The 142287-nt window shown below is 43.7% G+C and overlaps 6 protein-coding genes across 12 annotated transcripts; 1 reads left to right on the top strand and 5 right to left on the bottom strand.

The window, feature by feature from the left end:
• Positions 1-22161: 22161 nt before the first annotated feature.
• Positions 22162-50146, top strand: LOC102459928 (F-box/LRR-repeat protein 21). Of its 7 annotated transcripts, none has more exons than XM_075900433.2 (8): positions 22162-22332; positions 28273-28372; positions 29217-29294; positions 29760-29844; positions 39437-39895; positions 42948-43070; positions 45492-45663; positions 48977-50146. In XM_075900433.2, the coding sequence occupies exons 5-8, from the start codon at positions 39524-39526 to the stop codon at positions 49618-49620; spliced, it is 1311 nt and encodes a 436-aa protein (XP_075756548.1). In that variant the 5' UTR covers positions 22162-22332; positions 28273-28372; positions 29217-29294; positions 29760-29844; positions 39437-39523; the 3' UTR covers positions 49621-50146. The 7 variants fall into 7 exon arrangements, with proteins under 7 accessions (XP_075756548.1, XP_006116090.1, XP_006116093.1 ...); XM_006116028.5 differs by having other exon boundaries at positions 29155-29294; XM_006116031.5 differs by lacking the exon at positions 29760-29844 and having other exon boundaries at positions 28277-28372; positions 29155-29294.
• A 5409-nt stretch (positions 50147-55555) lies between these two features.
• LOC149523505 (leukocyte cell-derived chemotaxin-2-like) lies at positions 55556-60687 on the bottom strand. The gene is made up of 4 exons (XM_089769481.1): positions 60476-60687; positions 58235-58328; positions 56191-56342; positions 55556-55758 (listed from the first exon to the last, which is right to left on the bottom strand). Exons 1-4 carry the CDS (start codon positions 60519-60521, stop codon positions 55592-55594), a joined length of 459 nt encoding a protein of 152 aa, XP_089625607.1. The 5' UTR covers positions 60522-60687; the 3' UTR covers positions 55556-55591.
• Positions 60688-79146: 18459 nt separating this feature from the next.
• Positions 79147-86129, bottom strand: LOC102459454 (leukocyte cell-derived chemotaxin-2). The gene is made up of 4 exons (XM_075900732.2): positions 85973-86129; positions 83664-83760; positions 80155-80303; positions 79147-79590 (listed from the first exon to the last, which is right to left on the bottom strand). Exons 1-4 carry the CDS (start codon positions 86016-86018, stop codon positions 79424-79426), a joined length of 459 nt encoding a protein of 152 aa, XP_075756847.2. The 5' UTR covers positions 86019-86129; the 3' UTR covers positions 79147-79423.
• A 4344-nt stretch (positions 86130-90473) lies between these two features.
• LOC112544644 (leukocyte cell-derived chemotaxin-2-like) lies at positions 90474-96117 on the bottom strand. Its single transcript, XM_075900434.2, has 4 exons — positions 95990-96117; positions 93378-93474; positions 92101-92249; positions 90474-90874 (listed from the first exon to the last, which is right to left on the bottom strand). The coding sequence occupies exons 1-4, from the start codon at positions 96033-96035 to the stop codon at positions 90708-90710; spliced, it is 459 nt and encodes a 152-aa protein (XP_075756549.1). The 5' UTR covers positions 96036-96117; the 3' UTR covers positions 90474-90707.
• A 4518-nt stretch (positions 96118-100635) lies between these two features.
• LOC149523504 (myeloid protein 1-like) lies at positions 100636-120919 on the bottom strand. Its single transcript, XM_089769629.1, has 8 exons — positions 120874-120919; positions 118425-118524; positions 117107-117124; positions 115810-115952; positions 114832-114999; positions 103018-103114; positions 101840-101994; positions 100636-100802 (listed from the first exon to the last, which is right to left on the bottom strand). The coding sequence occupies exons 1-8, from the start codon at positions 120917-120919 to the stop codon at positions 100636-100638; spliced, it is 894 nt and encodes a 297-aa protein (XP_089625755.1).
• Positions 120920-127858: 6939 nt separating this feature from the next.
• On the bottom strand, positions 127859-134915 carry LOC102451330 (leukocyte cell-derived chemotaxin-2-like). Its single transcript, XM_025181197.3, has 4 exons — positions 134761-134915; positions 131084-131180; positions 129521-129669; positions 127859-128090 (listed from the first exon to the last, which is right to left on the bottom strand). Exons 1-4 carry the CDS (start codon positions 134804-134806, stop codon positions 127924-127926), a joined length of 459 nt encoding a protein of 152 aa, XP_025036982.3. The 5' UTR covers positions 134807-134915; the 3' UTR covers positions 127859-127923.
• Between the last annotated feature and the right edge of the window lie 7372 nt (positions 134916-142287).

The following is a 142287-nucleotide window of genomic DNA, read 5'->3' as shown; positions in this document are numbered from 1 at the left end:
AGTGTAGGCCCACTAAAGCACACTTCTTCCAGAGCTTGAAATGGAACTCAGGACTTTTTTATTTTATTTTTTATATATAAATAATCACCACACACGAGAGTGCATCTGTCTGTCTTCTGTGTGTCCATTTATTCAATAACTCTTCCTAAACAATAAGAGCTAGGGCCACCAGATTTGGTATGCAGCATCCTCTTCTCCTAACGTAAAACAATGTCAGTGGTTTGTTGTGCCAGAACAACCGGAAGTCCCAGGAAAAAGACTATTTTCCATAACATGCAGAGGGAGGGGCTGCTGTTTGAAGCTGTAGTACATTGGTTAGATGATAAAGCCACTGGAGATGTTTAGCTTACATGGTGTTAATTGGCACCAGGTAAGCATGTTTAAGCTCAGAGGTGGAAATGTGCGGACATGAAAAATGCAGCCTGCTAAGCATCGAAATGTATAAAAAAGTCAAGATGAACTTAAAATTTGTGTTACATTACACAGCATTGCTACAATAACAAGGAGTCTGCGGGCACTTAAAGACTAACAAATTTATCATGAGAAACAACTCACTTCCTCAGATGCTGAAAAGAAAAAAGGAAAATACAGAGATGGGAGTGTGACATCAGCGCTAATTAAATTAAGAGTGGATGTGGCTCATCTCCAACAGTGATGAGAAGGTGAGGGTACCTGAAAGGAAAATTATCTATTGTAATGTGAGAACCACTCCAGGTTTCTATTTAAACTTTTTTATTCAGAGTTTCAAATTTGCCCATGAATTCCAGCTCAGCAATTTCTCCTTACAGAATGGCAACTTGCAAGTCAGAAACTGTGTGTCCAGAGAGGTTAAAGTGCTCCCCAACTGGTTTTTTTGAATCCTGAGAACTGACATGTAAATTAACATCACAATTTTGTTAATTCCCTATGTCTAGTGCTGTCATGTAGTCTTTTCACATTGGAACAGTGTTTATGAAACAGCTGTTAAAGTTCATTACTAATGTATAGCAACCTGACCTAAAGGTATCTCTACGTACCCTAACACTGCAAATACAGCTGTGTTTTTTACAACTAGTTGTGACTAGAGCTAACTGAATTACTCCATTCTAAACACATTTGTTCATTTCTGTAAAATGTCATTTTTAACTACATTTTCATCAAAAAGCCCCAAACTAAAATGTTTTGGTTTTCAGGAGGTAGAAGCTTTCTCAGTTTTCAAGTTTCAGAGTATTTTTAATGAAAATCATAAAACAATGTAACACTTCCAGTAAAAATTAAAACTTGTTTTGCTTACATCAGTATCTTTCTTGGAAACAGAATTGAGTTATATGAATGTACTTTTAAAAAACAACATGATCATGTGAAACCAGTGTGTGAATCCACATCTAATAAGCTTTCTAATCATGCTTATATCAATGTATGCTGCAAAAATAAGGGCAGCTATCTCATATTCCCTCATCAGAGAGTAAAGTCCCTGGAGGACAGGCATATGGAATAACATCAACTGCTTGTGGGCCAATGTACTCTGGAGCATCACCCACAGGTACCCACCAGGCCCCTAAGGCAGGGGCTATCAGCTATACTGCAAAAATTTGGTGGACTGAACTTGTTACAGAAAGACACCACAGCCTAGCTTAGGCCACCAGCAATGGCAAAACAAGCATTAGGCATGTTGTATGAGGGGACAAACCAAGTAAATGGTTTCAAACTCAGTTGAAAGTTACAGGACAGACAGGATTTTAATCTCCAGGACTTTTCTGATTGTTCACATTTCCAGGATATTATACCAGGTTAATGGGGCCTACCTGCACACCAAGCTTGGGGACTAACTTCATTATATTTGCTATTCCTGGAAGAAGCTCAGACCTTAAGAAGTAGAGATACTAGATTTAAAATACATTGACACAAGTTTGTTTGCAGTCTTGTCACAAACTTAAACAGGGAATTAAAAAAATATTGGCATGCAGTTGTGATGCAAGAATATTCAGTAATTATATATGCAGATTATAGTTAATGATTGGCTTTGTGTAACTTTCTTCTCTTTGTGACACTCCCATAAGCCTCAGAAGACAGCGAGGGGACTCTGTTCTCTCTGCAGGGGGAAAAAAAGGAAGAAGCCAGCTAGGGCTACCTTCATTTACATCAGTTAGAAGGTTTCTTACCAGGAATCCCACCTACTGAGGGTTTTTTTTGTTGGAGGGGGTGGATTTAGATGTTTTGTATAAATAATTGTCTATTATTAATACTGTTCTAATGAAAGGGCGTAGGAATTTGTGTTCTGGAGTGAATCTGTTAATAAGACTGGATTTTGGTTTGGCAACACAAATTTCAAGATTGATACAAAAGGGAGAAGGTTCTATCCTAGAGACTGGGGGATCTGTCCCAAGGGCCAGACTCAAAGGGTTCCATTTTGCTCAGACTTCTCCAGCTTGCAATTCTGTGAATATGCAGGAGTAGACTAATAGTGGCAGCAGCCATGCAGAGATGATGGCACAGTGAAGCCTGATAGGGTTAGCAGCAATGCCTAGATGATTATGCAATGACACAACAGATTATGGCAATCCTTAAATTGACTGTGCCCCACCTTTATTCATCAGACTAGTGGAAACAGAGCTGATATCACAGAACTGGGCCAGGCAGCCTCCATGGTGTGGGACCTGGTAGAGTGTTTCTTTCTGAAATGGAGCAGTCTGGTAGAGATGAGTTACCCCTTAACTACTACTGAGTCTAACTGAACCTATGAGTGTGTTTTGCAGTGGGACTAAATTCTGAATCTCTGTAAACCAGACAATTATTATTGGGATCTGGGGTTCACCTAACTCCTGACGCCCTGATTTGATTTGTTTAGCTTTCTTAATTAAAAAGAAACAGATTTCTCATATCTTTTTATTGATTTTTTCCCCTTTTCTCTAAATAAAACTACTTGTGGTTCCATGCCTCTAGGGACTCCAAATTATCACAAGTGGGAAAGAATTATTCTTACTACACTTAAAAAGGCAGAGCCGCAGTGGTCTGGGACTCAGCATGAGGCAGGACTGCGAGTCCCAGCTCATCCTGGGTCCCAGACCTACGCCCACTGTGACTCTGAAGTTGAAATGTAGTAGGAGCTGGGCTGTCTGCATGCCTGACTCTTACTGCATAAAACTTCAGGTGTCTACACTGGCCACTTATTCTGGAAAATCAGCCGCTTTTCCGGAATAACTTGCCAGCTGTCTACACTGGCCCCTTGAATTTCCGGAAAAGCACTGATGATCTACTGTAAAATCATCAGTGCTTTTCTGGAAAAACTATGCTGCTCCCGTTCGGGCAAAAGTCCTTTTCCGGAAAACTGTTCCGGAAAAGGGCCAGTGTAGACAGCACAGATTTCTTTTCCGCAAAAAAGCCCCGATCGCGAAAATGACGATCGGGGCTTTTTTGCGGAAAAGTGCGTCTACATTGGCACGGATGCTTTTCTGGAAAAAGTGCTTTTCCGGAAAAGCATCCTGCCAATGTAGACGCGCTTTTTCCAGAAATACTTATAACGGAAAACTGTTCCGTTTTAAGCATTTCCGGAAAAGGGTGCCAGTGTAGACGTAGCCCAGAGCTGCAGCAGTGCCCCTTATTGACTAATTGTGTACTCAATGCACGATTAGTCAGTTACCCACTTTGTAACATTCTAAGAAGGGAGTTAATGTTGATTCTAGCATTTAAGTTTGTAGGTTAGAAATTGAAACATCCAGTATTGTACCCCTGAACTGACAAACTAAATTTGGTAAATGGTGTTGGGGTTTTTAATGACAGCATTAGGTATTGGCTACTGCCAGAGGCAGGATATTGAACCAATGCTCTGATCCAGTAGGCATAAGACTGGTAATTACCATTTATTTTTAGTATAAATGTGTTTGATAGAAGGCCTCATGTCTGAAAAGGAGTAAAATGTCTATTTTTCAATTAATTACATTTGTTCATGCTTGGTTTCACTGAACACATTATATATAGGACATACAAATATATATAAGCAGGGCTCGCCAAACCGCAGTGAGCCCCGCTCGCCAGCCACGCTGTCCGGCGATCTGCGCATGCGCAGATTGCCCGAACCTGGCTCTTCTGGGTTGCGATCTACTCGCCCTGGGTGAGTAGATTGCATTATTTGTCAAGCCCTGTATATAAGCATATTATGCTACATTATTGCACTCGGTGGTTCTAAACTACCTAAATCATACAGACTACAATGATGTGAGCTCCCTCTTGTGACAAAGTGGTACTATTGCAACTTTTTAAAGTAATCAAAGCCAGAAGAGTCGCAAAGAATCTTAGAATACTAAAAAGGGAAGGGACCTCAAGAGGTCATCAAGTCCATTCCCCTGCCCTCACAGCAGGACCAAGCACCATCTATCATCCCTGATCGAGGTCTACCTAACCTGCTCTTAAATATGTCCAGTGAGGGAGATTCTACAACCTCCTTAGGCAATTTATTTCAGTGTTTAAACATCCTGACAGGAAGTTTTTCTAATGTCCAACCTCCCTGCTGCAATTTAAGCCCATTGCTTCTTACCCTATCATCAGAGGTCAAGGAGAATATTTTTTCTCCCTCCTCCTTGTAACACCCTTGTAGGTACTTGAAAACTGCTTTCATGTCCCCTATCCAGCTTCTCTTTTCTATTCAAGTGGCAATAATTCATTCTTTGGAGAGCAAAGAAACCACATCCCAATTAGTAGGAAATCAGTTAGTTCTGAATTAGTTCACTAAGAACATAAGAACGGCCATACTGGGTCAGACCAAAGGTCCATCTAGCCCAGTAGCCTGTCTGCTGACAGTGGCCAGCACCAAGTGCCCCAGAGAGGGTGGACCGAAGACAATGATCAAGTGATTTGTCTCCTGCCATCTTTCTCCAGCCTCTGACAAACAGAGGCCAGGGACACCATTTCTATCCCCTGGCTAATAGCCTGTTATGGACCTAACCTCCATGAAATTATCTAGCTTCTCTTTAAACTCTGTTATAGTCCTAGCCTTCACAGCCTCCTCTAGCAAGGAGTTCCACAGGTTGACTACACACTGTGTGAAGAACTTTCTTTTATTAGTTTTAAACCTGCTACCCATTAACTTCATTTGGTGTCCTCTAGTTCTTCTATTATGGGAACTAATAAATAACTTTTCTTTATTTGCCCTCTCCACACCACTCCTGATTTTATATACCTCTATCATCTCCCCCCTCAGTCTCCTCTTTTCTAATCTGAAAAGTCCCAGTCGTTTTAACCTCTCTTCATATGGGACCCGTTCCAAACCCCTAATCATTTTAATTGCCCTTTTCTGAACCCTTTCCAAGGCCAAAATATCTTTTTTTGAAGTGAGGAGACCACATCTATACACTGTATTCAAGATGTGGGCATACCATAGTTTTATACAGGGGCAGTAAGATATTCTGTGTCTTATTTTCTATCCCTTTCTTAATAATTCCTAGCATCCTATTTGCCTTTTGGACCACCACTGCACACTGTGTGGAAGTTTTCAGGGAACTATCCACAATAACTCCAAGATCTCTTTCCTGATTTGTCGTAGCCAAATTAGCCCCCATCATACTGTACGTATAGTTGGGGTTATTTTTCCCGATGTGCATTACTTTACACTTATCCACATTTGCCATTTTGTTGCCCAGTCACTCAGTTTGGTGAGATCTTTTTGGAGTCCCTCACAGTCTGATTCTGTCTTGACTATCCTAAACAGTTTGGTATCATCCGCAAACTTTACCAGCTCACTGCTTACCCCTTTCTCCAGATCATTTATGAATAAGTTGAGCAGGATTGGTCCCAGGACTGACCCTTGGGGGACACCACTAGTTACCCCTTTCCATTCTGAAAATTTACCATTTATTCCTACCCTTTGTTTCCTGTCTTTTAACCAGTTCTCAGTTCATGAAAGGACCTTCCCTCTTACCCCATGGCAATGTAATTTACACAAGAGCCTTTGGTGAGGGACCTTTGTCAAAGGCTTTTTGAAAATCTAAATATACTATATCTACTGGATCCCCCTTGTCTGCATGTTTGTTAACCCCTTCAAAGAACTCTAACAGATTAGTAAGACATGATTTCCTTTAACAGAAAACATGTTGACTTTTGTCCAACAAATTTTACTTCTACGTGCCTCACAATTTTATTCTTTACTATTGTTTCGACTAATTTGCCCGGTACTGAAGTTAGACTTACCAGTCTGTAATTGATAGGATTGCCTCTAGAGACCTTTTTAAATATTGGTGTCACGTTAGCTACCTTCCAGTCATTAGGTACGGAAGCCGATTTAAAGGATAGGTTACAAACCACAGATAATAGTTCAGCAATTTCCCATCTGAGTTCTTTTAGAGCCTTTGGATGAATGCCATCCGGTCCCGGAGATTTGTTGACATTAAGTTTTTCTATTTGTTCCAAAACCTCCTCTAATGACACTTCAGTTCAGGACAGTTTCTCAGATTCATCACCCACAAAGGATGGTGCAGATTTGGGAATCTCCCAAACAGTCTCAGCCATTAAGACTGAAGCAAAGAAATCATTTAGTTTCTCCGCAATGGCTTTATCGTCCTTGATTTCTCCTTTTATAGCTCGATCGTCTAGGGGACCCACAGGTTTTTTAGCAGGCTTCCTGCTTCTAATGTACCTAAAAAACATTTTGCTATTTCTTTTTGAGTTTTTGGCTAGCTGTTCCTCAAAATCTTGTTTTGCTTTTCTTATTACATTTTTACACTTGATTTGACAGTGTTTATGTTTCTTTCTATTTATTGCACTAGGATTGGACTTCCACTTCTTAAAAGATGCCTTTTTGTCTCTCAGGGTATGTCTACACTGCCACCCTACTTTGAACTAGGGTGGCTAATGTAGGCAATCCAAGTTGCAAATGAAGCCCGGGATCTAAATATCCCGGGCTCCATTTGCATCTTGCTGGGTGCTGCCATTTTTAAATCCCCGTTAGTGTGGACTCCGTGCCCATGGCTAAATGCGGCACGGAGTAGGTAGTTTGAATTAGGCTTTCTAATTCGAACTACCGTTACACTTCGCTCCACCTCATTACACCTCGAGGAGTAACGGTAGTTCGAATTAGAGAGTCTAATTCGAACTACCTACTCCATGCCGCGTGTAGCCACGGGCACGGAGTCTGCACTAACAGGTATTTAAAAATGGCGGCGCCTGGCAAGATGCAAATGAAGCCTGGGATATTTAAATCCCGGGCTTCATTTGCAACTTCGATTGCCTACATTAGCCACCCTAGTTCGAAGTAGGGTGGCAGTGTAGACATACCCTCACTGCTTCTTTTACATGGTGGTTAAGCCATGGTGACTCGTTTTTAGGTCTCTTGCTATGCTTTTTAATTTAGGGTATACATTTAAGTTGGGCCTCTATTATGGTGTATTTAAAAAGTTTCCATGCAGCTTGCAGGGGTTTGGCTCTAGTCACTGTGCCTTTTAATTTCTGTTTAACTAACCTCCTCATTTTTGTATAATCCCCCTTTTTGAAATTAAATGCCAGAGTTCTGGACTGCTGAGGTGTTCTTCCCACCACAGGAATGTTAAATGTTATTATATTATGGTCACTATTCCCAAGCGGTCCTGTAATGGTTATCTCCTGGACCTGATCCTGCGCTCCACTCAGGACTAAATCAAGAATTGCCACTCCCCTTGTGGATTCCAGTACCAGCTGTTCCAAGAAGCAGTCATTTAATCCGTTGAGAAATTTTATCTCTGCTTCTCTTCCTGAGGTGACATGTATCCAGTCAATATGAGGATAATTAAAATCCCCCATTATTAAAGAGTTCTTTATTTTGGCAGCCTCTCTAATCTCCCTCAGCATTTCAATGTCAGTATCACTGTCCTGGTCAGATGGTCGATAATATATCCCTACTGCTAATTTTTTATTATTGGAGCGTGGAATTACTACCCATAGCGATTCTATTGAACATGCTGATTCATTTAATATTTGTATTTCATTTGATTCTACGTTATCTTTCACATACAGTGCCACTCCGCCACCCACACGGCCTGCTCTATCCTTCCGATATATTTTATATCTCGGTATGATTGTGTCCCATAGATTTTCTTTTGTGCCAGCCTTGGTGACTGCATTAAAACCATGTCACAAACCACATTAGGGGCCGTACCTGGCCTGACCCCTGGTTTGAGAACTGCTGGCTCAGAGTAAAGACATATGCATTCTTATGAAACAACCAAATTCTATCAAACAACACAAGGACATTGCCACATAGTATATAAAGGCATGATGCTATTTATAATGATGAAATAATTCTTTATGTTGCTAATATCGACTGATACTAGCAAATGCTACTGATACTATTCTGAATATATACAGTGCCAGAACTCATATGTACTTTAAATTGCAACAAGTACTGTACAGTACTAAACGCCTGATTGTTCTTATGGCCTTTCACTTTGTGTGCTCCTTTACACTTGTCATACAAGTGTGTACTCCAGCATACTTGCATGATATTTATATAATATACAATTTTCCATTGCTTTTTTCCTGCTGCAACACAAGGTATCCCTCATATTACACACATTCCTGCCAATGGACTTGCACAAAGAATGAAACTGACCTTCATTGTGTTTTGCTTCCCTCTCCCTCCCCATTAAGAAAATAGAAAGATGTATTATGAAAAATTCAGAGCCATTCAAAAATATTTGCATTTGATAATATCCAAAATAACTGAATGCTTTGGACCATGGATCTATTAACCTACCAGTATGTCAGGGACACAAGAAAGAACACCAGAAATTTTTGCAGGGAGGATGCATTGATATTGGATCCACCTGAGCAAATAAATTGTTCAGATCCTGAGAACAAAGAAATAAAGGGGTAGATTTAATACAAAAAAGAGAAAAATGAGAACAGGAAAGTGTAATATTACAAAAAAACAAGGCTGAAGACAGCTCAGAACACTGCAAATGTTACTCTGCAACAGGTTTAATCTACTCCTAGAAAGGTGATCCTTCCTAATGTCTGGCTCTCTTCCTGCAAGATTTAAAGAATTTATCACAACAAAAAACTAGTCTTTCCGAACTAAAGAACATCTAACCTAGTCTTGTGGAGCTTGGATTCATGGTTATAAATTGATATCGCAACATCATGGCAACTTGTCAATACATTCTAAAATCTAACAGGTTTAAGTGTTACTTCAAGTGACCAAAGATTTTGGCATCCCAATTCCTGAGATTATATGGCTTCTCAATTATGTTCATTCTATGACGTTACAAATGTGCAAAATGAAGGTATTGTGGGACAAAAGACTTTGGTCAAAGATTAATTGAAACAGTTTGAGGCAGGTTTGTAGTCTTTTCCACGTGGACTAGTTCTCTGGTCAGAATTAATGAACTGTAGCACACATTTGAGAATATGCTCCATAATCCAGTTAAAGGGAGGATGAGTCTGATAACACAGATCATAGAATCATAGGACTGGAAGGGACCTCGAGAGGTAATCGAGTCCAGCCCCCCGCCCTCAAGGCAGGACCAAGCTCTGTCTACACCATCCCTGACAGATGTCTATCTAACCTGTTCTTAAATATCTCCAGAGAGGGAGATTCCACCACCTCCCTTGGCAATTTATTCCAATATTTGACCACCCGGACAGTTAGGAATTTTTTCCTAATGTCCAATCTAAACCTCCCTTGCTGCACTTTAAGCCCATTACTCCTTGTCCTGTCCTCAGAAACCAAGAGGAACAATTTTTCTCCTTCCTCCTTGTGACACCCTTTTAGATATTTGAAAACTGCTATCATGTCCCCCTTAATCTTCTTTTTTCCAAACTAAACAAGCCCAGTTCATGAAGCCTGGCTTCATAGGTCATATTCTCTAAACCTTTAATCATTCTTGTCGCTCTTCTCTGTACCCTTTCCAATTTTTCCACATCTTTCTTGAAATGTGGCGCCCAGAACTGGACACAGTACTCCAGCTGAGGCCTAACTAGTGCAGCGTAGAGCGGCAGAATGACTTCACGAGTTTTGCTTACAACACACCTGTTGATACAACCTAGAATCATATTTGCTTTTTTTGCAACAGCATCACACTGTTGACTCATATTCAACTTGTGGTCCACTATGACCCCTAGATCCCTTTCCGCCATGCTCCTTCCTAGACAGTCGCTTCCCATCTTGTATGTATGGAACTGATTGTTCCTTCCTAAGTGGAGCACTTTGCATTTCTCTTTATTAAACTTCATCCTGTTTACCTCTGACCATTTCTCTAACTTGCTAAGGTCATTTTGAATTATGTCCCTATCCTCCAAAGAAGTTGCAACCCCACCCAGTTTGGTATCATCTGCAAACTTAATAAGCGTACTCTCTATCCCAATATCTACATCATTGATGAAGATATTGAACAGTACGGGTCCCAAAACAGACCTTTGCGGAACTCCACTTGTTATCCCTTTCCAGCAGGATTTAGCACCGTTAACAACAACTCTCTGACTACGGTTATCCAGCCAATTATGCACCCACCTTATCGTGGCCCTATCTAAGTTATATTTGCCTAGTTTATCAATAAGATAAAGATATAAGTTAAAAAGAAAACTAATGAAAACAGTCTTTTAAAGTCCTTCTTTTGAGGGTCTGATACTTGGGTCTGGCCAGTGCTTTTTTTGTGTGTTTTTTTGTGCTCTCACTCTTTTAAAAAAAAAAAAAAAGTGCTGGTACTCCAGGGCTGTGTCTACATTGGCACCCGTTTCCGGAAAAGGGATGCTAATGAGATACTTCGGAATTGCAAATTCCACGGGGGATTTAAATATCCCCCGCGGCGGCATTTGCATGAACACGGCTGCCGCTTTTTTCCGGCTCGGGGTTTTGCTGGAGAAAAGCGCCACTCTAGACGTGATCTTGCGGAAAATAAACCCTTTCAAGTAGGAATAAGAGATCTTCCGGAAAAGGGTTTATTTTCCGCAAGATCGCGTCTAGACTGGTGCTTTTCTCCGGCAAAACCCCGAGCCGGAAAAAAGCGGCAGCCATGTTCATGCAAATGCCGCGTGGGATATTTAAATCCCCCGCGGAATTTGCAATTCCGAAGTATCTCATTAGCATCCCTTTTCCGGAAAGGGGTGCAATGTAGACACAGCCCAGGGAAAAAGTTGTTGAGGGGGGTGAAAAAAAAAAAAAAAAAGCAAAGCCAGGTGGGGCCAGCATTGCCCTTTTAAGACAGGCAGACCCTTTAAGACACGTGGCCCAGCCAACTGTCAGACATTCGTGTACAAAGGTGCTGGTACGTTCCATTCTTTCCAGGTAAGCTATAACTGGAGGTGCCAGTACTAAGTACCGGGCAGTACTGTTACAAAAAAAGCACTGAGTCTGGCCAGCCTGAGGGCCATCTTTATAATGACTCACTCTGGAGCTGCTAAGTGCCAGAGTTCAATCCCCAGAATTAGAATTAGAGCAGCCTACATTATTCCAGGCTGCAGTAAATTCACAAGGAGGATTCAAGTACAATCCTCATCTGTCCAGTTAGGCCATCTTTAAATTAGATTTATGAGTATGGAATTGTGCAAAGAAGCGTTAACAGAGGCTAAGATCTGGCCTCTTGAGTGTCTTCTTTACACAGGATTAATCCTTGCAAAGGAGGATTTTGCCATGAATGCCCCCACTTTTTTGTGTTTTCTTGGCTGTGGCAGTGACATCTATTAAAGATGTTAATTGTAGTTTTAAATATATTTGACCTGACTCAGGAGCTATATATGCTCTCACTCTTTAAAGGTGTTAATTAGAATTCAAGTATGTATGAGCCATGTATGTAACTTATCACTTCTAAATAACATAATTGTTTTTAAAGGTTACAACCATATATTTAACAATATTTTCCCCCAACAGAAAACAACTTCTAACCCTGCTGGCAACTATGATATGATCATTAGAATATATTTAGTCTTACTAAAAAGTAGCCTACGCCTTGTGGATAATAAAGAGGGCAGAATAACTTGTTAAAAGTTGGTAATTAAAAATTAATGCATAGAATGATTAACCAGAATTATTAAGAAGGGTAGCTCCTACCTTCCTTTTAGAAACTAAAATACACTGTTATTAAGAGATTTAATACCTTCCATAGAGGATAACAAAGAAATTGAAAATCTAAACGGTATTCCACATCTGATTAAAGCTTGTTTCACCATGTGTACTAACATGTTAGTGTTTTGGCACTTTTATTGCTTATCATTTGTTAAGCATTGAGACTCTGAGGATGCAAAACAGAAACAAACTTTATTTCAAGAGGCTTATGTACATTAGAGTTCCCACCAGTGTTGCCACTGAAGTGATATGACTTACCAGAGGAATATTCAGTAATCTTTAGTAGAGAAGGAAACAAGGTGTTATTTCGAAAAATCAGATCTGTATGATTTTTCAGAAAACCTAAAAGCTACTAATGTTTTTTCTAGCTGGTTTTTTAACAGGGAAAGTTACAGCAAAAGTTGGTATTTCACTGAGGGTACATCTAGACTGCAAGCTTCTTTTGGAAGAAGCTTTTCCAGAAGAGATCTTCCGAAAAAACGTATTCCAAAAGACAGCATCCACACTGCCAAAGCGCATCGAAAAAGTGATCTTCTTTTTCGATAGCATCCATACTGAATGGATGCTAATCTCGCATTTAAGATGTGATTACTATGGATGGAGTAGCCACCAGGGCACCTGTGCTTTTTCCTCTTCTTCCGAAAAAACTCTCTCTTCCGCATCCACACACACCTTTTTCTGAAAGAGCTCGTTTGGGAAAGGCATTCTTCCTCATAGAATGAGGTTTACCAATGTTGGAAAAACTCCTGCGTTCTTTTGATTTTCTTTTAAAAGAACACAATAGCAGTGTGGATGTAAGTAAAGTTTTTTGGAAAAACAGTTGTTTTTTCGGAAAAACCCTGCAGTCTAGACACACCCTGAGAGACTTAGTCCTTTGTCTTTTAGTTATTGTCCAGTGAATGCTATTGACTTGTACCTATTATCAGATTTATTTGGAATGCACGTTATCAGTGTCCCACATAATAAATAAATGATTTTTAAATATACCAGCTATTAAAGAATGGTTTGTATGACTGTACAACTTATTTACATTATTTGCTTAGTAAATCATGCATACTGTTATTTATGGAGTCAGTAATTTTAGGAAATGTTGATACATTTTTACAAGCCTCACTGTAGCACTTAAAATATCTGAACATATTAAACCATCACCCTGCTCTTTCTTAGCTATTATAAAGGAAGACCTTTTAAAAATAACTGTAAATGGTCATGTTTATGTTAAAACTTTGGAAAATTAGTAAAAATATTTTTTTAAAGCAAACCTGTAAACTTACATGTTTACAAAAACAGATTTCTTCTTGTCACAGGCCCTTGAAAACAGCTGTTGCCTAGTGGAGTTGCTAGCAAGCCTCCACCAAACATTAACATGCTAACCTACTTTCAGGGTATTATTGTCATTTGCTACTTCAGTGTTTCCCAATTGGTGCTCTGCGGAACCCTGGGGTTCCGCGGAGCACAACGAGGGGTTCCGCGAGGAGCCGGTGCTCCCCCACCCCCTCTGAAAAAGAGAGAGAGAGAGCCGGTGTATAGTCAAAAAGTGAAACTTCTCAGTTTTTGTGGCTAGTTATGCTGCACCGGCCAGCAGAGGCATGGGCGGTGAGTTGTGTGCGTGTGATGGGCCGAGAGCGGCCCGCACTGAGGAGCCCGAAGGGGGACAGAGAGATGGGGGGTCCTCCGCCGCGACGCCCAGCTGGGGGGAGCCGGGGGCTCGGGAGGGGGCAGTGCCACCTCCAGGAAGCCCGGAGCCCCCGACGGGGACTCCCGGAGCCGGGAGTTCGAAGATACCTGCAGCCGCGGGCTGCCGCCAGACCCGGACCCTATGACGGAGAACGGACTCCTCCCGCGCCGAGCGGCCGAACCGGTAGGCCACGTGGACCCCACGGGGTCCGTATGGGGAAGGAAGCAGCCCGGGGCAGGGCCCTTTTGGCACCCGTGTGTGGGCGCGTTTTGGGAAGGCATCCCACGTCCACTGCACTGGGAGCAAGCGGACCCCTGTGCTTAGGGCCCCGGGCTGGGACCCGGTGGAGAGGGTGGGCCCGGGTCCCCCTCCTCCCTCCCTGCCATCGTCAGGGGTGAAAGTTGCTCCAACGCCGGCGAGGGGGAACCTCCAACGGAGACCGTGGGGAGAAGCCCCGCAGAAGGGGACAGGTGACCCCTGGGGTCGCAGCTCTCCCGGACTCGGCCAAGCGGGGTGATCACGCCCAAAGATGCCAATACCGACTAAACTCCGGGACCAACAGACCGAGGGCCGTCGACGGTGTTCGCTGAACCCCCCTCCCGCCCGGGAGGGGGTGATCGCACCCCCGAGGCGGTCACAGTGGGCTTGTGGTGCCCATGATCCCGCAATATTTGGAGCTGGAGCTGGAGCAGGTCCCGACCCCCCCGCGCGCGTCCTCCCAGCCCGTCCCCAGAGCGTCTCTCCCCCGTCCCCGGACCCATCCCTGCCGTGCGCAACCTTCCCTGAGCTCCCCCTCACTGGTGCTGCTGCCCTGCGCCGCAGGCTCAAGCCAGTGGGTGGAGAGACGCCCGGACATGACAGATCGTCACAGCCCGGGATTTTAAACTTGCTGGGCGCTGTGTTGCACCGCATGGCTGAGTTGCGGGTTCGGAGTCCGGAGACAGAGCACAGACTCCGGCCCCGCAAAGTGGAAGGCAGAAGGTATGGGAGGGGAAGGGGGAGGGGGTTGTGCAGACGGAAAGGGGAAGGGCTGGGAGAGGAAGGTGCTTGTACGGAGGCGGAGGGGAAGGCACCAAAGGGACAGGGGTGGAGGAGAGACAAATAGCAGGGGGCCAAGCGCAGACAATGAGGAAAAGGGCAGGAGGAGAGGTGTCAGTGGGAGGGGGACAGGGTGATGCTGGGAGGGGAGAGGGTAAGGGCATTGGGGGCTAGAGGGGTGAGGGGAGGTGCTGGGAGAAGGCTTGAAAGAAGGGGTGGGCATGAGGAAGGCTGGGATGGAGCAAGTCATGTGAGAGGGCACAGGGGCATGAGGGGCAGAGGGTGGTGAGGGGTGGGCATCAGGGAAAAATGGAGCAAAGGGGGCAGGGGAAGTGAGGGAAGGGGGAGGCACCAGGAGGGTGCAGGGGTAAGAGAAGGTGCAGGTGCCAGGGGATTCTGGGCAGGCACCTGCCCAGTGGAGGAACCACCATCAGAGGAGAGAAGCAGGGCAGGTGTTTGATCATGTGAGCTACCCCTCCTCATCCCCTCTTCTGAGTGGGGCTACTGGAGAAGTGGGCACAGGGAGGAGAGAAGGGCTGGTGGAGGGAGGCAGGTTGCAGGAGGGCTGAGGACAGTGAGAAGAGCAGGAATCAGGACAGCAGAGGAGGGTGAGGAGTCAGGGCAGCAGAGGGAAAAGGTAGAGGTTTAAAAATATTTATTAATAACTTGGGTGGCACATCCAAACAATCCACATGAACTCAATACTGGTGCACAACACAAAATTCATTTTGCTCATGTGAGGAAACTCTTAGGCTATGTCTACACTGGTTGTTTCTTGTGCAAGAACACATCCACTCTTCCATGTGCGAGCTGTGCTTTTGCACAAGAGCATCTATGGCAGTGTGGACACTCTCTTGCCCAAGAAAGTGCCGATGGCCATTTTAGCCATAGGGCTTTCTTGCTCAAGAAATTCATGTTGCCTGTCTACACTGGTCTCTTGCGCAAGAATAGTTGCTCAAAAGGGCTTATTCCTGAGTGGGAGCATCGTAGTTCTTGTGGAAGAAGCCCTGATTTCATACATGAGAACGTTAGTGTACTTGCGCAAGAACACACGGCCAGTGTAGACAGGCAGCAAATTTTTGCGCAAGAACACACGGCCAGTGTAGACAGGCAGCAAATTTTTGCGCAAGAGTGGCCGCTTTGGCGCAAGATTGTGCCAGTGTAGACACAGCCAAGGGGAGGGAGGAAGGCAGGGGCAGGGAATCAGCACTGGCTCAGCATGTCTACATGGTTTGGGGGAAGGTGCAGAGAAATTGAGCTCAACTGGGTTGCAGAGTGGGGAGGTCTGGGGGGCTGGGCTGTGGGGTGGGGTGTGTGTGTGTGTGTGTGGGGAGCTCAGAGCTCGGTTTGACTGCAGGCGGAGGGAGGTGCCGGGAACCGGGGCTAGACTCAAGGGGAGGGAGGGACAGGGCACTTGGCTCAGCAGTTTTGTGGGGCTTGGAGGAGGTGCAGGGAAACGGGTCTCAGCTGTGCTGTGGGGGAGGCATGCAGGGAACCAGTACAGGGCTCAGCTGGGCTGAGGTGGATGGGGGAGGGCATACAGAACAGACGGGCAGCTCAGCTGGGCTGTGAGGGGCTGCAGGGAAATGGTGCTGCACTCCCTTGGATTGTGAGGGATGGTTTTGGGGGAAGTGCAGGGAACCAGCAGGGGTGGGCAGCTTAGTTCGGTTGCAGGGGATAGAGGTGCAAAGAAGCCTAGTGGGGAAGAAGGGGGGGGACCAGGAGCCCTGAAATGACCTCCCCTGGTCCAAAAATTCCTCATCTGGGACCAGTCAGGTCTAGAGGGTGCCAGATCAGGGAGGTCCAACTCCTACCCAAGTCCCCTCCTCGCACCCTCCCTCGTAGCCAGACACCCTATATCCAGCCTGCTTCTGCACCCTTCCACCCAGCAGCACCCTCTCCCCAGCCCCAGCACACACTAGCACTCTGTCCTCTGCACACACTAGCACATTTGGGACCACATTAGTGAGGCTTGGGGGTTTTTGGAGGAGCTTTTTTTGTTTTTTTGCATCTCACTTGTGTGGCCCCAACTGATTTTTCTGTGGGTCAGTGACCTTTGACTCAAAACAGGTTCCTCACCCCTCTCATATATAAAGACAATGCTAAAACCTTTTGAGTTTGACATAATATTTTATTTAAAAATGAAGCCAGGCCAACAAGCCCCCAATTGGGACCAAACCCCCATTTCACTGCAGCATCATAACACTCCTACACCACCTGACCCCAAATCTGAGCCTATCATACACTGGAACCCCCTATCCTGAGCTTCTTACATCCCCACACTCCGGCATCCCCACATCCTCAGTCTTCTGCCACAACATTCCTCCACCATCCACACATCACAAATCTGTATCCTGAGCCCATCATACTCACAGCCTCCTTGCCCTGAGTCCCTCACATATCCAGCCCAAATTCCTGCACCCTCACATCCACAAGCCCTGGCTTGCTCAGCACCCCAAGCTTCCACTTGAACCCAACACTCCCCAGCCTAGAGCCCCCTCCCTGAGTCAACAGCCCCTTCTCCTGCATCCAAATTCCCTCCTAGAGCTTGTACTTCTCACACCTTCCCACACCAAAATCCCTCATTCCCACCCCACACCTCACTCTCACTAGGTTGAGACAGGTATAAGGGCTGGGTATAGCAAGTGATGGAGAGGAGGGGAACAGAGCGGATGAGGCCTCACAGAAGGGAGATGGGGGGGGGTCTTGGGGAAGGAATGTGAATTTCATGAATTGGTGGGTCCCTTTCTCCTCCCCCACCCTCCCCTTTTTTTTGCTCGACAAACCTAGGGGTTCCTTGAAATTTTGAAAAGCTGAAAAGTGTTCCTCAGCCAAATAAAATTGGGAAACACTGTGCTACTTCAGTCTCTCTGGTAATTCCCAGCCGTTAGAGTTGCACTGACTAATCATACAATAGTTTCACTATTTTGCTGCAAAGCAAAGGAGGACGACAGAAAATTGATCATTGCATTTACTTGTAAAATACTTCAATATATATCTTCATGAGAGGGACTTATATCTTTGGCCAGCACAACAGGGCCCTAGTTTTGACTGGAGCCTCTGGCCAACATCATCATATAAACATTTCATGATGATAACATATTGTTAAATTGACAACCTATGCACCATGAATGTTTATTGGTATTATAATTTAGCAGATTTTTAAGACTGCATGTTTAGTGTGCTTCAGATCTACATTTTTTTTATGAAAATAGCACATAGGCAGAAAGTCAAATTCACTCAGGGTCTGGATCAGCTTCTGTCAAGGCAGATGTTACTAGAGATTTTTGTGGAAGTGTGTGCACCAGGGGATAGCTTTCATGTTAATCACCCATGACTTTTCCTATAACAAGGGTCACCAAGTAGCCTGAATACATTTCTTCAGCAGTCCTTTCCTGCAGTCTCTATCAACCAGGTTCCAACTTCCTGTGGATCCCCCTCAGGAAGGACAAAGACATCTAGAGAGTTTAGTCATGCAAATCCCATTCCAATTAATGGGAACTGCACACTTAAATCCCATAGGCTACGTCTACACTGGCCCCTTTTCCGGAAGGGGCATGTTAATTTCACCTATCGTAGTAGGGAAATCCGCGGGGGATTTAAATATCCCCCGCGGCATTTAAATAAAAATGTCCGCCGCTTTTTTCCAGCTTTTAAAAAAGCCGGAAAAGAGCGTCTACACTGGCCCCGATCCTCCGGAAAAAGCGCCCTTTTTCGGAGGCTCTTATTCCTACTTTTTTAAAAAAGCCGGAAAAGAGCGTCTACACTGGCCCCGATCCTCCGGAAAAAGCGCCCTTTTCCGGAGGCTCTTATTCCTACTTCAAAGTAGGAATAAGAGCCTCCGGAAAAGGGCGCTTTTTCCGGAGGATCGGGGCCAGTGTAGACGCTCTTTTCCGGCTTTTTTAAAAGCTGGAAAAAAGCGGCGGACATTTTTATTTAAATGCCGCGGGGGATATTTAAATCCCCCGCGGATTTCCCTACTACGATAGGTGAAATTAACATGCCCCTTCCGGAAAAGGGGCCAGTGTAGACGAGCCTATCGTGACTTTGAAAATCTCAGTCTAGGCCTAAATCTCTAGCTTTTGCAGTTGTAGAAAAAAAATTCCCAATTTTACCTAAATGAAAACTAATGCATTGGTATGTGCCAAAGTGTGCAGTGCAGAAATCATGAAGCAATAGCTATGAAAGACATGAAATGTTTCCATTAATCTCTGGGGGTTACTGTGAAGCCTAATGATAATTGTGAATGTCATAATGGATCAAAGCACATAAGAGGATGATTATACTATGAACAACTAAGTGATTTATTTTGAATAACGTTTCATATTTGCATCAAGAAGTTGGTGGAACTTGACTTGTGGCTGGAGTTTGAAAAAGTCCCATCCCTCCACCCTCATGCCGGACCCCTACTATTCTTAAAATACAGCATTTTACAAAACATATTCTGATCCTGCAAACACAAATTTGTCTAAATGTAAAGACAATAAGATTTCTTTGTGTGTAAAGATAAGCACCTATGTTGTTGAAACCTCAGTAGAGGAAAAACATACTTGCTTTTCTGCAGAGGAAGCAGTAAGAAAACCCAAGACAATCTGAATATCAGTTAAGTGAAATCAAACCAGTTCTTCATAGTATTTCACTGACTAATGGCAGTTCACCAAGGACAAGCATATGACTGGTAGATTTGGATGCCTACAATTATAAATCTCCATTCAGCTGTGTTTAGAATCTGGTATTTCAATAACAGTTTATGTAAAAAGAAATTACGCATGTGTGTGATTTTTTTTTTTTTTTGGTACATCCAAGAACATACACTGAAAATATCCATGGGTTTGTTCATTCTCTGTGTGTGTGTTTGTGTTGATTATAATGCAGTCAAGAACTTTATAGGTAAGAATATATTTTGTGATTTTTCTATTATAAACTGATGTCTTATTTTTACTAGCAGAAATACCCAGCGTCACCAGGAGAAAATATAGTAAAAGGTCAGTGGGCCCAATTGGGGCCCTGGAGGAACCAATTTTGAGATCTAACAAATCCAGTTATTAAAGTTAGAAAATCAGTAGTATCCGTTCAAAATTTTGTGTCTCTAGCTCTTACCATTTCGGAGATCTTTCCCCCCTTTGAGACTTTCACTCCTGTGTAATTTGTAAATCTCAGGCTGATTAACCTTTATCTCATTTAAGATATAAAATAAATATTAGGATTCAGTCCTAATTAATTGATATTACATGTTTTCTAGTAGATAAGCATAAGGTCATTTGAATTATGATTGAAAATGTACTTTTCCACAGTATTCTCTTGATATTCTTATGCATGCAATGGTAGGTCTATTTAAAAAGATTCAAGTGTGTCTAGGCCCTAAAGAAAGGTGCCAGCTGCTATTTATGAAAATCTTTCTTCCAAAGGAAGGAGAGACAACTAGAGAAAGAAAGGAAAACGAGGCATTTATTATATATAATTAAATGGACTGCTTTGGCCACTAAAGATTGAAATACCTCTATACCTACATAGGAACTGTGACACTACCCTCTCAGCTCTTCATGGAAAAGGACGAGGAGAGAGGCCATTCATGAATTCTAAAACTAACTCTATTCCCCACAAAACAGGAAAGGGCCAGGACAACCTCCCCTCTCACTCCTTTCTGCTCCAGGTCCCACCTTTTCCACCCCTACTCCACTCCCACCCCCAAATAATACAGCCCAGGCAACTACCAGGGCAGGGATCCCGCATTTTCTCCCCAGATGCCCAGGGACTCTGGCCCTGCTAGGGTTGCCAGGTGTCCGGTTTTGAACCGGACAGTCCAGTATTTGAGAGTTCTGTCCGTAAAAAAAATTAAGAAAATACCAGACACATAAAATGTCTGGTATCTTCTAATTAGGCTAGTTTTATTATTATTAGGAGTATCAGTACGTATTTGCGTACTTGCCCCCCCCCCATATCCCCCGGCCAGCCTTGCTGCCCCTGACGCTTTCCCGCACCAGACCCTGCTTTCCACAAGCCGGTTTCCCCCATACATACACATCCTCCCAGCCAGCCCCGCCCCCCAGGTCTGAGATCAAGTGTGTCCAGTATTGTTTTTTAAGCCACCTGATAACCCTAGGACCGGCCTGCTCCTGGACAACCCTTTGTCCCCCTGTGACAGAGTGTGTGGGCTTCACTGGGCCCTGCACCCCCAACCACAGCCAGACATGACTCATCTAGAAGGAGAAAATTTGTTCCTCTTGGTTTCTGAGGACAGGACAAGGAGTAATGGGCTTAAAGTGCAGCAGGGGAGGTTTAGATTGGAAATTAGGAAAAAATTCCTAACTGTCAGGGTGGTCAAATATTGGAATAAATTGCCAAGGGAGGTGATGGAATCTCCCTCTCTGGAGATATTTAAGAACAGGTTAGATAGACATCTGTCAGGGATGGTGTAGACGGAGCTTGGTCCTGCCTTGAGGGCGGGGGGGCTGGACTCGATGACCTCTGAGGTCCCTTCCAGTCCTATTATTCTATGATCTAGTAAGCAGAACAGGTTCAGGGCTGGCCCAAGCCATTTTCCATTAAAAGTATTTGCGGAAAAGCATGCCAGTCTAGACGTAGCCCAGGGGCTCTCAAACTTGTGATACAGCGACCCCCCCTCTCCATTGCTGCAACCAGCCTCTCAGTTGTTTGCAATTTCCCTCTAAGTTGCTTGCAATCCCCGGGGGGGAGAGGGGGGGAGGTCAGGATCCACAGTGTGAGAACCGCTCACATACAGCATTAACAAAGTAAACAGCAAATGCAAAAACAGAGTGAACACTGTGCCTTCAAGAGTGAACACACCCCCCCACTACTCACACCCCCTGCCTATGGCGCCTGGGGGCATGTGCACCCCCCCCAGGTGTCACCCCTGTGTGGGATCACGGGCAGCTTGGAATAAACGTGGTCCAGCCTGGGGCTGCTCTAAGTTACCTCCGAAACCAGCCTGGTCCGAGGTGGAGGGAGCGTAGGTGCAGCCTCCCCACCTCTGCTGCATTACGGGTGAGGAAGGAGGCAATTTATTCTCCCCATTGCTTAGGTGACTATTGCAGGAGGCGTTGGGCTGGCCGTTGGGGAGAGCAGCGTCTGGGCCCCCGGCACTGGGGTAACCCCGCTACGTCCGTCCCCCTCAAGTCGTGCGTGGGGCTGCTGGGGGGGGCGAAAAGCGGGTCTCAGCTCCCTGAGCTGGGCCTGGCAAGGCAAGGCGGAGAGGGAGCCGTTTTAATCCGTTGCACTGACTAGGCACGGGCGCGTGGGGAGAAGGCGCCTCCGTCCCCTCCCCCCATTCTACGTCACTAGGCCTCACGCCGCCGTCATCCCGCCGAACACGGCGGCTCGCGTCATGCGCTCCGACAGGGAGCGGTGCCTCTACCACGGACTTTCCCGCCGCCTACAGGCGGAAGGATCTCAGCCTCGGTCGGAGGACTGCGCGCGGTCACGGTCTGCGCATGCGCCGCGCGGAACGTGCTCGGCGGGGGAGTTGGTGAAAGAGCTCCTCCCCCCCTCAGGCGCGGCAGCGAACCGTGGCTCTGCTGGCTCCCGGTTGGCCTAGATTCAGGAGCTGAGCTTTTTGGCCCAGTCAGCCGGCGGGGGCATCACGGCCGCAGCGGTGAGTGAGAGGGGACGAGACGGGGGAGCGCGCTGCTGGTCGGCGCGGCGGCCGAGGGGGATTAGCTGCTGCGCAATAGGGCCCTGCCGGGACCTGGGAGAGCGGGCCGCTGGGGGGGGCGGGGCGGCGGACGCTGTTGCCGTGTTTCGCGCTGCGTTGGGGTCAGGGGTGCCGGGGGCAGCGAACGGGGCTTGGGGCGCACTATGGAGATGGGGGCGGGGCGGCCCAAGGAGGGGCGCACTGGGCGGACGGGAGGCGGGGCCCGGGCGAAGGAGGCGGGGTCGGGCCCAAGGAGGGACGTACTGGGAAGATGGGGGCAGGGCGCGGCGCGACCCAAGCAGGAGCGAAGGGGGCGGGGCGCGGCCCAAGGAGGGGCGCACTGGGGAGAAGGGGGCGGGGCGCGGCCGAAGGAGAGGTGAAGGGGGCGGGGCGCGGCCCAAGGAGGGGCGCACTGGGGAGAGGGGGGCGGGGCGCTAGAGCCCTAACCTGTAAAGTCAGGAACTGCCGCGGTGCGGGGTAATTGGCCTTTAGCCCCTAATTCACTCTGAGCTCCAAAGCTGCTTCTGTTCCTGACGTCTGTCCGGTTCGCGTGGTGTCTGCCGGGGTTGTTTATAAACAGCGGCCCAGCTGCTGGGGTTATTCTAGTCACCTCCCCTGTGCCGGATGGGCTCTTTCAGACTGGTGTTTGGGAGCGAGAGAGATGAAAATGAAACATCCCGTGGCCTATCTTCCATCAGACATCAAGTTCAGTGTCTAATACTGGATATCTCTTCTCAAGTGAGAGACTTGGCAGGGTCAGGTATATTGTAGAAGAGAGGTAATACTGAAATACAGCTGAAAGGAGCAAATGTTTTAGTGGTACTTTGTTAGGCATGACTGAGTTGATGTCACCTTTCAGTGTGTAGATGGAGCTGAACTGGGGCAGTGTCACCAAAGACTTCTTATAATTGTTGGTCTGTACAAACTGTAACCAAAGGAGAGTGTCAAGTTAAAAGGGTAGAATGTTTTAAGTTTGATACAATATGCTACTTAATTAGGGTGAAATGCTGCAGGAAAAACTGTAGAGAGCATCTTGATTTCTGTTATTCCATAAAGAATAGGTTTATACTTTATAAGTTAAAAATATTGAAAGGGGGACTTTTTAAAAGTGTTTCATTGGAACATTGAATAATTACAGAATAAGGGGATTAAAAAGCAGCTTTAACAAAAATTAAAAGGGGACTTCTTTTCAAACAGGAGTTTAACAAGATTTCTGAGTAACAGCTATTTTAGTATTTGGAAAAACAATTCATAGTCATGGGTAAAAATACAGAACTCAATCAGTAGCTTCATTTTTTTTTTTCAATTATGTGGGCTAATGGGTGAGAACAATTTTTGGAAGTCTGGAGCCCATCTTCATATTTAAAGTAACTGTGTCATCCCTAGGGATGTAAGCAAGGAGTCCACTAACCGCTAAGCCTAGGTTAATCTAGTTGACTACTTGCATTTCCTCCTCTTCCCCCCCCCTTGCTCCATCTGTATGAGGCAGCAAGATGGGAGCAGGAGCCAGTGCTGGGGGGGAGCTGGCTTAAATGCTGCAGCAGCCTCCCCCATTCTTCTCTCTCTGTCTCTCTCTCTCTCACACACACACACACACCCCCACTCCACTCCCCAGCAGTCTTCAAGGACTGCTGCCATCCCTTTATCAGAGACAGCAGGGAGCTGGTTTTTTAATTGGCTTCCCTTGCAGACCAGCTACTGCCTGGCACCCCGCGCTGCTCGTTTTGTTAGTGAGGCAGTGGCAGGCGGTGGTGTCAGGAAACTCTCTGGGGATGGGGCTGGACTGCACTTGCTGCCAGTCCCGCTTCCCAGGGGCTATAGAATAGTTGACTAACTGCTACGAATTCAGATGGTTAGTTGACTGTTCTGTTATCCAATAGCTAACATCCCTAGTCATCACCTGTACTCTGATATCATACAGCAAAGGCAGGAGGAATGACAAACCATTTTTATGAGTTTTTTACATTTAAATACTGTCCTGAAGCAAGTGTATTCCAGTTGTCAGTAGGGATGTAAAATCCCATTTAATTAGTTAACCGGTTTAATGTTAAGTTTAAATTTTTAAATGCAGGGGGATACTTCGGCCCAGCTGGAGTGCTACTGGGACCACTGCAGAAGGGGGCTGTCCCCTGCCTGTTGCAGGCCATGTGGGGCTGAAGCAGCCTCCCATCTGTGTGGGCAGGAGGCTGCTTCAGCCCGCAGTGGTTAACCATTAACATCCTGGCCTGGATTATGTTTGTCTTAAAAAATGTCTACCTCTGTCTTTCCTTTAGAATAATAGTACAGGCAGTCCCCGGGTTACGTACAAGATAGGGACTGTAGGCTTGTTCTTAAGTTGAATCTGTATGTAAGTCGGAACTGGCGTCCAGATTCAGCCGCTGCTGAAACTGATCAGTTTCAACAGCGGCTGAATCTGGACGCCTGTTCTGACTTACATACAGATTCAACTTAAGAACCCCAGGCATCCCCAAGTCAGCTGCTGCTGAAACTGATCAGCGGCTGATTCCAGGAAGCCCGGGATAGGGGCTTCCTGTAGTCAGCCACTGGTCAGTTTCAGCAGCGGCTGACTTGGGGACGCTCCTTGGCGCTACTGGACCAACCCATCAGCTCCCAAGCTGCTCTGCCCCAGGCGTCCTGATTCAGCCGCTGCTGAAACTGACCAGCAGTGGCTGAATCAGGACGCCTGGGGCAGAGCAGCTGGGGTGCTGCCGGGTTGGTCCAGTAGCGCCCAGAGCGGCGCTACGGGACCAACTGGCAGCGCCTCAGCTGCTGTACCACAGGCGTCCGGAGCAAAGCCGCGGAGCACGGGGGCAGCGGGACAGCCCAGACGCGCCGTGGCTGTCCTGCTGCCCTCAGGCTCTGTGGCTTTGCTCTGCTTTGCTCCCTGTCCCCCTGGTCTGCAGACCAGGGGGACGGGGAGCAAAGCAGAGCAAAGCTGCGGAGCATGCGGGCAGCCCAGACGCGTCTGGGCTGTCCGCTGCCCGCGTGTTCCGCTGCTTTGCTTCCTCTCCCTGGTCTGCTGGAGACCAGGGAGAGGGAGGGCCCCGTTTGTAACTGCGGATCCGACAGAAGTCTGATCCGCGTAACTCGGGGACTGCCTGTAGTCCCATCTTAGCTGGTGATTATAATCGGTTTCCTGTTACTGCCTTGATTCTTATTTCTTTAAGCTTTGACTTTCCCTTAATTTAGGATTTAGGACCTAGTGGGGAAAAATTGCAGCTCCTGATGGAGCCGGGATGGAACCTGGAACTGCTCAGGTCAGCCACTCTCACGGCCAGGCTACTGTGAGCCGCATGTGCGCTCATGGCCCACGCCATTCCACTCACAGCGCCCAGTGCACTACGTCATATCCTGCACGTGTGGGCCAGGTTGCACACAGCGTCCCAGCCTCCACGTGCTAGCAGCTGCCTGCTGAGGGCTGGCGGTGGCTCTGGGACCTGGGCATAAAGTTAGTGGGGGAGGGGGATTGGGTTAGAGTGGGGAGGGGAGGTGCCTGGCTCTGGGGAAGGAGAGGGGAACCGGGTTGGTAGAGGGTGTGCGCACGGCTCACCGGCCACTCAGCGTGCCAGCTGCTCAGCGCATGTGCCCCAGCACCTGGAGGGAGATGCACGGCTCTCGCAGTGGTGGTGGCTCCAGCACCTGAGAATTAGGTTAGACTGGAGGGGGGATTGGTGTAGAGGGGGGCCAGTGCCTGGCTCTGTGGGGATTGGGTTAGGGGTGTGCGTCCTTGGCTCTGGGGAAAGGGACTAGGTTAGAGTGGGGGGGGGGGAGAGGAGGAGAAATGGGGAGGGGAAGAGCATTCAGTGCGCTTCCTGAGATCCGGGATCCCCAGGTACTGGCCCCAGCTATCTCTGTCCCCTCCTCCTGGCCAGACCCCCCCCACGAGCACCCTGTTCTAGCACCCTGTCCCCACCAGCACAGTTGGGTCCACATTAGTGAGGCTTGGAGGGGGTTTGGAGCAGTTATTTTTTTAAGCATCTCACTTGTATGGCCCCGACTGACTTTTCTGTGGATCAGTGACCCCTGACTCAAAACAGTTTCCCCGCCCCCTCCCCCATAAATAAAGACAATGCTGAAACATTTTGTGTTTGACATAATATTTTATTTAAAAATGAATCCTGGCCATCAAGCCCCAAATTGGGACGGAGCCCCTAACTGGCTGCAGCATCATAACACTCTTGCACCACCCTCCTCCCCCGGACCCAAACCTGAACCTATCATACACTGGAACCCCCTGTCCTGAGCCTCTCTCATCCCCAGTCTTCTGCCACAACACTCCTGTACCATCCATATAGTGCACTTAAAGGGCCAGTTTCCTTTCCCGTGTCAGAAATGTGCTGGTTTCTACAGTTTTCTGGATGCTTAAGTTCCAGATATGTACAGTAAAACCTGTGCTATCTTCTGATTTCTATTTAGAACCCCAGAATATTTCAAAGAGATCTATTATCTTTTTGTGGTGATGAGCAATGTTTTGTTATAAAGGATAGGCCACATTATTGTAACTTTTGCACCTTGAAAACTAACTAGCTTGTTAATCTTAGTTGTCTTGAAAGCATGCTAAATCAGACTTGCTGATGAAACCCAAGCATATATCATACATTTTAGCTATTTACAGCTATTTTAATTCAAATATGTACTTTCTGAGATGCATTTAGCTTAATAAGCCAGTTGAGTTGCACAAAATGCGTTCTTTTGTCTTGCTTTCAACTCTTATTCTGGTTGGATATTTCAAATCTTTCTCACTAGCCTAGGTCACTTTTTTTACTTGCCCACATCACCAAGAGGAGGAACCAGGCTACAACACATCAGAAACTGTATAAAACCAGCATTGTTTTGTTCTGCAATTCTTTCCTTCAGAATACAAACATTCTCACAACATGTATTTTGTCTGCACTTGAATTTCTCAAATGTTACCATTCAGTACCAGGGTCAAAAACTTCAAGGGGAAGTGTATGGATCTTCTGGCATAGTTATCTTATGCCAGCAAGTTTATGTAAGATGTGTAAGACTTTATCAGTTTGTGCAAAACCTATTGGGACATTGTGGATTGCAAGAGACATTTTATCAAAGCAATCATTGAACACCTGCCCCTTAGGTTTGTTCCCGTCAGCAACATACTTCTCTAGACCACTTCCCTCAGGCCTCTTTTGTGGCGTACCCCTTGGCCAACCTTGCATGGCTCTATATTCTTTCCCAATTTGTGGCTTCCGACACCACTCCAAGTTGCCTAAAGAATGTCTGTTTTGAAGAATGAGTATCTTTATGTAGTTTTCTCACAATCCTTGTTTCCTGTACTTGTTCAGTAGTTTGTGTAGCAATAGAAAGTTATTTGTGTGCTTCTAACACCAATAGGATGTTAAGCTAAACAATAAGGCAAAACAGCTATCTGTACCCCGTACAAATACTTAATTATTCCCTTCAGTTTAGTGATGAGGTTGGTAGTATCAATTTTTATGTTAAGATTTGTGTGCAGTTGTCAGTTATAGTCAGATCTTGTAGCTCTTTAGCTCTTACAACATTTGGTTGGATTTACTTTAGACTTTCACTTCACATTGACTTCTCTGCATAAGTGGTTTACTACTTCAATTCCTTATACCTTTTGTTAAAGAAATGTAACAAATATGACTAATTAAAACTAAATGACTAAAGCCCTGCATGGATACAAAATTCCTAGATCGTTTTTGCACATGCAGATATGTGGATATATCCATGAAGTTGGGCTGACAACAAAATTTGTTTTTGCTGTGCTGGGAGCTGCTATATTTCTCTGTATAAACGTCAATAGGAAAGAAAAAGGCTAATGAGGTGACTAGTTCCTTACTACCACACTCATTCTTATACAAGATGGAGACTCAGCATTAATTTTTGAACTTAAAATCTTTTTGTGGCATTTTTATCTAGACAGGAAGTGAAAGCGGACAGATGCTGGTGAATGCCCCATGGCCGCGGCTATCACAGTTCATTCACCCACTACCCACCGTAACTTGGAAGCTTTCTTTAGGTAAGAAAATTGAATGTCCTGTACAATTTACACAATTGGGCTTTTAGATCTAATTATATTGGTTCTATAGCTTTATAGTTATACAATATGCTCAGATATTTTATGTCATAGTTGCTTTGTTTTTATTTGTGTAATTACTAATTAAAGTATTTACTGTCAGAGCTTTCTTGTATACTGTAACAGCTGATACCTTTCTGCAAGAATGTTAATGCATGTGCAGAACCATCAAAAGGGTACAGTCAACTTCAAAAAATCTTCTGTTAGGAATATCATGTAATGGTAGGATGTGCACGGGTAACACAAGATTACTGTAACCGAGACATCAAAGTTAAAAAAAAAAAATTCGGAATGCTATCCACACAGATTCTGTCTTGTGTTTTGGCTTCTTAAAATCAGACAAGTACAGCTCCCCAACTCTGATATTCTTTCTTGTTCCCTGCCAATGCATGGAAGTATGTACCCCTTTAGAGAGTTGCTTGATCAAGAGGAATGTTGTATTTTTGTGGTGGTTTGATAATATGGCATTTAAAATCCTTGTAATAGTATAGCTGCTGCTAACAGGTCCCTTCTGAAAGAATAATTTGGCACCAGTTGAGAGCCATGCTCCTTGGAGTTCCCTGTTCTTTTGCAAAACTGCTGGATGAACGTGTTGAGACTAGTCTTTCAGTAGTGCTCTTGGTTTAATTAAAATACTTTAAGAATTCTTTAAGAATTCTAATAAAGTCCCTCATGGACTTCTCAGACTTTGCAGGTCAGTTTGTCTTTGGTCAATGACTTTACAGGTCAATTCATCTTCTGGGACTCCTCCCTGCCTTCTGGTTAAGGAATCCTTTCACACACACAGGATGGCTCAGCAATGGTATGGATGTTCAAATACCTGAAAGGTGCTGATGTTAGACAGGAACTTCCACATTCTTTGGAGGTATGTGTGCATGTGCACCTCTGATTGAAGGCTGCCTTGATTATATCACTTGGAAATTAGACTGTAGTTAACTTCAGTAGTAGTCACATCCTATTTTTAAATAATAGTTTACAATATAGTATCACAAATACAACTATTTTAATTAATACCAGAATAGAACAGAAGGTTCTGTGAATATTTATCTATAAAAGAAAAAAAAATTAGAGATCTATTTATCTGGAAACTGTACATGTTATATAGTCAACTTTTTTTCAGTTTGTGGTTCTGCATTTGGTATCACGTAACAGTGTGGTGCAACTTTGCAAGAGTTTTAAAATATTGCAGAAATATATCAAATGCCAAAACTATATCAGACTCAAAACAACTGATTGTTTACCCATATTTTGTTCGTTTTGCAGTCTGCATTTTATGTAGCATGTTTAAGCATTTACAAGGTACTTACTCCGTATTTTGGCCCCTCCCTAGCATTTGAGGTGTGGTCACAGTCATTGTGTTCTCATGATTCTCAGTTGCCAAGACCGTCCTTGGAGACCAATGGCAGCACCCACAGGTTAGACAAGCCTCTGTATGCTACCTCCTTATCTGTGCTGGGTACCAGATGTCCATTTCTGAGCAAATGACCCTTTATATTTAGAGAGTGCATGCACAGGTTTCATAGTTGTATCATTTAGATGATGTACAGATTTAAAATTTTAGCAGTGTTTAATAGTTGTGAAATTTTGAAGTGAATAATAAATAGCATTTATAAAGATTCACTAAAAATATTGCAAAGGGAAGCAATATTTGGAAAAGCTAGAATTAAGGTTACCAAATGTAACCTTAATTCATACACATACACACCCTGCCCTTATATGACCATTGTAATGGATATGCGCAACATTTTTTCCACGCGTTCTTATGACAGAGTATTTGAGGCTCCAGAGGGGAGTCTCTTGCACAGACTTGTTCCCATTTTCTTTCAATTATGACCTCTTTTGCCCTGTCTCTTCCCCACCCATGATTCCTAGTCCTATTTTCCTTACCTAGCAAACGCCAGTTTCCACTTCTGAGACTTCCTTTCCTAGTTTCTTTGTCTGGGCTTCCAGTATCTGTTAATCATTTACCGCCTGTGTTTCCTATCCCTGTGGTTTCTTTCCTCAGGCTCCACATCTAGTATGTCATGGCTCTTTTTCCAGGCTACTTGTCCAGCTAGTCCTAGTTTCTCCAACACTTTCTCAGATTTTGTTCTTCCTCACGTTGGTGCTCATCTAGTCATAATCTATTCCACCTAATTTTGCTGTTTTCCATCTGTATTTAAATTGAGATCTCCATCTTACCTGAGCCTAGCAATTATGTAGTTGAGATTGAGACCAACACTCAGGTCTGGTTTCCAGACTGGCATGCAGCATCTTTGTGCTACAATTTCAGGCAAAGTCCTGCTCAGCTCCTGGTTGGGGTGTGTGATCAAAATCTTTGGAAAACTTAGCTGTGAAGTGCTAATAAGTCTGAACCATATGTATACTGCAGTTTGTCAAAGGTCGAACTTGGCCTAATTTGGACAGATTTTCATAGAAATATCAAGGTGTACCTTTGACTCCCTTCCAAATGAAAATCCTTCATGTGAAGGGTTTTAGTTGCTTATCAAAGAAGATGCCAGAAGTAACATGGGAAAGCATGTACTCTATTCCTTATTGTTAGAATAGCTGAGCTATTTCGGGTGACTGCATTTTTGTTTAAAAAAAAAAAAAAATTCAGCCAGAGGAAGACATGTGGCCTGGAAAAACTCATCCCAGGAAGTTTAAAGTTTGCATAGTTACAAAGAACCAAAAACAGAGTTTTATAATGGGAAGCTATCAAATTGCAGAGCCATTTAGTAAATATTTTAACAGGTAAGTCAGACCCTTTTGTCAAAAACTGAATAATGAAGCAACACATTAAGGCTGTGTCTAGACTGGCAAGTTTTTCCACAAAAGCATCTGCTTTTGTGGAAAAACTTGCTAGCTGTCTACACAGGCCGCTTGAATATCTGCAAGAACACTGACGATCTCATGTAAGAAATCAGTGCTTCTTGCGGAAATACTATGCTGCTCCTGTTCAGGCAAAAGTCCTTTTGCGTAAAAGCTTTTGCGCAAAAGGGCCAGTGTAGACAGATCAGATTTGTTTTGTGCAAAAAAGCCCCAATTGTGAAAATGGCGATCGGGGCTTTTTTGCGGAAAAGCGCGTCTAGATTGGCACAGACGCCTTTCCGCAAAAAGTGCTTTTGCGGAAAAGCGTCTGTGTCAATCTAGATGCTCTTTTCCACAAGTGCTTTTAATGGAAAACTTTTCTGTTAAAAGCATTTGCGGAAAATCATGCCAGTCTTAGACGTAGCCTAAGGGTATATTAACATGAGCTAATATGCTGCTCTTATATTTTTTAAATTAGTAAACATCAAATTCTTGATTTAGTTTTGAAACTTGTCTGTTTGAACAGAATAATTTACCGTATATTCCGGCGTACAAGACGACTTTTTATGTTAAAAAACATCCCCCAAAAATCGGGGGTCGTCTTGTACGCGGGGTATACATCCCAGGCGCGCCTGGGATGCCCCCCCCGCCGGCTTCCCCCGAGGCTTTGCAAAGCTGCTGCGGCTTTGCTCCCGGTGCCTCTGGTCTGCTGGGGACCGTCTCCAGCAGACCAGGGACACCGGGAGCAAAGGAGGCGGAGGGGCGCTCGGGTATAAGATGAAACCCTATCTTTTAATTAAAAAATTAGGGGGTCGTCTTATACGCCCAGTCGCCCTATACGCCGGAAAATACAGTACAGTTTAATCAGTTAAAGACAAAACTTCAGTTATCTTCTAATGTATTATGGTTTAATCACCATTTCTTTTTAATGTGGTTTTCCTCTCCCTATTTCTGTGTGAAGATTACACAACAAAACTGAAGTACAGCAAAATTGACTAGATAAAGAGCAGAATATTTTTGTGTCTCAGTTACGGTAGTCTAGATAGTGAAACAATAGATTTTCATACTACTTGTTTCCTATTCTTGGACCTGATTACCTTTCAAGGTGTGTATGTGGGGAAAATACTTCTGAAATAATCATATGCAGTGTCTTAGGAGCTTCATAACCTTCTGTGAATTGACTTGTGTTCTTCGTTTTTTGTTGTTTGTAAATATGATCATACTTCACCATAGTCTTTAAAATGGATTTATTGCTGGAATAATTTCTCTGGTGAATAAAGTCATCTATCTACAAAATAGACAACAGGGATGCGGATCATAGTGAGCTAGCGTTCTAACTAGTTCTATGAATAGATGTCTTCTCCGCTGGCATTTCTCTGCATTGAACATATTTATTTCCTGTTCTTCCAAGTGATGTAAACCTACAGTCTCGTTCAATTCCTTACTAAGCCCTGCAAAATCAGGTCGCATTAGTAGTGGAAAGTGTCATCTTTCAATTTTCTCAAACTGTCATTTCATCTCAGAACATGGATTACTACAGCCAGATCTTTAGTTTCATCATTCTAGATTCCAGAAACTAATTCTGGCATTAAATGTGAAAGCTTTGCATAGCCTCTGCATTGGGGACAATACAGTTGCTATTTTTCTCAGTGGACGAGGATACCATAAAAACATCGTTTCTGTGTCATAGTCTTAAAAATGGCTTCAGACTGGCAACAGAAGCATATTGGGAGCAAACTTAATTTTCAAACATCCTCAGTGTAACAAACTGCTTATAACAACATTGACCATATGTCCATCTAAGATTCTTCTTTTATGATGAAGCTCTATCAAATCTAAAGCCTATGGGCTCACTTTGTCTCTGACATCTGCCAAAGTGACTAAAAAGGATTCTAGTTATGATAGAGGCATGTGATCTTCTAAGGTTTAGAACAAACCACTGACTCATTTACAGCCACTTTCCTCAGGGATTGGGGTACCTGGCCCTGCCCACACACCACCCCCAGAATGTCTCCTGTAGGCGTTCTGAGGGTGGGGTGGTGTTGCCCCCAGCGCCTGCCCTCAGTACTCTAGGGTGGCTCAGGCCACGCTGCTGTGTTGCTTCCCAGTGCCCATTGGGCCTGGGAATCTGGATCCATGTGGCCTCCTACCTTCCTACTGCTTTCGGGGATGGGGAGGTTTGGGTTGGCTCAGCTCGGGCTGCACAGCTGCCTCCCTTCCTTCTGCTCCTGGGGATGTGGAGACATGTGCCGGCTCAGGCCATGCAGCTGCCTCTCTTCTGACTACTCTGGGACACGGGGAGGCTGTAGCCATGTGGCAGCCTCTTACTGCTGCTACGAAGGCTTGGACGAGCTGAAGCCATGGCTGCCTCCTTTCCTGCTGATTCTGGGGTTGGGGGTGCTCAGGCTGTATGGCCTCTTCCCTCTGATGCTCTGGGGATGCTGGGGCACGTGTGTGCTCTTCCCCTCCCCGTGGTTTGGGGTGCACACTGCTCCTCCTCCCCTCCCTGTGGTAGGGGCAGTGCCTCAGTGGAGCGGGCAAGGCTGTAAGTGGGGCTGGAGGCCTGCCTACTCCAGCTGCACCGACTCCCCATGTACACAACTTTACTACCCTTTCCCCTGGTTGCCTTCATAAAGGTGCAGCTGGAAGTCTAGGCATTCAACTCCTATTGGCTTGCCTCAACTACCTTCTGTGCCTTGGACAATTTCCCTCTTGGTCTCCAACCCATAGGGATATTAGTGGGACATAAGCAGATCATATCAGGATCCTGCAAGTTCCTGAAAAATATGAAAGTACAACAATATTTCAAAAAGTAGTTGGATGTTTGAGAGAAATACTGGATTTAGTTTTGATACACCATTAATATATAGAAAGTGAAGGGTTACTGTCCATATTTTAATTGGTAAAAATTTCTTTTAAAGTTCCTGGACTAAAAAGACAAAGGGTTTGTTGGTGCCATGTTTGTTCCAGGATATTTGACAGACAAGGTGGGTTAGGTAATATCTTTTATTAGACCAGTTTATATTGTCCGGTAAAAGATTGCTTCTCTCACCAACAGAATATATTACCTCACCCACTTTGTATCTCAGAAATGGGTTTAGTTTTTTCAGAACTGACCTACAGATACACACAAAGTTAGGCTTTTCATCATTGAGATTAGTTGTCTCAAGCTTCTACAGCTGTGGTCACCAACCTGTCGATCGTGATTGACTGGTCGATCGCGAAGCGTTCGGGCAACCCTACCTCACATTTTCTCCCTACCCCCGAGAAGCCCCACTACCTACCTCTAGTTCCGGAAGTGCACGGGCTGCTCCCCTCCCACAGCTCTGTTGCATGCTGGGGGAGGAGGCATCGGCCCCGGAGGAGGAGTGCGGAGGCTTCCCTGTGCCACCAGCGCTGGAGGGGTGAGTTGAGCGCAGGGGTTTCCTTGTGCCATGGGAGTGGGGGTCAGCCCCGGGGTTTGGCTGGGCTGGGCCGTGCTGTGCTGCGGGAAGGGGGTTTGGCCCGCAGGGGTTGGCCATGCAGCAGGAAGGGGTTGGCCGCCTGCGCTGCGGGAGGGGGGTTTTGGCCCCAGGGCAGGTGCCCGCAGAGGTTGGCCGCGCTGCGGGAGGAGAGGGGATGGGCCAGGCCACGCTGTGGAAGGGGGGTTTGGCTCCAGGGCAGGCGCCCATGGGGGTTTGGCCCCGCCACGGGAGGGGGGGTTGTCCCCGGGGTAGGCACGCGAGGGGGTTTCCCTGCCCCGCGGGGGGGGAGGGAGAGGGAGTTGGGCCCGGCCCGGAGGAGGCATGTGCTGGCTTCCCTTTCGGGGGGGGGGGGGGAAATCCTCGGAGGAGGCAGATGCAGGGGACTCTCTGCTGCCACTGGCACCCTGTCCCCACTCCCCAGACCCTACTCCCCTGTGCCCAGCTACAGAACTCTGTCCCCATTCCCGTCCCCACTTCCCGAACTCTGTCCCACTGGCACCCTGTCCCCTGCTGCAGAACCCTGTCGTCTGCCCTCCCAGCACCCTGTTCCCTCTCCCCTGCTCCCAGCTGCAGAACTCTGACCCCACAAAATGCATAATTATAAATGCTTCATTTTAGATTTAAATAGCATGAATAAAAAACAGACCATTTATTTCATAACTATAAACACGTTATTTTAATTTTCTATATTGCATAATTTAAAAATAAACTGTTTATCAGAGTGTGTAAGTAAGGGCTAGGGATAGCAAGTGATGGACAGGAGGAGAATAGAGAGGGCAGGTCTTCAAGGAAGGGGCAGGGCGGTAGATCTTCGCCTGTTCTGAGATTTAAAAAGTGATCGTCTGTGTAAAAAGTTTGGAGACCACTGTTCTACAGTATTCTGTAAGTTGTGAAATATTGGGTGAGATTTGTTTAGTTTTCATGGACATTGTTTGTAGAGAAGAGTTGACATTCAGTCAGAACTCTCTTTCTGCAGCATACTGATAAACCCTCTAGAGATTGTATTCATGTCATCTTGGATTAATATACTTTGGTTTGTGTTCAGGTTTAATTTATACATTCCTGTGTGTATCTTAAATTATAATATGTACTGACATCTGGCCCATAGAGTTCAACATGTAGAGTCTTACCAAATTCATGGTCCGTTTTGCTCCATTTTGAGGTTGTAAGTTTTTAAGAATTGTAAATTTGATTTCAGTTGTTTACAATTACAACATTGTGAAATTTCAGAGTTAAAAGAGGTTTGACCCCAAAAAAGGTGTTTTGGCAGGGAGAAGTAGCAGGGTTATTTTAGGAAGGTTGCAGTACTGCTACACTTCTGTGTTGCTTCTGGCAGGGCACTGCCTTTAGAGCTGGGTGCCTGGCTAATAGTTGCTGCTCTCCAGCTGCCCAGCTCTGAAGGCAGCATGGAAGTAAAGGATGGCAATATGGTGACCTACTTAAAATACCATACAAAAGCCGTGAGGTGTCCTGTGGCACCTTATAGACTAACTGAAGTGTTGGAGCATAAGCTTTCGTCGGCAAAGACCCACTTCGTCAGATGTGTGTAGTGGAAATTTCCAGAGGCAGGTATTAATATGCAGGGCAGAATCAGGCTAGAGATGAAGAGGTGGATCCAATCAGGGAAGATGAGGCCCACTTCTAGTAGCTAGCTGATCTGGAGGTGTGACTAGCAAGAGAGGAGAAGCTGCTTTTGTAGTTAGCCAGCCATTCACAGTCTTTGTTTAATCAAAGACTAAGGCTAGCTAACTACAAAAGCAGCTTCTCCTCTCTTGGAATTCACCCCTAGTATAGGAGCCAAGTGTCAGATAAATGTCTGTAGCCTAGGTAAATGTATAAATAAAGCATTAGAGTGTTCATCTTTCATCCATTATGTTTTGTCAACTGTGTAATATGAGTTCACATTTTAAAAAAGTGAAGTATTTGAAAAGCACTGAAATTCTAGGTTTAGGATACAAAATCTATACTGCAGGTTCATCTGCTTTGCTTGATCAGTGTCTTGCATTGCTTTTATGTGCAATAATATTGTATGTATTTGTCTTGCCATAAAAAAGTATATGGATGAAAACAGATATTGAGAGCTTAATTTAATTAGTTTTACCTATACAAGTTGTTAGATGACGTGGGGGTGATCCTTCACAATGCAGTGGCACTTAATCTTATCTACACAGGAGAATTAATTCCAGTTAGCTGTTATGCTTAAAAGAAGCACATGGGATCTTTTTCAGGGCGATAAGGCAACATACCGTATTAACTGAGCATAGATAGATCAATAAATGCTTTATCATATGCATATGATACAGTACATGCATACTCCATCTTGTTACTAATAGTTGCTTCCCCTAACTGCACTAGCCAAGTGAGTTAGATGGGGAGGGAGTGGAGCCGGGCTTCTGCTGAACCAAATCGATGCTCGGATGTTGACAAGACAAAAACCCAGGGTCCCCCTGCAAGATGCCTCATATTTGTCCCTGTCATGCAGCCAGTTAGTCATCACCTACATATGCGGTGAGATATTTGTGGGACCTTTTTTAATGCTGCTTCAGAGGGTCCTTCCAAGGGCATGTACTTAATGCTCGACTCCCAAGGCCATCTATATGTCCAATTTTCTTTTCAATGAGCTCACTTCACAAGTCTTACTGTCCTTGGATCTGGCTCCCAACCCCTCTCCAGCCTTTCAACTGCTGCTAGAGGTGCTCACCTTTCACACCCTCTCCATTCACACCTCATTAATTTCAACAGGGCAATCCATGAAAAGGGAGAGATCTATTATACTCCTAGAAAAATATTTTTCTTTACCTTAACTATTCCGAAGGCCTACAACATAAAGGGTTGATACAAAGTTTCTATGGAAGAGACTGGATACAAAGTTTCTCTTAATACAAGGGATTCTATAAGAAGGCTTAACACAAAGATATATTAATAAAAGACCTATATATATATGACTTACAAAATTTCTCTTAATACAAAGTTATATGAGAGCAATATGTGGTTACATGGAAATGTTAGAGATTTATCCATATAGCCAGGGCTTGCCAATCAGCGGCAAGCCCTGCTTGCCAGCCACGTGGTTCTGCGCATGCGCAGATCACTCTGCGCCGGCTCTTCCGGGATGGAATCTGCTCGCCATGGGTGACTAGATTACATTGTTTGTCAAGCCCTGCATATAGCTAAAGTGGATTGAGTAAGACGCACATTCATTCCATATTTTGACACTGTTATGGAGTTACCTTAGCTTGGTTTAGCTTAATTCATTGAACTACAGGCAGTCCCTGACTTATGCGGATCCGACTTATGTCGGATCTGCACTTACGAACGGGGCTTTCTCGCCCCGGAGGTCGAGGTGGCGGATTGCTACCTACGAGCTCCGGGGCGAGAGAGCCCCGTTCGTAAGCTGCTCCGGTGCCCTTGGTCTGCTGGAGACCGTCTCCAGCAGACCAGGGGCACCAGGTGGGTTCCCGCGCTTCTGAGGCTTTGCCAGAGCAAAGCCTCAGAGGCGCGGCACCCCGCTGCCGCTGTGGCTCTGCTCCCCGTGTCCCTGGTCTGCTGGGGGGGGGGGGGGCGCAGCTAGTGTGCCCCCTCCCCCCCAGCAGACCAGGCTTTTGTTTTGGACCCTGGGGCAGAGCAGCTGGGGTGCTGCCGATTGGTCCTGCAGCGCCACTCTGGGCACTACTGGACCAACCTGGCAGCACCCCAGCTGCTCTGCCCCAGGTCCTGATTCAGCCGCTGCTGGTCAGTTTCAGCAGTGGCTGAATCAGGACGCCTGGGGCAGAGCAGCTGGGGTGCTGCTGGGTTGGTCCAGTAGCGCCCGAGGAGCGGTGCTACTGGAGCAACCCAGCAGCACCCCAGCTGCTCTGCCCCAGGCGTCCCCAAGTCAGCTGCTGCTGAAACTGACCAGCGCTGACTACAGGAAGCCCGAGGCAGAGTTGCTCTGCCCCAGGCTTCCTGGAATCAGCCGCTGATCAGTTTCAGCAGCAGCTGACTTGGGGACGTTTGGGGTTCTTGAGTTGAATCTGTATGTAAGTCAGAACTGGCGGTCAGTTTCAGCAGCGGCTGAATCTGGACGCCAGTTCCGACTTACATACAGATTCAACTTAAGAACAAACCTACAGTCCCTATCTTGTACGTAACCCGGGGACTGCCTGTAGTCATTTTAACACTAAACACTGTGGATACTCTTACTCAATGCAGTTTAACTAATCAACTGCACACCTTTAATTAATTTAAATTCACACCTTTAATTCATTTGGATTAATTTTTGCCATAAGTGTCCATATGTAGGTAAGCCCTATTTTGCCATTTTGGCTGCGAAAATAAGACAAGTAGCATGATATTTCACACATCCATCACTTTGGGGGAAAAATACACATGATAGTGAGTCTTAAGAGACAGAAATATACTAAGAAATTACTGATGTACTCTCTAGTTTGAGCCTACTTATTAGCAAATCTTAGTCGGTTTATTTTCAGTTGAAACTTATGCATATGGTTATCTCGCTCGGTTGGTTGGTTGTTTTGTTTTTGTTTGAAGAAGCAATTGATAGTGTACTTCCATGAAGTACTATCACATGAAACTGCCGTTGGGTAGCTCATCTGGACCTAGAAAACTTGGTTTCATTAATTGTTGTGGAGCATACCATATGTATGGAAATGACAGTACATTATATCTAGTGCAGACATTTTGTATGATAGTCAGATTTACTTAGGCTAGCGTGTTTTATCTGGTTTCCTGATCTTTTGTACTTTTTTTTTAGAGATCTACTGTACTTGAAAACGTACAGAAAGCAGTGTACCTTCATTACATCACACTGCTCTAGTACCTGAAATTGTTTGCTCTGAGAATGAAGAGAATCAGGCAGACTGTTAAAACTGAGAACCCGGTTCTCCAAACACCACAAAGGTCAAAAAAACTGAAGACTTGTTTCTATGGATCAGCATTTGACAAGTCTCACCTGCAAACATTGATGGACTGGGGAACCCTGCCCCTCCATGTAGTTTTACATATTTTTCAGTTCCTGCCTTTAGTTGATCGAGCACGGGCATCTTCTGTTTGCCGAAGATGGAATGAAGTTTTTCATATCCCTGACCTGTGGAGGAAGTTTGAATTTGAGCTTAACCAACCAGCTACTTCTTATTTAAAGTCTACTCACCCTGATCTCATTCAGCAAATTATCAAGAAACATGCTGATCATCTGCAGTATGTCAGCTTCAAGGTAAAGATAGTGGAGGCTTGTTTTGTCTTTTTACTTGACAATTGGGTTTGCATGTCTGTTAATTTTATTACATCTCTCTGTTCAAAAACTTTTTCTAAGAATAAATTGGTATGAATATTTCATTGAATGCATGGATGGTTGCTGCATCAAGCATCTTTGAATACCATATTTTTTCCCAGAAGGAAGCAGTTTCTAAAATTATGTACTTACTATACATGAATAGGATCTATGTCACGTGATTTTCATAGCCTGTTGTAGTTCATTTAGTGTTTTATTTCCAAAGAAACATTAATTTTGTACAGCACTGTTAAAATTGTGACCTTAAATAGTAGTTCAGTGGTCACCAACCAGTAGATTCTGGTCTACTGGTAGATCTTGAAGCCTCTGAGAGGTGATCCTGACTGGTTTGGCCAAGAGGCCATCAAGTGTCAGCATTTCAGCTGTCCCTCCCCCCACTGCTGCACAGCTCCTGCCCTCTGCCTTGGAGCTGTCCCCTCACGAATCTCCTGCTTGCTGGGCAGGGGAGGGAGAAGAGGGTGCCGATGTTGGAGTGCCCTCCCTTCCCCCCTCCCCTACTCTGTATCCTATCTCCACAGAGCAGAAAGGGGATATAACAGGGCTTGGGATGGAGGGAGTTTGCTGGCTGCTTTTTGGGAATGGTGCAGGGCCAGGGCAGGGGTGAGCCTGCCTTAGCCCTACTGTACCACCACCTAGGAGCCACCTGAGGTCCGTGAGGCCCAGCCGGAGTGAATGAAACCCTACCCTAGTTATGAACATCACCCCTAGGCCCTTGCCCTAGTACCCCTGTTTCCCAACACCCTCTCCGAGCCTGCTCCTAGATTCCCTCCTGCACCCCAACTGCCTGCTCCAAGGTCAACTTAGAGCCTCTCTCATACTCCAGATCCCTTAATCCAAGACCAGAGTCTGCACCCCAACCATCAGCCCCAGCCTGGTGAAAGTGAGCGGGGAGGGAGGGAGGATGGAATGAGCAAGGATGGGGCCTCGGAGAAGGAGCACAAAGATGGGGGATACGGGTATTTGGGTTTGAGGTAAATCTTCAATTGCACTTAAATTCAAAAAGTGATCTCGTGCTTAAAAAGGTTGAAGACCACTGTAGTAGTTTACCATATTGTATTGAAAAATTATAAAACCAGTATTGTCAGTGGAAGTATACTTTAAGACGGGGCTATTCAACTTTGGAAGCCCTGGCAACCACAGTGATATTCACAGGACATGCCAAGGGCTGAAACTTAAGCATGGTTGCATGAAAATATATGCAAATACACGAAACTGGCTCTCTTCACACTGACAGGCATGAATACAAAGATTAAGGCAAGATTACACAATATGCAGGCCCCATTTAAGTCAGTTCTGCTGATATTAATAAAATGCAATATATAGTGTACCAGATTTCTACCCCGATGACAGCCCAGGAATGTAACTACTAAAAACGTACATCAACAGAAGACTATTGTATTGGCTATTTTTTTTAATTGTTTTGTTTTAGCTCTCACCCGCGGGCTGCAAAGAAACGAGTTGCATGTTGAGTAGCCCTGCTGTAAGATTAGGATGAACATTGTTTACTGAGGTTTTTGTTATAGTGGCAATAAGTGCTGTCTAGATTAATCCTCAACTTTTATTTTGGTGATTTTTTTGTTTAGGTGATTGAGAAATATTAATATCTAAAACAGCACAATAATGTTTATACACATGGTAAAAGTTCATGGTCAGAATGCTGCTTTAATGTAGTCTGCCCTTGATTCGGGTGTTAGACCATTCAGATGATGATCTTAATGTAGCTTGTCTTGGACACGTACCATGAAGAGTAGAGAATTTTTTCTGTTGGAAGACTGGTTTTAATTTGGGACTACAGTGTTGTAATCTGGTCCATTTAAATGGGTGGGTTTATAGTAAAAAAAGCACTTTAGTTTATTAACAGCACACAGGGAATGACTTTAACTCTCCCTATGGTGTTCACAAACTAAGGAACTCTGAAGGCAAATAAGAAAGGAAATTAACAGCAGTTGCTAATAATGTCCTTCCTTTCTTGCCTTCAGAGTTCTTGTGATGCAGTTCTGTTAGCAGTCCACGGTTAACTTTTTAATTCGTTTAAGTACAAGTAGCTACTTCACTTAATAAAACTGATTTGCTCCTTAATATATTATCTGATTAGTGATCCAGATGACAATATGGAGGTCATATTTTATAGCTCTTGACAAAGGAAGGTATCACCCCCATTTTACAGATGTGGAAACTGAGATAAAGATGTAAAGAGGCTTGGGGAATCAGGTTCACTAGGTTGCACTGTGTACACTCTGGATCATTTTTCTGGGTAACTTCTATTTATTTATCTTGTTTTTAGACCAAAATAGACTCTAAAAGTCTGACTGTATTTTCATACTTATCAAGTAGCATCAGATATAGAATTATGGTATACTAGGGGGCTATGCTCGCCAATCCCCCTCTCCCTGGGGTAGTCAGCTCTGGCTCTCTCCCCCCTACTGCTGCTGAAGAGGTCCAGTCTGAGGCCATGCTAGCCCTGGTGCTCTCTCCCATGGAGTACTTGGAGGGGAGGGCATGCTGCTGAGGGTGGAGGTAGGCAGCGGGACACACTGACATGATGACAGTGTCCTGCAGGAAATTGTTTTTATAGTGAGAGACATTAACTTGAAATTCAATACTAGACATGTGCAAATTGGGATGTTGAAAAGAAATGCAGAGATAAGACAAATCAAAGATGAGTGGATCACCGTAAGATGTTTAGTGTTATCAGGACTATCAGAACAGGATTATCAGAACAGGATAATTACACAGTGTAATAAGTATTGTAGGCAAGTACTTTTCATGAGAGTTTACTGCCTTCAAATTATTAACCACTTACAAGTAAGTTTCACGTTCTTTTCTTTATACCAACTTTTATTTGCTAAAGTGCTATCTTCTGCTTAAAAAACTGATGCTACTCTGTTTTGGCTATTAAAATATATATTTTATCAAGGTGTTGACTTTCTAAGAAGCAATACAAAGTGTTTTTTGGGTTTTAATTTTTTTTAAGGTTGATAGCAGTACTGAGTCTGCAGAAGCTGCCTGTGATATCCTTTCTCAATTGGTGAATTGTTCTATCAAGACATTAGGTTTGATTTCAACAGCGAAACCAAGCTTTATGAATGTCTCTAAGGTAATGTCTTATGGATTCTCAAATTTTACCTTGCTAGACAGTATAACAAATCATGATGCTTAGGTGTTAAATAAGCTATGTAGATCTTGAATTTAAAAAAGTAATTTTTATAAACCCAACCCTTTAAAGTACACAAATGCACAAGAGTTCTATTTCTTGCTAAACATTTATTTTCATAATTGTATTTTAAAGAATGACATGCATTTGACATCACCCTATTCTTAGAACTTTTTGCTCATCTGAGTTTTACAGAAGTCAGTCTATTATGTGTATATCCACAACTCTGATCATGTGACAACTTGATTATGATCTCAGTTGGGAAGGTAGGCATTTGCTTATGTCTAATACATTTCAGTGAGTGCTAAGGCATAGTGCTTAATAGGGATGTGTATGTGCATCCTGGCACACAGTTAAGTGATAAGCCCAGGCTCATCACAGTGGGCACCAACCAGTCAATTGCAATCAGCCCTGACAGTCAATCTCTATGCAGTCACCAATGCTCCCCTGCAATGAGGCTCCCGTGTTGGCACTACAACCTCCCACCCCTCACAAAATTGGAGCCAGTGCTGGCTTCTTGAGTGGGAAGTCCCAAAGCTCTTGATCCAGCTTGTTAGGAAGTGTGCACTGTTCCTCCACTCCCCACAGTAGCTGGCATGATTCCTTATCCACCCTACCTTCCCCCATGCTCTGGGGAGGAGGATATAACATGATGGCAAAGGATCTGGACTTTGAGCATCTGACTTTCTTAAAGGAGCGGCACGTGCTTCTTCCATCACTGCCTGTAGATCCTGCCCCAGAGATACTCGTTCCTGGAGACCCCCAGGTACCTGCCTAGCTACTCCTGCCCCCTCTCCCCTGCCCAGGCACCCACCAGCACCCTGCTCTTGCCCCCTTCCTCCTGGCCAGACACCAACCTCCAGTTTGTTCCTGTAGCATACCTCCTACCCAGGTTCTGCACCCCCATTCCTATCCTGTACACTTAACCCCTCATTTTTGGCCCCACCCCAGAGCTAGGGGGGTCTGCAAAACCCTGGAACCCCTGAAGAGTTGATCTGGCCTGAGACCTTGAACCTAAGTCCTACCTACACTGCCCACCCCACATCAGCCTGGAGTGCCAGGGGAGTGAGGTGTCTCAGTAGGGGCTGGGTATTTGTTGCATCTCTCGTGTGGTCCCTGATTGATTTTTTTTTTCCTGTGGGTCAGTGGCCCCTGACCCAAAAAAGGTTCCCCTCTCACACAAATAAAGACAATGTTGAAACCTTCTGTGTTTGCACATATTTTATTTAAAAATGAAGCCTGGCCAGCAAGCCCCCCAGTTGAAGCCAAGCACTCATCTGGCTGCAGCATCATAACACTCCTGCACCCCAACCCTGAGCCCATCACACACTTTAACCTCCTGCCCTGTCACATCCCCAAAGTCCTGCACCTCCCACATCCCCAATCTTGTCACAACACTCCTGTACCACCCACACACTGCAAACCTGTGCCCATCATACACCCAACCCCCCTGCCCTGAGCCCTTCATACACCCTAACCCAAACTCCTGTCCCCCCACATACCTGCAGCTTGCTCAGCACTCCAACCTTCCACCTGACCCCAACACTCTCTCCAGCCTGGAGCTCCCTCCCTGAGCCAGTATCTCCTCCTCCACCCTTCTGCACTCAAATTTTACCTCTTATCCCTTCCCACACCCAAATCCCTCATTCCCACCCCAGAGCCCGCACCTTCTGTCTCAGCTCAGTGAGAGTGAGTAAGGGCTGGGGACAGCAAGTGATGGACAGGGTAGGACCCCAACGAAGGGATGGGGTAGACCTTGGCTTGCCCTGACACTTAAAACGTGATCTTGGGTGTGTAAAGGTTGGAGTTCACTGGCTCATCAGTTAATGTGCTGGGTTACACACAGCCCAGACCATCTTCTCCCTCCTCCTCTGCACACTGCTGCCTCTATAGCATGAGGGGCAGGGGGGGCCAGTATGTGCATGTAGCCTGCAAGGGCTCAGTTTCCACTCAATCAAATATTAATTCAGAGAATTTTCTGTTCTGGTCTTGCTGGAAAACAGAATATTTTTTAATTTGTTTTTTTTACTTACTGGCAATCTGTAGCTAGCTCAAGCTCTTCATCGTGTACACTTTTATCATTGAAAAGAGGGGAAATGAGGAGGAGGGCAGAAATGCTTGTGTTAACTGTGTAAGCATTAAAATAACCCCTATGTTAAGAACAAGTATTTTATTATATAATTTCAGGAATTAAATAATTTTTTTAAAATATGCTAATTTCCCTTTTCAGCACATTTAACAAACTAATGATTCTGCTACGAGACAAAAGTTCACTCAATTATGCTATGAATATAATAACATTTAATGTCCACTGAAGGATAACTTACACTCTCTTCTCTCTCCTTCCTCAATTTCTTTGAACAGGCTCATTTTGCATCAGCATTGACAGTAGTGTTTGTAAACTCCAAGTCATTATCATCCATCAGAATTGATGACACACCAGTTGATGATCCATCTTTAAAGGTTCTTGTTGCTAACAATAGTGATACTCTAAAACTATTAAAAATGAGTAGCTGTCCTCATGTGTCACCTGCTGGTGAGTAGTAAGTCTATTTAAAAAGGAGGGGGAATAGTAATGCAATAGTTACTGTTGAGGATGTATTTCTGTTAACCTGTTTTCATGTACTTTACATTTGGAATATTTTATTCTTTCACTTAAAATATTTCATGCAAATTGTCAGCTCAAAGGTGGTACTACAACCTTCCACTTGACTATTTTCAGTTGTCTAGAGGGTGGAAAAATATCATCTTAATATCAAGGATTTTTTTAGAGCAAAGTGAAAGGAAAGCATCAGACTAGTACTGATATTCCTTTCATGTGACTTAAAATTTTTCTGATTTTATTCCTGTTTTGGGGATTCTTAAAAAAGCATTAGAATGCTTTTTTTATTTCTGTAAAGATGTAAATAAAATTTTAGATTTAAAGACTCTTGTGCAAGTAGTCCAATATGAGTGCAAGTACTTAATTACATATACTGTAGTAATGTCTCTTTCTGTAGCATAAATATAACGGACAGAGCTTTGTGATGTAATTTTACTTGAAATAATGAAGTTGTTTAAAATTCATGAACTGCTCATAGCTTGCACAGTTATTTTCTAAACTTTAAATTGTTTTTAATAAGGTAAGATGAACAGAAATACATGCTGTATAGTGTTTATTTAACAGTTAAGACCCATAAAGCTGTACTTTTTCAACTCAAGTAATGTAGTACAAAAGAAACTAATACAAATGTGTTGTGGGAAATTAAATAATTTTCAATTTCCTGAATTGTGAGGTACTATTGTAAATGTTGTTATATATTTATGTCTGGTCATCACAACTTTAACAGTGATAAACTTTGTGTGTTCTGAGTCTTAAAAAATCTTAATGATTTAAAGAAGTTTGTGAAGATTTTTTTTCTACACAAATATGAAATGAGTCCAATTGTGTACTGAGGCTTTAGATGTCAGTTTAGTTGCAGTTTTCACAACTAAAATAAAGATGTATTCTTAAATTTTACTAGTTAAAGCTTCTGCAGACCAAATTTCCCTTCGGTAACAGATGCACAACTTCTCTTCAGCTCATGCCTTGTTAGTGCTAGTCTGTATTCATTGCACTCAGTGGCTTTTTACAAGTGTAACTGAATGAACAGTTGGTAAGCTGTTCTCTTGATATAACAAATAGACCAGTGTTTCTCAAAGTGGTCTCTGAGAGAGCTGCTACCAAACTGCTGCTGTTTGTTTACTTACTGGCTCCGCAGACACAGAGCCTTGCTGCTCCAATTAGTTACGGTTTGCCGTTTGCAGTCAAGAGGAGCCACGAGGCTCTGTGTCTGAGTAGCCAGTAAGTAAACCACAACAGTCCGGTATCTGCTCTCTCTGAGTGGGTCCATGGGCCACTTTGAGAAAACACTTGAAATACACTATAGTTCAGTTCACTTTCTTACAGGTGTCTGGTATCCTAGGACTAAGAGGAGTAAAAAACACTGTGTGGAATAATCAGTAAAGTAAGCAAATATGAATGCACAAAAGTAGCAGAGCCATTGAATAGGAAAATTCCATATTTAGCCAATTTTCACTTCTCTTTAATCTCTTTATATTTTATACAAACTTTTTTAAATGAGAGAGCTTTTAGGGATGCCATCAAACATGAACTATTGTAAAGTTGATAGCTTTGGACCTTTTCACAACCTACAGAAATCATAGAATCCTAGGGCTGGAAAGAGACCTCTGTAGGTCGTTGAGTCCAGCCCCCTTCCCAGAGCAGGACCAGCGCTAACTAAATCATCGCAACCAGGATTTTTGTCAAGCCGGGACTTAAAAACCTCTAGGGATAGAGATTCAACCATCTCAGGTAATACGTTCCAATGCCTCCCCATCATCTCGTGAATAGTTTTTCCTAATATCCAACCTAGACCTCCCCCACTGCAACTTGAGACCATTGCTCCTCGCTGTGCCATCCATCACTACTGAGAACAGCCTTTCTCCATCCTCTTTGGAACCTTCCTTCAGGAAGTTGAAGGCTGCTATCGGATATACCCTCTCCTTCTCTTCTGCAGACTAAGCTCAAATCCCTCAGTCTCTCCTTGTAGGTCATGTGCTCCAGCCCCCTAATCATTTTGGTTGCCCTCTGCTGGACCCCCTCTAATGCGTGCACATCCTTTCTATCGTGGGGTACCCAGAACTGGATGCATTACTCCATATGTGGCCTCCTCAATGCCGAATAAAGGGGAATAATAACTTCTCTAAATCTGCTGGAAATACTCTCTTAATGCACCCCATTATGCCATTAGCCTTCCTGGCTACAAGGGCACACTGTTGACTCATATTCAGCTTCTCATCCACTGTAATCCCCAGGTCCTTTTCTGCTGAACTGCTTCTTGGCCTGTCAGTCCCCAGCCTGTAACAATGCTTTGGATTCTTCCATCCCAAGTGCAGGACTGTGCACTTATCCTTGTTGATCCATATCAGATTTCTTTTGGTCCAATTCTCCTTTTTGTCTAAGTCACTCTGAACCCTATCCCTACCCTCCAATGGGTATCTACTTCTCCTCCTAGCTTAGTGTCATCCGCAAACTTGCTGAGGATGAAATCCCCTAGAACCGATCATTGGGGTGCTCTGTTTGAAATGGACCACCAGCCACACACAAGCTGCTGATCACTTTCCATTGAGTCTGACAATCTGGCCTGCTTTCCAGCTACCTTACAGTCCATTTATCCAATCCATACTTCCTTAACTAGCTGGCAAGAATATTGTGGGAGACAGTCTCAAAAGTATCGAGGTATATTACATCCACCGACTTCGCCATGTTCACAGAGCCTGTTACCTCCTCATAGAAGCTAATCAGGTTGGTCATGCCTGACTTGCCCTTGGTGAATCCATTTTGATTATTCCTGGTCACTTTTCCCTCTTCCAGGTGCTTCAAAATGGATTTTTTGAAGATCCCCTCTATGATTTTTCCAGGGACTGAGGTGAGGCTGACCGTTCTGTCGTTCCCTGGATTGTCCTTCTTCCCTTTTTTAAGGATGGACATACATATGCCTTTTTCCAATCAATTGGGACCTCTCCCAATCTCCGAGTTTTCAAAGATAATGGCCAAAGGCTGCAATGACATCTGCCAAGTCCTTCAGTATCCTTGGATACATGAAATCCAGACTAATAGATTTTTGTGTGTGTAGCTTTTCTAAAATCTATTAATATTACTACAACTTTTCTGGAAATATTCGATGTTCTGGATTATGGGTTTTCTTAAGAATAATACACAGCTTAGTGGCTTGAGAAACTTTTAATGAAAACACAATATATATTTGTATATTTAACTTTGTTAAAGAAATGTACATTATTTATGTATTTCAAATTTTTTGTCTTAGGAATTCTTTGTGTTGCTGATCAGTGTCATGGTCTTAGGGAACTGGCTTTGAATTATTACATACTAAGTGATGAACTGCTGCTGGCTCTTTCAAGTGAGAAACATGTGAACCTTGAACATCTTCGCATAGATGTTGTGAGTGAAAACCCTGGACAAACTGAATTTCATACTATTAAAAAGCAAAGTTGGGATGCACTTGTTAAGCACTCCCCCAAAGTCAATATTGTGATGTACTTCTTTTTATATGAAGAGGAATTTGATGCATTTTTCAGAGAAGAAACTCCTGTCACGCACCTTTACTTTGGTCGGGCAGTAAGCAAAGCCATGCTAGGTCGTATTGGAATGAACTGCCCCAGGTTGATTGAATTGGTGGTGTGCGCTAATGGTCTTCAGCCACTGGATGATGAACTCATTTGTATTGCTGAACGCTGTAAGAACCTAACAGCAATGGGCCTTGGTGAGTGTGAGGTTACCTGCAGAGGTTTTATTGAGTTTGTAAAAATGTGTGGAGGAAGGCTAACTGAGCTTTCTATTATGGAGGAAGTGCTAATTCCAGATAATGATTACAACCTGGATCAAATTCATTCAGAAGTCTCTAAACACCTTGGAAGATTGTGGTTCCCTGATATGATGCCTACATGGTAAACTGGTTAGATCAAGGTTTTTGCTTACTGTTCAAATAAGCAATTATAAAAAGTATCTCAACTACTTAAATGAACTGCATCTAGACAAAATGCTTCAGTAACAGTGCTAGAATTAAAATGGAAAATAGAATCTAGTATACTTAACAGTAGACACATTGAAAAGATGTCTGTGGGATAGAGGGCTTTTCTTTCTCCAACTAAATTAAGCCTGTTGGCTTCTGCTGAATTAAATTTGTTCCATTAAATACTTTTAGTACAAAGTTTTGCAGTTGTTCTAGACTTTCTGATGTGTTGTAAAGGAAGTCTAAAACTTGCCTGCTTGATAGGGAGTTAAATGGAACTTTTGAGTAAACTGTATTTGCAGTGTCTCTTTATCCAATTCACTAACTTTTTTTACACATAGAACAAATACTTTATATCATAGCTATTCTATTTCAGATTGCTGTTAATCTATTTTAATGTGCTTGTATGTGTTTAAATATTGCAAATTAAGGACTTATGCTGCAATAAAAAGCTTTTGATTTTAACTTGCACTCTGTACTCAATTTTCACTCTTAGTAAGTGAACGATAGTGTGTATAGTTCATTGTTTCTCTTCCTATGTACTGACTTACTTATCGGGGGGAGGGGGGAGAGGAGAAACCTTGTTAAAACTAATGTACCTAATAGTTCATGATGATTCAGTTCTTGGCCAAGCAGTGAAGCACTGTGGTAACTGTATATAGGAAATAGTAGCTCTGTCGTTTGGGAGACAGTATGCTATTGTGTTTAAGACCAGTTTCGTTGTGTTAAATGCTAAACTGCTGGGATTCTGGCCCATGCTCCCTTTATGAAGGATCTATTAAGATATGCCAGTATGGTGCTGGTTGTTTTCCTCTGACATATAGGGATTTCTCCGTGATACCAGCACAGAAATATGTAGTGGGGGGAGTATATAATTGGAATGCATCTCCTGCATCCAGTTATTTCCCCACGTGACAAAAAAAATTAAACTATCACAAGCCAAGGCCTCATTTAAGCTTTGGTAATTTGTGGGGCTGATCATTAAATAAGCAAGGATGGCCTGCCTGTGTAAGGACTGTAGGATTGAGGTGTTGCATGCCAGCTCTAAATAATACCTGTGATGAAGGCAATATTTCTTTTATTAGAAATGGGGCAAAAAGCTGTTGGTCCAAAGAAGAGTACATGTGTTTTTATTGATCAGCTTTTGTACATGTAAATTGTAGTGCACAGTGCCATCGTTTTGTGTCATTGCTTGTAGCAACAAATTGGAGATGTGTGCATTTTGTTGATCTGTGTTGGGTTTGTCACATTGAAATGAAAGCCAAGTAGAGTCACTTCCTTAGTTAATCTGACATCTCTATTGTACAATACAAAAGCTTTTCATTAGGTGTTTACTAGCTCCTCCATTCCTTTAACCAGAAGCGTGTGACTCTTCAAACCAAACATAAAATGAGAGATGATTAGATCAAACATATTGACTGTCTTTGAATTGATCAGTAGTGATTTTTTTTGCAAACTATACACGCAATTTTAGAAGAGACTGTGTAATAGCACTTGTTAGCCAAGCAAGTTCATAAGTGGTACAGTAAACTTCCAATAATCCGGCACCTTTAGGACCCAGGGGGTGCCAGATTTTCATATATGTCAAACTATCGAAGGGGGCGCTATGACGGGTCGGGGGTGAAGTGGGGGGATGCGCCCCACGGTGCTGCAGGACCAACTCGGCAGCACCCCCAGCTGCTCTGCCCCAGACTTCCCCAAGTCAGCAGCTGCTGAAACTGACCAGCAGCTGACTTCGGGAAGCTGGGGACAGAGCAGCTCCAATTGTCTGGCTGCCTGGAGCACTTCCGGGTTCCAGATGATACTGGTCCATCAAGAGTGCCGGACCATTGGATGCCGGACCACTGGAGTTTTACTGTAATTTTATCTAAATTAGTTCCAAATATTATTGATAGGGATTTTTGAAATTTGTTTCAGCTGTAAATTTTAATAAACTGACCTAAACTGCCCACTGATGTAAAAATTTCTATATTTGTTTTAATGCAAGTAGTTTAAAGGGCAACATTTTAGAATAAGTGTAAGGTAAAGGCAAACACACATAGGAGTATAAATGGAAGGGACTCTTTTTAAAAAAAAAAAAAAAAAATGAGGGAGATTAATTGTAGGAGAAGACTGTTACTTTACTAACTTTAAAGAAACTGTTAGCTGAAATGTCAACCTGAGTACAGACTTATAAACAGGTTGTAACTTTTAAGGATTTTCCTCCTCTGTTCATTGTTGTTTGGGGACTAGAAAGAACTGACTTTGTCACAGTGGGGTTTTTAGTCATGTTTTGCTTCCTCCTTCACTTCTAGTACAGCAGCTGGGTTTGCCTCAAATTGTGATACTGAAAATATTTTAAAATGGAGGTTACTCAAACTTGAACCTTTTGATATTTTATGCAGCACAGAAGCACTTATGATTGCACGAATTTTTACTGAAAAGGACTGAGTTGCTTACATATTTTTAAGTATTTTCATAACTCACCTGCTTTGGCCCCTCCTCTCCAAAAGTACCTGAAATAGCTCAAGACTTTGCTTTTCCCTAAAACTAAATATTAAACATTGTTTCAACTTTAGGCTGCTCTAAAGGGTTTGTAATTATTACTGTTTTGAATTCTGATTTCAAGGATATGTAACATGACAATGCTCACTGGCCTCAGTCTACTTGGTTAGTCACAACATTTTAAAATAAACATTAATATTAACAAAACTGATTAAGCAGTCTTTAAATTTGCTTCCCCAAAAGAGCTGTTTTATATACCTACATCTTTTTTTAAGAAGGCATTTTTATCTTTGGAATTTCCCAGCAATCCATGAAATAGTCCTGTGACTTTAAAAAAAAACAAACTCTGCCAATACTTGCTATATCCTAAAGAAACAGGCCTACTTCCTGGATATGGGAATAGTATGATGGACCGAAGTTCTATCCCTGGTGTTCTTGCTGTTACCTTAAGCTAATGACTTCCCATGGACTTCAAGAGGTATAGCTACGGGGGAGTCCTTGCTATAAGTCCAAGATACATTCCAAAAAACTTGGACTTATAGCGAAACAACTTAAAGTGGGGGATTTTTTTCCTGCAGTTGACTTCCATTTAAGCAAATTGGGGAGGAGTGTTTTGCATGACTTACAGGGTGGACTGGGAGGACTTATAACACATCAGTTCCTACAAATGTCAATGACTTTAATGTGGAATGAATGTATTCCAGGGCGACTTAGAGCAGGGACCCCCTGTAGCCAGAAAAAAGCCCATGTCAGCCACCTTGGGCTTCTGGGGCTCAGGCTACAGGACTGTTTCATGGCTGTGGAGAGTTCTAGTCTGGGTTCTGAGACCCTTCCACCTTTACAACATCCTGGGCCTGAGCCCAGAAGCCTCCACAGCAGGGAAACAGTACTATGCACCCAGGCTGGCATGGGCCACCTGGGGTTTTTTCTTTGCTGTGTAGACATACACTAGGATATTATTTCTCTATTTGTCAAATGAGCACGGCTCGACAAATAATACAATCTACTCGCCCGGGATGAGTAGATTGTAACCCAGAAGAGCCGGGTTCGGGCGATCTGTGCATGCGCAGAACAATCTGTGCATGCGCAGATCGCCGGACAGCGCGTCTGGCAAGCGGGGTTCGCCGCAGGTTCTGCGAGCCCTGCAAATGAGGATAGTGAAACTGCAAAGAAGGCACCAGTGCTTTTAGATTTGTGAATAACAGTATCAAAGGAAGTGTTAGGAGACTTCTTCTCAAATGTTAAATGAATTCTATCACTCGAATTAGAAACAAAACCAGAGGTAACACTTTTGTTTAAAAGTTCATATTGAAGTAGTTTATGCATGGAGTAAAGAGAATACTTCCTGTTTTATGTATTAGACTAAGATGAAATACAACCTTTTTGATATCAAAGTTTGTAACTGGGCAAGTGGATGTGAGTCTGATACAATGATGTCTTGGTCAAATACCTATTGGTATGCTAAACTGACGGGTGCAATATGTCTACTGTGCAGATTGTGATGCTGGTAGAGCAGGTGCCAGCTGATGCCAATGTCCCCATGTCTAAATTGAACACTGACAAATACATAGCTGGAATCAATCTGGCTTCCTGTTTGTTAGTATTGCTAACACAGGTATTTGAATTTTAAGAATGGATTTAGTGATAAGACTTTATTGAATGCATGCATATATTAATCTCAATCTTTATATTCTATATCAGTGGTCTCCAACCTTTTTATGTGTGAGACCGCTTTTTTAATTTAAGTGCAATCCAAGATCTACTTGAAACCTAAATAGCCTTGCCCTGCCTTCTTTGTGCCCCTTCTCTGAAGCCCCGCCACTGCTCACTCCATCCCCCATCCTCCCTCACTTTCACCAGACTGGGGCAGAGGGTTGGGGTGCAGGCTCTGGCCTTGGATTAAAGGATCAGGAGTGTGAGAAGGGCTCTGAGCTGAGCTTGGGGCAGATAGTTGGGAGTACAGGAGGGGGTTCATGACTGGAGTAGGTTTTTTGGGATGTGGGCTCCTGCTGGACCCTGCTTACCTCAGGTGGCTCCTGGGTAGTGGTGAAGTGGGGCTAAGGCAGGCTCTTCCCTGCCCTGGCCCTGCACCACTCCCAAAAGCAGCCTGCAAACTCCATCCCCAGTCCTGCAGTGTCCCCTCTCTGCTCTGTGGAGATAGGATACAAAGTGGGAGAGGAGGCACCTTGACATCAGCACCCCTCTTCTTCCTCTCCTGACCTGCACAGAAAGCAGGAGGCTCCCGAGGTGACAGCTCCAAGGAAGATGTGCAGCAGTGGGGGGAAGGGCAGTTGAAGTGCCAGCACTTGATAAGTCTCTTGGCCAAACCAGTTAGGATCACCTGTCACAAGCACCAAGATCTACCAGTAGATCCCAATCTACTGGTTGGTGATCACTGTCCTATATTGTAAAGTAATATGTGAGAGGTGGTATTGTGAGCTTCTTAGAGTTTATAAATCAACAAACAGGTGAGGGGCATTAGAATGGAGTACTGATATGCAGCTTTCCTGTTGGTCCTGCCCAACAGGAAAGATCCATTGGCACCAGATATTTTGGGGCATTTAAATAGGACAAATGATGTATGTACTAACCCTTCCCCATGAAGATGAGTTATGAAATGGGTTCCTTTTGTCAGAGTAGTTTTTAGCTCTGGGTACATGGAAAGAGAGGAATAAATACCCTAATGTGAAGGGTATTCCCTATGCTCGAACTTGGGGAGAGGGAAGAAGATTTTCTAGAGGCTTCTATTGCCTTTTGAAACTTAAATTGTAACTCATTTGTGAACTTATGTTTACCTGTTTTAACCTTGAAAATAATGCTCTAATTTCCTTTTCCTATCTCATAAATCTTTACTAGAGGATTGGCTATAAGCATTGTCTTTGAGATCTAAGGTCCAGTTGACCTGGGGTAAGTCACTAGTCCTTTGGAGCTAAGAATAACCTGAATATCTACATGTTTTGTTAGTCTATAAAGTGCTACCAGACCATTTGCTTTCTGCCTTTTTTCTGAATATTATTGTGATTTTTTTGCTATTAGTGACCATGTGTCACATATGTTCCCCTGTGTAGTGAGAGATTGCCATACCCAAGCAAACTGTCTGTGACTCCATGGTTAGATTATTACAATGCCTGGAGTGTTTCCACATAAGTGTTGGGTGAAATAAAGTATAGAACTCTCAACCAGTTCAGGATTTCTGCTTTTTTTTTTTTTTTTTTTTAAGTCTGCCTGAGGTTGCTACATTCCTGAGTCATTGGGATCATGTTATACATATTAGGTACACTTACACTAGTGCACACAGCAGAACACATTTTTTCCTTCCCATGGGCTATGTTTTTAGATAAGTTTCTGTGAGGAAATGTGGGGGTGGGAAAAAAACTCACTCTTGGTTGCTCAGATATTTTTATTTGGGATTTTGAACATTTCCATTTATAAGTTGCCAGTAGGATTTGAATGATCACAGTTCTGGATGTGAACATGAGATGATATACCAGGATACACTCTCTGCATTGGCAGCATTACTCCAATTTTAGATCCCTTACTGATCCAGCCTCTGCTTCTCAAAGGACTGATAAAGGCCAATTTTATGCAAGAACCTTTAGGGAAGGATAAAGGAGAGAGATTAAGGAAGAATAATAGAGATACCAACATTCTTCTATATGCAGCCAACAGCATCTGATGCCTACTCTGGCAGGTTTCAAGAAAAAGCACTAGCACTGATGCAGTCCAGAAAACAGCATAATTTGTGGAGAGTCAGGGAAAAGGAATATACTCGTGTCCTGTGGGTGGAGAAGTTGGACTGTTTTAAGAGTTAATGAGTTCTATATAGATTTGAATAGAGGAACGGATAGCTCTGTGTGAAACGTGGGCATTGGTCTATTCCATACAGTTATGCATTGATTAATTTTTAACTTTTTTGTATAGATTGTTCTTCTTCCATAGGTCTACAATTGTCTAGGAAGGTAACATTATTTAATGGCCAATATTTAAAGTTTATCGAATACTTTTATCTAAGGTAGCCTAGTTACCTGTTCTTGTTTCACGGAGTAAGATTCCATCATCAATGGCATTATTATTTCCAAAGGGTTTAATGCGTCTCACAATCAGACCACTAAAAGGAGCATACACTGTTGATCCATCCTTGCATACGACATCCACTCCTAGGTTCTTTCTGCCATTTCTGAAAATATGGACGTATGTAAGTAATGATGTTACTTATTGACCTGTTCTTCAGCCATAAAGCTTTTTACCATGTGTGACGGCACGTTGGGGGTTCCCCGTCTCCTGCACCCTGAAATGGCTCAAACAGACTGTACCAGCCAGTGGAATTGAGGGTGGTTTATTGCTCCTCCAGCACAGCGCAGCACAGATATAATCTGGTTACAGGAACTGGGCTAGGATGCCTCAGGCCCCCTTGAGATGGGGGAGACTGGGCCCCTAAACTCCAGCTCCTCTCCCTAGGCTGTCTCATCCATCCTCCCAGACAGCCACCAACCAACTAACCCACTTCCAGCCCTGCCCCCCAGCCAGGGCCGCATTCACCTTCCTTTGTTCCTCTCCATGGGGGGGTGTCTGGCCACTGGTTCCACAAGTTTGGCCTTACCTCTGCCTAGTGAGGTTTTCCCTGCTGGGTCTTGCTCCAGACAGCAGGGGTCACCACAGCCCAGCAAGTACCCCCACTACGTCACACCATGTAGATTTTTTTTTAAAGCAAAATGGATTCTTAGCTTATTTGCATTTAATATTTTTATTTCTTGAATGGAAATAGAAGTGTGAGATTTCTGTCCAGTTTTGATTTCTGGAACTCTTTAACTGCTCAGCAGAGATGGTCAAAATGGATTTTATTGCGACTTTAAAAAAAATTCAGTTAATTTTTGTGTGGGGAACTTTCCCATCTTTCTAAACAAATAACCAAACTCTCAAATTAAAATATTTTCCTTGGTTGAAAATGGGAGGAAAAATCACGTGTTAGAGATTTTTGTTTTTCTCAATGAAATTCCAGAAATATGTAAACTTTCTCTTATTAATGTTAAGGGATGGAGTAAAGACACCTTTCATAAAATATTTTTGTTTGTTTTATTCGAAAGTTGATCTCTCTGCTGTAGTACCTTGGAAATTGGAGATATTAACTGTCTGCTCACATAAGACTAAAGAGAACTCTTGAAGCAAGATATTTCACTGGTGTAAGTTCAACCAGGAACTTCATTGAAGCTATTCTGACTTAACGTTGTCTGTGCATTTCAACTAGGAGATTGAGATGACTCTGCTGGCTGGAGGTGAATTTAGACCAGGGTGGCCAACCTGTTACACACAAAAAGCCAAAATAGTGGTGGATACAGCACAAAGAGCCGAGGGGAACAGGGGGAAGGGAGTTGTTGAGCGCAAAAAAAAAAAGCCCCAAAGCCCCGGCCTCCGCATTTGGTCGGGGGGTGGGAGGGAAGCCATGGCCACTGCCCTTTCAAGAACAGAGCAGGCATTGCCCTTTTAAGGTGGCCATTTTGAAGGCAGCCGTTTTGAACTTTTCAGGGGATGCCATGACTCCGACTCTGTCTCCTTCAGAGCCGTGGGTGCAGGACCTGCAAATTTTTCTTTGAAGAGCCACATGAAGCTTGCAAGCCACAGGTTGGCCACCCCTGGTTTAGACAGTATCTTTGTTACTAACAGGTTCTTATCTGCTCCGGATCTACAGCAGCAGCCAACAGGAAAGTGAAATCAGCTGGTGGTTCCAGACCAGTTGGCAAGTGTCCTGTCTCTTACAAAAATAAACTGAAGTGGCACTGAAGTACTTTGGGACAATTGTTTGGTAGCCTCTTCAGTGAAAGCCAAGGCATGAGTGACAATTTCTACTCCCATTTTATCAGATGAGCTACTGCACATTGGAAAGATATTCACGTTATTCGTGTTGTCAGTTGTTTTCCAGTGTTCTGATGCACATTACAAGCTTAATTGCTTGATTGCTTTGAAAAGTTGGCTAAAATGACTAGAATATTTTGTTCTATATTAGCATTCTTATTATTTAAGGTACAATGAACAATTGACAAATCCAAAATCCCTGTGTCCAAATTATATTACCTTGGTGCTCCATAATATCCACAGCCATACTTATCACAGCCTCTTACGCTGTTCAGAGCGTTCCCATCGCAGATTTGTGCCCATCGTGCAGCAACTTAAGAAATGGGAAGGAAAAGTATATTTTCTATTTTTGTCCAGAACCTAATGTATGTTAAATATTTTCTGTGCAAATAATTTATTTAAAATAAGAATTTTGAATTTTAGTATCACTTTTCAATACCGACTGTCTTGCACAAAACCGTCGTTCGTTCTTTTCTTTAGCAGAAGCAGAGTGATGTATTTGTCAATAGTGGAAATAGATTGGACTTCTCTGCTCTGGCACTTTCGGGGCCTAACCGGTCCTGAATGAGGGGATTTGCTGGACATGGGGAGGCCCTCCCTTCTTATCCCAAGCTGCCCTGCTTCCCCTAGATTAGGGCTCCAGCCCAGCGCCATTACAACCAGGCTTCAGCCACAGGCCCCCTGCTGCCTGCTTAGCTGGCGCTCTCTCAGGCTACAGGTTTCTAGCTGCTGCTCACCCCACTGCTGCCAGGGCCAGCGCTCCCTGCCTGCTGCCAGGGCAGCTATTGCTGAGCTGGAGAATTGTCACACAACTATATCTATAAAGGTCAGATGCCTTCATTGAAAATGTATTGACATTAATCGAGGATGTAAGGACCTAATTTTACCTCTGAAACAGAAGAATATACAAAGGGGGTTGGGACTATAGATGTTAGCTTCATCCTGCTGCACTTTCAAAGAGTGCTTCACAAACCATATTATGGCTGTTTATGAAAACTGGAGTTGAGAGCAATGACTAGATTTTTATTAATTTCCCAATTAATATCACTGGTGGAAACAGCAAAGCAGCTACTCAAGATTGATTGCTGATGTTCTAATCAACCTGCCATCTGACTTTGCCAAGGGCTGCTCTAGACAACAGTATGATTAAAATGCAATGTAGATGCTCTTGCACTGTCTGAAGTAACACTCCCCCTGATTCTACTACAAGTAGGACCTCCCTGATCTGGCACCATCGGGACCTGATTAGTCCCAAAGGAGAGAATTTGCCAAACCAGGAGAAGTTTCCTGCCACTAGCCCCCAAACCCATTGTCTGTTTTGGGCAGGCTGCTTCAGCAGGCAGCACCCTGCCTTGCTCCTTCTCTCCCCCCCCCCCCCCCCAGTAATCTGGCTTGGCTGCTTGCCCAGCTGCTGACACTTCCCTGAGCAGCACAGGCTCAGTCTCCTGCTGCAGGGTTCTGGCCAGGACCACATGCTCCTGGTGGCTGCTGCATGGCTTTGACCCCACCCTCCAGGAAGCTGCCGGGGGTCTCCGGCTCTATGCTGCCACAGGGCTCCAACTCTAGCCTCCCCTTCCCATGGGCTGCTACAGTGCCCCGGCCTCCTGCTCTAGAGAACTGCCAGGAGACTCCAGGCCCCAGTCCTGCACTTCTGGGGATTGCCAGGAGACCTTGGCTTCGTGCTGCTGCAGAGCTTTGGCCTCAGCCTTGCACTCCTGGGGGCTGCCACAGGATTCCAGCCCCACACAGGCCCTGGTGGGGCTATGGCCTGATCCTGCGCTGCCACAGCCAGGCTGCCAACTCTGTTGCCCTGGCCTTGCCTTGCCCTCCTTCCCTTAGACTCCTGGGATTTCTGGTCTAGGAGCATCCGTGGTCCTGCCAAACCATGGATGTTGCCAGACCAAAGAGTGGTAGTTTTTGGAGGTACAGCTTGTATTGCTGTTTGTTATGGGTTCACCAGTAAGATCAACTGTAGGAATTTACAGAAAGGCCTTCTGTGGGCTAAACTAGAGAGCATGGGCCTAATTCTGATCTTTCTGGTTATAAATCAATGGCATGAAATCAGAACAGAGTCACTTCTCTAAATCTGAAGATATTTTTCTCCAACAAAGTAGCTGTTACGTTGCAAAAAAGCATTAATAATGTCAAAGCTAAGCTAATAACTTGGCTAGTTGTATATATCAGTGTTCTTAGGTCTCAAACTATTTTACAACTACCTTAGCTTTTCAATTCTTTAAACCACTTCTTGTCAAATCAGTAACGCATATCACTAAAACATTTTTCTCCAAATAGATAGACATACTATTTTTACAATAACTTGTCATAAAATAAATACTTCAGGATAGATTTTCCTACGGGAATATTTAGTTATCAGTAAATTCTGATGCATTTCAACTATATAAAGTGTCTTTTAAAATAAAAGCGTAAAAAAAGTACGACAGAGTACATTTCTTAACTTACCGTTAGAAACCAAACCAGCAAAAACAATCAGTTTGAGTGTGAGCATTTTGTACCTCTTTCATCAGAGTTCTCTATCAAATCCAGGTTAGAATGTACACGCTCTTTGCTATTTGTGTATCCTAAAAAGGCAGTTTGTCTTCCCAGCCAATCAGATTTAGTGGAGCATTGAAACAATGTAAGACCGTATTATCAGATTAGGCAATTAGGATGTTAACAGAAAATGCAACTGTTGAAAGTAAAGTGCAATAGTTACCTACTTGCTGCCCACAATCAGCCAAATGAAACAGCCTAAGAAATTGCATCGTTTTTGATGAGGGGCAGTAATTTTGCGAAGAGAGGTGGGAAAAAGAGGAGCGGAACTTAAGAAATAACTGCCTGAGCCATGAGGGTCCATGAGAAATAAAACAGATGAGCCAAGGCCAATTAATTACTTAAGATATTACATGCATATCCAGTGTCTTTATTGCTTCTATACGTGCTGTTGTCTTTGCTTGAAAATGTGTGTTCATGACAAATATTTCAAATAGGGTCACAAATAATATAGCAGGAAAAATTAATAAAGTGTGGGTTAGTATAAACTTACAGTTAAATGCCATAAAAATTTTGCCGCTTCCCTGCAATTGATAGGGAACCATACCAGTTGTAGTGGTAGCAGCTCCTCATCCCACTCAGCCAGCTGCTCCTGCTCTCTAGTGGTGTAGTGGTTTTTTTTTAATGTAAACTATGTGGAGCAGCTTGTGGTGCATACATGCTGTTATGGGGTAATTACCTTCCCCTTCATATCTCTAGCCATTGTGCATTCTGTACGGTGCAACATGTCCACATGTTACAATGAACACAAGCTTGTCACTCTTAGTGAGAAGTATCACAAGTATATCTGTGCCTGAAAAAGTGATGGATAGAAGTTGTGGACCTTCCTTGGAAAAGGCATTATTGGTCAGAATTCAGGAATGTTTGTGACTTCATACCTACTGTTTTTGGTGTTTATAGGGAACTATGTTGATAGAGATTCCTTCAGATACACTAGTGCTGCGTAAGCCTTTCATTGTGCTGCATACTTTCTCTGTTCATTTTCATGGGATTGGAGCGAGTTGTTACTTGTGTGGTAAGATGCTCAAACCGTTGTTTTTACCTCATTCTGTGGCAGCTGTAATAGTAGCCCCAAATGTGGTGGTAGCTTCTCTGATAAACTGAGATTCTTGGATTCCCTAGTGCCAAGGATGTAAGTGAAAGAGAATTAATATATCATACTTTCATACTCTGAGCTTTGTTTAATTATGAGATAAAGAAAGGTACTGCATTTATTTACAGCATTGAGTCTATTTAGCAGTCACTTGGAGACAATTTTACCTCAGCTACTAATTAATTAAGGTAAAATGTATTGTACAGAAGTTCAGTAAATTCTCCATCTGCATGAAACAAAACTGTCACACTGAATGGTCTAGCTTGACTTCATTTGGCAGTGAAATCCAAAATATTATCCACTGTGTTTCATCTGAGACCCACCCAAAGAAAAATGGGGAAGTGAGCTGGGTGCAGATCCTTACAGTATTTACATCTGGAGCTCTCACAGATTTGAGTGGGAGTTGGGTACCTAAATACATTTGAGGATTCAACCCATAGTGCAATGAAGGCAAATATAGTTGCTCAGTTTGCATACCCTTGAATATAAAGAGGCAAATGGAAGGCATGTGGATACAGGCTCTGACCTCTGAATGCTGTGTTCAGCTGCTTTACTAATTTAGGACGCTTAAACTCCTTTTTAAGTGTTTTAGGCACTTAGACTGGCAATGAGATTTTGGCTCCTATTGGAGTCTCATGAAAGTGTATAGTGTGAAAGCAGCTACTATCCTTAGTATTTACTTAGTAGGAACCAAATTGAGTGATTTGCGTAGAAGGGTATGAATCCCCTTTGTGCATAGAGCATAATGTAGTTTTTAGTTCTGTACCTGAAAAAAGTGTTGGCTAACCATAGTAGAGCAAGTAACTAGGGTTAGTGTGCAATTGTATATGATCACTAGAACAAGTCTGTGGTTTATTCTGTACATTAGGATTTACTAAAATAATAAAAATTGCAGGAAGAGATGACAAAAATAAACTAGATATGTTTAGGTACAAGTCAGGGCTTAATAAGCTTTATCTGAAAAAGCTTATCTGAAGCTTGTATAGTTTTACTGACAATTCCTTGTAGTCTCACTATAAACCAGCAGGCTGTGCTAATTGACAGATTTGGTTGCCTGTCACGGTTGGCAGTTCTATAGCCTAGATCTTCAAAGTGGCTTTCTAGTCATTACGCTGTTAACACACATGGATAAGCAGAAGCCAAGGCCCTATTCTTCTTCTGAATACTGATTTAAAATGGCTTCCTCTGAAAATTTGTTAGCCTTTTTAGATGATACTTTCAGGGACTGAACTCTGCTTGTGTAGCGTGGGGGTGGAAGATGAAATAGACGTTCCAGCACCACTCTTTCAACAGAGGACAGTTCAGCATTCTGGAAACAATTTTAAACACAGAGGAATATGGGGTACAAACAGGTGGCTTTGAGATGGCAGTGCCAAAGATTTTTAACTGTGTCCTCCGTGCTCCCATAGAGATTCAAAAGCCCCTAACCCATTTTCTGGCTTGCCTCAGCAGTTTGCTGGATACTTAGATGAAAATACAGGTTGCTTCTCAAAAACTTGAAGTTTGACACACAATATGCAAATAAAGGAGTGATGGGCAGGAAAGAGCCCTGCAAAAATATGCCATTGAACAGCAATGTTAAACACAACTGCTGGAGCTTAAGGTAGTACCTGTACCTGTTTCATGGACCATTTATTAATGCAATATATAGTACTGTTAAATTTATGCAGCTTCTAAGTCTACAAACACCATAATAAAGTGACTTAAAGTTTGTGGGGCTCCATATTTTTGTGAACTTCAACACTAAATTTACTTAGTTGTGAAAGGTGTTTCATATCCCCAGATCATTTTCCATTTGCATAGCTGAAAATTAGCCTGTATTCTTAAGTATCACCAATTACATCTGCAGTACAAATTCTTCCTGAAGTAGCAACCATGCATTTTGTTGCTTCCAGATTACACCTCAGTAGTATTTGTCCATTTTCATGGCTTTCAGTGGGCTTAAGAGTCAATGAAACTCAGCAAAATCTGTTCTATTATTAGTATAGTCTAGAATTCAATTCACTGTCGTCTAGGTGTCTGGCATTCTAGGGCTAACAGGACTAAAAAGCAGTAGGAGAAAATAATTGCTAAAATAAGCAGATAAAAACAAAAGTTGCAGAACTGTGCAAGAAGGTTCCATATTTCCTTAGCCACTTTTTAAGGTAGAAAACTGTGCTTCATATTTTGTGCTAAATTCTATAATGAAGAGATTGGTTCAACAGCATTTAAGTGTGTCTTCAAATATTAACTGTTATGTAGTTGACATCTTTGGCCCTTATTGCAGCCCCCCAGAACAACCCTTGCTAACGTTAAGCCTGTGCCTTGAAGCCCTATAGTGTAGGAATCTCCTTATTGATCTCTGAGGGTGACTAAGGAGAATTGCAGATCAGAGTTAGTTGAGAGTGGCAAATGGGTAGAGGCTCCCTACTCGAGGGAGTTCTTGGCTTGCATCTGTTACATTTGTTCATTGAATGGCTGAATGGGGCATTTTTGTTTGCATTTGGGGAAAATAAAATGCTGCAGTTCCTGTTGGAAAATGAAAACTGGAAGTGCATCAATATACTTGTTGTAATAACTGTGCCTACAAATTTACCCTACCTGGGAGCCCAGCTGTAGAAAGTGATTGTGTCATCTTATGAATTTTTTCAATTTCCTATATCAAATACTGATGGGAAAAGTTTTAAAAAGAGATTGAATTAGATCAATAGGCCTTTTGATTTATACTAACTCAAGGCCACTGCAGAGTAAATGAGAAGTGTTGGACCAGAAAATCAATGAGCCAAGTGTGTTGGAAATAAATTAAGTTTATTTAGTAGACAAATTAATGAGGGCTATTCTGTCCTCCATTCCACTTTTGAGTTCTTGAAAAGAGTATGGGGAGAGATGGTGAAAGGGATTAAAACAAACTTTCTACATCACTGCAATGCTGGCAAGCTAAAAGATGGTGGAGTAGGGGAGGAGAAACAAGTTTCACCCGTCTGACAACTGTCCCTGTTGTCTTCTAGGACCTTGGAATCCACCATGACACTGCTATGCCTTTTTTCCCCTTACTGCTGAGAAATGTCCTGGCCACACTGGCCCAAAGAGAAGGATCCAGATGACATTCCCAAATTCTCAACACCACCTGACAAGTTCTCTCTCCTTGTGTGTCATTTTTCTTTTTCGTTTTCCTGTCCTCCTCCTTTTTCCTTCTCTGTAATAGGTGTCTGGTTTAGCTGGACAAAACTAAATTTTTAACACTACTGTAAGCCTATGACTAGAAAGAGGCAACTAAATTGAATATCCTAAACAGCCTGTCTCTAGTATAAGTTCACCATGTCACGGAGTGGCCTATAAGTGTGTTGCTCTGGCAGTGAGATTGCAAGTGAGAGCTAACTCCAGAGTCAAAAGCTGCATTTTTTTGTCTTTGCTGTTCTTTTTTTTCCTCTTGTGTGCACCTTTTACACCAGTAGCAAGGAAGCTCCGGTCTATCACAACCACAGGTGAAAGTACCGTAAATTAGCATATATAACCACACTCATGTACAACCCGCAGTTTTTCCTAAATGTGTTTTTAAACAAAACAAAACAAAGTCTTAGAATAACCCACGCACGGGTATAGCCCGCGGGTTATATACGATACTTTATGGTGCCTGGTAATTGCACAGACCAGCTGCAGCCTCTGGGATGAGGAAACGGAGAGCGCAGTGCAGGTGAGTTGGCCAGCCTGCAGAAGGGGAGCCGCACTCACGCCCAGGCAAGTAAAAATACACTTGTTTACCCCACGGAAATGTATATCTCGTGATGGGGTTTCAGGGTTTGTAAAACTTTGTATAACCTGCGGGTTATATGCTCTGAAATACGGTAAGCCAGTGTGCTCCTGAGGTAAGGAGGAGCCATCCCATTGGGGTACTCGGCTGAGGGAGGTGAACTAAGCAGCAATTAGCGAGGCAAGAAAGCGGCTACCTGGGATGCATCCCTTCCCCTCTCATCGGTCCAGGATTGCATTTCCCCCCCCCCCCCCCCAAATACTCACCCTCATCCCCCTGCCTTGAGCCCCCTACACCTTCAACCCTGAATCCTGCACCCCTCACATCCTCCCATGCCTTGAGACCTTCCTCACACCCCAACCCTGATTCCTGCAGCCCCCTACCTCAAGCTGCTCCTTACACCCCCCACACTTACCCCTTGTTCTGAGCCCTTACACTCCCAAGCTCCTGGCCCCCCACATCTTCAACCCCTGTTCTGAGCTCTCCACATACCACAACTGCCTGCCCTGAGCCCCGCACACTCCACGTCACACAACAGCACCTGTAAGAAATTTATTACAAACCTCCAACCTTCCGCCCTTAAGGCACCCTCTCTGGGGCTGGTGCGATATAACAGCACCTGTATGTGTTATTCACCTCTGATCTAACCTTTTCCCTTTCTCCCCAAAAGGGCAGTTATTGCCATCTTTTAAACTACCATAAGAGGAGTGGGCAATAATTTTTAGTGGAGTAAGGGGGCACTCCAAGATTTTGGTAAGTGGTCAAGGGCAGCACTTTTTTATGGGGGCTGGGATAGAGGTTGGGTGGAGAAGGGAGCTTGGTGTAGGGGATTGGGGTTCAGGGAAGGGTGTGGGGTGGAGGGGAGTCTGGGTGAAGGGGGTTGTGACCTAGAACAGGGTCCAGGAAGGGGTATGGGTTTGGGGGAGGATTCCGACCTGGACAAGGGGTGTAGAAGGAAGTGCAGGGTCTGGAAGGGAGTTGTGACCTATGGAAGGGTGGTGCAGAGAGTTTGGGTGGTGACCTAGGGCAAGAGAGGGTGATGACCTGAGGCAGGAGTTGGGGTGTGGGAGAGGGTGGGGTGCAAGTTGCAGGCTGTGGTGGGGGGCTTATCTAAGTGGCTCCCCGCCAACAAACCCAGTGGGGTTCATAGGCAGGCTCTGCCACAAGTTTAGAAAAGTTCATGGCGAATATCCGATTTTCATTATCGCAAAACTCTTAATTGTTTATCAAAGTGGCTCAAAAATGGATTTTATTTTCCATGTAAAGCTTTCAAAATTCCAAATGTCCATGAAATGGGTTTTAATTCTTCCTCAAATATTTCTGGGATTTGTCAAAAACAAGCCCATCACATTTTGGGTTCTTGTTTGTCAGGTGAAAGCCCATTTCACTTCTATTCATTGGGTCTGTTCTGTTCCAGATCTATAGTAAAAGCCAATAGCACCAGATAAGTACATGTGGTATCAGCTGGTCATGTCAGTCCAATTTCCATAACACAAATCAATAGTAACACACAACTTCTTACGGACCCTAGTTGACAGCCTCACCGAAGAGAGCCAAAGATTAAATGGTTGTGGAGACAACTTGTATCAGCTGTGCTCATTGGAAGGCCACTGCCACCATTCTTGAGTGAATTGCTTTGCAAAGTTGTCACACTTTGCAAGCCTTAGATGCTTTAAACAATGACTTTTTATCTATAAAAACAATTTTAAGCAAAAATGAGTAAACAAAAACAATTATAAGAAAGTGTTTAAAATACACAATCTGGAAACTCCATAATAGCCACAGCCATAATTAAAGCCCCTTATTTTGTGTGTGTAGACAAAACAACAAAACTATATACCAAAAGTATAACAATGTTTCATGTTGTGCTAAAACCCCCTCTTCCACAGGAGCTGTTCTGCTTTTTTCCCCAGAAGAATGGCTCTTGCGCAAGAGGAGGTTTTTGCACAAAAAAGAGCAGTGTAGATGGCTCCTTTTAGTGCAAAAACTGGTGCTCATTAATTATGCAAATGAGGCATGGGGATATTCTGTACTTAGCCTCATTTGCATATGCTTTTCCGCAAAAAGGCTCAAAGTTGCCCTTTTAGCAACTTCGTTATGTAGACAACCTTATTCAGGAAAAAGGTGGATTCTGCAGCAGAATGATCTCTGGAGTGCCTATGTGCTACATGGAGTCAGGTTAAGTCATGACTGTATTCCAAAGCTGGACATTGTGAGAACTGGTACAGCTCAGGGCAGTAACAGTAGCCTCAGAATTTCAATTTCAGTGGGAGAGAGGTGTCTGAGGGAGAAACTGGAATGGATTCATGCTACTCTTGTCAGAGTGAGTCCAAATATTATGTTAAACTCCTGCAAAGGTTTTTTCACCATGTGTATTTTGTAGTTGATTAACCAATAAGCAAAAGCTTATCGGTTAATTCCTTTCCCTCCCCCACACCACTAAATTTTTTAGCAGGCTGGTCAGCAGCTGGGCTCAGTCCTGGCTTGTGATGAGTCTGGGACCTACCCCTGCTGCGGCTCTGCATTTAAAGTGTATTATGTGCTGGGCGGGGAGGCCTCCCCACTCAGTTCCAACTTGCACCGAGTCTAGGAGCTCAGACCCCCGTCCCCAGATAGGGGCTGCTGCCACGCTGCTCTGCTGCCTCTTTATCAGGACAGGGCGACAGGCAGCCAGTCTGAATGGGGAGCTGGTTTTTAAATGCGCTCCCCTTGTGGACCAGCTCCTGCCTGGCACCCTGCACTGCTGCCTCTATAAAGAGGCAGCAGTGTAGAGCAGCAGGGGGCTCCTTGAGAGTGAGGCCGGATGCACTGGTTGCCAGCCCCGCCCCTGAGAACTAAAGAATAGTCGACTAACCAATAAGAATTAATGAGGTTACTTGACTATTCAATTATTAGGGATGTTAAATATCAGTTATTTTGGGAGGGGGGGGGGCTATTTGTCCTGCTCTCTGAGTTTGGTGTATACATCTGCATCTAATGAAAACAAGTTTGTGGGGTTTTTAGAATTTCATAGGGCCTAGACATCAAAACATTACACAATTTGAAATATATGTTTTGTCTAGCTTGAGAGAATTTTTTAAAATCTGGAAACAATCCTTGAGTGCATTAAAAAAACGTGTATACGTCTGGTTTCTCCCAGCACCAGTTTTCACAGAGGTACCATCTGTTAGCAGCTGTGGAATATAATTAAGCAAAAGCTCTCTCTCAGTAGCAGGAGTACAGATCAGATAGCACAGCCCAGTCTCTAGTGCTTTTCCCATCCTGTTTTCCAACTTGCCCAGGGTGGATTTTAGATGAGAGGGTGGTTAGTTCAGACCAGGCATCCGCTGCTATTAACACTCCTTCAGTCTACCTGGGTTGGTGTTGCTGCAGCAACATGAGATACCTTAAGCAGAAAAAAAACTAGAGCAAACAAAACCAGAGACTGGGCCTCTCATTCCGGTTGTAATGTATGAAACCACACTTAAGTAAGGGTGGTCATAATTGGGTCATCCCTCCAAACCTTCAAAGTTAGCTACTCAAAAGGACACTTTTAAATACAGCCAGTCCCCGGGTTACGTGGATCCGACTTATGTCGGATCCCTACATACGAACGGGACTTTTCTCGCCGCGGAGGACGCGGGCGGGGGGACCGCCCAGACGCGCCGTGGTCCCGCCGCCCGCGTCCTCTGCGGCGAGAAAAGCTGCTCCGCGTCTCCCTGGTCTGCTGGAGGGCGCCCCCAGCAGAGCAGGGAGACGCGGAGCAAAGCTGCGGAGGACGCGGGCGGTGGGACCGCGGCACGTCTGGGCGGTCCCGCCGCCTGCGTCTCCCTAGTCTTCTGGGGGGGGGGGGGCGCAGCTAGTGTGCCCCCCCCCCCAGAAAACCAGGCTTTTCTCGCCACAGAGGACGCGGGCAGTCCCCCCACCCACGTCCTCCGCGGCGAGAAAAGCCACTCCGCATCTCCCTGGCCTGCTGGGGGGTGCCCCCAGCAGACCAGGGGGACGCGGGCGGCGGAACCGCCAAGACCCACTGCGGTCCCGCCGCCCGCGTCCTCCGCGGCTTTGCTCTGCGTCTCCCTGGTCTGCTGGGGGGGGGGGAGCGCAGCTAGTGCGCACACCCCCAGAAGACCAGGCTTTTCTCATCGACGCCTGGGGTAGAGCAGCTGGGGTGCTGCCGGGTTGGTCCCGCAGCTCTGAGGTGCGGCACTGCGGGGACCTACCCGGCAGCGCCCCAGCTGCTCTGTCCAGATTCAGCTGCTGTTCAAACTGATCAGCAGCTGATTCCAGGAAGTCCGGAGCAGAGCTGCTCTGCCTGGGGCTTCCTGGAATCAGCCGCTGATCAGTTTCAGCAGCGGCTGACTTGGGAACACCTGGGGTAGAGCAGCTGGGGTGCTGCCGGTTTGGTCCCCACAGCGCAGTTCGGCGCTGCAGAGACCTACCCAGCAGCGCCCCAGCTGCTCTGTCCCAGGCATCCAGATTCAGCCGTTGTTGAAACTGATCAACGGCTGATTCCAGGAAGCCCGGGGCAGAGCAGCTCTGCCTCGGGCTTCCTGTAGTCAGCCGCTGGTCAGTTTCAACAGCGGCTGAATCTGGATGCCAGTTCCAACTTACATACAAATTCAACTTAAGAACAAACCTACAGTCCCTATCTTGTACGTAACCCAGGGACTGCCTGTACAATAGCTATTGTCTTACCAAGATATGGTAAATGATACATTCCTCTGGAAACAAGTAAAGCTAGTAACTTTTGGCTATATGTACTCTAATTTTGAAACTTAAGAATAATTTAAAACCGCCTTACCTTTGCAGTTCCTTTGGGATTTCTTTAAATCAGATAGTGTGTTCTAGTAGAGTAGACATTCCAAATACTTAAAGAATCCATGTGCATATATTTTATTATTTTTTGTCAGTTAATAGCGCTTTTAAAATATTATATTTTACATTAACTCTTCATAAATATATCAGGGTGGATTTTGCTCTAAGTATATTTAGCTGATATTCAAGCTTCTGCCAAAAAAGTCTATTAAAGCCTCATAAAAATACCTGAAATAATAATTAACTCACCAATGGGAACCTACCCTAAAAAGTCAGTTTGTATGTGAATATTTTGCAACTGTTTTACCAGAATTCTCTCATAAAATCAGTGTTATAATGTTGTTTCTTTTGCTCTTCTATGTTCTAGAAAATTTTAATCTGTCTGCTCAGTCACACATGAGTAGAGCTTTGAAACTATATCGAGCAGTATTCTTAAATTGAGAAATTGGGATGTTAAGAAATATAACCGTTGCTGAGTCCAGTTGTGAAAGAAAAATGCAAAAAGTGCCTTGCAATATAAACAGACAGAAATAGAACAGGCTTAAAAATTGCACAGTTCTTGAGCAGCTGCAATTGCGACATGTGCTTGAAGCATAGGGGTCACTTATCTGTTGTTGTTTGGAGAGCAGGGCTCAAGCTATATTTCTGTTATTCCATGGCAGTGGCTTTCAGAACCCCACATTTTTTTCTTCTCTGTCACTGTTAGCTTTTCTTTTTCATTTGAATTCTTGTTACTAGGACAATCAAATAGGTTGTGAGTTTTGTAATTATGGGATGAAGAAATATATTGTTTGTTTGTAGTGTTGTCTTTGTTTTCTTTTCAGAGATTAATTGCAATTATCAGCTGTGGGAAATTTAAATATACTTGATCTGCATGAAGCACTGGCAGAATGGCAATGTAGTTACAGAGGTGCTGTGCTAGTCTGTAACTTTTAAAAAGAGTTTTCAAATGAAGTGAGTTTTGCCCACGAAAGTTCATGACCCTGTACATTTTTGTTAATCTGTAAGGTGCCACAAGACTAATTTTTGTTTTTTATGTTGTTACACAAAATGATCTAGTGCAGCTTCATTGGCAATAAAGTGCAAAATATGGTCTGGTCTGTTATCTTGGAGACCACCAAAGAGAGTGGTGTGATAGTGAAATGGTGTAATGACATTTGCTTTTCATAACAGAAATGAGTAAAACAGGAGCAGGTAAGAGGCATATATATGCACACTGTCAGGCACAGTTTTTATTAGTTATCGGGTAGTCACTCTGCAGGTATACATTAGAATATCTCAACAAAGTCTAAGCAGCCAATCTACACATGGGGAATTTTTTGAGATCCTTCTTTATGTACATTAATAATCAGTAGATTGGCAACAATTTACAGCATCTAAGCATCTGGCCAATAAAGTCCCTCTTCACTGCCATTCATAATACTTTACCTTAGCCTCTACTAGATGCAACATAACTTTCGAAGACCTACTCACCCACTTCATTGAAGACCTTTGATTTGGTTTCCTAGTAACATGCTTATACTGTTTGTGAGGTTGTTAAACAAATTACATCTGTTTGTAGACGTTTAAAATTTTTGCAGAGTGTATTGTTTAACTCCATAAGTCAAATGTATTTGGTGTGGCAGACTGATTCTGAGCACTATTTTTCCTCTGAGCTCTATTTCCTAATTTGGTTTAAAAATTAAAAAAAAAACTGATTCTGATAAAAAGGGTGAAGGCTGCTTCTTTCTTTAGGAGTTACTCACTAGGCACCTAATTATTGTTAACAATAGATTCTATAGATGGATGGAATGCACTCAAGGACAGATTACACAGTGTATATTTTTAATTCTGTAAATTAAAAGTGATCAGGTGAATTATTTAAACACAAAAAAGTTAGGGCTTAGTATTTAGCCATATGTGTGAGTGCTAGAACAAGATTTAAGGATTTTTGTTTCCTATATTAGGATTTATCAGATTGATAAAATACAGGGGAAACAACAAAGAGAGAAAAACCTAACAAAAGTAAAAACAAATGAAAGGAAAATCAACTCCAAGATAGGAAGTTATTTAACAGTAGGTTAGATACTGTCTAGACCATCCCAGATAGACATTTATTTGGTCCTGCCATGAGGGCAGGGGACTGGACTCAATGACCTCTCGAGGTCTCTTCCAGTCCTAGTATTCTATGATTTAACCTTCAAGAATTGAAGAGAGAGGACCTAGTTCTGTCCTCCCTCACACCAGGGTAACTGTGAGGGTAACTCTTAAATATCTCCAGAGATGGGGATTCCACAACCTCTCTGGGCAATTTATTCCAGTGTTTGACCACCCTGACAGTTAGGAACTTTTTCCTAATGTCCAACCTAAACTTCCCTTGCAGTTTAAGCCCATTGCTTCTTGTTCTATCTTCAGAGGCCAAGATGAACAAGTTTTCTTCCTCCTCCTTATGACACCCTTTTAGATATCTGAAAACTGCTATCATGTCCCCCCTCAATCTTCTCTTTTCTAAACTAAACAAACCTAATTCCTTCAGCCTTCCCTCATAGGTCATGTTCTCTAGACCTTTAATCATTCTCGTTGCTCTTCTCTGGACCTTCTCCAGTTTCTCCACATTTTTCTTGAAATGTGGTGCCCAAGAACTGGACACAATACTCCAATTGAGGCCTAACCAGTGCAGAGTAGAGTGGAAAGAATGACTTCTCATGTCTTGCTTACAACACACCTGTTAATACATCCCAGAATCATGTTTGCTTTCTTAGCAATAGCATCACACTGCTGACTCATATTCAACTTGTGGTCCACTATAACCTCTAGATCCCTTTCTGCCATACTCCTTCATAGACAGTCACATCCCATTCTGTATGTATGAAACTGATTGATTGTTCCTTCCTAAGTGGAGCACTTTGCATTTGTCTTTATTAAACTTCATCCTATTTACCTCAGACCATTTTTCCAATTTGTCCAGGTCATTTTGAATTATGACCCTATCCTCCAGATTAGTCGCAACCCCTCCCAGCTTGGTATCATCTGCAAACTTAATAAGCATACTTTCTATACCAATATCTAAATCATTGATGAAGATATTGAACAGAGCTGGTCCCAAAACAGACCCCTGTGGAACCCCACTTGTTATGCCTTTCCAGTACCAGGAAAAATGCTCAATGGGACTTTTTCCAGTACCATAGCAATTGCTTTACAAAGACACACAGCACATGGTAAGTTCCTCTAGATAGCTAGCAAAGTTAGTAACTTGGTTGGCTCTGGTTTCTCCCATCCCCAGTTTTCACATGTCTGTGAAGTCTGTAGTTTCAGCTTTGGTTTTCAGATCTATTTAAGAGTAATTTTAAAATGACCTTAACTTTGTAGTTCTCATGGTATTTCAATGAGTTATATGAATAATGCCAAAGAGCTAATAAACTAGATGCATATTAGTGCTTATATGCTGCCAGTTACTATTTTATTAAATTATTGTGTTATATTAACTCTTCAGGAAATGAATACATCAGGATGGATTTTGATGCAAGAATATGTAGCTGATATCGAAGCTTTTGCTAACAAGTCTGTTTGCAAAAAAAAAAAAAAAAAAAACCCACAGCCCTCAAGACTCTGTATGAAATAGTAATCTTAACTTACTAATGGAAACCAAGGAAATGAAAACAATCAACTTGACTAGGAACATGTAGCAGCTCTTTCACCAGAGTTCATGGCCCGAGTTGAAGTTACCACGTTCAGCATCTCTTGTATGTATGTGTTCCAGAGAGGGTGAGTCTGCCTGCCTAGCAAATCAGAGTTGAAAACTACGGAGAGCAATATTCCCGGGCTAGGCAACACTGATTAAGAAAATAAAAATATTTGTTGATATATCAAGTTATAAAATGTAATAATGAGCTTCTTGCCACTTAAAAACAGGTGGAACTAAAAGAACAGCCTGAAAAATTACACAGCTCTTAAGCACCTAGTATGACTTATGTCCACTCAGAGGGAAAGATACCAATAACATGTTACCTAGTAGAGCCACAAGGAGAGCAGATGAGCCACACCTCAAAATTATCCTGGGGTGTTTTATGCAGAACTAGCATGTGTTTCCTACTTTGCTGCTCCTATACTCCCTGCAGGTTGAACCGCTCTAGTCTGGCACCCTCAGGCCCTGATGGGTGCCAAACCAGAGAATTTGTCAAACCATGGGAGGTCAATATTGTCTAGCAGTATTGCCAACACTTCCACTGCTTATTGGGCTCTTAGAACACATTTTGGGGTAAATGAGAGCTAAATAACAGTGCAGAACACTGATAGCCAGGCTGTAAACAAACTTTATGGGATCATGGGAAATTTGACCACACCCATGATAAATGGACAGCCAGATAACTAAAATCAGGCCAGGCCATGGCTGTTACTGGACTAGACAGTGCTGGACTAGAGGTTCAACATGTGTTGCCTTTCCTTGATGTGTGCTCATTATAACTCTACCAGGGGATCACAGAGAATATAACAGGCAAAGTTTAAATGCTGGATGGATTAATATAAATATACACTTCAAAAGCCCCTAGGTAATCTACTGCTTTCAGAAGGAAAATGCCATTATCCCAGTCTGCCAGCTGTTCATGCTTTCCAGAAATGCACTGGCATGTAAATTATGTGGAGCTGCTGGTGGTGGCTGCATGGAACATAAGGTAATTAATTAGCTTTCTCTCTTGCCAGTGTTGTGCTTAAATTATAGGGATCCTCTTTATATAGTAGGTTGAAGCTATTTTCTGTTGTATTCTATGACATCTCTTATCAGCTAATGGTTTTCAAAAAGTAGCTGTAATTATTTTCAGTGTCTGTGGCTTTATTAACTTCTCTGAAAGCCAGTTTCTGTTTTTATTTACATTCTCATTACTAGCATGATCAAATAGATTGTTCTTGTGACCCAATGTAATTTGACTAGAGTGTAGGCTCTAGCATGGGGCTGAGGATGAGCGCTTTGGGATTTAGGAGGGGGCTTCGACTTTGCGGGGGGTCAGGGATGAGGCAGCAGGAATGACTCCCAGCCAGCAGTGCAGCGGGGTTGCTAAGGAAGGATTCCTGCCTCTCTTGGCACTGCAGACCATGCAGCCAGCAGTGTGTTCCCAGCCAATGGGAATGTGGAGCTAGTGCTCGGGGCCAGGGCAGTGCATGAAGCCCTGTGTGCTCTGCCCACCCTCACTCGACCAAGGAGCTGTTGCGACTGCTTCTGAGGCACAGTGCAGTCTGTGATATCAGGACAAGCAGGTAGCTGCCTTAGCACCCCCACTGATCATCTGGTCCCCCTGCAGCAATGAGACCCGTTGCCTGACATTCCACAGCCCAGTAGTGGGTCATGACCCATAGTTTGAAAACCTCCAGTGTAGGGTATTAAGGAAGAGATCAGCTAAGAAAAAGGAAGGAGGCAGAATGTTACTTACCAGCCCTGTGCTCTTGGAGAGCCAGGGAGTGACATTCATGGAAAACTATTCCCCCCCCTTTCCCTAGGCCTCTGCTAGAATCAGACAAAGCAAGGAAAAGGCAGGGGAAGACACACCTAAACTAATTAAGGAAACACCCCAGCCTCATCTGCATTAAAGATAGAACAGAGTTACATCTCATTAGCATACAGAATGGAGACCAGCTCTTGCAAGGCAGGAACCACAGTGAACTATGGGATACTGAAAGCCGAGAAGCACTGCCTGATGGAAAATCTCTACTCCAGATGCTAATGAACCTAGGCCTACTCTCACCCAAATTAGTCATTATCAGACCAATTCTAGTAACGATCCTATTGACATCCAAAATACTGAAACTGCTTAGTTGCATTGTGAGCTCGTTCAAGGAACATCCCCCATAACCAGGGGTGATCAGTCTCTATTGTCTCGCCTCTTTCTCTTTGAAGTATTGTCCTATTTCTATAAAAACTCCTATCTTTGCCCCAAGAAAAACTGTTCTGATACCTAGATTTAAACTGCATCAGTTCCACTGAGATTTCTCCATCTCCTGTCTGATTGTACTGGGGGCTTTGCTCTGCTTGTCTCCTGCCCTCTGGACCCCCGGCTACCATCATCATCTGGGAACCCCAATCAGTTCAAGTTCCACAGAGTGGTGAGGTCTCTCTCTCTCTCTCTCTCTCTCTCTCTCTCCCCCTCTCCCCTTCCCCCCATCCCCCCCACCAACTACCTGTCTCTAAGCCTAGCCTCCTGACTGCCCTATATAAACTGTTACATGGTTAGCTAGACCTAACATTTGTAATCAGTTGCAATTTAGATTTAATATTGTAACTGTTTTGTGTGTTCGGCTTCCTATATGTATAATTAACTTTCATTGTTAAGCTGGTTGCTTCTCTCTTTCTCTTTTGTTCACTCTTCCTTCAGGGGTGGTGTTTTGGCTTCCCCATTCACTCTGCAACAACACTTCTTGTACCCAAGCTAAAGATCCCTGTAGTGCCCAAAATCCTGTGGGGTTTGTTCATCATGTGGTTTACTAGTGAATGATTGTGGTGTGAAAGTGGGGATTAGGAGGTGCTGAACCTGGGGGCATATGAGGATGGTAGCTTAAAAGTGCAGTTTAATTCAGCCCACTGAATGCAAAGGCACATGAGGGTGCAGTGTGGCATTGCTGTTAAACCCAGCCTGCAGAGTCCAGGAACATAGGACTGGGTAATCAGCACTCATACGCTGACCCCTCATCTTAGACGTGCTCTGTTAATGGGTGTGAGTGTCTCTGTGTTGCTAAAGTGGGAAGAACCCCATCCTGAGGAACCTAGTTCCCGTAGGAGAGCTCCAGTGGGAGGGGGAATTGGCAGCAGAGAGAATTCAGCTCCATATGAGAGCACAAATAAGCAGAAGCAGCAAACTGATAGAATTGGTAACCTCCCCCCAGTCCCATAAGAGTAACCCTAATAAATGAGCACATCCCAGAGTATTGGGCAAATCTGGTAACAAATAGGACAAGGCAGAAGAGGAGAAGGGGGATGATGTGCAGAGTGATGGTAAAGTGAGAAAGTGGCGAGGAGTCCTGTGGCACCTTATAGACTAACCGAAGTGTTGGAGCATAAGCTTTCATGGGCAAAGACCCACTTCGTCAGATGCATGGTAAGGTGAGAAGACTGTGGCTATGTCTGTGCTGCAATTGGGAGGTGTAACTGTAGCATGTGTCGACAGATCTCACCGTGATCTAATTAATTTAAAAGGGAACCCAAGTATCAGTAGCAGAGACATTGCTGCAACATGTCTGGAAGCTGCTGGAGTTTTTACTCCGAGTCCTGGGCAGGTGTCTAGCCCATGCAGTTACCAGGCTAGATCAGAACTAGTCTGGGCGTGTGTCCATGTGCCGTAATCACATCTCCTGGTTGCAGTGCTTGACATACGTGGTGAGTCAGGGGTGATGGACGGGGGGTGGCTGCCGCTAACTGTCGCAAGGCAGAGAATTTACAGCAGTTTCTCCTGAAATGTCCAAAGGTCCCTGCTTTGGTTGGTCTTGGTAACTGCTGGAGTTGACGACTGACTGCTCCTTGTGGTTTTCTACCAAGGCCTCATGGTAGGAGAAGAGGAGGCATTGCTGGGCTCCTAATGTGGGGTGGGTGTGTGGGGGCGTGTGTGGTGGGGGAGGTTCTTTCCAGCACTGTTGGTTCTAGGTCCAAGGGATCCTTGGGGGGTGGGGAGATGGCTCTCACTGGACCACACTTTAATACCCCGCCCCCACAGCTGCTTTGGCTCCCATTCCTGTTTTCATTCATCCTCTTTAAAAAGTGCTTCCACAACATCATGCTGCCACGAGTGAGACTAACTCCCCTATGTTATTGGCTATGAGGATTACAGTGTGTAGTGTCCTGAAACTGCCAGCCAGAGCCTGTTGAACACAATGTTGTAGGAGGGCAAGGGATGTGGCGGATGCTCCCAAGTCTTAGAGCTATTGGGTGCTTATCTGAATGGAACTTCAGATCCCTCGTATTTTTCCCTTCTCCCCCAAGCGTCTGCTATCATTGCTAGGCATGGAGAAAAGGCTCTTCAATATGCCCATGCTTGGTTTTGTACAGTGCTTTTTGGATTTAGGAGATGTTCTTTGAAAAGAGTTTTTTTTTCCTAATGAAAAAAACCTATGAACAGCCCTTCCTCCTCGCATCCTTGCTTCTTGAAACACGGAAATCTCCAGAACCTTTTTGTTTTCTTTGTGTATAAGTTGCAAGGTGATCTGTGGCCCAAATGTAACATGTAAACTTGTCAAGTTGATTATTAATGAAAATGGGGCTAGTGAAATTTCACTGACCTGTTCGTGTGGAATTTGAAATCTGGCTAAAGCAGACGTACACCTTGAAACACAAGTTGGTGCACTTAAGGCACCATCGATGGCTCTGCTCTTCCTTTTTAAAAGCCAGCCATTGTTGGACTGCTGAATTGTGAGGTTGGACCTAGTAGAGGAAACACCTTGATAGCTGCTTGCTCCCCACTATCCACCTGTCCCTTTGTACTCGCTTCTTTGGAGGGCAAGACACCAGTCCTGTGCCAGTTCCCAACCACTGCATATTTGGTCATGGTGTTAGGCTGCTATGTGATCTACTTTCTTGTGAGACAACATTCTCAAAAGTCTGTCACTGCAACTCATCCAGTTAGGTGAAGATGCAGTAAAATGCATCCTTTTAAAGCACAGTGAGAAGTACTAGAACACACAGGAGAGAAATTCTGCCTGCCTGGTATGAAATGTAAATGATTCTACTGTCTGTGCTATAAACTTCAGTTACAACAAGATAATAGAAATAATACCTTTGTGTTCCTATGATGGATAAACTGTTCTTTAGGACTCTACCATTCTCTCTGAGTTGCCCTGCTTCTCTTATTACCTGGATTCATTCAGAAATGCAAAAAGAGAGAGCACTTTTCTTCTTTAAGAGTTCACACCAAGCATCCATGCGTGTAATGAAAAAATCCTAATTTATGTATTAGACAAAGATACAATATTAATGCAAGTATTGATATCAAAAGGTTGCAATTGGACTTGTTATTTCTGGAATACTTTATTGCTAAGCATGAGATTATAATGTCATAGACAAATAAGCACCAGCATGCAAAGCTGATATGGCTAGCTACTGGGGCTGACACACATCTTTGTTTTGCTATTTGTGTAAAATGTCTTTTTCCTTTCTCAAAGTGGATATTTTTTAAAAATCTAGCCCATTTGGAATGGAGGGCAAGAGATGTGTTTGTATCCTTATATTTGCTCAGATATTTTTGTTTGGGATTTTGTACATTTCTATTTAATGTACAGTCTTATTTTATAAATTGTGAGTGGGATTTGAGAGGTCACAGTTCTGGACGTGAACATGAGATGTTATACCACGATACACGCTTTGCATGGGCAGCATAACTCCAATTTTTTCTCCCTTGTTGATACGACCACTGTATTTCATTGGCTTGATGTAGAACATCTGGATGCAGAAAGCTTGAGGGTAGAAGAGGGTGGGGGAGAAAGAACACATCAAAGATAATCATCTCTTTCAGATCGTCTCCTAATGTCATCCTACCATTAGTGCAAACAATGCTGACCACACTAGTGCAATCCAGACATCAAGAAACTCCTTCATGAAATTGGGCTTACTTGGTCTTTTGGGGCAAGGTAGGGGGAAGAATTTTTGTATATATACCCAAACTACAGGATATTTCAAGCTCCTTCTTTTAATACTCCCTCTCCCCCCATTTTCCTCTTTGTTTTCTTCACTTTGCCTTCTCATTTCTCTTCCATTGTCTAAGTGGAAGGGAAGAGGAGTGTTTCTTTTGATGGACAACTTGGCCTGTTCTGGTTTTTTAAGAGTTAATGAATTGTAATTGGACCCCTGGCTCTTCTGAGTGAAATGTGGGTCTTGGCAATACAGTTCTGTTTTGCCTAACTTTTATTTAGGTCCGGCTTCTTCCAGAGCTCTCTGATTGGTTAAGAATGGAGGGTGAACTTATTCAATTACCAATACTTAAAGTTTATAAAAAATGTATCTCTGGTAGCTTCCGTTACCTCCTCCACGAAGTTGGAGACCATTATTAATGGCATTATTCTTTTTATAGGGGTTAACCCGTCTCTCGATTGTTCCACTGAAGGGAGCGTACACTGTTGATCCATCACTGCATATTACATCCACCCCGCGGTGCTTTCTTCCACCACTCCTGAAAACATGTAAATGTGGAAGTCATGAGACAGTGCTGATTTACATATTCATTAGCCTTACATCCCAATACTAAATATGCCATTTAGATCATTTAACGCCAGCCAGAGTGATTGCGGAATCTGGCCTGGGACTCTGGGGGCCACTAACAGACAGCCCCTGAACTCCTCCACTCCCTCCTCCCCACCCCCATCACTCCACCTCTCTTCCCCATGGCTCCGCACCCCCGAGCATGCAGCTCTGGGGATCGCTGGAGGGACCTGTGATCATTGATTGGGCCTCCCCTATTTTCCCCACAGTTGCAGGAGCACAATGGAGCGAGTGCACCCACCCAGTGTGCTCTGCTTCCCCCACGGCTCCTGCTGCAGAGAGGCACAACTGCTTCTGTGTGGCACCAGGCCCTCTCCCTTCCAGTGATCTCCAAAGCTACATGCTCAGGGATGGTGTGTCATGGGGGGAGAAGGTGGGCCAGTGAGAAGGGGTGGGGCTTTGAGGCTGGTAACAGCCCCCTACCCAGGCCCACTGGGAGTCTCGGGCCCTATAACACAATCGCTCTGGCCCATGGGTGGAAGAGTTTGAGAGATGTCATGTAAAGCAATACAGGGGCTATTGTGGTTATTGCTCATTTAGTTCAGTTTCTGATGTGTGTCTGTAATGGAGATAGCCAAGGCTGAGGTTTCCATCCAGATGTAATTTCAAATCTCTCTCAGCTCTTGGTCAGAGTTGGTGTAAAAGTTCATTTCATTTTTCAAGAACATTGTAGGGGAAAGATACAATTTTCACTTTTAAGCCTTTTAAGTTTTCTTGAAATATAATAGGGTTGCAAACTAAGGAAATAAAATAGTCCCTCTCCTCCTTCACACCACAACCACCACCACCACCTGGGAACCTGGAATGTTTTCCCTCTGGTGTAAGTAAACGAAGTTTTTCCTGATACAAAGGGGATAGGGAGAGGAGACACCAGCTGAAGGGGAGCATGTGACCCCTCCATGAGATTCCTCTCCTCCTGGGGCCCCCATGCCCTCCCCATCCCATGTTACCGCGGGGGGAGGGCTTGCGGTGGTACGACAGCCAGGGAAGCTGCTGGCTGTTCTGCTGCTTTCCCTACTCTTCCCCTGCCACCTGGGAAAGGAACAGAAGCTCTACCTGCTACTTTTCCAGGCAGCAGCATCTGCTCTCCACACAGCAGCAGCCTTGCTGGAGAACGGGCCTGGGAGTTCACTCCTTTCCCTGCTGAGTGGGGCAGTGGGGAAAGGCCCCAAATGCCATCAGCTCCTCCAGCTGCTGTACTGCTCCCAGCCTCAACTCCTATAGGGCTCTACGCAGTGAGAGGCAGCTCCGTGGAGGGGCTAGGGATGGGACGGTACCTTTCTGGTACATTGTACCAGCTAGAAATGTCTTATTGGCACAGCAAATCAGACTAGCCTACTTGCACTGCTGGTTGGAAATAAAAAATAAAGAATTTCAGAATTCGAGGTGTTTCATTATTCAAACCAAATGGGGAATTTTCTCAGGAGGATATGGGAGGAAAAAGTCTTTTCTATTAAAAATAAATACATATAATAGAATGTTTTGACCAGCTCTACTCTTAATATTTTTCACTGATTTCATGGTGCTGAAAGCTGTCACTTCACTTAGGAGGCACAAAAAACACAGACCCTCCACTGGTGAAAAGCAGCCTAGCTCCGGTGACTTCATTGTAGCTATGCTGACATGCATGGGTCGAGCATCTGACCTATGTGCTGGGAGCCATTTCAGGGTTATTCCTTAACTATTTGTCCTGCCTGTGTCTACAGCTGTGAATAGCCATAGGCTAAATCTACACTGCATGCTTATTCCAGAATAGCTTATTTTGAAATAACATGTCTACACTGCAGGGAAGCCTCAAAATTAGTCTGAGGCAGGCTTCCCTAATGTAGATGAGCTATCTCGATTTAAAACCACAAGGCTGTGTCTAGACTGGCAAGTTTTTCCGCAAAATCATCTGCTTTTGCGGAAAAACTTGCCAGCTGTCTACACTGGCTGCTTGAATTTCCGCAAAAGCACTGATGATTTCATGTAAGATTGTCAGTGCTTTTGCGGAAAAACTATGCTGCTCCCGTTCGGGCAAAAGTCTTTTTCCGAAATACTTTTGCGCCAAAGGGCCAGTGTAGACAGCAGAGATTTCTTTTCCGCAAAAAAAACCCCGATCGCGAAAATGGCAATCGGGGCTTTTTTGCGGAAAAGCGTGTCTAGATTGGCCACGGACGCTTTTCCGCAAAAAGTGATTTTGCGGAAAAGCATCCTGCCAATCTAGACGTGATTTTCCGAAAATGCTTTTAATGGAAAAACGTTTCCATTAAAAGCATTTCTGGAAAATCATGCCAGTGTAGATGTAGCCCAAGAGGCACTGGGAAGAGGAATAACTTAGAATGGTCCTGGTGACGGGATATTTCAAAATAGCAGCAGTGGAGCATCTACACACACTTTATTTCGAAATAGCTATTTTGGAACAGGCAGTATTCCTCGTTGAATGAGGTTTACAGATTTCGGAATAAGCCGTCCATTATTTCAAAATTATTTCAAAGTAATGGGATGGCCGTGTAGACGCTCACATTGTTATTTCAGAATAATGCTAGTTATCTTGAATAAGGGTGCAGTGTAGATGCACCCTCAGAGAGCTGCATGTGAAATCCTCTGGTGCTCTGAGTGCAATTCTTAGTAGGCAAATGTCCTGTCCTCATCACAAACGTTCTTAAAAGTACCGCTAAAACACTTAAGGACTCTTCTTGACAGCCTCAACAATGAGACCGAAGAACTGAATAGGTCTTGGAAACAACTCTCTCCATTCTTAGGCCAGGTCTACACTAGGGGCGAAAGTTGGCTTAATATATGCAACTCTAGGTACATGAATTGTGTAGTTGGAGTCCATGTTCTTTAGGTTGAATTTTTGTGGTGTCCCCATTGTGGGAGGTTGATGCGAGAAACTCTCCTGTAGAATTCCTTTACTCCTTGCGACCTAATGGCATACCAAAGTTGATGGGGGTGCCATCAGCAGTCTATTACTAGACCCACTAAATCAAATCCTGAGAGAGATCTCTCTATAATGTTGATCTCCCAGTAGTGGAGACAAACCCTAAAGTGTGGGATTAATACACATTGGTACAAGGGATTTTAATGTACTTTGGAAGGGTATTGTCATGGTTCTTGTTTAGCTAAATTGCTTAACAGAGGTGTAATTCTTACATTTCAGAAGCCCTCAGTGCTATAAATGTCTAAACTCAGATTTTTTTTTTGTTCTTTGTAAATATTTCATCATTGTAGCAACAACAATGAGCAAAAAACATTCTCTTCTTCATAAAATGTGGTCTCGATATACTACCTTGAAGCTCCATACACTCCCGAGCCAAAGTTGTCACGGCCCCTTACTCTGTTTCCAGAATTCCCGGCACATATCTGTCCCCATGGTCCTGCAGCGACTTGAAAAGAAATGAAATATATGAAAGTGAAGCAAAATTTCTAGTCTAAAATAGCATAGAAATGAGTTATGTAAAATATTGGCATGTAATGCATGCAGTTAATATAGGAGGAAATTCTTATAGGCTACGTCTACACTGGCCCCTTTTCCGGAAGGGGCATGTAAATTTCATGAGTCGTAGTAGGGAAATGCGCGGGGGATTTAAATATCCCCCGCGGCATTTAAATAAAAATGTCCGCCGCTTTTTTCCGGCTTTTAAAAAAGCCGGAAAAGAGCGTCTACACTGGCCCCGATCCTCCGGAAAAAGTGCCCTTTTCCGGAGGATCTTATTCCTACTTTGAATAAGATCCTCCAGAAAAGGGCACTTTTTCCGGAGGATCGGGGCCAGTGTAGACGCTCTTTTCCGGCTTTTTTAAAAGCCGGAAAAAAGCGGCGGACATTTTTATTTAAATGCCGCGGGGGATATTTAAATCCCCCGCGCATTTCCCTACTACGACTCATGAAATTTACATGCCCCTTCCGGAAAAGGGGCCAGTGTAGACGAGCCCATAATGTATCATTTTCCAATCCATGTTCCTTGGGTGCCTCCCACAAACTAACTATTCATGTTTCTTAGCTTTAACATAAGCAGAATGGTGATTCTTTCCCCCTTTTAATTAGAATACATGGTTTAGAAGACAAGATTTTTGAAATTTTTTTTAGACTTAGGAATCACTGATCCTATGAACAAGTTTATCTTACAGAACTCTAATGGAATCCTCATGCTTCGCCTAGATCACAAATTGTTTAGAGCAGGGACTTTCTCTCTCTCTCATGTTTGTACAGCCCCTGGTACAATGGGATCCCATGACTAGGCTAACTAAGTGCTACTGCAATACAAAGAGCTCAGTCATCATCATGTTCCAAAGCTGAACTTTCTGAGAACTGGTGTAGCTCTAAAAGGTAACAGCAACCTCAGAACTTCATCTTCAGTGGGAGATAAGATGACCAGGTGCTTGCTAAACTTGTAAGAGAGTCCAGATATTATGCTGAACACCAGGAAAGGTTTCCTTTTCCTGTGTATTGTTAATTTTTGGAATGGAAGGGCTACTCTACCTGTCTGAATTGAGCATATAAAAGTACATGCAGTATAAACTAAGGAGTTTTTTAGACCAGGATGGGCAATATTTTTTATGGGGAGGGGCGTTCCAAGATTTTGGTAAGTGGTCAAGGGATGCACTTTTCTATGGAGGAGGTGCAGGGTCCTGGGATGGATGTTGGGTGCAGAAGGGAGCTCAGAGTAGGGAACTGTGGGTGAAGGAAAGACTATAGGTTCTGAGAAGGAGTTTGAGTAAAGAAGGGGGTTGTGCATTGGGGTAAGGGATTGGGGTGCAGGTGAGGATTCTGACCTGGGGGGCATAGGAAGGGGTGCTGGTGAGGTGTTGTGACCTGGGGTGGGAGGGGGAGGAGGGTACAGGGGATGTGGGTGGTAACCTGGGCCAGGGAATTGGGGGCAGGTTCCAGGAGAGGATTCTGGTTGGGGTTCGGGGTCTGGGAATGAGTTGGGGTTTGGAGCGGGGCAGAGGCAGGCTCTGGTTAGGAGGTGCTTATCTAAACAGCTTTCAGGCAGGAGTCCCTGCCTGATAGCAGCCCCAGACCATTCAAAGCTGCTGGCTGTTCCATGTGAGAGGATACCAGCAAAATCTCTCCAGCTCCTATTGGCCAGTCTAAACTCTCATTCTCCTGAGTCCACTACGGGTGAGCTGCTCGGGGGGACTCAATGCTTGGAAGTCTTAAGAAGAAAAAACCTGGTGCAGACAAGGCCAGAGATTCTGAGCCAGATTCTGATTTCATTCTGGTTGTAATACTGGAAGTCACACTGTTGTAAGAGAGGACAGAATTAGGTCATGTCTCTCCAATGTAAATAACTTGGTTGTATGTCATTCTAGTTTCCAGACCTGTTAAGAATGTAAAACCACCTGAACTTTGCAATTCTTATAGCATTTCTTTAAACAGGGAGTTATCATAGTCATGCCAAAGAGTTGATAAAATAGATGCACATGCTTTTATCTATTGCCAGTTAGTAGTTCTTTATAACTGGGTCGGTCACATTAACTCTTCAGAAACTAAATGCCTCAGGTTGGATTTTGAGGCAAGAATATTTAGCTAACATTTTCCTTCTTCTAAAAAGTCTGTTAGTAAAAACAAAGTGTGAAATAGTAATCTTTACTTACCAGTGGAAACCAAGGCAACCAAAACGATCAGTCTGAGCGAGAACATGTTACCAGAATTCACACTTTATAATGGTGAAGTTATAGTGTCTCTTTGCTATTTATGTGTAAAGAAAGGCTGAGGCTGTCTGCCTAGCAAATCAGAGGTTAGAACTACGGAAGGCAGTAATCCCAAATTGAGCAACTCTGGTGTTAAGAAAAACACATGACTGTTGGTAGGTCCATTTGTGAAAAGCAAATGTAACCATCAGCCTCTTGCCACACATAAACAGTAAACAGAAAAACAGCCTGAAAAACTTCACAGTTGCGACATGTTCTCCCAGCTATATTAGAGGAGACCAAGAGCTGTACGGAAAAGGGGAGCAGGTTACAAGAATACATTACCTTAGCCCTGTGGATCCACAAGGTGATAGCAGATTATTATATTTCCCTTTCCCAATGCAGTGCTTGAAGGATTGGGATCACCAGTTTCTGGTTGTTTTGAAGAGCAAGCTCAAACTATTTCTCTATTATTCTATGTGGCAGCAATCATCTGTTAGAGATTTTTAAAAGTAGTCCCAAGCTTTTATTTCACAGCCTCTGTCAATTGGTTAGCTTCTCTGCTGAACTCAAATTCTTTGTCTTTTTCATTTACATGTTATGTGAGCAAACAAATAGGTTGATCTTGTGCTTTGTGTCATTATGGGATTAAGCAAGAAATGTGCAGTATTCATTAGTTGTTGCCTCCTTGTCATCTTTCTAGAGATCAATTGTAATTAGTAACTGAGGGGAAACTATATACCCTCGAAGCCATAAAACATTTTTAAAGTAGGAACTAATAATGACACGCAACTGGAAGGATGGCAACTTAGGTTCACTAACTGGCCTAGCTTGGCATCATTGGCGATGAAGCTCAAATATGGTCTGTGATATTTCATTTTAGAGACCACCAAAGAGGGATGGGCAGTAGGGTGTGAGATGGTGTAATGCAAGCACAGACATCTGCTCAGTATGAATAAAAGGCATAGAAGAGAGTCCAAATATTTTATGTTGAACTCCCAGAAAAAGTTTCTTTTTCCTGTGAATTACATTCATTTATTTAAAAAAGGGCTTGTCTGAATTGAGCATGTAAATCAGGCCTGGGCAAAATCTGGCCAGTGAGTTGAATCTGGCCTGCCAAGCTACAAGATCCAGCCCGCAGAGGCAGCAGGGAGCCCCAGGTAGGCTCCCTTGCTTGTCCTGCAGCACTGCACGCTGTACGGAAATGTGGCTGCAGGGCTCCATTTCTGTTTTAAAACTGGAGGGGGAGGGATTTAGGGGCTGCCCCGCCCCCAGCACATTTCCATTGGCTGGTTTCTGGCCAGAAACCAGTCAATGGGAGCTGCTTGTTAGAATAACAGGCAGCTGAGAAGAATCACACCCCCTCTCCTAGGCTCACTGGAAGCACATGGTCAAGCAGGCTGGCTGGCTGGGGCCCATTTTAAGTCTGCAGGTAGGCAGGCTTGTTTGGCAGCTGGCAATTAGTCTCTTGACCACAGCCTGCTTCTGACACCCCAGCCCTTTCCTGCCCCAATTCACCCCTCTTCTCTCACCCCCACCCCAACATACCCAAACCCTCTGATGCCCTCTTACACCCGTACACCCTTCCCGATCCGGCACCCCGATCTCCAGCCCCAGATCACAATCCCCTCCTACCCTAGGTCACATCCCAAACCCCTGCACTCCAGTCCCCTGCTCTAGGCCACAACCACCTGCTTCATCCCAACTCCTTCCCAGACTCCAGTCTCCCTCCTGCACCCCGGGAGGTTGGGGGAGTTGGCTCCTCCCACAGAGTCATAGAATCATAGAATAATAGGACTGGAAGGGACCTCGAGAGGTCATCGAGTCCAGCCCCCCGCCCTCAAGGCAGGATCAAGCTCCGTCTACACCATCCCTGACAGATGTCTATCTAACCTGTTCTTAAATATCTCCAGAGAGGGAGATTCCACCACCTCCCTTGGCAATTTATTCCAATATTTGACCACCCTGACAGTTAGGAATTTTTTCCTAATGTCCAATCTAAACCTCCCCTGCTGCACTTTAAGCCCATTACTCCTTGTCCTGTCCTCAGAAACCAAGAGGAACAAATTTTCGCCTTCCTCCTTGTGACACCCTTTTAGATATTTGAAAACTGCTATCATGTCCCCCCTTAATCTTCTTTTTTCCAAACTAAACAAGCCCAGTTCATGAAGCCTGGCTTCATAGGTCATGTTCTCTAAACCTTTAATCATTCTTGTCGCTCTTCCTTGTCACCATGTTATCCTCTGCCCTGCTTGGTTATGTTCCTGGCTCTGCAGAAGGGATGTGGCATTGGGTTGGAGCAGGAGACGGGGGGTGCCTGGCTCTGAGGAGGGGTGGATTAGAGTGGGGGAGTTGAAGCGGGACTGGCTCTGGGGCAGGGGTGGATTAGAGTGGGGGAGTTGAAGGGGGACTGGGTTAGAGCAGAGAACCGGGCATTAGAACTTCTGGCTTCTTTCCCGTAGGTGGGCAGTGGGTCTGTCAGTAGATTTGGGGGTTCCTGTCTCAGCTCTGTGAGGACTGTGGGAGCTGGAGCTTGGTGGGGTGGGCAGGGGGAAGGATGGGATTCTGGAAAGCAGGATTCCTGGGTTCCTTTTCCAGCCATGCCACTTCTCTCCTCGGTGCCTTTAACTTCATGCCCCAGGCCAGGCCCCAGTCAGCAGCCTCCCTGGCCCCCCGCTCTCTCCTCCTGGCCCCGCAGCAGCCCTGGTTGCTGGCTGGTTGGTGGCGCCCCTGAAGCCCACGCTGCTGCACGTCTTGGGGCAGTGTGGTGGGAAACCAGGAGCCCAGCATGCGGCATCCACTCGAGCCACGAGAGCCAGTGGGGGGCAGCGGCAGCCCTGGCAGCAGCGAGGTGGTGGCCAGCACCCTGAGATTGGTGTGCACAGGGACAAGTTTGCCGGCTCCCAAACCCGGCCTCCTGTGCGAGTAGAGCAGCTTCTGCAGCACCGTCAGACACCAGGTGTCCTCTTTTTTGAAAGTTCAAATATGGTAACCCCATGAGAACTTGTTTATCTCCTATGTATTTGAGAGAGTTTGTCTGTGAGCTAGCGAGTGAGTCAGTCTGTTCAAAAATTCCTTCTGAATGGTAAGAGTGAGGACCACCAAATTTGGTATGCAGCTTCCTCTTATCATAATTTAAAGCAAGGTATGGGTTAGGTTTTGGAGGACAAGGCTGAAAATCCCATGCATATGGGGACAAACAAAACCATACAGAAGAGAGAGACAATCACCAGGCAGGTGAAAGGGACTGGTTGAGGGTGTGCTCCTTGTCCAGGATGGTCACAGCCCTAAGCATACCAACCCCATGGTGCTCTTTAGATGGGGGGCGGGGGGACTGCTCCCCCCATTTATATAGGAACATTGCTGACTGTTCCCCTTTGTCAGGGAGTGAGGGGAAAGTTCACGGTTTGGAGCCCAGGGGAGGATGAACCTGCCCCAGTCAGGGCATGTGCACCCCTCCCCCAGCTATGACTGCTGGAGCTGCAGTAACCATGGGGGGGGGGGAGGTGCTTCTCACCTGGCCCCAACCTGCTGCAGTGAGAGAGGACTGGGGCTGTTCTCTCTTCTTGGTGCAGCCTGCCTACTGAACCCCTCATCCTCACCCCAGAGCAATGATTTAAATAAAACAAAAATTGAATGAAGGACCTGAACAATGCTGGGTAAATCTAGTTAATCAAGATGAGGCTAGTAATGTTCTGCTGAAGTTGAAGTTTTAAATGTCAACATTGAAACACGGGTTCATGCAGCTCTGGAATCAGCTATTGTATGGCTGAAAGCAGGCCAGTGCTGGACTGATGAGTGCTGAGGTGTGACATACAAGAATCACCTTGATGGAAGCCTGCTCCCTCTCCCTACCAAAGAGTCCTTCAGTGCCCCTGACTTGGGAGGGAGAGATACCATGCCTGTGCATGTTCACAGCTACTGCATACTTGGTGATGGCATGGGCTGCTGTAGTATCTGCCTCTTTACAAGAGAAAATGTTCTCAAAAGTCTGTTAGCGTTTCCTCCCACTATAACATTCAAATCCAGTTTGCTGTAGGTGAAGTAACTTGTATTCTTTTGAAACGCAGAGGTGCTCCACTAGAACACCCAGGATATAACTCCTGTCTGTCTTGTAAGGTATAAGAAATTTTACTGGCTAGTCTATAAACTTCAGATCAAATGAAAAATAATAGAGATATTACCTTCCTGTTCCCTGTTTGCACTAGCTGTTCTCTTAGTCCCTCCTTCTCTCTCTCTCTTTCAACTGGAATAAAGAGGTTGTCCCGCTTCTCTTGTAACGTGGACTCATTTTGAGATGCCAAAAGAGAGAGAGTGAGAGAGCACTTTTTTCTTTAAGAGTTCACATCAAGAATTCACACGTGTAATGAAGATATCCTAATTTACATATTAGACAAAGATACAATATTAATATTTAAAGAAAGGCTGCAGCTGGACAACTCAGTATTTCTGGCATGGTTTATTGCGGCGCATGAGATTACAATGTCTTGGTAAATAAGCTCCAGGATGCAGATCTGATAGTGAGGCATTTAGATACAGTGGCTGACACATGCATTTCTGTGTTGCTGTATGTGTAAAACCTCTTTTCATTTCCCAGGGACTACATTTTTTTTAATCTAGCCTATTTGAGGTGAAGTGGCAGAAGCTTGCTTTTGTTTGCATGCCTAATTTTTTTAACTGGGATTTTATACCTTTCTGTTTATAAATTGCGAGTGGGATCAGAGAGGTTACAATTCTGAACGTGAACATGAGAAGTTATACCACGATATACTCTTTGCATTGGGAGCATTACTCCAATTTTTTGTCCCTTCCTGATCCGACCTCTGTATTTAACTGGCCTGATGTAGAAAATATGGATGCAGAAACCTGGAGGAAAGGAGAAGAAAAAAAGATTTAGGGAGGATAAAAGACGACTCAAAGATCATCATCATCATCTGATCTTCTTGGGGGTTGTTCTATGGCAATTTTCAGATTCTCTTTCAGGCTACGTCTACACTGCTGGCTTTGCTGGCAGTGCCTATGCAAATAAAGCATGGATTAGCATTTTGCTGTGTTTAATTTGGGTAATTTAGTCAAGCTGTTTCCACGCAAGAGGTTTTTATGCAAAAACAAGCAGTGTGGACGGGTTTTTTTGTGTGTGCACAAAAACCTCGTTTTGCTCAAGAATTTTGTGCAAAATGGGGTTTTTGCACAAAAGAACCCCTGTCCACACTACTTGTTTTTGTGCAAAAATGGCTTGAATAAATTATGCAAATGAAGCACGGCAAAATGCTAAATCTGTACTTCATTTGCATAGGCACTGCTGACACAGCAGTAGCCTCAGTGTTGTGCTGCTATGGCTGTTAGCAGTGCCTGCAGTGGTAGTGTGGTCCAGCCAACAGTATTCATGAAATTGAGGTTACCAGAGCTTTTAGCAGGGTGAGAAAAAGATGAAGGATTTTTTCTTATAGACCCATGGTACAGTAAATTTTAAACTCACTCTTTTAATACTTCCCCTCCTTAGTTTATAGCTGTATTGCTATCCCATTCTAGCTCTGCACACACTCTGATACAGGAAAAAAGTGTGTGTTGCTGGCCCTGGTAATGGAGAACTTGGTCTGTTATGCTTTTGGAAGTGAAATAGATGAGTTGTACTGTACTTGGATTCGAACAGATGACCAGACCCTTTGAGTGAACCTGGGTCTGGACAATACAGTTATGTTTTGCTTTAATTTATTTAGACTGGGCTTCTTCCATAGCTCTCCAGTTGTTTAAGAATGGAAGGTGCAGGGCTGGCCTTACCATGAGGCGAACTGAGGCGACCACCTCAGCTGCCAGACTGTGGGGGCAGAGGGGGGCTCATAGGACCCAGAGCGTAGAAAATTGTGTCTGCTGCTGGTGCGTATATATTCTCTCTGCTCTAGATGCACAGAGATGGTGGAGTGCTGTGCTGGAGGAAGGAGGGCACAAGAGACATAACAAGCAGGCAGGAGAAAAGGGGGCATGAGGGTGTCATTTGAGCTCACCACCTCAGCTGCCAAAATGTTGTGGGCCGTCCCTGGGAAGGTGAATGTATTTAACATTTAAAGTTTGCGAAAGATAGCTTTAATTACCTGATCCTCGGAGGAGAAGACCATTATTAATGGCATTATTCTTTCTGTAGGGTTTAACTTGTCCCCCAATTGTGCCACTGAAGGGTGCATATACCGTTGATCCATCTCTGCAAATTACATCCACACCACGGTGCTTTCTTCCTCCAAGTCTGAAAATGTGCAAGTAATGAGACAAATGCAGCTTGCATATCTGTTAGCCTGAAAGCCTGCTACAAGATACACCATGTAAATGAATAAGCAACACAAGTATTAGGGATGCCATTGGTAGCCTCGTTGGGTTTCAGAGTTGTATTTCACAAAGCAGTTGGAAGGGTCTGAAGTTTCAGTCCGGTTGTAATAATGGCTCTTTCTCCATTGTTAATCCGAGTTGGTCAAACATACACTTCATTTTCCAAGAAAATACTTTCACGTTTTAAAACCTTGTTCTTGGAACGTACTTGCCTTTTTTGGCACAGAAAAAGAAAATATTCCCCTCCTCCTTCCTCATACGACAACATAAATCTCAGAAACTTCATTTTTGTGTGTTTTGATATTTCAGTGAAACCCTGGAATCATTCCTTGAACAAAAGGTAAAATGGCAAGAAGACCAGGCAATAAAGTCTTTTTTTTTAAACTAAAAATAAATAAATAAATTTGATAGAAGTGTTTTGACTAAATATCTCTCATAGTGCTGCAGGCTTTTCAATTACAAGGCTCAAAAGAACAACGGACTTTCCACCAGCATAACGTGGCATCAGTCCAGTGACTTCATTGCTTCTATGCTGACATACGCTAGCTGAATTTCTGACCTATGAGCTGGGGCCTCAGATCACTCATGCACTTGAAGTGAGACTATTTCAATGCTACTTCTTAACTAGTTCTGTCCTGCCCCTGTCTAGGGACACAATGTGAACAGCTTGAGAGAGCTGCACGTGGTCTGAGTCGAGTTTCTAGTGGGCAAACGTTCTGTTCCCATCACAAACTGCATTAGGAGTGCCACTCAAAGACTTTTTTTGGCAGCCTCAGCAATGAGAGGCCAAGGACAGCATGGAGACGTGTGTCTGCCATTCTCGGTGTGGTCTATCATATGAGGGCTTAATGCACATTGGGAGGATGTTGTGATGGTTCTTCTTCGGCAACTTGCTTTGCAGAGGTGTTATTCTGACACACTTCAGAAGCCCTGAGTGCTATCACGGATGGCTAAACTCAGACTTTTTTGTTCTTAGTGAACATTTTATTTATCAACAACAATGAACAAACACAACAATTCCACACACAAAATAGTCTCAGCCTACCACCTTGGAGCTCCGTAATGTCCACAGCCTAGCCTGTCACAGCGCCTTGGTTTGTTCTTTGGATTCCCAGCACATATCATTCCCCATGGTCCTGCAGCAACTGAAGAAAACATGGAAGATACAAAGACAAAGCAAATGTCCTAACGTTAAATGGGAGAAAAATGTGTTCTACAAAATGTCTGCTGTGCAGCTAATGGAGTTAGTATAAACAGATGCTAGAATTTCATTAGTAGTCTGTGTTGTGTCACTTTCCAATGCATGTAGCTTGGGTGCATCCCACAAACTAATGGCTCTGTGCTGCTTTGCTTTAATGTAGGGCTTTTTCTTTAGCTGGCTTGTTTTAGAAGACACAATTCTATTTTTTTTTTTTTTTTTTTTTTTTTACATGGGAGTAACTGATCCTATGAACAAGTTTCCTGGATGGAATTGTAAAAGGATCCCCATCCTTCCCTTAGAGCATAAACTGTTTGGAGAGAGGATTCTCTTTTTCTTCTATTTGCACAGCACCTGATAGTGAGGTCCTGGCCCATGATTGGGGCATCTCAGTGCTACTGCAGTACAAATAATGTGTAGCCAATGAGTCTAAGGATCAGACACTCACATCTACCTTCAGTGCAAATATATTGATGGTAATCAAGGGTCTGAGGGTATCATTTCACTGGGAAGTACAAAAGTGTATGGGTCACACAGCACCATGGATGTTGGCTTGCTGTCAGGTGTCTTATTAAGGTATCAGCTCACTGAAGGATTCAGAAAACCTCTCTAGATGCAAGTTGACAAGCTGCCTGAAGGCTGCGTGATAGCACACAGCAATAACCATTCTGCTTTTCTGCCTTTCCTAGCCCTGATTCTGAACAGAGTTGAACTACAGAATTGGAGATTAGCAGCATGCAAGTGGTCCTTTAATGCTCAGAGGAAAGGGCGCACTTCCAAGTTCCTGTTTCTATACAGCCCTCATCTGAACTCCGCTGCAGCCTATTCATGGACTTCAATGGACCCTAGATCAGATTCTGTACCAGGCTAAAAAGAAAAATAAACCACTTCGGTGTGTTGAGAAAAAGGGAACCAGAGGACTTTGCTCATAAAACTGATTAATCTAGAAAAGCTCTATATTCACTAGGCGATACTTACGTCTAGTGTGTTTCCACTGCTATTATACCAGCCTTACTCAGTTATCTATTTTGAGATGGAAACCCCAGAATCCATAATTCAGCAGATGATGGAGTGTCACTTGGAAGCCACAATTCTGTAACAGATGGATTTCTCACTCCCTTAACCTGTGTGAAGGTGGGTTCTGCAAGCCGATTATCCTTTATACAAGCCCATGTCTCATGCACCTATGTGGTGTCAGGTGCAGCTGGCACCAGTGTTTGAAAGCTGGGGGTGCTGAGAATGCTCTAAAAGAGAACAGTGAGTTCAGAAGCCTAACTTCAATGGAAATTAGGATGCCCTGTTGACAGCCTGGAATTGATACTTGCTCAGCTTGTAATAGCGAGTCCAAGTATTAGGTTCAGCTCCAGCAAAGGCTTTTTTCTTCATATATATTATGTTAATTTTGAGGAAGGAAGGGCTACTCAGTCTGCTTCCATCTGAATTTAGCATATCAATCTATATCCAGTGTAAACAGGAGTTTTTAGACTTTGATTGGCTCTCCGTATCAAAGCACTGTAGAACTTGGAATATATGTTTTGTCTGGCTAGAGGAAAAATTTTCTTTCACTGCAAACACAATACTTAGAACAAACCCTTCAGTGCTTCTCTAAACCACCACTGACTCTCATTTCTTCCACCCCAGTTTTCACAAAGAGGCTCTGTCTGTGCTATATTTTACTTTATATTTCCCATGGTTATTTCCACCAGTAGTAGAAACAGCAGACCAGAGAGTGTATAGATGAGTCACTGGTACTTTTTCCATCCTTTTTATCCATCTCTCACCCAGGGTTGAGACAGATGGCAGGATGGTTAAAATGGCAATAGCAGCTGTTTTCTGATTTAAACTCTCATTTCCCACATATACTGCTGATTGAGCTGCCCCAGTGGAATCAATGCTTGGAAGTCTTCAGAAGAAAAAGCCTAGTTTGGACAAGGCCAGAAACTCTGAGTCTGATTCTGATCACATTCTGGTGATATTGTGTGAAATTACAACCCCCACCAGTGTAAGGGAGATCAGAAATCTGTCTCTCCAAATCTTAAAGGTTAAATGTTCAATGTGACTTCTTCCAATACAGTAGCAATCGTATTACAAAGGCATAACAATTAGTAAATTCTTTTAGAAATGAACCAAAGTTAGTAACTTGGATGGCTGTGTATATTCTAATTTCCAGACCTATTAAGAATAAATTAAAATTTTATGCAATTCTCATAGCATTTCTTTGAACTTCCTAGTGAGTTATCATAGTCATGCCAAAGAGTTGATAAAATAGATGCACATAGATGCTTTAATATATTCTCAGTTAATAGTTCTTTAAAATCTTGCATGTTACATTAACTCTTCAGAAACTAAATTCTAGCAGGATGGAAGCTGACGCATTAATATTTAGCTGATATTATCCTTCTGCTAAAAACTCCATTTGAAGAAAGCTCTGACAAGGCATGAAATAGTAATCTTTAACTTACCAATGGAGACCAAAGCAACAAAAACAATCAGCTTGAGTGGGAACATGTCACAGATGGTTGGCCAGAGTTTTCTGCCCAAGTTGAAGTTATAATGTCCAGTGTCTTTCCTATTTATGTGTTCTAGAAAGGCTGTGTCTGTCTGCCTATCAAATCAGAGTTGAGAACTCTGGAAGGCAGTATTCCCAGGTTAGGCAACACAGACTTTTAGAAATAAAATAACCGTTGATATAGCCAGTTGTGAAAGGCAAATGTAGATCCTTGCTACATAAAAACAGATGATGCTAGGTCAACCACCTGAAAAATTGCACAACTCTTGAGCAGCTACAGTTGTGACATGTCTTCCCTCATATAGTGGCTGGGACCCAGAGAGGCAGCAAAAAGAGAAGAATACCAAGAGTACATTGCCTAAGCCCAGAAGGTCTACAAGAAGTAGGGCAGTTGAGCCTAACCCAATGATATGTATTGCATCTTTTATGTACAACCAATATGTCTCTTACTTTGCTGTTCCTATATCCATCGTTGCCTTCCCTGGATGTGTGTGCTTATTAAAACTTCATGAATGATATCAGAGAGAATTTAACAGGCTAAGCTAAATGGCGGTTGGATTAGTATAAACATGCACTTTAAAATCCATACATACGCTTTTGTTTTCAGTGGGAAAACGCCATTATCCCAGGAGGAGCATTGCCAGCAGATCTAGAGAAGTGATTATTCCCGTTTATTCAGCTCTGGTGAGGCTACATCTGGAGTATTGTGTTTAGTTCTGGGCCCCCCACTATAGAAAGGATGTGGACACATTGGAGAGGGTCCAGCGGAGGGTGACCAAAATGATTAGGGGGCTGGAGCACATGACCTATGAGAAGAGACTGACGGGTTTGGGCTTATTTAGTCTGCAGAAGAGAAGAGTGAGGGGGGATTTGAGAGCATCCTTCAACTTCCTGAAGGGAGGTTCCAAAGAGGAAGGAGAGAGGCTGTTCGCAGTAGTGACAGATGGCAGAACGAGGAGCAATGGTCTCAAGTTACAGTGGGAGAGGTCTAGGTTGGATATTAGGAAAAACTATTTCACTAGGAGGGTGATGAAGCACTGGGATGGGTTACCTAGGGAGGTGGTGGAATCTCCATCCCTAGAGGTTTTTAAGTCTCAGCTTGACAAAGCCCTGGCTGGGTTGATTTAGTTGGGATTGGTCCTACCTTGGGCGGGGGGCTGGACTTGGTGGCCTCTTGAGGTTTCTTTCAGCTCTGATTCTATGATTCTTTATTCCATGGTAGCGGTCATCAGCCAGTGCTCTTGTAAAATAGTTCTAAAGAAATTTTATTTCCCAAAGTTTGTCACTTTTTATTTTTAGTATCTCGGATAAACCTCAAATTCCTTGATTGTTTTTCACTTACATTCTTGTTTACTAGGAGCATGAAAGAGATTGTTCTTCAAGTCTATATAGTTATGGGAGTAAGAAAGAAACATGCTCCATTCTTTTGCAGTGTGGTCTTTCTTTTTTATCTCTTTTGAGGTCGGTTGTAACTGGTAGCTAAGGGGTAAATGAAACATTTTGTGGCTTCGAGTTTATTTAGAGAAAAAACTCATCAAAATAAATCCTGCTACATGAAACAAAGCTAAGAGGAGAGCAATGTAGTTTCACTAAATGGAATAGCCTGGCTTTATTGGCATTGATGTGCAAAATATGGTTTGTGCTGTTTCATTTTAGAGCAGGGATGGGCAATAATTTTTGATGGGAGCTACTCCAATGTCGAGGGCCACATTCTTCCATGATATTAATGGAGATGTGGGGTCTGGAATGGAGGTTGGGTGCAGAAGGGAGCTTGGGATAAGGGACTGGGGTGCAAGACGGAAACTAGAGCCTGGGAGGGAGCTGGGATGAAGCAGGCGGTTATGACCTCGGACAAGGGACTGAGTGCAGGGGTTTGGGATGTGATCTGGGGCAGGAGATTGGGGTGCCAGATCTGGAAGGATGTGTGGGTGTAAAAGGGCACCAGAGGGTTTAGGTATGTTGGGGAGGGGAGAGAATTGGGGCAAGAAAGGGTTGGGGTGTCAGAAGCAGGTTGTGGCAAACAGACTTACTTGTCAGCTGCCAAATTAACCTGCCTGTTGGCCAACTTAAAATGTTTCCTTGACAGCCTGGCCATGTACTTCAACTGAGCCCTGGAGAGGGGGCATGATTCTTCTTAGCTGCCTGTTATTCTAAAAAGCAGCTCCCATTGTCCCGTTTCTGGTGAGAAACTGGCCAATGGGAATGTGCTGGGGGCAGGGTGGCTCCTAAAACTTCCCCCCTCCCCTCCAGTTTCAAAACAGAAATGGGGCCCTGCAGCCGCTTTTCTGCACAGTGTGCCTGCCTGACACTCCCCCTGCCACCGCGGGCTGGATGCAGCCCATGGGCCGTATTTTGCCCAGGCTTGTTTTAGAGACTACCAAAGAGATCAATGGGATAGTTTATTATTTAGCATGTGCATAGTTATCTAGCCAAGCAATGGCCTCTGCAGTGGCGTGGTGCACCTCTTCTCAGCGACCATTGAACCTAGTCAGCAGGCGTTCGACAATGTGCGTCATCATCTGTGGTGCACCACAACAGCACAAAGTGCTGTCCTGAGAGCCCCAGTGATACTGGTTGGCTGCACAGTACCTTTGCCCAGGTCAGAACCTGTTCAACGGGGACCATTGGAGGTTAGGGAGTTCAAAACCCAGCGTGTAGATTGTGGGGTCGGCATTATAGGACTGATTGGGGATCATAACAAAGATCCTTTCCTCTTGCCAGAGTATTTCCATCCTAACTTCCTGGTGTGGTGGAGGGAACCATAATGGGTGATGTGATGGCAAACGTGTGGCTGGTGATTTAAACAGGTCTCTGCGCAGTACGAGGCTTGGGTTGGCATGCACTTCCTTCAGTAACTTGCCAGTGGCAACCTCTTATTTGATAGGAGGAGCAATATTGTCCAGAACCAGGAGCCATGGGGGTGGAGCTGGAGCAGGGTGCTGGAGATGATACACACGGTGGCATGTAACTGGGTGTGTGACGATTGACTCCATACTGGTGTGTAGTACTCCACCACCGAATACAAGGTGGCAAGAGCTGACATCCTTTCCCCCTTCCACCTCCCGTATCTCCCCGGATTGGTGGGCCTGTCTATATCCTCACTGGCCTCATCCAGTCAGAGTTGGTCACCTCACACTAAATTTTAGCTCAACATTAACAAGCTAGTTGAGCAGTTTTCTCCTTTGCCTCCTTAGAAGAGCTCTTGTATGGACCTGCATTTTCTGAAAGTCTTTATATTTTGACTTTGCAATCTGTTCAGTGTAATGATTGTCCTGTGAGTTTAAACAAAGTGCCCGTGTTTCCTTGCACCATCAGGAGTAGCATGTTCCTGTGAAGACCGGACTAACCCAATGGTCCTGAGCTTTACCCCTGGCACTCCCTCACGAGATGTTACCTGGTAAATCATTTCACTGTTCTAGGCTGCGTGTCACCTGCCAGTGGAATGGGGATAGTAAAACTGCAAAGAAAGCTCAAGTGTTTTGAGCTCAATGAATGACAAATCTAAAAGCAAGCAGAAGAGAACTCTCTCTTATCTTCCCCTTGTATATTCAATGCAAAAGGTGGTTGTTGCTTTTCAGCAGCTGAACAAATGAAGGAAAGTGACTGAAGAATTTCACTCAACTGTCAATGTAAAGTTTTAAATAGTTAGAAAGTAAAAGTGAACCTTGAAACACAAGTTGGTGCATTTATGGCATGAGCAATAGTTCTGCTGTTCCACTAAAAGCAGGCTGGTGTTGGACTGACACAGGCTGAGGTTTGACATACAATGAGAACACCTTAAAAGCTGCCTGCTCCACTCCTCTACCTGCCAATCTTCCAATACTCACTTCTTTGGAGGGAGCCAGCCCCATGCCTGCTCAAAAAAACATGGCATTCTTGGCCATAGTATGGGCCACTATGGGATCTGCTTTTTTGCAGGAGAACAGTCTCAAAAGTCTCCATGGTTTTTCCCCTGGCTGCCATTCAGATCCAGTCAGGGAAGGTGAAATAAAATGTGTCCTTTTAAAGCCCAGGAGTACATGAAGGATATGAACTCTGGCTGCCTGGTATGGGATGTAAGTAATTTCATGGGCTATTCTATAAACTTCATTAACAGTGAAAGGTTACTTGGATCCATGGTTCTCTTAAACTCTACCACTGACTCTGCCTTTCAGCTGAAGGATGAGCATGTCCTGCTTCTCTTTATAATCTGGGCTCTTTTAGAAATGCAAAAAGAGAAAGCACTCTTCTTTTTTAACAGGTCACACCATGATTCCAAGCATGTACTGAAAGATTTCCAATTCATATGTTTGGCAGGGATACAGTATTAAAACAAGTATTGACGCCAAAAAAAGGTAGCAGTTGGACAGGTTTATTGCTGAGCTTGAGATTACAATTCTGTAGGCAAATAAGCACTGGGATGTGAAATTTATAGGGAGTTACTTGGCTATTGTGGCTGACATGCATTTATGTGTTGCTGTATGAGCAACACTTTTTGTTTCCTATACGCTGTTTTTTTAAACTATGCCTGACTGGGGTGGAGAGGAAGAATCTTTCTTGTTTTCGCTCAGAGGATTTTATTTGGGACTTTGTACGTTTCCATGTATTGCCTATTTCCATTTATAAGTTGTGAGTGGGATCAGAGCGGTCACAGTTCTGGACATGAACAAGAGATGTTATACCAGGATAAACGCTTTGCATTGGCAGCAGAACTCCAATTTTTTGTCTCTTGAAAATCCGACCTCTGTATTTAACAGGCCTGATGAAGAACATTTGGATGCAGAAACCTGGAGGCAAGAGGGGGAAAGTGAAGATTTAGAGAGGATAAAGAAACATCAAACTTTGAAGAACATAAGAATGGTTCAGAGCAAAGGTCCACCTAGCCCAGTAATCCTGTGTTCTGACAGTGGCCAGTACCAGGTGACCCAGAGGGAATGAATGCAACAGGTAACCATCAAGTGATCCCTCCAGTCATCCATTCCCAGGTTCTGACAGAGGGTAGGGACACTAATATCTGAGCTCCTTGGCTGTCTGTACTATGGCAATTTTTGGCTTGTCTGCCTATTTTGTACTGCCAGTGGTGCTAGCAGTCCTGGCAACTGGTTCAGTCCAGCCAACCAGGAGACCGACAGAATTTCTGGGGCTTGGGCAAAGTGAGGAGAGCTGACTCCATGCTCCTATAAGGAATGGGGCCTCAGGACGAAGGGGTTGGACTGGAGCTAACTTCTTCTCCCCTCCCATGCTCCTCCCATCCCTTCAGCAGCCAGAAGCCTCAGGCCCTTTTGAATTGTTCCTGGGGGGAGTTGTTCCTTTTGGCCAACCCTCCTCTCTTCCCCCTTCTCTACCCATTGCTGGGGCTGCAGCAAAAAGGTTGTGAAACTGGGGTTTTGATGGCATGGAGGGGGAGGGGGCAGAAAAAGTGAAGGATATTTTTCTTCTAGACTTGAACAGCAGCATATTTTCAAGCTCTTTCTTATATTTCCTATCCCCACTATGTTCTTCTCTTTGATTTGCTCACTTTAGATGAGCTGAGAAAAAAATGAGGATCTAAGTTGGGGGGGAAAGGAGTGTGTTCCTGGTCCCACTGTTGCAGAACTCAGCCTGTTATGTTTTTAAGAGTGAATAAATTGCATTTCGATGCAAATATAAGAACAGTTCGCTCTGAGTGAAATGTAGGCCTTGGGCTTCTTAATACAGTTATTTTTTCTATAACTTCATGTTGGTTGTGCATCTTTGCTAGCTCTCCAGTTGGTAAAAAATGGAAGCTAAACCTAATTACTAAAATTAAAGTTTATAGAAGATTTCTATATTATAGCTTGTTTACCAGAACCACGAAGTTGGATGCCATTATTAATGGGTTTATTCTTTCCAGGGCTGAAGGGGTTAACTCGTCTGTCAATCATGACGCTGAAAGGAGCATACACTGTTGATCCATCGCTGCATACGACGTCCACCCCTTTGTGCCTTACATGTCTATCTCTGAAAATGTGTAAGTAATGATTTTACATATTCATTAGCCTTATAGCCTAATACTAAATACACCATGTAGATTATTTAAAACAATACAAGGACCATGGCTACCATTGTTAGCTTAATCGTTTCAGAATTTTATTTCCGCAATGGAGATAGAAGGGTTTGAAGTTTCAGTCCAGTTCTAAAAATTGCAAGTGTCTCTCAACTGTAAATCAGAGCTGGTCACAAATGGATTCCATTTCCCATGAAAATTTTTGAAAATGCTAAAAATGTACTTTTTTAAAACCTTTTCAGTGATCATGGAATATAACGCAGTTTCAAACAAACAAAAATAACACAGTTCTGCCTTGCCCCTGCAACAACAATCTCAGAAGTTAAAATGTGTTCCTTTACTGAAAATGAAAAAATAAAACAAGTTCAAAATATGAGGATTTTGATATTTTTCCATGAAAACTAAGTAAATTTCCTGGAACAAAAAGGAAATGTTCTCAAGAAGGCACGGAAAGAAAAAGCTATTTTTCCACTAAAAATTAATTCAATTTGCTGGAAATGTTTTGACCAGCTCTACTTTGAATATCTCTGAATATTTAATTTGATGGTGCTTCAGACAGTCCATTCACACGCAAGATTCAAATTACACTGTACCTTCCAATGATAAGAATCAATACAACTCCAGTGACTTTATTGCAGCTGTGCAGACTTCCATTTGCTGAGCATCTAACCTATGAGCTAGGGACCTGGATCATGCAAGTGTTTGCAAGTGAGACCATTTTAATGTTGTTTTGTAACTAGTTCTGCCCTGCCTATGTCTAGAGCCACAAAGAAAAATAGCCTTGGAGAACTTAATGTGGAATAGTCTTGTGGTCTGAGTGGAGTTCCTAGTGGGCATACGTCCTGTCCTCATCACACAAATCCTTAGAAATAGCACTACAGTACAGTACCCAAGGACACTTTGGTTTTTGTTTGGTGAACTACACTGCAGTGGTGTGATGCTGCTGCTAATAATAATAAAATGGCTCAATATACAACCTTGAAGCATTATAATGTCCACAGCCAAGTTTGTCACAGCCCCTTAATGCATTGTTAGGATTCCCAGCACATATCCGTTCCCATGGTCCTGCAGCAACTTCAAAAGAAATGACATATAAAAAGTGAAGCAAATGTTATAACCTTTCACAGTGGAGAATATTACACATATTGGCAACATCTACACTACGAGGTTTCTTGGCAAAAAATATGCTAATGAGGGGCTCATTTGCATGAATCATGATATAATTTGCATGTTTTCTGCCGCTTCGTTTTTGCTCTGGGGTTTTTGCACAAAAACAAGCAGTGCAGATGTTTCCTTTTTGTGCAGAAACCCCTTTTCCCACAAGATCGGTATACTTCCTTTTTTGGGGCATAAGGATCTTGCGGAAAGAGGGGGTTTTGCGCAAAAAGGAAATGTCCACTCTGCTTGTTTTTGTGCAAAAATCCCAGGGCAAAAACTGATTGGCAGAAAATATGCATATGAGATCACGACTCATGCAAATGAGTTCCTCATAAGCATATTTTTTTCAGAGAAAACTCGTAGTGTAGACATAGCCATAATGTTTGCTGTGCAACTAATGAAGTTAATGAGGAAGGACACCAGAATTTCATTACTAATCTGTGTTATAATGTGTCACTTTCCAGTGGTACTTGTTGCTTGTGTGAGTCCCATAAGCTAATGGCTCTAAATTTCTTTGCTTTAATAGAAGTAGGATTCTGGTGGAGGGGGTGTTTCTGTTAATTAAAAGGCACCACTAAGAAGACAAGATTGATATTTTTTTAACATAGGTATAACTGAACCTACCAACAAGTTGCTAGAGCTGTAAAGGGAGTCCCATGCTTCACTTGGATCATAAACTCTTTATAAGAGGATACTCTTTTCCTCATGTTTGTACAGTGCTTGGCTCAGTGGGTTCTGACCCATGACTAGAATACTTAGATGCTACTGCAGTACCAATCATGTATAACAACTGTGCATTATGTGAAGAGAAACTTCCTTTTGAAACCTGCTGCCCATTCATTTCATTTGGTGACCTCTGGTTTGCTAGGTCCATGCTCTCTCTCGTCTTTCCAGTTTTGCCCCATAACCTAGATCGGCCCCAAACTGTACTCAGCCTAAAGCTCCCCGGCATTGTCCAGGCAGTTTTATATCTAACAAGGTTCAGCACATCTCATAACATTTTATTCTAGATATACTTCATTTATTTTTATGGATGCTTTGTGGGATAATATATTTTTCAATGTCCTGTCAAAATAAATACAGGGAAAAACCTACAGACATTTTCTTCTGCTGAATAGGTATTTGCAGTAGAAGACAAGAGTTAGAATATCTGATACCCACTCCAAGACATGAATCATGTATGCCATGTCTTTTTATGAGTTCAGCTAGTAATCATAGCCAATGTACAGAAAGGATATCACACTTTTATCTACATGCAGGACAGGATAGTTTTATGATTTCACACTTTAATAGTATTTTTAATCCTCTACAATTCTTCAAAGAGTCCAGTTGAACTCCGAAGAGCATTTTTTATTTCCTGATAGTGATTGGCTGTAGAGAGAGAGTGTAGATGTAGCTGTTGTTGTATTTAATACAAGTATGTAAGCGGTTAAATGAAATATATGGCTTACTGTTAGCAATCATAGGAAAACATTGAGAAATGGTGTGCTTGATTAGAAATACTGGAATGCAGCTTAATTGGAAAAAAATTAGATCTAAAAAGGTAACGAAAACATAGGAGGAAAAGTCCTTGGAAAAAGCCCTGATTATATGGGATGGTTGTAACAATAAAATGCGGTTGTGCACAATGAACCAGTGATGATCCCAAACAGTTCAAAGCTTGGTTTTTTTTTCACTAGGCTAATAACATTTATGATATCACTTGTTTGTTGCAGTCTATAAAAGAGCCAGGCTTGCTAAGCATGTTTATCAGATCCTACCCAATCATGCTGAAATAAGCCAGGATTGAAGGATTGTCCTTTCGTGGGTGTTCTGATAGTCTTATGGATGTTACTGCTAATTGTTTAAGCTTTTAGACATGCTGGGAGGAATTGCAAAAATACAATTTGTCCTTTAGATTGAATAAAGGTATTTATGGTGTAAGAGGTGTTGTGGTGGCATCCTGCCCAAAAAAAAAAAAAAAAAAAAAAAAAAAAAAAGATTATAACAGCTCTACAGAAGTGGATACAAATACCACATCACTAGTGAAAAATATATCTGAGTTAGTAGTTCCACAAAGGCTTTCACAATGGACATAGAGTAAATTTAGGTCCAAAAAATGTTTATTTCACTCAAACCTGTTTCTTCCTATAGAACTTCATCATTTAGAGGAAAGGTCTTTTATATAGCAGTAACTAGAAAAATGTAAGTTTATAGCATCTAACAAATTTACATTGAATGATAGCAATTCACTGAAAAATAGAATGTTTCCTCCTTTGTGCTTCTGGTCCTTTTATTAGAAGATCACAGATAAAGTCTAAAATGGTATAATCCTTTTCATCATGGCCATGGTTTAAAACCATTTACAGGCTTTTGGGACAAACCTCAAATTGCTGATGGAGATAATATACTGTTACCCGCCAATAGTCTTTGTTATGCAATAGACATGAACCAATATTTAACTGGAATCTTTGTCTGTAACTTTTATGGATTTTGCTCATAAGGTATTTACAAAATTTAGATGTGATGTTTCAAAAACACAAGTTGCAGTTGAACCCAGATCTGCTCCTGTTTCCTAAAGATGATTTTCCAGCAAAAAAATGTCACTTAAATCTCAGGAACATTACAAAATGATTTTGACATACCAGATGAAATCAAGGAAGCAGCTCAAAATTTTGCTTTCGAGTCAAGGGTCTAAAATACTTGGCTTTCTATTTATACATGCCAAGAGAGGTTATGTCTTGGTTCCGAGCCAATCAGGCATTATCTGAGAAATTTGAGAGGAGTCAGTTTTCCTGCCTGAGAACTTAATTTGTAAGGCCAAATACCAATCAGAATAGGCTTTCTATTGAGGATGTCTTACTAGGGCAGATAAGAAAAAAAGTGTGTTAATGCCAAACCCTTTGGCAAAAGTAATTATGTGGCTTTGGAGAATGCAATGCAATTGATTTATTTGGAGCTTTTTAAACAAATGAACAATGTGTTTAAAATTTTAAAAGGGGAGAATTCAAGAACCAATTGCCGATATCTTTCTCTTCATTCCTCTTCATTCTCTAGCTGAATGACTTATTTCAGAAAGATAACAGGATGGAAGGTAGGAAGAGAATTCAAAGTAATCTGTAAAGCTACTTGGGCAGGCATGTGGACAAGCACACACCACACTTTTGGGAAGGAATTCAGCTAATTGGACACTTCAGTACTTGACAAGGTGAACACTGAGTAATCCACCTTATTTTGGGAAAGCTGTGGGCAGAGAGAACCTTATTAGAATGTTCCAGGAAATGTTCTTTTATGTCTCACCAGAAAATGGGACATCTCCTACTCAGTTACATAAGGCTATTTTATCATACATCTTAGATTTGATACACCTTCAGAGTAAACATCAGGAAATGCCACAGGGCTACTATCTGGAGCATGGCTGAATGTAAAACCAAGAAATCGTATGATAATGTGGGTAAACCAGATTACAAGAATTCCAAGAAAAGGAAAGTGCTAAAGCATGAATAAGGCAAACTGAAGTTGTTTTGGGGTAAGGGAGGGAATGTGATCTGTTGGTGATATCCAAAGACTAAGAGTTGACTTGATATTCTTGGCTCTTCCTCTGCCAGTTGGATATGTTTAGGGAGTTGTCATTTCCCAGACGGCTTAACTGTAAAAAAATGAAATCCAAGTTGAACCTATAAAATCTGGGAGACTCTGGTCAGGCAACATCTGTGGTCTGTCAGGACCATGGATGTTCCTGGGCCAGAGAGCCCAGGCCTCCAGCAGACGGACGGCAATAGGACCTGTGAGCTGGAGCCTTACTAGGCCCAGGAGTCTGGTAGGTGGGCGGGCAGCCCAGTGGGTCACCGGGACTGGGGGGATCAGCTGTGGGGATGGCAGCTGAAACCAGGGATGGAGTGGAGGAGACTGACTTTGCTTGGTCCGGAGAACTCCCTCGTTTGGGATCAGTCTGGTCCTGAGGGTGCTGGACCAGGAAAGTCCAACCTGTTGCTTATAATTACATATAATTTTATTTTGGGACTTTCAGATGTGGTTAAAAACCCTTCTTCTTTTCATGCCCCTGCTCCTTTTAAAGTGGAATACAGGCAGTCCCCGGGTTACGTACAAGATAGGGACTATAGGTTTGTTCTTAAGTTGAATTTGTATGTAAGTTGGAACTGGCTCCAGATTCAGTCGCTGCTGAAACTGATCAGCGGCTGACTACAGGAAGCCTGAGGCAGAGTTGCTCTGCCCCCGGCTTCCTGGAATCAGCCGCTGATCAGTTTCAACAGCGGCTGAATCTGGACTCCTGGGACAGAACAGCTGGGGCGCTGCTGGGTAGGTCCCCGCAGGACCAACCCGGCAGCACCCCAGCTGCTCTACCCCAGGCGTCCCGCAACAAAAGCCTGGTCTGCTGGGGGAGGGGGGCGCACTAGCTGCGCCCCCTCCACCCCCAGCAGACCAGGGAGACCTGAGAAAAGCGGCGGAGGCGCAGAGGTCCCTCAGAGGAGGTATCTGAGCCTTTAGCTATGATTTTTGAAAAATCATGGCAGACAGGGGAGATTCCAAAAGACTGGAAAAGGGCAAATATTGTGCCCATCTATAAAAAGGGGAATAAGAACAACCCAGGAAACTACAGACCGGTCAGTTTAACGTCTGTCCCAGGGAAGATAATGGAGCAGGTAATCAAGGAAATCATAGGCAAACACTTGGAAGGTAATAAAGTGATAGGGAATAGCCAGCATGGGTTTGTGAAGAACAAGTCATGCCAAACTAATCTGATAGCTTTCTTTGATAGGATAACGAGCCTTGTGGATAAGGGAGAAGCGGTCGATGTCATATACCTAGACTTTAGTAAGGCATTTGATACGGTCTCGCATGATATTCTTATTGATAAACTAGGCAAATATAACTTAGATAGGGCCACGATAAGGTGGGTGCATAATTGGCTGGATAACCGTAGTCAGAGAGTGGTTGTTAACGGTTCTAAATCCTGCTGGAAAGGGATAACAAGTGGAGTTCCGCAAGGGTCTGTTTTGGGACCCGTACTGTTCAATATCTTCATCAATGATGTAGATATTGGGATAGAGAGTACGCTTATTAAGTTTGCAGATGATACCAAACTGGATGGGGTTGCAACTTCTTTGGAGGATAGGGACATAATTCAAAATGACCTTAGCAAGTTAGAGAAATGGTCAGAGCTAAACAGGATGAGGTTTAATAAAGAGAAATGCAAAGTGCTCCACTTAGGAAGGAACAATCAGTTCCATACATACAAGATGGGAAGCGACTGTCTAGGAAGGAGCATGGCGGAAAGGGATCTAGGGGTCATAGTGGACCACAAGTTGAATATGAGTCAACAGTGTGATGCTGTTGCAAAAAAAGCAAATATGATTCTAGGTTGTATCAACAGGTGTGTTGTAAGCAAAACTCGTGAAGTCATTCTGCTGCTCTACTCTGCACTAGTTAGGCCTCAGCTGGAGTACTGTGTCCAGTTCTGGGTGCCACATTTCAAGAAAGATGTGGAGAAATTGGAAAGGGTACAGAGAAGAGCGACAAGAATGATTAAAGGTCTAGAGAACATGACCTACGAAGCCAGGCTTCATGAACTGGGCTTGTTTAGTTTGGAAAAAAGAAGATTAAGGGGGGACATGATAGCGGTTTTCAAATATCTAAAAGGGTGTCACAAGGAGGAAGGAGAAAATTTGTTCCTCTTGGTTTCTGAGGACAGGACAAGGAGTAATGGGCTTAAAGTGCAGCAGGGAGGTTTAGATTGGACATTAGGAAAAAGTTCCTAACTGTCAGGGTGGTCAAATATTGGAATAAATTGCCAAGGGAGGTGGTGGAATCTCCCTCTCTGGAGATATTTAAGAACAGGTTAGATAGACATCTGTCAGGGATGGTGTAGACGGAGCTTGGTCCTGCCTTGAGGGCGGGGGGGCTGGACTCGATGACCTCTCGAGGTCCCTTCCAGTCCTATTATTCTATGATTCTATGATTCACGTCCTCTCCCTCTCAGGCGCGTCTCACTCCTCAATGGGTAGAGACCTGCCACTGCCTCAGCCCCAGCACCACCGCTGGGCAAAATCGGCCGTTGCCGGAGCTGAGCCTCTGCAAACAGCCAGCTTCAGCTCTGGCATCCGCTGCGGCCCAGCAGCAAGTGGTTCGCAGATTGGCACTGGTCCATGGACCAGCTGGTGTAATCCACCAAACCAGGAAAGAAGTCTTAATTGATGGACATGCTGGTCCATATGAGCCCATATGAGTCTTAGTTGACTGTCCCCTTCTCCACCTTCCCCCACTCACGAAGAAGACTGAATAAGCGGTGTTCAGAACGGTTATATACTTTCACCAGCAGTGGGTTGTATCTTAGAACCAGTTTTCCAGTCACTAAATTCAGTCACTAGTCCCTTTTGAAACAATAAGATTCTGTGGAACTGCTAATTATTGGGCTTTATTGTGACCTCCCTGTTCTCAGGGAAGTATAATCAGAAAATCAGGCCCTATTCAGATGCAAATACTGAATTAAACTGCTCCATTTTGGGTTTCTTTAGGTCCTTAAGGTTACACTGTGTGTGGCTGAGCTCTGCTTGGCAGAGTTGAAGAGGGTGAAATGGCTTTTTTATGCCACTTTTCTCTCAGCATTGTTTGCTTTTAACCCTCTGGTAACTACTATGTGTGGAGGAAATGGAGGGCAGGAAGGAGTGGCGAGCAGGTGGCAATAGTGTGTGCTGGCAACAGGAAGCCACAACTAGCAGGAGCAGCACAAAGCTGTGGCAAAGAGCCAGCCAAGAAGCGGTAGCAGGGGCAGAGAGATGGTGGCAGCAGCTCTAAACCAGGTTTTGGGGGCAGGGTTGGTAGCTGTTAGTGTCTATTTCAGCAAAAACAAAGAGTCTGGTGGCACTTTAAAGATGAACAAATTGATTAGGGCACAAGCTTTCCTGAGATACAGTTCACTTCTTCAGATGCTTGAAGAGAAAAGAAAAAAAAAAAGAGGAGGAACAGAGATGGGGATATGATGTGAGCACTAATTAAATCAGAGTGGATGTGTCTCACCTCCAACAGTGATGAGAAGGTGAGAGTGCCAGACAGGGAATTACCTATTATAATGAAAGCCTCTTTTGATGATGTCAAATTTGCCTGTGAATTCCAACTCAGCAGTTTCTTGTTGCAATCTGTTTTTGAAGTATTTTTTCCTGACAGTGGCAATTAGCGAGTAACTATGTGTCCAGGGAGGTTAAAGTGCTCCCTCACTGGTTTTTATGTTGCCATTCTTGATGTCTGATTTGTGTCCATTTATTCTTTTGCATAGAGACAGTCCAGTTTGTCCAATGCATATGGCAGAGAGGCATTGCTGGCACATGATGGCTTTTGTTACGTTAGTATATGAGCATGCAAATGAGCCTTTGATGGTATAACTGATGTGGACAGGCCCTGTGATGGAGTCCCTAGGGTAGATGTATGGACAGAGTTCACAACAGGGTCTGTTGCAGGGATAGGTTCCTGGGCATTAATTTTTAATCCGGATTTAGCCTTTTTTTGTATATTTTTAAGCATTTTCATGAACAACCCAATAAAGTGACAAAGTATCTCAAGAGTTTGTTGTTCCCTAAAACTAAAGATGAAAGCCCATTCCAGTTCTAGGCTGTGTTAAAAATAGGTTTGGAATTATTACTCTTCAGAACTCTGATTTTCAAGGTTTTATAATATGGAAACCCCTTTTTACACCAGTGGCCTAAACCCATCAGATGCAGAATGAAGGGAAAATGAGGAGTTGGTAGTTACATCTGAGCTGGGGGGGAGAGGTGATGCAGATGATAGGGAGTGTGGGCTGGTGCAAACAGACACAGGACAGAGAAAGAGAAATTGCAGTAGTTTTGCCTGAAATGTTCAAATGTGAGCATTGGGCCCAAGAATACCTTGGGGAATGGGATGGTTGCAGCTGGACTTCATTTTATCTCCAGTTGCTTTAGTTCACAGTCCTAGGGTTTTGGAGCATATATACAAACTGCTCCCAAAGCATCATGTTGTCATGGAAACTAATTCATATGTGTTAGTTGGCCCTGTGCAGAAGATGGCAATAAGGTAGCTCTCAATGAAAATGATGAAATCAGGACATGCAGCAAAAAAGAGAGCAGATTTTTCCAAAACTGCTGCGTAACTGCCATTAGCTTCACCACCCAGTTACAAACTGTGCTCATCATCCTCACGTTGGTTATTAAGAAATTAAAAAACAAACCACACAACCCCTTTCTTTCCATTCCAGTCTCTTGTTTCTAATCAACACACAGCTCAGAAAAGTGAGAAGTTATTTATAGCTCTGCTCACTATATAAAATGTTCTTCTGATCCCCAAAGCACCAGCTACAGTACCAGATCAATACGCGTCTGGCTCTTACCAAAAATATCACGCGTCCAGCCAGTCTTTTAGCATCTAAAATGAAAGGGATTATTACACAAGGAAAGGAAAGGAGAGTTGTTAAATGTTATAAGCAATCAACCACATCCCTAAATATTTGGAGTCCAAATATCAGCAGCATTGGTGAGTTTAGTGGTCCCTTTGGAACTCATCCAAAGATTGGATGAGTCATTCAGTCCTTTGTTCAGAGCTTCAGTTTGAAGAGTAGTTATTCAAGTGGTTAAAAGCAGGATTAAAGGCAACATTAAGGAGAAGATGCAGTTGCCTTTTATATCCTTTGCCATGTGTCTTGTGCATCTTCTGTCCCAAACACAAACTTACAACACGTCAAGCATGGAGTCCTTTGACCACAGGCATGTGTCTACAATATGTTATACTGATTCATTGGTACGGCCCCTTGCTTCTCTCAGTCAAGGTCAGGTTAATTGTATGACTAATTGCCCTTGATAGGCCATCTAGTAGATGTTGTGCTAATGCCATTCTATCTGGGGGCAACACAGCACAAGTTTGAAATACAAATATACCACAAAACTCATAACTCACAATTCAAAGATGATGGCTACATATAAACCTCGTGGAATGAGGTTTAACAGTTAATTTGAACTAAGGGGTTTATCTCGGAATCCTGCTTCTCTGCCTCATGTAGACGGCAGATATTTCGGGCTAGTCAGTTTCCAAAATGGCAACCAGCCGGGAAGATGCTAATGAAGCATGGGATATTTAAATCCCTCACTTCATTAGCAATTTCGGTCACACTCATTAGCCTCCCTAGTTCGAACTAGGGGCCTAGTGTAGACGTACCTTGAGAGAGGCTGGAGAGACAGTTTGGGGCAAAGGGAATACCATGCTGAGCGAGCAATGGAATGGTGGCAAATGTCACTTTAATCACATGATTTGTGTGTGTGTGTGTGGGGGGGGGGCATTCTTAGGAAGGGAGCAGGGAAAGAAAGGGAGCTGACAAGAGGAGCGCAGGGGAGGAGAGGTAGTATGAGGCAGGTAGGAAGGGAAGGTGAAGAGACTGGATATGTCTGTGTTGCAGCTTGGAGGTGTACTTGCAGGATGTGTAGACAGTCCTGACCTCGTGTTGATCTAATTAGATCAATGGTGTTTCAGTATCAACAGCACTGAAGCATGTCCAAGAGCCACTGAAGTTTTTACCTGATGTCATCAGCAGGAGAATCTAGCCCATGCAGCTACCATGCTAGATAAAAGCGAACTTGGATAGGTCTCCACAGTCACAGCTCCTCACTGCATTGCAGACTTACCCCATGAGCTGGAGAGATGAGGATGGGTGGGGAGAAGAAAGGCTGGAACTAAGAGCCACAAGACAGAAAGTTAGTGAAATGGCAGCAGATTGGCCTGCAATGTCCAAGGATGGGTGTTCTTCTTGGCAATAGCTAGAGTCGCTAGCTGGCTGTTCTCTGCAATCCTCCAGCAAGGCCGGGTGGTGGAAGGAGAAGGGAGGCATTGCCTGGGGCTTAATGGCCACCCCCCAAGTGACAGAGTGGATTGGGAGTTCATGTTGGGTCAAAGAGTTCCTTGCAGGAGAGGGCTGGCCTCAGCCGGACCCTATTTTTCCCCCTCCTCCACTTGCGTTAGCAGCTGTTTATTGAGCATCTAGGCAAAGTGCTCCCAAAACAGCATGTTCTCATTAATGAAATTAAGTGCCATATGGGAGCTAGCCCTGTCTTGAAGAGTATAGCTTCTAGGATACCAAGAATGTCAGACAGAGCCTGCTCTAAAGAAAGCTGTAGGAGGGCGAGGAATGTGGGGAATGCACCCAAGATCCAGAATTGGAGAAGCTATTCTATAAAATGTAGTTACAAAAGGCAATATTTCTATGATCTTTTCTGTTCCCATTGTGGATAAACTGTTCTCTTGGACTCTGCTACTGTCTCTGCCGTTCAGCGGAAGAATGAAGTTGTCCTGCCTCGCTTCTAACCTGGACTCCATTTACAAATGCGAAATAAGAGAGCATGAACACTTTTCTTCGTTGGGTCACACCAAGTTTCCATGCATGTACTGAAAGGTTCCGGGCTGATATGTTTGACAGAGATACAATATTAAAATGTAGGATGGACACCAAAAAAGTTGCCATTTGACAAGTTGGTATTCATGGCGCTGTTTATTGTTGAGTTTGAAATTACAGTGTCATAGGCAAATAAGCAGCAGGATGCTAAGCTGATAGGGCGACATTGGCTAATTTTGCTGACATGCATTTCTGTGTTGTTGTATTTATAAAATTATTTTGTTTCTTATCTGCTACATTTTAAACAAAATCATGCATGCTTGGGGTGGGAAGGATGGCATGTTTGGTTTTGCTCAGAGGATTTTATTTGCGGTTTTGAATATTTCCATTTAGTGCATATTTCAATTTACATTTTTATATAGGTCTGGGCAAAATATGATCTGCGGGCTGGATCTGGCCTGCCAAACCATGGGATCCAGCATCCGAGAGCCTCAGCCAGCTCTCTGCTTGCCCTGTCTCTGCTTGGCAATCAATAAAACCAGCTGTGGACCATGTGCTTTTGTGAATGCTGAGAGCTCAGGGGAGGGGTCAGAGGCTTTTCACGCTGCGGTAGCCCCATTGACTGGTTTCCAGCCAATAGCAGCTGCCTGTTTGCAGGACAGGCAGTATGTAAAGTGCCCCTTTTCCCTCATTCCCTGGGCCCACAGTGTTTGCAGCAGCAAACAGGGCTCTTGTAGCTATGTGAGCAGTATAGGGGCATAGAAGACAGGGATTCTGGTTAGGAAACTGCTGGGCTGCTGGCTGGGAGCTACCTAGGTAAGGTCTCGCAGCCCGAGCCTCCCTCTGGTACCCCTGCTCCTTCCCCTCCTGCACCCCTTGCCCATGTAACCCAAACCTTCTGCACCCCTGCTCCAGCCCCCATACACCTTCCCAGAGATTGCATCCCTTCCTATGCCCCTCCTCAGGTCACAACTCCCTCCCAGACCCTGCACCCCAATCCCCTGTCCCAGGTCACAACCCAAACCCCTGCACCCTGCCCTAAGTCACACTCCCCTCCAGAACCTGCCCCCCTCCTTTACCCCAGTTTGCTGCCCCAAGTCAGAATCATCTCCTTCATCCAAACTCCCTCCCAGATCCCACACCCCAGTACCTTACCCCAACCTCCCTTCTGCACCCAACCTCCATCCCAGACCTCTGTACCTCCTTTGTTAATATCATGGAAGAGTGTGGCTCTCAACCACTTTCCAAATTCTTGAAGTGGCCCCCATCAACAATTATTGCGCACCTGTGATATAGGGAGTGGGATCTGAGAGGTCACAGTTCTGGATGTGAATATGAGATGTTATATGAGGAAATTCTCTTTGCATTGACATCATTCTTCCCAGGATGTCTCCCTTGTTGAACCAACCGTAGGTGCTTTGAGGATTCATAAAGAATAGTCGTATGCAGAAACCTTGAGGTGAGAGAGCGGGGAAAGGAAAGGAAAGATTTAGAGAGGATAAAGGAAACATCATATTTTGATCATAAGAACGGCTATCCTGGGTCAGACTAAAGGTCCCTCTATCCTAGTGTCCTGTCTGCCAACACTAGCCAATGCCAGGTGCCCCAGAGGAAATGACCAGAACAGGTGATCATCAAGGCTACGTCTAGACTACCATCGGCTTCCGAAATAAGATATGCAAATTAGGTGTGAATTTGCATATCTTCTTCCGATCCCTTTTTTGGAAGAGGGTTTTTTTCGGAAAAAATAAAAAAAGCAGGCTAGACAGGGTTTTTCGTACAAAACCCCCCTTTTTCGAAAGAACCCTTCTTTCTCTAAAAATGAGGTTTAGGAAAGTGAAGGAATGTTTTCAGCTAGATTTGAACAGCATATTTCAAACTCTCTCTTCCCTTCCCCTCCACTTTCTCCACTTTGCTTTCCTCACTTTTTTAGATCCTCATTTTTTTTCTGTGATCGTTTATGTTGGTCAAGAACAGGAGGAGGGGAAAAGGAGTCTGTTCCTGGGCCTGTAGATACAGAACTTGGCCTGTTTTGTTTTTAAGAGGGGGTTGTATTTGGGTGCAAAGACAGGGACAGACCATTCTGAGTGAAAACTGGCTTCGGCCTACTCGATAAAGTTATGTTTTCCATAACTTCATATAGGTTGTGCATCTTCCAGAAGCTCTCCAGTTGGCTAAGAATGGAAGGTAAATCTATTCCATTACTAATATTTAAAATGTATCAAAGATATGTATATATAGATATATTTAGTAGCTCAGTTACCTGATCCACGAAATTGGATGCCATTATTAATCATCGGGTGCCTTCCATGATGGAAGGGAAGAGTTCTTCCCTCAGACTTGCCACTGAAAGGAGCCAACACTTTCACTCCATCACTGCACACAACATCCACGCCTTTGTGTATTCTATGTGTAAATCTGAAAATGTATATATGTGTAAGTAATGAGATTTGTTTAGTAGCCTGAAAAGCCTCACACTAGATACACCATGTAGATTATTTCAAATAACACAGGGGCTATGGCTAACATTGTTAGCTAAGTTATATTTCAGAAGTTTATTTCTGCAATGGAGAGAGAAGAGTTTTAGTCCAGAGAGGTTTCAGTCCAGTTCTAAGAATTACAAATTTCTCTCAATTGTTAATGAGAGCTGGTCAAAAATCAATTAAATTTTCCATGAAAATATTTGAAAAAATTAAAAACTTACTTTTTAAAACCTTTTCTATGTTATGGTGCATACCCACAATTTTACATAAATAAGTGGAAAAAATACCACCATCCTGCCTCATCTCTGCAACAACAATTCCAAAGTGAAAATGTTTTCCTTTATTGGAAATGGAAAATAAAATCAAAATTTGTGTGTGGGGCTGGGTCCCTGGAGGCTTTGTAGCTTAGTGGCTAGGTCGCTGAGTAGGTGGGTGAAAAAGTGGGGAGTCTGCCCCTCGCCCCTTTGTTCCCGGCCCAGGAACTCCGAGCCACTCCCTATTTAAGTCCTTAAGTTTGGGGCATGGCCCCAAGAGTCCCCTTAGTTAGGGCTTCCCAATAGGTTACCCCCTTTTCCCAGAGGGGTAGAGTGGGGACTTATTTGCTCCCATAGCTACCAGCTACCCCGCTGCCAGCTTTGTCCACATATTCACTCTGCTGACACCATTATTGGGCCTAACCAAGTGAGTTACAAGATCAAGAATACATATTCCTGCGCCTCCAGAAATATAATCTATGCTATCATGTGCCGAAAGTGTCCGTCTGCTATGTACATTGGACAAACGTCTCAGACCCTTCGCCAAAGAATCAATGCCCACAAAACAGACATTAGACAGGATCACAAAGAAAAAACAGTTGCTTGTCATTTCAACCAGAAAGGACACTGTCTCAATGACCTGCTAACCTGCATCCTACTTCAGAAGACATTCAAATCTGCACTTGAAAGGGAATCCTCTGAACTGGCATTCATGCTAAAATTCGACACTCTCCGCACCAGACTTAACAAAGACCCCAACTATCTTACACATTACAAAGATAGCTTCCCCAATTATCACCTCTAATACTATTAACTCACAGACATTTCCCCTTCCCCACCTCTAATATCATTAACTCACTGGCATTCACCTTCCTTCCCCCCCCCCCCCCCACCCCACATCCCCCTTCTGTTCTGTAATGTGATTTGTCCTTTTCATGTGTGTTCATTTTTTTAAATTGTATCCTTTGGTATATATGGTTGTGACTATTTTCTTCCATTATTTGATCTGAGGAAGTGGGTCTGGCCCACAAAAGCTCATCATCTAATAAACCATCTTGTTAGTCTTTAAAGTGCTACATAGTCCTGTATTTTGTTTCAGCTACACCAGACTAACACGGCTACATCTCTATCACTATTCTACATAGCTACCAGGTGAGCAGCCTTTGCTTTGTGCCCTCATACTACAGAGCCAAGCTCCTGCCTTCTTGCTAGTCAGCCCCAAACTGAGTCAGCCTCTTTTTTTCTCTCCTCTCCAGTCCTGGCATTGGTTGCCGTTAAAGTAGGATGGGGCTAGCTAGGTCCAGTAGCTTTCTTTAACCTCTGTGATGCTGGGCCCCCCTTTCTCTACTCCCTCACAGTGGGTATTGATATTTTTCATTAAAAACTAAGTTTCCTGGAATGGAAAGGAAATTTTTTTAAGGCGGCATGGGAAGAAAAAGCCATTTTTCAATTGCAAATTAATTCAATTTGCTGGAAATATTTTGAGCAGCTCTGTTCTGAATCTCTCTCATTAATGTGCTGCTGATGCAGACAGTCCATTCACACATGATGCTCAAATTACACTGCACCTTCTACTGATGTAAATCAGTACAACTCCAGTGACTTCATTGCAGTATGCTGATTTCCACCAGCTGAGCATCTAACTTATGAGCTGGGAATTGGGATCACACAAGTGTTTGAAAGTGAAACCATTTCAATGTTATTTCTTAATTAGTTCTGCTCTGCCTGTGTCTAGAGCCACAAGGAAAAATAGCCTCGAAGAGCTTGATGTGGAATGGTCTTGTGGTCTGAGTGGGGTTTCTACTGGGCAAACATCCTGTCCTCATTACAAAAATCCTTAGAAACAGCACTAAGATCTAAGGACCCTTCTTGGCAACCTCACCAGTGAGGTGCTAACGACTGAATGGATCATGGAGATGGCTCGCTCCCATTCTCAGTATGATGCTGTCATATGAGGGATTACTGCCCAGCACAAGGACTGCTACCCCAGTTCTTGTTCAGCGAACTGCTCTACAGTGTCTCCCTGTGACACAGTGCAGAAGCTCTGCGTGGTTTAACTAATGGCTAGAATTTTTTATTCTGCATGAACATTTCATTCTTTCAGCAACAATGAGAAAACAAAAAACAAATACTCAGTATACGACCTTTGAGCCATATAATGTCCACAGCCGTATCTGTCACAGCCCCTTATTTTGTTGGTGTAATTCCTAGCACATATCTGTCCCCATCGTTCCGCAGCAGCTAAAGAAATGAAATATAGAAAGTGAAGGAAATGGTATGAGATTTCACAGTACAGAATGTTACATCTGTAACGTTTGCTGTGCAGCTATGGAAGTTAATGAGAGAGGATGTTGGACTTCATTTCTAATCTGTTTTATAATACATCAATTCTAGTTGTACATGTTGCTTATGTGAGTCTCACAAACTAATGGTTCTGCATTTTTTTTGTTTCAATATAAGCCAAATGTTTGCGCCCCCCCCCCCCCGCCTTTCGCTATAATACACTGTTCAGAAGACAAGATTTTTTTTTTTTTACATAGGAGTAACTGATCTTAATAACAAATATCCCTGACAGAGCTCTAAAAACTCCCATGCTTCGCTTGAATCATAAACTTTTTGGAAGAGGATAGTCTTTTTCCTATGTTTGTACGGCAGGTGCTACTGCAATACAAATAACCTATAACATCTGAGGTTACAAATCAAACACTAGTCTTACCTTGAGTGTAAATTTATTGATGATAGTGCATGATTTGAGAGCTTTATTTCAGTCTGAAGTAGAAAAGTACACATATGGAATCATATGCAGGCTTTCTCTCAACCTGACCTATTCAGAGGAAAGTTTATCTCAATGAGGAAGCCCCTTTTTCTCTACAGCCATCATCAAACATCTTTTGAAGCTTATTCATCGACTTCTGTGGATTCTAGAACTTGTCATATGCCAGGTTCAAAAGGAAAAGAAATTTACTTGAGTGTATTGAGGAAATGTGAGCCTGTTGCTTACTTTACTTGTGTTTGTATGTTGACAATGGTAAAATTACCAAAGGGTGGTGAGAATTTGACAGACTTGCAGCAACAGAGGGCTCTGCTCCTAAAATCTCCTATTCTGGAAAAAAATCTATATTTATTTGTCGATATTTGTATCAGCTCTATTGTTTCTATATTCTCTGGTTTTATACCAGCCTTATTCAACTCTGTATAGAGATGGGGAAACCCAGATTCTGTAATCAGGAAGATTATGGAATTCCAGGTAGAAGTATTAACAATGATGCATTCCACAGAGCACTTTGTACTGTCTTCCCCTGTGTGAAGGTCGGTTCTGCCATAGAAATGTCTCTATACCAGACAGTCTATCATGCACCTGTGTGTTGTGTGGAGTCGGTTTCAACCATCACTCTGTTCCAAAGCTGGGCATTCTGAGAACTGGTGCAGCTCTGAAAGGTAGCCACAGCTCAGAAGTTTAACTTCAGTGGGGGACAGGATGACTGGTTGGCAGACAGGATTCAGTACTTAGTAAATTTGTCTGATTAAGTCCAAATATTATGCTGAATGTTGGCAAAGATTTTTTTTCCATGTGTGTGATGGTAAATATTCTTGAAGGAAGGCTACTCAACCTGCTGCAGTCTAAATTCAGGGTGTATACCTGTGTCCAATGGAAACAGGGTTTTTTATGACTTTCATAGCATCTAGCTTGTCTACCATTCTACAACTTGAAATAGGTCTCTTTCTATCTAGAGGAAGAAATTTCTTTCATTGGAAACAATCCTTAGAAGAAACCCTGGAGAGCTTCACCAAACTTTCTTCCATTCTAAATTCTCCCGACCTCAGTTGTTACAGAGGCCCTAACTGCACTACATTTTTCTTTATATTTCCCATGGTTATTTTCACTAGTGCAAGGAACAGCATGCCAGTTAGTGTAGACCAGTCACCGATTCATCTCCCAGCTTGTGATCTAACTCGCTCCTGGTGGAGCCAGATGACAGGATGGCTAACATACTGATGACAGCTGTTGTCTACCTTAAAGTTTCATTCCCCTGATCTACCACTGACTGAGCTGCCACGGTAGAAGCAACTCTAGGATGTCTTGAGAGAAAAGCCCAGTGCTGATTAGACTAAAGACTCTGGATCTGATTCTGATCTCACTCATCTCTCTCCAAACCTTGAAGGCTATTGGCTCGGTACGACTTTTTGCCCCAATACAGTAACAATTGTTTTACAAAGCTACCTAAAATGCTAAATGCCTCTAGAAACCAAGCAAAGCCAATAACTTAGTTGTTTGTATACTCTAGTTTTTAGAACAATGAAGAACAATTCAAAATCTCATTAACTTTGCAATTCCCATGGCATTTCTCCAAATCACATAGTTTTACAGTATCCGTCATGCCAAAGGGTTGCTAAAAGAGATTCACAAAGATGCTTTGATATATTGTCAGCTAAAAGTTCTTTACAGGGTTATGTGAATGTTATGTGCACTTTTTGAAACTAAATACATCAGGATGGATTTTGCTCTGAGTATTTAGATATGGAACCTTCTGCTAAAATGTCTGTAAAAAAAGTTTCAAGACAAGCCATGAAATAGTAATCTTAACTTACCAATTGAAACCAAGGCAACACAGACAATCCATGTGAGTGAGAACATGTGGCAGCTTTTTCACTCTGATTCTCTGCCCAAGCTGAAGTTCTAATGCAGAGCAGTGATACTCATTCTGCGGCTTGTGAGCTGAATGTGGCACTTTCAGGTGAAGCTTATGTCTCTTCCCCCTCCCTTTTGGTGTGCCACAAAGAGCTGATTGCTGGCCAGTTATTATAGTTGCTAGCCAATGAGAGAGTAGAACTGATGCTCGGGGTAGAGATAGTGCAGGGAGCCAGATACCTGGGATCCCTATTTATCCCTGCAGGACAAGTGTTCGGTGGGTTCTGCTGACTTCCTGTGGTCAATTACTTATCCCACCTCCAGAGAAGAGATGTGGGCATAGGGCTGTCTAGGGAAAGCAATCCCAAGGGAAGAATCAGAAGAAGATTTATGCTGATCCTTACTCTTTTTTTTTTCTTAAGGAAAGCAGAGCCCAGCAAGGAACGGAGTTAGGATTCTATATATATATATAATGTTTGTGCAGGTAGGGAAAGGCACCTACTAACCGCATCAAAGAAGGTAAATACAGTTCAGTGGGTGCCTCTATTATTTGTTCCTTCTTGGTTTTACAAGAATCCCAATGCATGTACTCTCTTTGGAAACAGGATCCCACTCCTAACATCATTCTCTTTTGACCCAAGCAGCTAGTCAAAATTTTGTGAAGATACTCCAATTGGAAATAGAAATGGAGTCCCAAGTCAGCCAAAAAAAACTTTCTCCAATTTTTTTCAAGAGTCAGACACTGTAGTTTACATATGAACAGCCAGAGTGGGTCAGACCAAAAGTCTATCTAGCCCTGTATCCTGTCTTCTAATGGTGGCCAATGCTAGGTGCCCAGAAGGAATGAACATCAGCAACAGTACAAAATGATTTTGACTTATCAGATGAAATCAATGTAGCAACTTGTCTGGGGTGTTTTAACAAACAAACAATGACTTGGAAAATTAAAAAGGGGAGAATTTAGGGACAAATTGCCAATAGCTTTCTCTTCATTCCTCATCAGCCTGTAGCTAAACTCCTGATTTCAGGAAGATAACTGGATGGAAGGTGAGAAGAGAATTCAAAGTAATCTGTAAAGCTACTTGGGCAGGCATGCAGACAAACACATACCTCGCTTTAGAGAAGGAATTCAGCTAGTTGTACACTTCCATACTTCACAAGGTGAGCACTAGGTAATCCATTTTATTTTGGAAAAGTTGTGGGCAAATAGAACCTCCTCAGAGTGTTCCAGGAAACGTTATTTTAGGTCTTACCAGAAAATGGGATACCTCCTACTCAGTTACAGATGTCTATTTTTATCAGACATCTTAGATAAGATACAGCTTCAGAACTAATATCAGGAAAAGCCAGAGAGCTACTGGCTAGAGCAGGGGTCAGCATCCTTTCAAACCAAGGAGCCAAACTACATCAACATTCAGAGCAAGTGTTCAACAAAGAGCTGTATAACAATGAGCATTTGCGTGACTGAAAATATAGAACTTTATATTTTTGATAATTCACATAATGATTAATAATAGCACAAATGAAATATTGTACTCACAGACTTTATTTAATGGGACTTCTGCTGCTCCATCTTTTCACACATTTATTTGAAGTTTATATCATAACAGGTCAAATCCAGCTTCATGAACGTATTCAGGCTGTCTTCTGTCAATCTTATGGCATGGGGTTGGGGACATGAGGGTGCAGGAGTCTGGGTTGGGGTGTATGAGGGGCTCAAGGCAGAGGGTTTGGGCATATGATTGGCTCAAGGCTGGTGTGGGGGTGGGGTCAGGAGTGTTATGATGCTGTGGAGAGATGGGGGCTGAGCCCCAACTGGGAGCTTGTTGGCCAGGCTTCATTTTTAAATAAAGTGAAATATTATGTCCAACACAAGTTTTCAACATTGTCTTTATTTATGGCAAGGGTGTGGAGCCTTTTTAGATTAGGGGCCACTGAGTTTGGGTGAAGGAGGAAGTTGTGACCCGAGGCATGGGATTGGGGAGTAGGAGTTTGGATTGTGATCTACGGCAGGGGACTGGGGTGCAGGGTCTGGGAGGGGATATCGACTCAGGAGGGGGGCAGAGGGTTTGGGTTGTGTGTGGCAGGAGGACAGAGGGCTGGGGGCAGGAAGAAGGGACTTGGGTGCCAGAGGCAGGCTCTGGCTGGGAGACTTACCTAAGAGACTCCCGGCCAGCAGCCCAGCTTATTTCTCAGGCAGGAGACTGCCCAGCGCCTCCAAAGGCTGCAGGACCATGCACTCTGTGAATAAGAGCCTGAGGGGTGGGGGAATTAGTGCTTCGTGCACTGCCTGTTCTTGAAACAGCTTCCATTGGCCAGAAACCGGCCAATGGGATTGTGCCGGGGACAGGAGCAGCCATGAAGCACTACTCCCTCCTCCCAGCTCACAGTTTGTGAAAAACAAATGGCCCCGCATCCGCTTTTCTGCACGCGGTGTGGGGGCAGGGCAAACAGGGGAGTCTGCCGGGGGGGCTCCCTGCTGCATCCGCAGGCTGGGTTGTTTTGCTGCTGTGCCAGTGCAGGCTCCCTTCTGCAGGGGGAACAAGCGGGGGCTGGACTTGAGCTTCAGAAGAGCCATATCTGGCTCCCTAGTGAGCGATAGGTGACCGACCCCTGGCTTAGTCTGTAAAATCTTAGGAGCAGGGAATCTTTCTGTTGTTGTCTCCAGCACAAAGCAATCCTGGCCCAAGTCTGGGACTCCTACATGCTATTGTAATATAAATCATGAATAACAATGGAGGGCCAGGCTCAGATTCTAGCCTTCTCTTTGGTGGGGCAAATTTATTGATGGCCATAAAACATTTGAGGATTTTATTTAACTCTGACGTGGAAGTAGAAAAGTACGCATGCATGGTGCTAGGAGAGTGCAGTGACATGATTTTCATGACAGTCCTCTTCCTAACTGGATTCCGAAGCTCCACTTAGACTGGAAACTGTGTGGAGCTGGGACTCTTATTTTTTTATGCTGCTGGCACAATGGGTTCCTAGCTCATGAATGGGGCATGTAGGTGCCACAGCAATACATACAGGCTATGTCTAGACTGGCATGATTTTCCGGAAATGCTTTTAACGGAAAAGTTTTCCGTTAAAAGCATTTTCAGAACAGAGCGTCTAGATTGGCACGGACGCTTTTCCGCAAAAGCGCTTTTTGCGGAAAAACGTCCGTGCCAATCTAGACGTGCTTTTCCGCAAAAAAGCCCCAATCGCCATTTTCGCGATCAGGGCTTTTTTGTGGAAAACAAAGCTGAGCTGTCTACACTGGCCCTTTTGCGCAAAAGGACTTTTGCCCAAACGGGAGCAGCATAGTATTTCCGCAAGAACACTGACAATCTTACATGAGATCGTCAGTGCTTTTGCAGAAATTCAAGCGGCCAGTGTAGACAGCTGGCAAGTTTTTCCGGAAAAGCGGCTGATTTTCTGGAAAAACTGGCCAGTCTAGACACAGCCACGCTGTATAGTAACTGACACTAAGTTTACTTTGTCCCTTCGGTGCAAATTCATCAGTAGTCAAGGATTTGTGGGTATTATTTCACTATGAAGGAAAAGTGGCTCTATCGGGCTATTGGAGGCTATGAATGTTGATTTTTCCTCAGGCAGACCTATTCAGAGTTCAGCTTCACTCTCTGAGAGAATCAGAAAACCCAAGAATTCCTCTGTAGCAGCTGCAATGTGCCTGAGGGCAGCTGGAGAGCAAATATACTTCCCTTTTCTACTTTCCCCATTTCCTAGCCCTGACTCTTGGGACACTTCTTCTGTGGGGTATTTGTGACTTGCAAGCAGATGACTTTTTCTAGGTCAGAAATGAGCTGGTCATCTACACAACCGCCGTTTAAAGTCCTTGATACCAACTCGGGATGTCAGCGACCTTTAGATCAGGTTCTAGGCTCCAGGACTGTGGCCATGAGTGTGCCTTGGTGGGCCATGGCCTGCACATTTGGGATCCAGGCCCAGCCACTCCTCATACTGACTGAACCCTCCTGGACACAAGGGCATGTCCTTCTCTACCCAGTGCTCCAGCCAGGCCTGGGGAGTGGAGTCTAGGGCTAGTCCTGTCCTGCTCACCCAGCATTCCTGCAAAGGGGCAGAGCTGAGGGCTTGTAAGCCCCATGCCCTAAGCCCAGCAGCAGCACTGGGAGGGCAGGGAAGTGGGACAAGCCCTGGGACTCTGACCCTGCTCCCCATTATGAGCACCAGCTGGGAACAGAGCAAGCCCCGTATCCTAACCCCACTCAGAGCACTGGCAGTGGGAGAGTGGAGCAGGGCAAGCCCCTGTGCTCCAGCCCTGTTCCCAGCTGGGAGCACTAGGTACCCAGGAGCCGTTTCAGATTTTGGAAGAGGGGAGCAGTGGGGGCTGACCGAGGATGGTAGCTTCAGCAGTGTTACTGAGCATGCCAGGTGTTCCGAAGCTGGGCGTTCTGGGAACGGGTGCAACTCTAACATGTAGCAACAGCCTCAGAAAGTTCAACCTCAGTGAGAGCCATGCTTAGTTTGTGCCAGGGCTGAGACTGGCTTTAAGCTGTGTGAGACTGAGCTCTGCTTGGTGGGCTGGGGGGGTGAAATTGGCTTTTTGGGCCTCCCATTCTCTCAACAGAGGTCATTCTCTAAGTTTCCGTTATAATGCTAAAATAAAGGAAAAGTTATATTTCTGTTCCTATTATGGATAAACTGTTCTCTTAGACTCTGCTACTCTCACTGCCTTTCATCAGAATAAAGAAGTCGTCCTGCTTCTCTTATTACTGGGAGTCTTTTAGAAATGGAAAAAGAGAGAGCACTTTTTTTGAGAGAGAGAATTCACACTGTGGCTGTGTCTACACTGGTAAGTTATTCTGGAAAAACAGATGCTTTTCCGGAAAAACTTGCCAGCTGTCTACACTGGCCGCTTGAATTTCCGGAAAAGCACTGACGATCTAATGTAAAATCATCAGTGCTTTACCGGAAAAACTATGCTGCTCCCGTTCGGGCAAAAGTCTTTTTCTGGAAAACTGTTCCGGAAAAGGGCCAGTGTAGACAGCACAGTAGTGTTTTCCGCAAAAAAGCCCCGATCACAAAAATGACGATCGGGGCTTTTTTGCGGAAAAGCGCGTCTAGATTGGCCACGGACGCTTTTCCGCAAAAAGTGCTTTTCCGGAAAAGCGTCCTGCCAATCTAAACGCCCTTTTCCGAAAAAACTTTTAACAGAAAACTTTTCCGTTAAAAGTATTTTCGGAAATTCATGCCAGTGTAGACGTAGCCCAAGAGTTCGCATCTGTAATGAAAAAGTTCTAGTTTAAATATCAGAGGGGTAGCTGTGTTAGTCTGAATCTGCAAAAGCGGCGAGGAGTCCTGTGGCACCTTATAGACTAACTGAAGTGTTGGAGCATAAGCTTTCGTGGGCAAAGAACGAGACTTCAGGATCAGACTTCAAAGAGAAACTGCTGAGCTACAGTTCATCTTCAAGTTTGACATAATCAACTCAGGATTAAACAAAGACTGTGAATGGCTCGCTAACTACAAAAGCAGCTTCTCCTCTCTTGCTATTCACACCTCCAGATCAGCTACTAGAAGTGGGCCTCATCCTCCCTGATTGGACCCACCTTGTCATCTCCAGCCTGATTCTGGCCTGCATATTTATACCTGCCTCTGGAAATTTCCACTACATGTATCTGACGAAGTGGGTCTTTGCCCACGAAAGCTCATGCTCCAACACTTCAGTTAGTCTATAAGGTGCCACAGGACTCCTTGCTGGTTTTGTAGTTTAAATATGACACAAAGGTACAATATTAAGATGAATATTCGTATTAAAAAAAAAGGTTGCAGTAGGACAAGTTGGCATTTCTGGTATAGTTTATTGCTGAGGAAAAAATTACAATGTCATAGACAAGAAAGCATGGGCATACAAAGCTGAGTGTGAAACACATGGCTAATTATAATTACCATGGCTGACTCATACACTTCGGCTGTGTCTACACTGGGCCACTTATTCCGGAAAATCAGCCGCTTTTCCGGAATAAGCTGCGAGCTGTCTACACTGGCCCTTGAATTTCCGGAAAAGCAACGACGCTCTACTGTACAAAATCAGCCGCTATTCCGGAAAAACGATTCTGCTCCTGCTCAGGCATAAGTCCTTATTCCGGAACACTGTTCCGGAAAAGGGCCAGTGTAGACAGCCCAGTAGTCTTTTCCGGAAAAAAGCCCTGATCGCGAAAATGGCGATCGGGGCTCTTTTCCGGAAAAGCAGCCTGCCAATGTAGACGCTCCTTTTCCGGAAAAACTGAAAACGGAATAGTATTCCGTTTTAAGCAGTTCTGGAAATTCATGCCGGTGTAGACACAGCCTTCTATTTTGCTGCATGTATAAAATGTCTCTTCTTTTTCCGTGCACTATATACTGTCAAGCCCTCTGGTGAGGGGAAAGGGGAAGGGACAGGACCAGGACCATCCCTAGGATTTATGGGGAGTAATATTAAACTGGTACCCCTATGCTGGATGGCAGCTGGGGTGGGAACAATGATTTTTAGAGACGTGATTTTTATAATCTTCAGCAACACCTTACTGAAATAGTTTAAAATGGGCTATAAACTAAGCTATTGTAAAGTAAAAAACTAGGACAGCATTTACCTGGGGGGTTGGAAAATGCCTATTAAGTGACATCATTGCCATTTGAATGGCTTCTGCTAATTTGTCTCAGGCTTTTTCACTTTTAAGTTAACTAGTTCCTCTCCAGAGGAAGCAGAGCCAAGGAACAGGGATAGGAAGAGGCAGGTAGATGGACACTAAGACCCAGGAGTGCCCCAAATTTTGGGGTGCCCTACACAGCCATGTATTCTGCATATGGGTAAGGATGGCCCTGGGACGAGGGTTAATGAAAGGGGGGCAATTCAAAAGGACCCATGTCTCCCCACCGCTACTGTCGCAGTAGCAGCCACTGAAGTCCCAGACTCTTTAAATCACTGCCAGAGTCTTTGGAGGAGGAGAAGAAATTTGCTTTTATTTGCTCATATGATTTTATTTGAGACTTTGTACATTTTCCATTTATAAATTGCGAGTGGGATTGGAGAGGTTGCAAAGCTGGACATGAACATGAGATGTCATACCAGGATATACACTTTGCATTCGCAGCATTCGTCCAATTCTTTGCCCTTTGGTGACTCGACCGTTGTATTTATAAGGCTTGAAGTAGAACATAAGAGCACAGTAACCTAGAAGGGAGGAGATGAAAAATAAAAAGATTTAGGAGGGACAAAAGGAAACATCAAACATAGATCATTATCTGAACTCTTTGGCTGGTTTTTATATGGCAATTTTTGGATTGTCTTCTAATCTCATACTACTGTGGGTGCTAGGAGCATTAGTTCAGTCCAGCCAACAGTATGCATGAAATTGTGAAAGGGAGGGAGAAAAAAATGATTTTTTTTCTTAGGGCTGTAGACAATGAAAGCAACAAAAGCTACCATTGTTATCTTAGTGGGTTTCAAAGTTATATTTCTGTAATGGAGAGGTTTCAGTCCAGTTACAATAACTGTACATCTCTGTACATATATTTCAAGCTCCCTTTTATTATAGCTCCCCTAACCCTTTTTCATCTTTGTTTTTCTCACTTTAGATCCTCATTTTTCTCCTATTATCAAAGTGGGTGGAGGGATATAGGAGGAAAGAAGTGTGTTACTGGTCCTGTCGAAGGAGAATTTGGCCTGTTATGTTTTTCAGAGTGAAAGAGTTGTACTTTGATATGAATGCAGGAACTTATCTGTTCTGAGTGAAACATGGACATTGACCTATTCTATACCATTTAACTTTACATATATTTACAGTGTGCTTCTTCCATAGTTCTCCAGCCAGTTAGCAATAGAATGTAAATTCACTTAACCTACTCTATATGTGAGAGAGCGAGTCTGTCTGTTCAAGAAGTCCCCCGAAACGGTAAGAGCTAGGACCACCAAATTCAGTGTACTGTACAGCTTCTTCTTATCATAACTTATAAAGCAAGGTAAGGATTTGGTTGTGCCAGGACAATGGGAGGTGCCTGGAATTGGATTGCTTCTGTAAAACCATACGGATGTGACAAAATCACCAGGCAGGTGAAAGGGTATGGCTGGGGAAACACCCCCCCACCTCAGAGTACCCCAATCCTGAGCCTCCCATCACCCAGATGCCCTTTAAAAGGGTTGGGGGGATGAAGGTCCCCTCCCCCATATCCCGATTCATATGGGAACATTACTGCTGTTCCCCTTCATCAGGAGTGAAGGGAAAGTGCACAGTCCGCTGCATTCCTCACTCTGGCTGGGAGGCACAAGGGGCAGATGAACCTGGACGGACCCCAATCAGGGAACATGTATCCCTTCCCCAGATGTGCCCACTGGAGCTGCCACGGCCATGGAGAGATGCTTCTCATCTGTCCCCAAGCTGCTGTGGTGAGATTGGGTTGGGGTTGTCCTCTTTCTCCTGGGACAGCCAGCATACTGAACCCCTCATCCCCAACCCCACCTCAGAGCAATGATTTACATGAAATATTCACATTTTCATTTTATTTTCCAAAACACAAAACCTAGCAATGTTAAGACCAGAGCTAAATCTGCTAGTGACTTACATTTAAAGATTCTCAAAGATTTATCTATGGGAGCTCAATTACCTGATCCCTCAATCTTGAGGCCGTTATTAATGGCAGTATTCTTTCCACGAGGGTAGGGGGTAGCTTGCTTAATCACACCACTGAAAGGTGCATACACTTCTGATCCATCAGTACACTTTACATCCACTCCTTTGTGTAGTCTGGGTGGTCTGTAAATGTTCAAGTAATGAGACAATGCTGATTAATACATTCATTAGCCTTATCGCCTGATGCTAGGTACGCCATGTAGATAATTAAAGCAACAACGGGGATCTAGCTACTATTGTTAGCCTAGTGGGTTTCAAAGTTATAGTTCTGCAATGGAGGTAGAAAGGCTTGAGGTTTCAGTCCAGCTACAATAACTGTACATCTCTCTCCCACTATTAATCAGAGCTGGTCAAAAATAGGTTTCGTTTTCACTTTGAAACCTTTTAACTCTTTCTGAACTATCAAGAAGGATTTCAAACAAACAAAAAGAAAATAACACAGCCTTCCTCTCCACAGCAATCTTAGAAGCTGGGATGTTTTCCAGTGCTGGGAACGAAACATTTTTGAATTAAAAGTTCAAAATTTTGAATTAAAAGTTCAAAATTTGAGATTTTTGCTTTTTCAATGAAAACCCAGAAAAAATCCCCCCCCCCCCCCAAGGGAAATTGTGTCAAGAAGACAGAAGGGGGGGACTTTCTTTTATTAAATACCTAAAATTGGATAAAAATGGTTTGACCAACTCTGCTCCTCATATATCTGAGCTGTAGGACTGACAGCCATCGCAGGCCCCAGGGCAAGGTGGTGGGGAGAGGGGTGGCTCTGTGCCCCCAGAAGGGACCAAGACCATGGCATCTAACCCTCGTCCTCCCCACCCCATCAGAGATGCATCGAGTGCTGCTTTGGTGGCAGTTCAAAGGAGAATGTGGCTCTGGCCCCAGTAGGAAGCCTGTCTCTGATTATTGCAGACTGTCGCTTATTAGGCTCAAAAGAACACAACCGCCCATTGATGTAACCCAACGGAATGCCAGATTTCAGCGGATCTGTGCTAGGGTGACCAGATAGCAAGTGTGAAAAATAGGAGCCCTTTCTATGAGGGGTGGGGGAGGTTCGTTTTGTGTATAAGACAAAGCTTCTCATATCAGGACATCTGATCACCCGAAGCTATGCTGGCTTATAGCATCTGACCCATGATCTAGGGACTTTTTCAATATTATTACTTAGCTAGCTGTGTCCTGCCTGTGTCTAGAGCCTGAGAGAACTGAACATGAAATCGTGTAAGTTGTCTGAGTTCACTAAAGTACTTAAGGAACTTTCTTGACAACCTCAGTAGCAAGGGGCCTCAGCCTGAAAGGGGCCTGGAAACAAGTCTCTCCCATTCTCAGCATCTCTCCTCCACATGAGGGACTAATGCATGCTGGAAGGACGTAGCCACAGTTCTTGTTTAACAAACTGCTTTGCAGAGGTGTCAGACACACCAGAGAAGTCCTGAGTGTTTAACTCTGCATGTTTTGCTCTGAGTGAAGAGTTCATTATTTTAGCAACAACAATGAAGAAAGAAAACACCCCTGCCCAAAATAATAGTCTTAAGTATACAACCTTGGAGCATTATAACGTCCACAGCCCCATCTGTCACAACCTCTTATTGCGTTCTTGGGATTCCCAGCACATATTTGTGCCCAGGGTCCTGCAGCAACTTGAAAAGAAATGGAATACATACAAGTAAAGCAAATTTTCTAGCCTCAAAAAGGACAGACGTGACTGTGTGTATGACATATATTCGTGCAACTAATGGAATCAAAATGGAAAGACACTAGAATTTCATTAGCTGTCTATTTTACAATGTGTCACTTTCCAATACATGTTGCTTAAATAAGTCCCCAAAACTAATGGCTCTACATTTCTTTTCTTTTAATGGAATCAGAACGGCATGGTTTCTTCATTATTTTAAGCAGAGTACTCTGTTCAGAGGAGAAGGGTTTGATTTTGAGGGATGGGCAGAAGAGTAAATGATCCTACTCACAGGTTTTCCTGATAGAACTCTAAAAGGACTGATTGTGTTATACAGCACCTGACCCATGACTAGGGCATATAGGTGCTTCTTAATACAAGTACTGTACAATAACGGAGACTAAGGATCAGACACTACCCTCTACTACCACTGCATCTTTCTTGATCATAGTTAAGGATTTGAAGTTATTATTTCACTCTCCAGTGGAAGAGTGCACACAAGGGGTCATAGGATGTTGTAGATCAGTGGTGCTCAACCTTTTTTTATTCGCAACCCCCCAGGGCCAGGAAAATTTTTGATAAGCAAAAAAAAAAAAAGTGTGGTCTCTTTAATTTTAAGCACTGGTCCACTCCTCCCTTGACTCATGTGTGTCGAGCATCAAGCCAGGAAAACAAAATAGCAGCTGGCCTGGCACTGTGACCCCCCCAGGGAAGACAGCCACAGGTTGCACACCACTGTAGTAGATATTGACTTTCCTTCAGTCCTGCTTAGTTCATGGGTAGGATAGAAAACAAAAGAATATTCTTTACTGTAAAAGAAGTTGAGAAGCTGCCTATGGGCAGCCTGAGGGCAAATATAAATAGCCTTTCCACTTTTCCAGCTTTCCTAGCCCTGATTCTCAACACAGTTGACCTGCAGAGCTGGGGTTTAGCAGTTTTAAAGAGTTCTATTAATGCTAGGACAGAAGCGAGCAGCTCAAAGTCCCTACTTCTCTACAACCCGCCCCCGTTGGAAAACTCTTCATGGACTTCAGTAGGTTCTAGATCAGGTTCCATGCCATGCTACAAAGGAAAGTAATTTACTGGGGTACATTGAGGAAAAGTGAACCTATTGCCCTCTGAATTGTTTTTGTATGTTGATGGGGGTAAAATTATCAGAGTGCAGTGGGAATTTGATAGATGTGTAGGAATAGAAGGCTCCATTCCTAAAAATCTCTTACTCTATAGAAGCTCGAAATGCATTAGTAGATACTTCTATCAATTTGTAATTTTCCATTGCTACTATACAGGCCATAGCTAGCTCTCAAACCCAGAACCCCTGACTTAGAAAATTATGGCGTGTAACAGATACATTCCTCAGTACTTTGTTCTTATTTTCCCTGGTTGGATTCTTCAACAGGATTATCCTTACACAAGACTTTGTCTCGTGAGCCTGTGCACTAGGTGGTGTCAGGTGTAGTCATCACCATATTCCAAAACTATCCATTCAGAGACTGGGTATAGCTCTAAATGGTAGCAGCAGCCTCAGAAAGTTTAACTCTGGTGGCAGATAGGATGACTGGTGGACAGAGTGCAATCCGTAAGTGCTTAACTTGTAAGAGTGTATCCAAGTATAACTCTGACCTCCAGCAAAGATTTTTTCCCCATGTTTATTTTGTAAATTTTGGGGGAGGAAGGGCAACCTTCTTCAGACTGAATTTCACACAGAAATCTACATCCAATATAAACAGAGGTGGTTTTAGATGTTAATAGGGTTTGGATATCAAAGCAGTATACAACTTGAAATGCATGTTTTTTCTGGCTAGAGAAAGAATTTTGTTTCATTGGAAACACAACCCTTAGGAGAAACCCACAAAACCTTCTTCAGCTCTGGGTTTTTTTTCCAGCCTCAGTTAAGACAACAGTCTAGCTGTACTCAACTTTTCTTGTATTTCCCATGGTTATTTCCATTAGTGGTAGAAACAGCATACCAGAGAGTGTTGACCTGCACTGGTTGCCTCTTCCAGCCTGTAATCTCACTCGCTCATGGTGCATCCAGAGGATAAGATGGTTAAAATGCTGATAGCGGCTGTGGTTTGGTCTAGACTTTCATTCCCACCGAGTTTAGTAATGATTGAGCTGTCCCAATAAAATCAGCTCTAGAAATTATTAAGAACAGAGGTCTCAAACTCCCGGCCCACCTGCCAGTCCTGGTCAGAGGGACTGCACAATCTGGCCAAGGCTCCCGGCAGGCTGGAGGGCAGGGGATCTGTCAGTTACCAACTCCCAAACCCTGCCTCCTTTCTGTCATCATCGTGCCCTCTCCCCACATGGCCATCCCCAAGCATGCAGCTCTGGATCATTGGTGATGCCTGGAGTGGTTGCACATCTCCTCCCTTGCACTCTCCATGGTGGCATGAGCTGTGGGAAGACTCACTCCACTGTGTTCCCTTGGTGATCCCAAAAACACATGCTCAGGGGACAGGGTGTCATGGATAGAGGGGAGCGCGTGGTGAGGGCAGGAAGAGGCGGGACTTGGAGGCTGGTAAGGGACAGCCTCCTCTCCCCATCCTGGCTCGGTGGGAGTCCCAGGCCGGATTGCACAATTGCTCTGGACAGATTGGCCTGCAGGCTGGGAGTTTGAAAGCCATGCTTCAGAAGAAAAAAGCCCAGTGCAGACCAGGCCAGAGAATCTGAGCCTCTGATCTCAGAATTGTAATACAGGCAGTACCCGGGTTACGTACAAGATAGGGACTGTAGGTTTGTTCTTAAGTTGAATTTGTATGTAAGTCGGAACTGGTACATATTGTAGGGGAAACTCTAGCCAAACATTTCTCCAGAGCTCAGTTTTATTCTCCCACACCTCACTTCCCTCAGTCCTTTATTCTCAAGCTGAGGTGTCTGCTAAGAAAAGCCGCTCCGCGTCTCCCTGGTCTGCTGGGGGGGAGGTGCTAGCTTCGCGTCTCCCTAGTCTGCTGGGGGGAAGCAGCTAGTGCGGGGTTTCCTCACCCCGTTTGTAAGTTGGGATCTGATGTAAGTCGGATCCATGTAACCCGGGGACTGCCTGTACTTGAAATGACACTGGTGTGAGCAAGGACAGAATGAGTCATATCTCTCAAGACCCTCAAGGTTAAATGCTCAATGTGACTTGTTCCAATACAGTACCAATTGTAATACAAAGACACAGAAAATGGCAAGTTCCTTTAGAAACCAAGCATGGTTAGTACCTTGGTCAGTTGCACATATTCTAATATTTAGACCCATTTAGAAACATTTAAAATGATCTTAACTTTGCACTTCTTATGGCATTTCTTTAAACCACTCCTTGTGTTACAGTAGTCATGCCAAATGGTTAATAAAATCATGCACAGGGATGTTTTATCTACAGTCAGTTAATACTTCATAAAAATATTGTATGCTACATTAATCCTTCAAAAGCTAAACACATCAGGTTGGATTTTGATGCTAGAGTATTTTACCGTTGTTCATTCCACTTTCTGCTAAAAAAAAAGCATGTTTGAGAAGAAAGCATCAAGACAAGGCATGAAATAGTGATCGTAACTTACCAATGGAAACCAAGGCAACAAAAATGATCAGTTTGAGCGGGAACATGTTGCAGCTGTTTCACCACAGTTCTCTGCCCGAGATGAAGTTGTGAAGTTCAGCCTCTTTGCTATTTATGTGTTCCAGAGAGGGTGAGTCTGCCTAGTGAATCAGAGTTGAGGATGACGGAAGGCAGTATTGCCAGGTGAGGCAACACTGATGTTGAGGAGAAAAAAAGCTAACCGTTGATAAGTCCAGTTGTGAAATGAAACAGTGAGCCTCTTGCCACATAAAAACATGGAACTGGAAGAACAGCCTGGAAAATTGCACAGTTCTTGAGCAGCTGTATGGGAAAGGTGCCAAGAACACACAAGCTAGGCCCAGTGGATCCACAAGAAGTAGATCAGAGGAACCAAACCTTGGGGCTTTTTATGCACAATGAATAGCGCTTCTTATTCCTCTACCCATTGTTGTCTTCTCTTGATGTGGATGCTCATTATCTGCCTTCCAGTGGGGTCACTGAGAATACAGCAGACAATGTTAAATGCTGGGCGGATTAGTATAAACTTCCACTTAAAAATTCCATAGATAGTCTGTTGCTTTCAGAGGGAAAGTGCCATTTTCTCAGCCCATCCACTGTTCATCCTTTTCAGTGATGCAGTGGTACTGGCATGTAATGGTGAGGAGCAGCTGATGGTGGCTGGCTGGTGCTATCAAGTAATTAGTGACCTTTCTCCTTTCCCAATGCCGTGCTTGAAGCATAGGGCTCACTAAATGCTTGAAGAGCAGGGCTCGAACTCTTTCTTTATTCATTGGCCACAGTCCTCAGTTGATGGCCTTGAAAAGTAACCCTATAGCAATTACGGTCACCGTCTGTCACTTTGTTAGTTTCTGTGATCGAGTCAAAAAATTTGGGTTCCTCTGTCTCGTCAATGTGGGTGTAATGATACTGCCAGCTATGACCCTGAGCAGTTCAGCAATGATGACAGGGCTTTGGGAATGAGAATGAAGGAGTGGACAGACTTGTAAGACCCTTGGACAAGAGGGGTAGGGGGGGGCTGGCTTCTTGCTCCTAGAAGGGGTAGAGTCTCACAGGGAAGGGGCAGTTCCGGGGCAGCCAGCCCCCAGTGCTGCCCAGACCATGCCCCACACACTTTCCCCACAGCCTTCGGTGTAGTCTGGAGCATGCCGCCTGGGCCTTTGGAGTGTGCCAGGTGAGGCTCTGGTGGCGATTTAAAGGGCCCAGGGCTCTAGCCTGTCCCACATTAGCAGAAGTGGCAGCCAGGAGTACTGAGCCCTTTTGAAATACTGGGCCCCAGGGCAGATGTCTCCTGTGTCACCCCAAACTCCAGGCAGGATTATGTGCATCAGGGAGACAAATGCCCAGCTCCACAGATGGTGTTGACAGAAGGGTTTTGGCTTCCTCAACCATGGGAAGGAGCAGCACTGAGAAAAGATGGGGTCCATCTGACCATGGGCATCTCTGCACCCTGATTCCTCATCCTTGTGAGGAGACAACAGGGCCATCAGAGCAATAACAGGGAAATAGTGGGGCGGGGAGAGAGGGGAATCTGTTCAGTACCTTAGATAACGTATACAAACACAAGGAGTATGGGGTATGAACAGGAACAGCTATGAGTACTGGTACCAAAGCTAAATTATGACCTAATTATCTTCACAGAGACTCAGTGGGATAAAACCTGAGAGTAGAATGTTGGAATAGAGAAGGATGTCTTAGGAAAGACAGGCAGGGAATAAAGGGAGAGGGGGTTACATTATCTTGCAAGAATATATACACTCATTTTGAGGCCCAGAAGAGGTGAGAGGCAGGCCAGCTGAAAGTCTTTGGTAAAGATAAAAGGGAGACAAGGACGGCTGATGTTATGGTAAGGGCCCGCACCAAACCAGGCAGAGGAGGTAGAGGCAGCATTTCTAAAACAGATAACTGTCAGAAACAAATGAAGTGCAAGATTTGTAAATTCATGCCTCATTTGCATTTTTTATGGCCTTCATTCGCATTCTTCTTTCGAGAGAGGAATGCAGTCTAGATGTAGCCTTACAGACTAACATGGATACCACTCTGAAATTATAAATTTAATAATTCTAAGAAAGGGAAGGAGTTAAAGCAGCAAAATATGGACACTATCCTAAAATATAAAAGGCAGATGCTAACAAACTCACGATTCTGGACAGTAAGTTCTCACAGGAAGACAATCTGAAGGGATAAAGGCGTTGAGGAAAATTATCAATTTCTCTAGGAGACAATGTCAAATGCATATGTGCAAATTATCCTGATGCAAAAGAAAGACGAGGAATCAAAAGAGACTAATACAGCTGCATTAGGAGCACTTTAATGACCTGAAAATAAAAAAAGAATGCCACAAAAATGATGTACAAAAGACTAACACATGCATATAGGAACAAAATCTGAAAAGTCAAGGCATAAAATTAGTTACACCTAGGAAGAGACAGAAAAGGCTCTACTAAAAGGTAGGTGTGTGTGTGTGTGTGTGTGTGTGTGTGTGTGTGTGTGTGTGTGTGTGTGTGTGTGTGTGTGTGTGTGTGTGTGTGAAATACAAGGAGCAAGAAAAAATGAGAAATATCAGCCTCTACTCTCAAGGCCTGTATGTCCACTTCATTGAGATATTCAATTAGATTAGATTATTCAGTGACAATGCTAAAGTGTTTGTGAGATTATTTCACAGGTTGGATCTTCAACATAACATTAGGTATTTCAAAAATAGTATTGATTTTTTCCCCCCTCACTTCAGCAAGTCAAACGTATTTAGTGTGGCAAAGAAACTGATTCTGAGTGCCACTGTTCCTCTGAGCTGTATGCAGTGCTTTTCTAAAATGGTTTAAAAATTTAAAAAGCTGATTTTCATGAATATCGAAGTTGTGAAGGCTACAGCTGTTTTTAGTAGTTACATATTAGGAACAAAATTATGTTTAGAAATGAGTGAAGAGCCAGCAAAGTGAGCTATTCAGTTCTGCTCCTGACAAGGGAATTGGTTAACTGCAGAATGCAACCAAATAAAATTTGGCTCTATCTAACCATGTGCATGACCTCTAGAACAAAACTCAGGGATTTGTGCTTAACAAATTAGAATTTACTAGGTTGATGAGCTACAGAAGGAGGAACAATGAAGATGAAAAAAAAATCCTAAATGCCCATAAATATAAAACAAAGATGACATGTAATGCCGATAGAGGAATAAATAAGCTGTATCCAAAAAACTTGCATATTTGCCCACAACCTGCTTATATTGTAGTTTTATTTGAGAACCGGGAGGCTTATGGTACTTATTCAGTTTTCCAATTTTCTTGTAAAGATTTGGTCAAAAGTCACTTTGAAGCTATAATATACAATATACTGTACTCCTGAACTACTAAGTTCAGGTTGAAACACTCTAATTGAGCACTCTCTAGTCTGGCAAGATCTGTGGTCTGACATGATTTTAGTTAGCAAGATGTCAACTTATCAAGGGTGTAGCCAAGTTTCGGGTGGTTACATAAAGCTTGTTTACAGACACCAGTCCTCGCTCTCAGTGTTCTGTGCTGTTATTTAGCACTATTTTACCCCATACAGGCAGTCCCCGGGTTACGTACAAGATAGGGACTGTAGGTTTGTCTTAAGTTGAATTTGTATGTAAGTCGGAACTGGTACATATTGTAGGGGAAACTCTAGCCAAACATTTCTCCAGAGCTCAGTTTTATTCTCCCACACCTCACTTCCCTCACTCCTTTATTCTCAAGCTGAAGTGTCTGCTGAGAAAAGCCGCTCCGCGTCTCCCTGGTCTATTGGGGAGGGGCGCTAGCTTCGCGTCTCCCTGGTCTGCTGGGGGGAAGCAGCTATTGTGGGGTTGCCTCACCCCGTTTGTAAGTAGGGATCTGATGTAAGTCGGATCCATGTAACCCGGGGACTGCCTGTACATATCTTCTAAGAGCCTAGTAATCAGTGTAAGTGTTGGTAATGCTGCTGGACAGTACTGATCTTTTGTGGTTCACCACATTCTCTGGTTTGGCTCCTGTGCTGGACTAGCGAGGTTCAATCTGTATTGGGGGATGTATAATGAGACAGGCCCTATTCTGATGCAAATATTGATTTAATTTGCTCCATTTTCAGGTTCCCACTTTCAAGAAAGTGGTATGTTTATTGTAAAGGGAGAGAATAGACGTGGGAAGACAAAAGCAAAGTTTTAGGGCCTGTATATTCACAAAATGCAATCAGTGTGATTAAATCGGTATAAACCCTTTTAGTACAAATGTAATTCATTCATATAGACTATACAGGTGCTTATGGATATTCCTGAAGAGAAAGGGTAATATGCTACATATGGACTCTGGACTTAAGTTATGAAAAACCTAAAATGTAATTAAAGTTTACAGACTAACATTTAATATTAAAAACCACAATTGAAAAAACACAAATTTCATAAGACAAATTCTCACGAGACTAATGGACACAGTGACCACTGTACAAAAGCTGGATGTATGCCAGGTGTTAAGTGTCCAGTTTGTTTATTGCCCTAACCCACAAGAACCAGGAGTTTAAATCTGATCCATGCTTACTCTCATTTTCTCTTTCTGAAGATAATATCCATTTCCAATCATAACTTTTGTTGCTGGCATACTCCTGGCCATCGACTTGTAGAGAATTTCTATTTCTCAGGCCATATAAATGGAAATACTGAAGATGTGAATCTTGCAAAGGCTTTTGTCAACAAATAACCAGGGAGATGCTAATAGTCATGGATATCAATTTAGCTGCATTGCCTTTTGCATTGTTGATACATGGTCGGGCTGCCCAGTGGTAGCTACTCTTAGCATACTTCTTCAGAGTAGCTACCACTGCATGCTATTTGTGCATTATGGGAGAATGGTGTTTTCCTTGTTTTTTAAATGCAAATTCTGATGCAGATTTGAGTGTGTTGGGTTCATCCTGATGAACACCAAAACACTGATGGTCACCTGTATATCAGGTGAGCTAATCTTGTGGATACCTTTTACTAGTTTACTAAGCAATTAGGGTTGTACTGAAAATTGGCCTCTGGCACAGGAGGTAAGCCCAACATTTTGGAAAGGTGATATACAGGATGCACTTGAACTTCTCTAAATAAGCTTCAAAGGAACGTGTGGTTCTCTAGTTGCACAAATCTTGCTTTGAAATATGTAGGGTAATGTGCTGTGTCAATAACTGATTTTTTGTGGGTAGGGAAGAGGAAGATTCTGGTCATACACATTTTCTTTAGCTTTCAAAATATTGTATTTATAAATAAAATGGAAGTAAATTTCAAAATAAAGTAATTCCGAATAAAAAAATTAGTTCTGAAAATGTCAAAATAGCACATTTTGATTTATTTCCGATTTTTACCAAAATAATTCGGCATTCAACAGCTGTTTGGGAAATGTTTCAGTCAACTCATATCTGCTTTTGGGGGCAAAAGAAAAGTTGGGGTTAGAAAGGTTTTTTCCCCCAGCTCTAGTTCTCCCTCATAGTCCAGACAAAAAAATCACAATAGGTGAAATGAAGAAGTGAGTGAATGTGTAGAACAAAAACTAATAATGTTAGTCTCTTCCCTGTACAAGGAATAATTTCTGCTTTTAGATCACATGCAGCTTCCACTGAAGGAATGGCTGAGCATAACCATGGCTAGAGTTTGATCTCTTAGTAACTATGGGTATGTCTAGACTGCATCCCTCTGTCGGCAGAGAGATGCAGATTAGGCAGGTCGTCATTGCAAATGAAGCGAGGATTTAAATATCCCGTGCCTAATTTGCACAAAAATGGCCGCTGTTTTTGCCAACTCAGCACTTTGTAGGCAAAAAGCAGCAGTCTAGGGGGGGATCTGTCGAGAAAGAAAGCCTTTTTCGACAGATCCTGTAAACCTCCTTGCAGGAGGCATAAGAGATCTGTCGAAAAAGGCTTTCTTTCTTGACAGATCCCCCTCTAGACTACCGCTTTTTGCCAACAAAGTGATGTCGGCAAAAATGGTGGCCATTTTTATGCAAATTAGGCACAGGATATTTAAATCCCCACTTCATTTGCAATGTCGACCTACCTAATCTGCATCCCTCTGCCGACAGTGGGATGCAGTCTAGACATGCTCTATATGACCACAGTGCTTGCAATATGGCTTAGTCCTTGAAGATCCTTGGAAAAGGCTGTCATTGGCCTGAAATATCTCATCCTATTATGATCCTGGAAAAGGGTTAAAGTGGGCCCTGCTGACTTCATAAGCCAATGACTCGTCGTCCCACCCAAAAATAAGAGATGAGGGTCTAGGTGTGTCGAGGGAAAGCAGTCCTGAGAGAGAATTTGGAGAAAGAAGGTTTGAACTGATCCTGTTTCCTTTGCTTAAAGACAGGGCCCAGCAAGGAGCCACGTATGGATTCTCTATATAGTGGTTGTGTGGGCTGGTTAGGACAACAACTGACCACAGCCAAGAAGGTCGATCAGTACAATTCTGCTGTTGCCTCCATTATTTGTTCCACCTTGGTTCAGCTTTCAAGTAATGATGTACTTTTGAAGAATGCAATTCAATTAACTTGTTGAGAGTGTTTTTAACAATTGAAGAATGGGATTCAAAATGAAAACAGGGAGAATTCAGGGACAAATTGCTAATATCTTTCTCTTCAGTCCTCAGCAGATGGTAGATAAATTCCTGATTTCAAAAAGGTAACTGAATGGAAGACAGGAAAAGAATTCCAAGTAACTTGTAAAGTTAGTTAGATAGTCATGCAAACACAAAGCTCACTTTTAGGAAGGAATTCAACTGGTTGAACAATTCTGTACTTCCCCAGGTGAACACTGAGTAATCCACCTTATTTTAGAAACATTGTAGGCAAATAGAACCTCATTAGAGTGTTCCAGGAAATGTTCTTTTATGCCTCCTTAGCAAATGGGATACTCCTACTCAGTTACACAAGTCTGTTTCTTTGTATATATTGGCTATAACACGCCTTCACAGTTAACATCCTTACCTTTGTTGTTCCTTTCTCCATAGCTCTATCCTCTTATTTGATTTCTCCCCTCCTACTCAATGTGAGAATCAGATGTAGAGATTACACGAGCATTTCCCAACCATTTTCCCTCAATTCCTAGTTCTGAGTTCGTTTGATCAGTTGTGCCAGCCTTCATCCCAGAAGTCTATTTCCCTCCATCTTAGGCTAGTCCTATCACCACAAGATCATGCTCCTTTCTGATACCGGAATTACATGTGGCCTTAAAAAACCCACCTTACTGAGGACTATCATTTAATTGAACTCTGAGGAACATTAAAAGACAAAAGTGACTTTTAAGGAGAGGTAGGGACATAGAATAGCTCCTCTGAGGAGGCAAAGCAGAAAACTATTTATCCTGGTTTATCGTTTAATTAAAAGTGTGGCATGAGGTAACTAACTCTGCCAGGCTGAAGCCAGAGTGTCTACCAGTGTTGATATGTCACAATTCCCGGAGTTCATTCTAAACTCATTTTTAGAAAAACCTAGAGCTGAAACAGGGGGTTTAGTTTTAGGCAACAGCAAAGTCTTGAGATAAAATAGAAGGT

The sequence above is a fragment of the Pelodiscus sinensis genome, chromosome 16, assembly GCF_052426305.1.
Source record: "Pelodiscus sinensis isolate ZL-2025 chromosome 16, ASM5242630v1, whole genome shotgun sequence".
Taxonomy (NCBI): Eukaryota; Metazoa; Chordata; order Testudines; family Trionychidae; genus Pelodiscus; species Pelodiscus sinensis.
The sequence above is the reverse complement of the archived record's forward strand: the minus strand, read 5'-3'. Positions and strand labels throughout refer to the sequence as shown.

Coding starts and splice junctions, on each gene's coding strand:
- LOC102459928 (XM_014569989.4), top strand. CDS start 39,524: ATGAAGAGAATCAGGCAGACTGTTAAAACTGAGAACCCGGTTCTCCAA. Junction 43,071..45,491: donor GCTTTATGAATGTCTCTAAG/GTAATGTCTTAT, acceptor TTCTTTGAACAG/GCTCATTTTGCATCAGCATT. Junction 45,664..48,976: donor TCCTCATGTGTCACCTGCTG/GTGAGTAGTAAG, acceptor TTTTTGTCTTAG/GAATTCTTTGTGTTGCTGAT.
- LOC149523505 (XM_089769481.1), bottom strand. CDS start 60,521: ATGCTCACACTCAAACTGATTGTTTTTGCTGGTTTGGTTTCTAACG. Junction 56,343..58,234: donor GGATATTATGGAGCACCAAG/GTAATATAATTT, acceptor CCATATTTTCAG/AAATGGCAGAAAGAACCTAG. Junction 55,759..56,190: donor ACTCCGTGAAACAAGAACAG/GTAACTAGGCTA, acceptor CCTTCCCTAAAG/GTTCTTGCATAAAATTGGCC.
- LOC102459454 (XM_075900732.2), bottom strand. CDS start 86,018: ATGTTCTCGCTCAGACTGATCGTTTTGGTTGCCTTGGTTTCCACTG. Junction 83,761..85,972: donor GGTTGCCTTGGTTTCCACTG/GTAAGTAAAGAT, acceptor TTTCTTTTCAAG/TCGCTGCAGGACCATGGGGA. Junction 80,304..83,663: donor GGAGTGTATGGAGCTTCAAG/GTAGTATATCGA, acceptor ACATGTTTTCAG/GAGTGGTGGAAGAAAGCACC.
- LOC112544644 (XM_075900434.2), bottom strand. CDS start 96,035: ATGTTCCCACTCAAGCTGATTGTTTTTGTTGCTTTGGTCTCCATTG. Junction 92,250..93,377: donor GGACATTACGGAGCTCCAAG/GTGGTAGGCTGA, acceptor GCACATTTTCAG/ACTTGGAGGAAGAAAGCACC. Junction 90,875..92,100: donor TCTTCTCCTCCGAGGATCAG/GTAATTAAAGCT, acceptor CCTTTCCTCCAG/GTTTCTGCATCCATATTTTC.
- LOC149523504 (XM_089769629.1), bottom strand. CDS start 120,919: ATGTTCTCACTCACATGGATTGTCTGTGTTGCCTTGGTTTCAATTG. Junction 101,995..103,017: donor GGACATTATAATGCTTCAAG/GTTGTATATTGA, acceptor ACACATTTTCAG/AGATAGACATGTAAGGCACA. Junction 100,803..101,839: donor CATCCAACTTCGTGGTTCTG/GTAAACAAGCTA, acceptor TCTTGCCTCCAG/GTTTCTGCATCCAAATGTTC.
- LOC102451330 (XM_025181197.3), bottom strand. CDS start 134,806: ATGTTCCCGCTCAAACTGATCATTTTTGTTGCCTTGGTTTCCATTG. Junction 131,181..134,760: donor TGTTGCCTTGGTTTCCATTG/GTAAGTTACGAT, acceptor TTTCTTTTCAAG/TTGCTGCAGGACCCTGGGCA. Junction 129,670..131,083: donor GGACGTTATAATGCTCCAAG/GTTGTATACTTA, acceptor GAACATTTACAG/ACCACCCAGACTACACAAAG.